General features: G+C 35.4%; 1 protein-coding gene and 8 long non-coding RNA genes across 18 annotated transcripts; 8 read left to right on the top strand and 1 right to left on the bottom strand.

The window, feature by feature from the left end:
- The first annotated feature begins 7,534 nt into the window (after positions 1 to 7,534).
- On the top strand, positions 7,535 to 9,181 carry LOC136226069 (uncharacterized). The gene is made up of 3 exons (XR_010687563.1): positions 7,535 to 7,670; positions 7,839 to 7,918; positions 8,972 to 9,181. It is a non-coding gene; the product is annotated as an uncharacterized lncRNA (long non-coding RNA).
- A 948-nt stretch (positions 9,182 to 10,129) lies between these two features.
- On the top strand, positions 10,130 to 17,421 carry LOC136225565 (uncharacterized). The gene is made up of 3 exons (XR_010687157.1): positions 10,130 to 10,176; positions 10,345 to 10,398; positions 16,705 to 17,421. It is a non-coding gene; the product is annotated as an uncharacterized lncRNA (long non-coding RNA).
- Positions 17,422 to 56,053: 38,632 nt separating this feature from the next.
- LOC136227370 (uncharacterized) lies at positions 56,054 to 58,273 on the top strand. 2 transcript variants are annotated; one of them, XR_010688034.1, is made up of 4 exons: positions 56,054 to 56,202; positions 56,285 to 56,409; positions 56,537 to 56,734; positions 57,158 to 58,273. It is a non-coding gene; the product is annotated as an uncharacterized lncRNA (long non-coding RNA). The 2 variants fall into 2 exon arrangements; XR_010688033.1 differs by having other exon boundaries at positions 56,285 to 56,734.
- A 12,318-nt stretch (positions 58,274 to 70,591) lies between these two features.
- On the top strand, positions 70,592 to 73,935 carry LOC136227494 (uncharacterized). Its single transcript, XR_010688098.1, has 5 exons — positions 70,592 to 70,808; positions 71,078 to 71,157; positions 72,211 to 72,364; positions 73,211 to 73,294; positions 73,619 to 73,935. It is a non-coding gene; the product is annotated as an uncharacterized lncRNA (long non-coding RNA).
- A 10,468-nt stretch (positions 73,936 to 84,403) lies between these two features.
- On the top strand, positions 84,404 to 92,122 carry LOC136227400 (uncharacterized). Of its 8 annotated transcripts, XR_010688042.1 has the most exons (9): positions 84,404 to 84,796; positions 84,883 to 85,236; positions 85,462 to 85,624; positions 85,901 to 85,972; positions 86,135 to 86,200; positions 87,249 to 87,334; positions 87,738 to 87,959; positions 88,045 to 88,131; positions 88,226 to 88,284. It is a non-coding gene; the product is annotated as an uncharacterized lncRNA (long non-coding RNA). The 8 variants fall into 8 exon arrangements; XR_010688045.1 differs by lacking the exons at positions 88,045 to 88,131; positions 88,226 to 88,284 and adding an exon at positions 89,724 to 92,122 and having other exon boundaries at positions 84,405 to 84,796; XR_010688044.1 differs by lacking the exons at positions 88,045 to 88,131; positions 88,226 to 88,284 and adding an exon at positions 89,532 to 89,706 and having other exon boundaries at positions 84,405 to 84,796.
- A 19,251-nt stretch (positions 92,123 to 111,373) lies between these two features.
- Positions 111,374 to 113,620, top strand: LOC136225516 (uncharacterized). The gene is made up of 3 exons (XR_010687132.1): positions 111,374 to 111,431; positions 111,600 to 111,679; positions 112,733 to 113,620. It is a non-coding gene; the product is annotated as an uncharacterized lncRNA (long non-coding RNA).
- Positions 113,621 to 113,768: 148 nt separating this feature from the next.
- LOC136227504 (uncharacterized) lies at positions 113,769 to 122,179 on the top strand. The gene is made up of 3 exons (XR_010688103.1): positions 113,769 to 113,848; positions 114,017 to 114,070; positions 120,050 to 122,179. It is a non-coding gene; the product is annotated as an uncharacterized lncRNA (long non-coding RNA).
- Positions 122,180 to 128,140: 5,961 nt separating this feature from the next.
- On the bottom strand, positions 128,141 to 132,424 carry LOC136226805 (uncharacterized). Of its 2 annotated transcripts, none has more exons than XR_010687867.1 (5): positions 132,223 to 132,424; positions 132,081 to 132,140; positions 128,596 to 128,973; positions 128,397 to 128,475; positions 128,141 to 128,304 (listed from the first exon to the last, which is right to left on the bottom strand). It is a non-coding gene; the product is annotated as an uncharacterized lncRNA (long non-coding RNA). The 2 variants fall into 2 exon arrangements; XR_010687866.1 differs by having other exon boundaries at positions 128,864 to 128,973.
- Positions 132,425 to 138,012: 5,588 nt separating this feature from the next.
- LOC136227046 (uncharacterized) lies at positions 138,013 to 139,359 on the top strand. The gene is made up of 3 exons (XM_066015775.1): positions 138,013 to 138,649; positions 138,747 to 138,917; positions 139,126 to 139,359. The coding sequence occupies exons 1-3, from the start codon at positions 138,149 to 138,151 to the stop codon at positions 139,357 to 139,359; spliced, it is 906 nt and encodes a 301-aa protein (XP_065871847.1). The 5' UTR covers positions 138,013 to 138,148.
- The last annotated feature ends 1,498 nt before the right edge of the window (positions 139,360 to 140,857 follow it).

Below are 140,857 nucleotides of genomic sequence, written 5' to 3'. Positions count from 1 at the left end.
AACAACTAATTCAAATTAATAAATAAAGGAATTCAAACAATTTAAAAAACAGAAAATGATTATATCAGAATTCAAAATGAAACTTCAAAATTCATTACAGCTTTAAAAGGATTATTTGAAGTCAGAAATCAACAGAAAAAATAAGAATGGAAAAGGGATTAGTTACTTGCAGTTTGATTCATGTGTAATCACTAAATTCAGTTACTTTTTATGAACAGATTTATGAATTGGCACATAGGAAAAAGATAGAGAAGAAACTGATATGGAGGGTGATTTCAGTTTTTTCTTTTTCAAATTACATGTGGTTTTGTTTTCTTTTATTGTTATAAAATAATAATATCCATTTTTATTGAGAGATACGGTTGGTGGTGTTTGGTAAAAGTGGTACAAGTTTAAAATAATATGACATAGTTGTAGTATTTTTGATAAGTATGGGCTATTTGTAATAAATCAAGGTTTTCTTGATGTTTATGTAACTAACCCCTAAAACTTATGGCTACAAAGTTGTGGAAAACAAGTAAAAAAATCTTGTATTTGTTTCTATATCAAAAAACAAAAAAGAAAAAGAAAGTTGCATAAACTGAAATTAGAGAGAAAGTAGCAAATAAACTGAGAGTTATTTACATATTTTCATCTCATTTAGTGTTAATATTTGATTGAAAGATTAAACCATTAAAAGTGAAAAAATAAAAAACTGCTGCCATCTTCCTTTCCAATTTTCCCTTTTTCCACCATTCTTTTCTGTCCAAATTTCATCATCTGTTGAGTTTCAAATTGTCCTTTTTATTCTACAATGTATAAGAAAACATTCGATTAATGGTTCATGTTGTTTCCCTAGAGTTATGTATATTGTTTCTGGTATGTTCTGATTTTCTCACGACCAATTTTGTGCAATAGCTTCTTCCATATAACATTCTTATGTGAGAAAGTTATTACACTAATGTGAAAATTCAAGTCTTCCATTAATCCAAAAATGATCACTAACGGGACGTTTGGTATTCTATTGGGATAGGAATAGGGATAAAGGTTGGCATATGGATAAGGATAAATGGTTGGGATAGTGATAAAAATATGAAAGTCAAGAATTATTATTCAATGTTTGGTACGTGGGATAGGGATAAGGATAAAATAATACATATTACTATTTTAACCCTATTTAAACTACATAACATTAATTTGAGGGATAAGATGGACTTTTCCATCCTATTAAAATCGCAGGAGCTTATCCTACCTCCTTATACCACCTCCCTCGTGGGTATAGGATTTGAGGGATAAGAAGCTTATCCCTCATCCGTCTCACTTTTCTATCTCCCAAACAAACACGGGATAACTTATCTCGTATTTTTTTTATCCCTATCCCACCTCCTATATCCCTTCTAACAAACACTCCGTAAATGAATAGTAATAAAAAATTAAACTAACATAATATTTAAAAGGGATAACATCCAAATTTAACCCTCTTACGTTTTAAGCGAAGTGCATATTAAAATATAGTCCTAACGTATGAAATGATGCAAATTTAACTATAATATTTCCAAGTAAGATTAATTTTAGCTTTAGGTTATTGAACATTAGAAAAAATGGCTAATTATAAATCTAGCCCAACTAAAAGGGTCCATTTACATATCTAACTCACTTTGCTTCCATTTCACCAAATTATACACTTTCATCCACTTTGGACAAAATTACTCTTAGTTCTATTCAATCGATTCTTCTCCTCCTCCTGCTCCACCAATTTCTGATACCAATCGTTAGCGATTTTTTAGATTATTGAAGTATTATGGTCAATTTTCCATAGAAATGATATGTTTTTATCGTTGGTCTTGCCCTTTTCTTCATCTGTATGGTATCGTTTCAATTTTCTCTATTTTCCACCATTTTCCTCCATTGTTGTCGTATTTGTGATTAAATTTATCGCATTTCGTCACAAATGCGACAACTCTTATCGCATTTGTGACGAAATTTGTCGTTTTTCATCACAAATGCGACAACTCTTGTTGCATTTGTGACGAATTGGTAACAATTGCGATATCGCAACAGTTCAATTGTTAGATTTCTTTTTTCTTTCTCATTTTTTGAGATTTCCATCCTCATCCTCTTCCGCAGACACTAATTCTTCAAAGATTGAACAAATATAATCTATTCTCTTTATAAACTACCATCTTTTCGTCAGTTTGGGATGTCGAAGAAGACGTTGAGAGTCTGTGGAAGAAGGTGAATTGAAATAAGGGTATTCTTGTCCAAAGTGGATGAAAGTGTATAATTTGGTGAGATAGAAGCAAAGTGAATTATATATATAAATGGACCCATTTAGTTGGGTTAGATTTGTAATTAGCTTTAAAAAAAACTGGTTTGACTAGTGTTAACTGTCACTTTAGACATTCCAAATATCGTCTAAGATATTTAGTGTTTTACTAACAAAATTACAAACAAAACAAACAAAAAATTAAGAAATTGCTTCAATTTATCAATAAATATGTTTGGAAGATCCAATGTGATAGTTAAACAATAGTCAAATCAGTCTTTTTGAAATTTTTGATATCACAATGCTAAAATTAATCTTAGTTGGAAATATTATGGTTAAATTTGTACAACTTCATACATAAGGCTAAATCTGCACATCTCTTAAAACATAGTGTTAAATTTAGTCTTTATCCATGTTTTAAACTACTAACAGTCTATATTATTATATATATAATAGTGAAAGAAAATTTACAGGAAGAGTTTTAAATGCATTTTGACGTAAGGTTTTGAGGTATCAATTTAGGTTCTACGTATAAAATAGCACTAATATAGACTTAACGTTTAAAAAAGGCAAAGTCGTAAAAAACGCTAGTCGTTAGTCGGACAGACAGGGGCCTTGAAGATTAATCGGGGATTAATTGGATTTGTATTTTTATATTTTTTATTTATTAATCAATAAATTATTATATAAATACAATTAAAATATGTATTATTCTATCTAAAAATAATAATATAAAAAACATTATATTTGTAACATATATCTTTAAAATTATGCAAACGTCAACATTTCAACAACAATATCCCTAAAACAACTTAAATGTGAATTATAATAAAGAAAAAAAAATTCACAATTAAAAATGTTTTTTTTTTTTTGTGAGAAAAATGTTTTTGTTCATTGTCATTTAGGCAGTACCTAGGCGGTCTTGACGATTCTGAGGCGGCCTAGGCGGAGCCCAAGCGACTGAAAATCGCCTAAGAATCAATAAAACGCTTAAAGGGACTAATTACAAAAAATCGTGGCGGATTCTCGATTTCGAGCGCGGTCCAGGTGGACTTCGTTTCGAACAGTGAAAAAAAGTATTAATTTAGATCTCGATAACAAAATGTGACACGTAGTTCATATTATTATGTTAAGTTCTAATTTCTCTATCTACGTATGATTGAAAGAAATTAATAGAGTAGTACGAATGATGTGTCCGTTAAACAAATATTGGTTTTATTTTGTATATGGAGTTTAAATTGATAATTGTCAAAAAAAAAAAAAAAAAAAAAAACTTAAGTCTGTTTTAGTAGTTTATCCCATAAATAAAAGAAATTAAAAAGAAAACAAAAAATTTATAAAATTGACAGATGAAGCTGACGTGTGACTGTTCTTATCTGATAATACTCCTACCAACTTGCCAATTCAAGATCTGATAATCCCATAAGCATAAGATGAATTTGGGGTTTTGAGGGGCGGCTCTTCTCCGCCGTTAGGTCGCGTAAAGGCATTGTTATCTCAATATGGATTGCTATTGCGATTGCGATTGGGGTCACATACCCAATCGGTGGAAATGTCATCGCTGCTATTGATTCCGATTAGGGTTACATACTCGACCAGTGGTTTGTGGTGCTTTGAGGGCGTTGTTCGGAACAAGATTTGACCAGCATCCGATCTCGTCTATGAAGGACCATCTGATAGTCATGAACCTATACAAAATCATCTTTCTTCTTCAACAGTATGGGGAAGATTAAAACATGATATTCTGTTTCTAAATAAACAGATTTGTGCTTGAAAGAATCAAGAGAAAGCTCCAATTTATCATCCTAGTGAGATGAACTTGGACTTTCATACCCAAGCTCACTCACTCAGTATCTTCCACAGATTCGCTTAAGTTTTGACTTTTTCCATGTGTCTCCTAATTCAGTGCTCCAGGTGAACAAGACGACAGGAGAAGCTTATGAGCTTTCTGTGCTTTGTGATTCTGAAGTTGCTCTTATTATCTTCTCTAACTGTGGCAAGCTCTATGAGTTCGGCAGCATATCCAAATAGAGTGATCTAATCCTCCTGCCTGGCTTACTTCGGGGAAGACAAGTAAGCACCACACCGTGGCTCCCTGACATTTGGTATTGTCTACGGTTTTTCTTTTTGCTATCACTATCAGTCCATAGGTCTAACTTAACCAATGAATATGCAGCAAAGGCTTGTAGCAGATCCGATGAAGACATGTTTGAAAGCATATCGAAATCAGCTTAAGTTTGTCATGTTCTTCAGCTCCTGAGATCTTTTCATGCACTGTTGGACAAAAACCAAGCAAGTATGCTTCAAAGTTCGGCAAGTCCTTCAAGTTCGAAACTGAGGTGCAACACAGAAGAGCAAGTGTTTTTCGTCGCATAAATACAGGGTAAAGAAAGTAAATAGTCCGGGTAGAAGAAGGATGATGTCTATCAATTATGAATGGAGAGTTACCTGAAGTCGAAGCTCGGTAAATCTGATCACCTCGACAGCACTAATGAAGGGCGTCAGCAGTGCCCTACGAGCGGGAACCTTTCCTTTGGTGGAGCTGTCCGAGATCGAGGTCCCGGTCAAAGGGATCATTTCCCTCCCAACAATCTTGGCCCGCAACGGCAACGAGGTGGAGTGCATTGCCGAGTGGGTAGTGGTGGACATCCCACTTACCTACAATGCCATCATCGGGAGACCTTTTATAAGTCTTTTTGGAAACAGATGTGACTAAAATGTTAATACTCTTCTTATATTTATGAAATTTCATTACAGTAAATAGTTTTGTCTTCGAAATTCTGAACTATTCATTTGCTGCCAGGTTTTAAATATGGTTCCCTTAAAGGAAGGAATTAATTTATCGGATATGTTCATTGGTTTTAAGCATGTTTCTGGTCATTGCATTCATTAGTCACTTGATTTTTTTTTCTATTGCTTGCTATATTAAATTCCATTAGATTAAAAGCATTGCTATTTCTTTTATTTAGAGGCAGGAACAAGTAACCTTTAGAATTAGATCAGGTAATGGCTATCTGCAGTACAGAATTTGATCGGTTTATGGTGAGTGTATCAAAATTTGACAATGCGTGAGACATTGTGTTCTAGTTACTTTAGACTTCGATGTATGCTCACCAACTTGGCTAATGTTTTTTTTTAAATCTGCTAGAGGTTTGTGTTCCATGTGGACTGGGACCATTGTACCAATTGGGTTTTCAGTCTGGTGAAGAGAAATACACTCGACTTTAAGTGAATTGCGAGAATTCCTTTTCAACAATGCTTCACTTGTTAAATTAACAACCAGAAATTGTACTTTTATGCCTAATGGAATGGTAAATTGGGAATGCCTCACAGAATTGGCTATGGTTTCTTGTAAGTTGCCTGATCAAGCAATGGAACATATTCTTTCTGGTAGTCCGTTGCTCAAATCCTTAGAATTGATTGAAAGTTTTTCTGAGTCTGATAAGCTGATTATTGTTTCCAAATCTTTAATCAACTGTGATGGGATTTCATGGCTGGTTATTGCTTCTGAATCTTTGAAAAGATTGGTTATAGGACACTTTTCTGATGTTGTAATTTCATGTCCAAAGCTTGAAAAACTGATTATTCTTTGTAGTTTGGGACGAGTTAGAAATGCTAAATTACTGAATTTGTCATCTTCACTTTATGCTACTATTGATTTTTATGATCCGGGGTTTCACGATCTGGAGCTTAAAACTTGGATTAAAGACATTCTTCATCAGCTTCAACATATCAAAGAGCTAGAACTTGGGAGATACTTTATCAAGCTAACTTTTATAAAGAATAAAAAAACATTGCATCCTTTTTTTATATGAATAGGTGTAATATTTTTAAATTTTAAAATGAATTATTGCAATATATTTTTTGTTTTGAATTTTCTTTTCCACATTATGCTTTCAGGTTCTATCAAGTTTAGCTTACATGAGATATCTCTTTTTACTGGTGTTAAACATCAAAAGCTTGATTTTGGATTATCCTACTATGATGAATGCCAAATTTGGAATTGCATGTGTACTTAGTAGTTCACATGTGCTTGAGAAATTAGTTATTAATGTATCACACTATAATCGGGTAATTTTTTGAACCTTCTAAATGTCAAATTTAATTCAATAATCATTGTGGAATAAATGGTTTAACCATTCTATGAGTTTCCTCAATTTTATGTTTATAAAGAAAATGTAACGATAGAAAATGTCACTAGTTTTCCATATATTAAGTACCTTGTCCTAACCTTTTCTTCTCTTTTATCTCTAGGAATATTGTAATTTCCTTCAGCTGACCAATTTTGGAGACAACTACTAGAATTTCAATAGGAATGTCTTTTATTGTTTGTCATCACATCTAAAGACTATAAAGATCACTGGTTGTCCAGATAAGGATTTGTTAATCTTTATTGAATTTCTACTCAAGAATGCAAAAGTGTTAGAGAAGATGGTGTTAGAATTTGAAGATCATGTAACCACTTTTGAGCTCAAAGCATTAGAAAAACGATTGATGAGGTTGCGAAGATGTTCTAAAAATACCATTATTGAGGTTATACTCAGAAAGTAAATATTGAAGATTTTAGAGGTTTTTGTGGTTCATTAGTAACTTGCTTTTATAAACTAAATTGGACTTGATTTTGTTGACATTTGGTAATGATGTTAATGTTTTAATGACTGTTTGGATGTTGATTGTTAAACTTTTTCTTCATGTCATTTTTTCAATTAGTACACTATGTAAAATGTTTAAATGGTTTGTAGGTGAGCATTATTTTTAATTTGGTACTGAATGGTTAAATCAAATGTATTTTAGATATTATTTTAAAAATATTACACTCTTAAGAAAACCATGTATACAACTAACTATATAAGTCTGATTTCTTGTTCTGTTCCCATTACTATGTAGCAACAAGTAAAATTCCGTCTTTAATGTTGTTATTCCAATTTAGTATGTCATTGCAATTTCAACTAGAAGTCTGAAAGAAAGTAGATTAGAAGTTGAGTAGACAGAAAGGAAAGCATATATGATTATTGACAGTTTGATTTCTGCACTACAAGAAAAACAAACAATAGTGAGGAAAAAATAATGAGTGGGGAGAAAATCGCTCATTAAAAGCATACTTTTTATACTTTTAATGGGTGGAAATAAAAACTGGTAACTATTAGTCTTAAAAAACTTAACTTTACTCAATTTTCTAATGTTACGCTCATTATAGGTGCTAACTTTTTGAGCGGGATACATTCCCACCCAAACAAAACCTAACTGCAGTCCACCTCTGTGCTCCACGAAACTACCGCTCTCTCCCTCTCTCTCGCCTCTATCTTTCATTAGCTCTGGAAATCATTCTCTTATACCGATTAGCTCTAGGAACCATCCTCGTCCACCACTATTTTCATATTTCGGTCAATTTGACAAACCCCACAATCGACTGGAACAAGAATCGGTAAGCTCCATTTTGTTTGAGATTGTTGCCCTGGGTACTCTTTTCCTCAAAATCAGAGTTTCTCTAGTTTGCAAATTAAGTAGAAGTTTCCTATGCTTGCTTTCCTTTTTTTTTGTTCGACTTTGTTAGACTTTTGCTAACAATATGTTTGTTTGAACAATTTTACAGATACAATCTTTCAATTTTGGGGCTTTGAATTAATTACTTGAACCCTCTTGTGCAGTACAAAGAGAAGCATCGTTATATGGGTGGGTTTCTCTGAAATATGTTTTACTTTGTAAAAGTTTTCATGAATTTCAATTGCACAGATAGGCATTAGGACTGAATTTCAATCTTGTCTGTGTCTTGGAATGACTCTGTATGATGAATTAAACTTTTCCAATGATGAGAATTGAGAAGAATTAATAATTTCCCCGCAAATTAATATCAATTCCCTTGTCCTTATTGGATATACTTCTATTGATATAGTGAAATTTATTTTAATTTGTATATGAGGAGAAAGACAGTAATTTGAAGCACTTTTATTCTTCACTCTTATAACTTGCCTTTTATTTCACTAATTAGAAGAATTATTATTTGAATAAAACTAGGAAGAGTATAGTACCATTTCATACTTGAATACTAAGTTTGGCATAGAAAATTCCTAATACAGACACTGTAAAATGAATGAGAAGCAAACCATACTAGTGTGTCAAATGGGTGCACATAGTCCTTTCCTCTTGATTTCACTTGCTTTCACTGAGCCTGGCCTTTCTTTTCTCAATAAAGTAAAACACAAACAAGGGTATGACAGAGAAAGCACTGAAGCAAACAGAGGCAATATCAACGGAGACATGACGGCCGGTGATGGCCTTGACCTCCAAGAGTTTTTCTGTTTCATGAGTATAGGTATTCTGACCATAAGCAACCTCATGTTTATCAAAGTTGAAAGCATAGACACATACGAAGTACGTAGCAGACGGCACACCATGCTCAATAGTCCATGTGTAACTTTAGTTCTTGTTTGAAGAAGTGTAAGGCATATTAACGATTTTGAATTGGCAAGTCTTGTCCTTAGATAGACGATCCTCTGTTTTTCTCCATGAAACTGGTGTATACGTGTCATTTAAATAATAGAGAACTCAATTGATTCGATGTAGCTGTCAAGTGGTTCCTCCTAAAGAATAGTTCACAGTCCCGGCTCTGCTTCACTCTTCCTCTCGTTTATTCTTCGTAATTGCTGTTAATGTTTGACTTTCTCTAATTCTTTTTGGATATTTGAATTCGAGTTGTGAATAATTTTCTAAATTTCTCTTTAGCAGATTTTGAGAGCGTATTTCGTGAGAGACGAGGGCTCGATCTCACTTGGATTATCGAACCCACCTGGTCTCTTTATTGGATCCTTAGCTCTAACTTTGATTGCTGCACCGTTGTCCACGCTTTTTTCTCTCTTGGTCTAAGTTGTCTAAAGCTAAGGTACTTGGATTACATTTTATAGCTCTTAAATGCTTCAAATATTATTATATAGATAATGTACATGAAATTATTATAATCTTCTGCTGAATTTAACTTCTTTTAGTACTGGATTCTCTGTTTTTCCAATAGAAATATTTGATACACTTGTTTTTCTATTTTTAGTCTGTGTATATCACTTGTTATGTTCTTCTTTCTACGGCATTCTTCATCATTTGGAATATTTCCACAAGCTAAGGTAGTTTCATCTGAGAAATTGAGTCTTTAATCCAAGTTTTTATTGTAAATTCAATCATCATTATTAGGTGTCTAATTAATACTTAAATGCCTAGTGTGCAGTGTCTGTATCCACTTAATTGAAGAAGGATTTACAAGTTAATAGCAGTAAGAATGGCTGTCCTGCAGATTCTAGCAGTGAATATCTTTTTGCAATTCGTTACGCTTCAATTAATTTAGTTTGCCATTGGATATTCGAACTTAGTGATTGGTGTGAATTATTGTTATTTAAGGTTAGAATTCTGATTTGGCAATTTGAGTTATTGAATTGATTGATTGGAATATTTGAGAAATTTTGTTGATTAATGCAATTAGGTTGAGCATATGATGAACTATTATTTTAAGCCTAGTTCTAGTATAGTTTATTAGTTGAGATTAATGTTACAATTCTGCTTTTGGCAATTTCAATTCCTAGTTAAAGTTGAGTTCACTAGTTGAGATTTAATGTTGAAATTCGAAAATGCTTTTTCAATAAATGCTTTTTTGCTTGTTAAGGTGGTGAATTTCTCTTCAAAAATCATACTTTAAAAGCCTTTTCTAAGTTGGTGATAAGTTTGTGTCTCCATGCATTTTTGTTTGTGTAATCCATCTAAATAAGAGCAAAAAAATACAATTAAGTTGAATTGGGAAGAGAAAGTTAATTGATGGCAAATTTTACTGTATAACTATACACTCATTTTCTAATTTCTGCAGTGGACAAATTCCTTTCAAATTGATTTGCAAATATTACACAAGAACTCGTGATTATACTGATATTCATCTCCTCGGTTGTGGCCTAGTAAGTTGGACTCTTAATTTTTTTTTTTTGTCTATTCTTTCTTCTCATTGTGTTAGTGGATATTCAATGCTTCTATTCTGCTATTTATTTATATTATTCAAAAGGTTAGTAATTGGAAAGAGTATATATCGCTCGGTCATTAAAGTAGTTTACTATTGTTAATTACAGCTGCACAGGGAAACTTGAGCGGCATATATCTGATTGAGAAAACTTTAGCTATATGTAAGACATTCCAAGCTTCCAAGCATATATCATACAAAAGCTTTTTTATACCGCATATTCACCGACTGATACCACCTTTGTCACGACCCAAACTAGGCCATGACCGGCGCATAAATTAAGTAATCTTTAATCTATGCTAGCCTTAATTCTGAACTAATAGAAATTCCAAAATTTACTAACCGAATATCAAAGTCATCTCGATTACATCAATAAACCTTAAAAAAATCAAACTATTCAAGTCCAATCTTAATAATCAAAAGTCTCCAAAAATAAGATAAAGCTAAATCATTAAGTAGTCTCTTTCACATCAATCCAAGGGTTACCTCACGAACAGGGACCTTAATCTGAAAAAGAAATATTCAACGTGGTATTAGATTTTCGTCTATACGAGTGAAAACCTCAGTGAGCAGTAGTTATAGCACACGGCAGAAAGGAACATGCAGACAGGCTGATACTTTTAAATTATGACAAATATAGTTTCAAATATAGTATTCAAAATCAGTTAAACAAAACGGTCAATATTAGATAATCAAATCAAAGTACTGGTAATCAATTGTCAAAGATAATACTGAAGCCTTTCAAAATATCAAATATTAGAATAATCAGAAAATAAGACAGAACCTTTAAAAACACATGGTACAGTGTAACAGAGTGGTGGTACTGCACACCACTAGGGCCAGATAAATGGTAAGCGCTACCAATAACAGATACAAATAACAGATAATCGCCTTCACCGATCTTGACTCAAAGACAAATGCAAGGACCTAATGTTATGAAGATCGGTGAGGGGCCAGATAACAGATACATATATACTGAGCACTTGTACCAGTTTGAAAACATATAGTATACATATATAAATCAGGTCTGTTCCCGGAATATACGCTCTAATACTAAGGATATTTAGTAAACATGAGGTTTAAGCTATAAGTTCGAGCAGACACGAGGCTATGAGTGTTCGATTTAATCAACTTGCGGATTATCGTAATTTCCTATTGGTTCAATGGAAATGAGAAAAATAAATTAACCAATCTTAATTAAATCAACACTAGTGGAAGCAATTAAAATTCATGGAAGAAGGTAGTAAATCTTCTGCACTTTAGCATATTCGGATACTACTGCTAAAACCCATAACATAACTATTGGTAAAAAAAAAATAAGTCAATAAATAATAAGAGAAAACCCAACTCCATCACTATAATTTATATGTTTCAATATAGTTTAAATAGGTAGAAAGAGTTTGGAAAGAGTTGTATTATATATATATATAATATATTCTAAATGGGTATGATAGCTAGGTAGGAATGATGAAATGTTTCCTGGACAATGTAGAGACATGTTAAATCAAAGGTTTGAAACTTCCACTTCATTTTCCATTTTCCAAGATATAAAATATTCATAGTATTATATATATTTTTTTGAAGACCCACAAAGAAAATGGATAAAAAAACCTCCACTCACAATTGAAAATAATCAATTCATAGCATTAGATCCTATATAGGTTTTATTTTATTTTTTTAAAACAATAGAACTTACCTTACAAAGATGGAGTGGCCTTGGGAAGAAGAAAATCTTTCTTCGAACTTGAATCAGGGAAGAAGATTTTTTATCAATGCAGTCTACGAAGGAAGACAACGGCGGCAAAAGAAGAAAAAGATAGTTTTCTTTTCTTTTCTTTTTAGTGTAGAAGTAGGTTTACTTTCTTTTTGCGAGGGCTTTGGTTTTTTTTTTTTTTTTTTATAAATCACTAAGTTATAAAATATATCATTTATAAAAAAAAACTTTATAAACTGTAAAATATATATAATTTGGTATTTTTAATTCATGTAACAAAATTTTTAAAAAAATACGTTTGGCTCAAGACAGGGTTATTACATTCTTCCCCCCTAAGAAAAATTCGGTCCCCGAATTTAAATTACTAGGACACTAACCTGAACTGTCAAATAAATGAGGATATATAACTCGCATCTCAGATTCAGTCTTCCAAGTGGCTTCACTATTAGAGTGGTTTTGCGACAGAACTTTAACTAAAGGAACTTCTTTGGACCGTAGCTTGCAGACTTGGCTATCTAAGATCTTTATTGGTTGCTCGTCATATGACAAGTCATCTCTAACTTGAATAGTTTATGCAACTGCACCAATCCTTTCAAGAATCTCAAACGGGCCTACATAACGCGGACTCAATTTTCCTTTCTTGCCAAACCGCATGATCCCTTTCATCGGAGAGACCTTCAGAAACACATGATCATCGATCGGAAATTCTACATTCTTGCGTCTCGGATCAACATAACTCTTTTGCCTACTCTGAGCTGTTAAGAGTCTATCACGGATAACACGAACTTTATCTGAAGTCAACTGTATCAACTCAGGTCTAGTGAGTCTCCTTTCTCCAACCTCATCCCAACAAATCGGCGACCGACACTTACGACCATACAAAGCTTCATAAGGTGCCATCTCAATGCTAGCCTGATAGCTATTGTTATAAGCAAACTCTACCAAAGGCAAATGATGATCCCAATTTTGGTCAAAATCAAAAATACAAGCTCGAAGCATATCCTCTAAAGTCTGAATAGTCCTTTCGGACTGTCCGTCCGTCTGAGGATGAAAAGCGGTGTTAAACTGAAGTTTTGTACCAAGTGCTTCTTGAAATTTCTTCCAGAACCGAGAAGTGAATTGAGTACCACGATCTGACACAATAGACTGGAACTCCATGAAGTCTGACAATCTCATCAATGTATAACTGAGCAAGCTTAGAGAAATCATAAGTTGTCTTCACATGAAGAAAATAAGCAGACTTAGTTAAACGGTCGACTATCACCCAAATGGAATCGTACCCTCCCCTAGTGTGAGGCAATCCTACCACGAAGTCCATAGCAATATTCTCCCACTTCCACTCAGGAATGGGTAGTGGTTGAAGCAACCCAGACGGTCTCTGATGTTCTGCCTTTACTTGTTGGCAAGTAAGGCATTTAGCAACAAAGTCTGCAACATCTCTCTTTATTCCACTCCACCAGTATAACTCCTTTAAATCTCTATACATCTTAGTGGAACCAGGATGAACTGTATAAGCTGAACAATGTGCTTCCTCCAAAATTTCCCTTTTTAAATCATCAATATCAGGAACACACAGTCTAGTCCCATAACGAAGAACTTCATCATCACCAATCACGAAGTCCTGAACCTTACCCTGACAAACACCATCCCTAACTTTACACAATTGAGGATCTTCTTATTGGGCTGCCTTGATTCTATCTAATAGAATAGGTTTAACACGAAAATGAGCTACTAACACTTCAGATGTTGCCTCAAATTTTACTCCTTGATCAAACAATTCATGAATGTCACTAATCAAAGGTCTCCTCACTACGGAAAGATGAGCTAAGCTACCTAGAGATTTCCTACATAACGCATCTGCTACAACGTTTGCTTTCCCTGGATGGTACTGAATTGTGCAATCATAATCCTTGAGAAACTCCACCCATCTTCTCTGCCTCAGATTCAAATCACGCTGATCAAAGATGTACTTGAGACTTTTATGGTCAGTGAAAATCTCACATGTCTCCCCATACAAGTAATGTCTCCATATCTTCAGGGCAAAGATCACTGCTGCCATTTCCAAATCATGAGTTGGATAATTCTTTTCGTGCTGCTTTAATTGGCGAGAAGCATACGCAATCACATGACCATGTTGCATCAATACACAACCCAGACCAACCCTTGAAGCATCACAAAATACGGTGTAGCCCCCCGTTCCACATGGAAGGGCTAACACAGGTGCTGAAGTCAAATGAACTTTCAATTCTTCAAAACTCTTCTCACACGCTTCTGACCACTGAAACTTCACATTCTTCTGGGTTAACTTGGTTAGAGGAGAAGCTATTTGATTTCTACATTTTTAGTCACTTTCATAAATTAAATCTAGCCAATTAATGTTCATCTACCAGCGTCTAACTCGGATTTTTCAATTTATGACATATCACATTTCTAATATAAATCAACCCTTACGCGCGAGAATATCAAATGTGTAATTTTCGCATATCATCATCATCTCTAAAGAAAACATATTTCTTTTATGGCCAAGTCTTTAAAATTCAAACCAATTTTTTTTTTTTAGACTTTCGTTGTGGCTTACACGTTGCCACTGGTACAAGTAGGTCTATTGCCTCTGAAGTGACCGTGTTCTTATAACCGGATGTATCTTCAATTAGCACATGTACCAACACATGCCAAAAGGCAATTAATCTGTTTAAACAAACAGAACAAGACAGTAATTGACAACTTTTCCTTCCTGGAATTCCAAACAAACGAAGTTAGAATCGGAAACTTATAATTTGTTTAAACAAACAGATACATAACTGATAATGAACAAAAATACAAACTATTAATGTAAAGTTGTCCTCCAATCTGTCCCAGTATAATATTTCAATTATACTTTGTTTGTCAATACAGTCTATCAAAATTTTCCTGTACGTCTCTTTGGAAAAATTGAAAACAATAATATCAACTTCAATGGATTTGATTAGAAGGACATTTCGTGATCATAATTTCTTCTTCTCTTTTTGATGTTCTCCTAATTTACCATGAAACTAGAAAGTAGGCCAAGTTTTGTAAAAAAACAAAATAACCATAGCGGGCACCATAAAGACAAATGAAAAAAATATTATTAGGAATAGCAATTATAATTTGAATGCATGCACCAGCAAAAAAAGCATTTATAATAATTCCTTGTAAGTAATCAAATTTCTGATAAACCAAGGGCATAAATCAATCAAGCTTGCTCACAAAAGAACCATTTCCTGGTTCGTTTTTGTCATTCACCCATTTCTCAAACATCAAACCTCTCTATTTTGACTAATGCCTGAGATTCTATGAAATATATACTAACAAATATGCAGTCGGTTTGAATAACAAATGTATAACATATACTGTATTTTCAAAAGAAGAACACTTCTTTCAGTCTTAAAGAATGTTAGACACTTAAGAAAACAATTATCTGTTTCTGTCAAATTCATTCCAAATAATACTTATGTGTGTTTTTGAAAATCACATAAAAAATAAAACTTCTGTCTTAAGAATGTTAGACAAACGATTACATCTGTCTTAAAAATGTTAGATGTGATTAACCAAAGAACAAATCAAATACAGAAAAAACATACAAACACTAAAACTAGAATTAAAAGAAAAGAGTTAGACAAATCTGAGACAGATGTCGCTATTGACGATCGTCTCCCAGGATACAACAGATTACGCGAGCGAACTTAACCGTGTGTAGTCTAGTTATCACCGGAGGAGTAAGAAAACAAGACATTATGAACAGACTGATATATAATTTATTCAAAAAATTTCAACAATAATTTATCTACATTAGGTCCAACATCCATCGTATTTTTGGAAGTCATTAAGTTTCATCATATGGTGACCCCAACACCATATTATTTTTAAAGGTAAATAATTTATTAGTCTCCACCTTTTTATGTAACATACTATTTAGTCTCTTTATTTTGAAAAACATATTATAAGGTCCCTAATTTTTATCAATATTCACCATTTGGTCATTTTGTCTATTTTTTTTAGATTTTTGACCAAACTATAATATTGCAAAATGACCATGTTACTCTGTTATTTTCCGTCTATCTATTTATGTCAAAAATAATGGTTAAAAGTAAAAATAATAATTAGATAGAAGGACCAAAGGGTTAACAGTGTGTTTTTGAAAATAAAGGGACTAAACAATGTGTTAGGTAAAAAGTAGGGACTAATAAATTATTTAGCCTATTTATAATGATGGTGAACTCATTTGAAATGTTTTTAATCCTAAAATGGTACTCCCTCCATTCTCAAATAAGTGTAATTTTAGATAATTATTTTTGTTTTTATTTAAGTGTCGTTTTTGTTTTTCAATAAAATTTAGTATAATATTTTTTCTAAGCATTTAAATTTTGCCTTGATTTATGTGGTTTTTTAAACTTTCAAAGTTTCTTCTCCAATCATTTTAGGAGAGAGAATTTTTATTTAGTTAATCCACCTAAATTTATTAATTTAAGTATATATTAATTGTGTTTGTTAATTTGTGTGAAAATTCTAAAATGACACTTATTTGAGAATGGATAGAGTATTTTACATCAAACATCATGCGCCTATACACCTCAAATTTTTGGTTTGTCCTTTTACTCATCTTGTAGCTTATATATAAGCTGTTGTTATTTGCTTTTAAGGCATAAGTGAATATATTATAGATCATATTTCTCAACATTGCAAATATTTTGCTCTTGACTCAACAATAGATAATCAGAAAAAAGTTCAGTGCAGCAACGAAGCAAAGGAGTTTTTTTATGAATTTATCAATGAGGACGATGGGAATAGTGGTGACTTTGCCAACATAACTCACCTGAGTGCATTGGCGATGTAGGAATCGGTGTCCCAGATCCCAAACTTGTAATAATCTGTCACCAAAAATCAGATTTGTCACAACTTCTAATAATAACGACATATCCATTTATTGCAATGGAAACAGAACAATAGAGAGTAGCATTTTACATTTAAAAAAAAACAAATGTTCATCTAAAAAACATTTAAACATTTAACCTCAGCATACAAAATGACATGAAGAAACGTTAGAGCCTAAATAGCTTAACGCTGCTAATTAAAATCACTAAACCATAATCATCATCCAAATAGTCCTTAATTAAAACATTATCATCATTACCAAATGTCAACAAAATGCCACAATCAACTTCAATTTAGTTTATAGAAGTAATCAATATAACTAATGAACCACAAAAAGATCAAAAAAACCCTTCCATATCTACTTAGAGTGTAGCAACTCAATAATGGCATTTTTGGAACATCTTGGCAACCTTATAACTTCAACAACAGCTTCAGCCACTTGTGAATTTTGACAATCCATTCTATATAAATAGAACTTGAAAGGATATGTCATTTCACGAACAAACACGACTGTACACGGACTGACACGACTGTTTACGTACGAATACGACTGTTCACGAAGGACACGACAGTTCATGAAAGGAGGTGTTTGTTGGTATTAAAATTAATATATAATTTTATTCAAAATTTTCCAACAAATAATCTGTCACCAAACATCAGATTGTCATAACTTCTAGAAATAACGACATATCCATATATAGCAACCGAAATAGAACAATAGAGAGCGGCATTTTGCATTGAAGTAAAAAACATAACAGATATTTAATACCAAATTAAAAATGAATATTAATCTACAAAGCATTTAAACATTCAACCTCAACATACAGTACTAATTCAAAAAATGACATGAAGAAACATTAGAGCCTAAATAGCTTAACACTGCTAATTAAAATCACTAAACCATAATCATCATCCATATAGTCCTTAAATCAACTTCATTTTAGTTTATAGAAGTAATCAATATAACTAATGAACCACAAAAAGATCAAAAAACCCTTGCATGTCTACTTAGGGTGTAGCAACTCAATAATGGCATTTTTGGAACATCTTGGCAACCTTATCAATCTTTGTTCCAAAGCTTCGAGTTCAAAAGTTGTTACACATCTTCCAATTTGACTACCATCTTTTCCAACACTCTTGCATTCTTGAGTAGAAATTCAACAAACAATAACACAACCTCATCTGGACAGCCAATGATTATAATAGCCTTTAGATGCGATGATAAACAATCAAAGACAGTCGTATTGGAATTCCAGTAGTTTTCTCCAAAATCAGTCGTATTGGGGAAATTATCATATATCTAAAGATGAAACAAAAAAAATTGTTACGACAATGTACTTCTTTTATGAAAACTCATGAAATTAACATATTAAAACATTTTCTATTGTTCCTTTTGCTTTATAAACATAAAATAGAGAAAACTCACCAAATGTCAACCATTTAATCCACAATAATACTTGAATTAAATTTGACAACTAGAATTAAAAGGTTGCAAAAATTACCCGATCATAATGCCAAACACTAATAGCTAATTTCTCAAGCACATGTGAACTACGAAGTAGACTTGCAATTCCAAATCTCGGGTTCATCGTACTAGGATAATCCAAAATCAAGCATTTGATGTTTAACACAGGTAAAGACGGATATCCCATGGAAACTAATTTGAGAGAACCTGCAACCATAATGTGGAATAAAAAATTCACTAAAGAATATACTTCATTGTTAAATTTAAACATAATGTGGAATAAAAAAGGATGAAATGTTTTGTCAAAAAAAAAGGATGAAATGTTTTTTATTCTTTATAACTTACCTTCATAAAGGATCTCCCAAGTGTTAACTGTTTGATATGCCGAAGCTGTTGAAGAATGTCTTTAATCCAACTTTTATGAATTTCTTGATCTGAAATTTTATACTCCTCCTGACCGTAAAACTGGGGACCGTAAAAATCAATAGTAGCACAAAATAAAGATGACAGATTCAGTAATTTAACAGTTCTAACTGGTCCCAAACTATTAAGAATAATCAGTTTTTCAAGCTTTGGACATGAAATTACAACATCAGAAACAGGTCCTATAACCAATCTTTGGAAAGATTCAGAAGCAATAACCAGCCGTGAAATCCCATCACAGTTTATTAATTCAAATGATTCCAGTAACAAACAACCAGCCACAACATTTTCAATCACTTGAGTAACCAGCTTTGAATCACATGTAAAAGTCACAATATTAAGATTCAAAGATAATTCCTCAAGCTTTGAACATGATATTTCGAAAGCTGAAATAAAAACAGTCATTATCAGAAAATCTCACACCCGCATTATGATGACAGAGAATTCTTTTCAAAGATTTGGAAACAATAATCAGCTTATCAAACTCATAAAGACTGTCAATCAATTCTAACGATTTGAGCAACGGACTGCCAGAGAGAATATGTTCCATCGCTTGATCAGGCAACTTACAAGAAACCATAGCCAATTCTGTGAGGCATTCCCAATTTACCTTTCCATTAGGCATAAAAGTACAATTTTGGGTTGTTAATTTAACAAGTGAAGCACTGTTGAAAAGGAATTCCGGCAACGTGTATTCTCCCAATAAAGTCAAGCCTAAGTCCTCCACATACTTTCTTGTTGCAAAACGGATTATAGCATCAATCTGAGGATCCTTGTCATCGCTACAAGGATGATCAATGTGGAATTTTTTGATCTTAGAGCAGTTGTGGAGATTTAAGGTATTGTCAATGATACTAAGGGAGTTTTCAGTAGATATACCAGTGTAATGGAAGATGAGAACTGGAACACTAGTCCATTGATTCTGCCAGCATTTTGATAGAATTCCAGTTCGAATAAGTTCTTTTGTTGACGGCAAAAAAGAGAGGATATGGTGAACGAGACAATCTGGCAAATCACTGATTCGGTCTAGATTCTCCGGCTCCACCTTCAACCTTTTGCTTCCCATTTCGACTCAGAAGATGTACTTAACTAAACCTATGTTGCTTTGGAAGAAGATGGAACCAGGCCATATATATATATATAATACAATGTGTGTGTCTCTTTGAGTCCCCTGAAATTTGAAAATTATTGTGCCACTTCGAGCTCCGTGTAGTTCATAATTACTCATTAGGCATTAAATGTAACCAAAAAAAAAATTAATTGTATTATTATTTTTTATGTTATCATCAAGTTTTTTTTTTTTTTAAAGAATGTTTCTTCTTTTTAATTTAGAAATATTTTCAAATTTTAATAAAATAGCTAAATTTTCAATTGATTAAATTGGAATAATCAAATCAACTAAATCTATTCTTAATAGTCAATTCTACATTTATCAAAGTATAAAGAATCCTTACCATTTCAACATATATTAGGGAAACAAAATTACCCTTTTATTTATTTTTTAATATGAAAGTAATAAATTACCTTTAATTATATAAATAAATAAATGTTTGTTTACACAATTTTCACCTCATATTCAAATAATAACACAACACATAAACCAAACAGACCTCAAATATGCATTGTATATTCTTGATATTCATATATTTGTCTATATTAATTAAAAAAAATTCTACTATTATTTTCTATTAAATTTTTATTATCATTTTTATTAATCTCTAATGTAATGTCTTTAAATTATAGATTACTACATTATGAATTTTTTATTTTTCAGAAAATGTATTTTTTTCATTTCATCCATAAAATTTATTGGATAAAATAAATACTTTTGTAATTTTATATAATTGTACTCCTATTTTTTAATTATTAAAATATTTTTCATTCACGTTTTAATAAATAATATAATTATATAAAACTTAATAAATAAATTAGTTAATATTGAAGAGATTATGATTATATAGAAAAAAATACGTTAAAATTGGAAAATTAAATGTTATTATTAAAACATATAGTACACAATAATTTAGTACAATATTTTAAAGTTTATTTAGTTTAATTTAGAATGAAAGTGTACGTTGATAGCTTGGGATGCAAGCTATTTATAGTCATGTAGTCGTAACCCTCAGTAACTAGAAAGTCTCCATTAATGCCTCATTAATGGCGGTTACTGGTCTTATTCATGTACGACCGTTAGCTAATTAATGGGTTATTAATTGTCTTTACGGGGATCTGCGTATTTACCCTCTGGGCGGATCGTGGCATAATGGCGGGTCTCCCATAGGGTTGACTATGGATAGCGTGTGGAGGAATCCCTGCGATTCGCCTCTGTAGTAGCTTATGCGATACGCCATAGCTTTCTCGACTACTTGGATACGCGGTCGTTTTGGCTAATATCCATTTTGGTCCCGTAAATAATATCTCGATGTTATCAGAAGCCCCCCCTAAAGTTGCGTTGAAGTCCTTTAGGGCTTTTGATCTTCCTGTCGTGCCGTCAATAGTTGTCTAATTGATGGGTGCTCTGTTCCAGGCCATCCATCGAGTGGCAGGTGTCAGGGACGCACCGTTCGAGGTAAGTGGCGGTTTCCTTTTAAATTCTTTTTTCTCTCTCTTCCCCTTCACTTTGTCATTTGCTTCATTTTTTCCCTGCGTTTTTCTAGAGCTTTCTTCGTGTCAAGAACTTTGAGTATTTGAAGCTTTCGACATTTCATGTAAGTTTATTCTTTCGTCTTGTTTTCGTTTTCATCTAGATTTTTATGAGTACCTCTTCTGGTTCTACCACTAAACTCTTCGGTGTGACCCCTTCCTCTGACCCTTGATTTAGCTGGACTTCTTCTGAGAGTTCTGATTCCTCTGAGAGTACCCCTAGTTGCGATCTATCTGAGTTAAGGAATACGGTGAGGGAGTGTAGGAACCGTCGTCCCCGTTTAGTTAAAATTCAGAACTCTTCCACCGCTGCAGCTCGAATTGCTCCGGCGATAGACCCCAGGACCTTTTCCAGTATGTAGGCTTCCCCTTCGACTCCGATTAGAAAGAACAAGCCTCGCGCAGAGACCACTTCGTCTCGCATGAACGCCGCGGATCTTGCTGATTTGGCAGATCGATATCCATGGATTAAGAATTATGAGACTGAGTTGGCGGCTGCTCATCAGCGACCCGCCTGTCCCCCTAGGGGATTCCTTTCTGTGTACATGAGTCATGTGGAGAGAGGATTCCGCCTTCCTCTTCCCCGGATGATGAGAGAAATTTTGGACTACTTTGGGATCACCGTTTGCCAGCTGCATCCAAACGGCTAGTTGGACATAGCTTTAGATTGCTTTTTAGCTTCAAATTTGGGGGTAACCTGCACTCCTCGAGTCTTTCAATCTCTTCACAAGCCCTCAAAGCGCCAAACAGAATCTTTCAATACTTTCGTCAAATTCCAGGGTTATTCGCCCTTTAGCGATAAGATGTCGAACGTCCATTTTTGGGAGGAAAAGTTTTTCTTTGTCAAAGTGGCGGAGGGCGAATCTCTGGGATTCCCGTTGAACTGGAACTATAAGCCCAAACACATGGCTGGAGATCTGCGCATACTGACTGACCGTGATGAGAAAGTGGTGGGTCTTATGAAGAGTATTAAAACAGACTTCTGGACATACGGCGATGCTCTGGAATTCATGATGAATGACATTCCTTTAGTCCGTCGAGTGGGGACTGAGATTACTTACACGAAGTTTACTCAATTTGATGAAGGTACTTTTATTCTTTCCTTGAACCTTGATTATTTTGTTGTTCCCTTGTCAGGGGTTTGTCTAAGGCCAGTCGCGCTCTTATAGAGAAGCGTAAAAAATAGAAGGCGTTAGAGGCCCAGAAAGATGCGCAGGTGGCGGATCCCAGTAAGAGCTCTGAGAAACACCCTTTAGTGGGAGCTGCGGATCCCCCCGTTAAGAAGAGGAGAATAGCCCCTGCTGGGCGGATGGAGATTCACCTGTTGCCATTCGAGGAGTGGTTCTGTATGCCCATAGGACAGGACATTCATTAGCTGATCCGCCCACTTTTTGTTATGCTCCCCCAGTCTCTTTTTAATACCTTTAATGATCGTTCGATTTGTAACTTCAGTCATTCCGTTGGATTGGGGGTAGTAAACAGAGGCGAACCTGTTCTGAATGCCTTGACTTTCGCAAAATGCTCTGAACTCTCCATAATCAGTAAAAAAAGGAAAAAATATAAAAGAAAAAAAAAAGAATATTTGGTTTAAAAATCCTAAATAGATTCTTTCACTACAAAAAAAAAACGTGGATTACCGGCGGACATTACCGGTGGATTCAATCGCGTTGCTGATTACCGGTGGAATAGCAGCGGAATTGATTACGCTGCAGATTACCGGCGGATCAGGGACGATATTGAAAAATGGTTGGTGAATATTAAGCTCAGCAGCGGATTCGTTGGTAAGGATATCCGCCGATAAAATTACCGGCCAATAATTTTACATAACGGCGGAATTCCGTCAGTATGAATAAAAAATAAAAAATAAAAAAATAATTATTTATTATTTATTATTATTATTATTTTAGAATAATCTATTCCTTTTTGGATTAGCGGGAATAGAAAATCATTCTCCCCCCTTTTTTTTCACGTGCTTTTTATTTCCCTTTTCATTTCCCTCCCAAACGACTGTACGTTTTCAACTAGTTGAGTCCTTTCCTCTTTCTCACCTCTCTCTCTCTCAAGCCTCTCCTCTTTCATGGAGAACACACAAGGTGCCAGACTTTTTCTCACTTAAGAACTAGCAAACCCTTTCTATTTGTTTCTCCATTTTTCATTCAACGGCTAATCCCTCACCCGTTTATATTGACCCATTGTTTTTTGGACACAGCAGCTGCGGCCTAGATTTCTCTACCATCAAGCTTTGGATTCTTCTTTGATTTAGGTGAGTGAACTTCTTAATCTTGACTGATTTTTCTTTGATTTGCTTTGATTTTGAATGGGTTTAAAGATTTTCCCCTTAATCTGAGATTTAGGGTTTATAGATTCACATAAAAGGTTGCTCAGCCCTCATGGTTCACTCCTAAAAGGCTGCTCCTTTTGTTTTAATCTTTCATTTTGTTTTTGGGTTTGTGTTTCAGTGTTGTTATTAGGTTGGGGGGGTGGGTTTCAAGGTTTTTGATAAAAAAAATGGAATCGTTCGTAACTCGCAGCGTAGAAGAAATAGAGTAATTAATTACGTAGAGTAATAAGATATGAGTTAATCTTGCTTTTCTTGAGCTTACTGAAGTAAGTTAATCTCACAACAGACAGCAAGAGAAGTCCCCTATTCGTTACCTAATTACTTCTCGGAAAGAAAGGTAATGGAAAGGAAGAAATGTAGTTTTTACTGGAAACCGGAACCCATAGCGTATGAACCTATTGGTAACGCTACTGACCCCATATCTCTTCCACCAGCCCTATAGCCTATTAAATCATAGGGTATTGCGTAGAGTAATAACACTACACCATAAAACCCCTAATGCAACCAAGTGAAATTGTTGGCTTAGACCCCTTTTTGAGTTGCAGTAGGTCAAAAATTGGCCTAACGCAACAAAATTCCAATTGTTGCGGATGCTCCTATAGCATTATTTGCTAATGCAACAATTTGCAAAGAATAGCAACAATTAACAATTCTTGGATATTTTTTAATTATTTGCAACAAATTTTTGATTAAAGCAACAAATTTACAAAATAATGCAACATGTTATTATTGTTGCATTAAATCAAATGCAACTAATTTATTTAATTTTTGCAACAATTTTAATAGTTTTTGCAACACGAATATTGCTTCTAATGCAACAAATGTTATGAATTTGCAATAATTTTAGTTCGAAGTTGCAACATAATTGATTGAAATTGCAACAATTTTAATTGACTACTGCAACATATTTATTAGCTTTTGCAACAATTTTAACTGGAATCTGCAACATATTTGGTACCTTTTTGCAACATTTATAATTGAATAATGCAACAATTGTAATCGGCAGCTTTTTTGTTGCATTTCTTTTGAATAATTTAAACCTGTAATAAATGCAAATTTTGACTAATTTCGAAAAGTATAATCTGAAATATAATAAATATACTTCTAAACAATGATCCAAAATATACATACACAATCTTTTACAAAATAAGATAGAGTATCATAATATATGTACAATACATAGTTTTCAAAGTCTAAGAAACGACAATCTTTCATTGATATCACTCGTTATCTTCTCCATCATCATCCTGTACAAGAATTGACGTTTAACTCATATCAATTGCAAATTCTCATTATGAAATTATATTACAATAATGTACAAGTGATATTATATATTTACCTCAATACTTGGCTCATTCGATACGTTATTTGAAGGAGAGACAGAATCAGCTAAAAAACTAACATTACCCCATTTTACCCTTTAACATGCAAAAAAATAACTAGAATTAGAAGATGCAATTAAAACTGATTTAAGAAAGTTAGAGAAAAATGTTCTGGACAGCTGAACCAAAAAGGACTGGACAGGGTTCAATTCTTACTTGACATCTGTAGTAAGTTAATTGAATTCCTCGAGTCTTAACTCCCTTTTTTGCTATCAAACTTTAATAGGCAAGCTCGTCAATCCAATCAAATAAAAGAAAACAATATTTTCTTTCATTTTTTATGGTGATATAGATAATGCAAGAAGCGAAAATGCAAGCGGAAATGCAATTATTACCCAACTTTTTTATTTTGATATTTTAAATCCAAATTCTACAAACACAGAGTTAGTAAAAAAATTTGAGATTAATTACACGGATAACAAACCTGTAACGGTGGCAGTTAAACCGGTAGCATCAACCCATTGTGTCACTCGTTCTGCAGTCTTCAAATGCTGATATTATAATGGGCTGAAGGTCAATGTCGTTATAAATCCCCTAGGAAGAAAGAAGGAATCCTATAAATAATTACATCCTACCTGACTAAAAAAATGAAAATAAATTTCTCAATTGCTTGATACAAAATGCAATTATATTCATCAAATTTGTTAGCCTAATAATGAATAAAGGGTCAAATAGGCCCCTTAAATTGGCATGGATAATCAATTTGGCCCAAATTCATTACCATATGGAATTGGGATACGTTTGAGGAGGTAGTATTCTACTACAGACATGGAAGCAGAAAATGTCATTGCAAATGTAGCGATCGCACTTGACACCTATATATAGTAAATTACATAAACTTAATTAATCTAAAATTAATAATTAAGAAAAATAAGATACGTGAGGAGGGATTCCCGTCTCAAGGAAAAGAGGATCTAAGATGAAACCACCACCAAGACCAAGCAAACCTCCAACAATACCAGCAATTAAACCACATAAACAGTAAACTATCAATTTAGGCACACTCAAATTACTTCATGCCTCTCCTTTTGATGATATCTTTCTTTTTCCCTTATAAATTCTAAATGTTTCATATATAGCTAACCCACTTGTTACTGGCACCTGAATTAATCACTCCAAATTTTACTCATTTTTTTTGTAGATTAGACCGAGATCAAATTAGCCTAGAAAGTACAATTTATTTTTGGTACCTGAAATTTATCATGCTTATACTTTGATACCGGAAATTTATTTTTACACTTAAAAACTACTATTACTTTAAATATTACAATGCACTTTTATATTTTTAATTTTATCCTCGACGTCACTTTCCCTCTTGTCCCCTCTCTCTAAAATTGGGGCTGAATGGATACCCAAAGATTGAATTGGACCAAATTGACTCCCCCTGCCAACTTAAGGAGCCAATTTGACCCTTTATTCGCCTAATAATATAGTCACGTGAACGTATCGAGGGCAAGCAAGCTATCGTGATCTATTCAGACAATAAAAATAGAAAACCTGTAGACGTTATAAAAGTTATGGAATCAACAAAATAAATCAACTAACTCTCTTTTGATTTGATGATTCTTGTACTATTTACCAAACAAAAAGTTATGGCACATCTGCCATAAGTGGCGGTGGTGGTGGTGGACATATATATGACAATTATGCCATAATATCATTAGTCAGTCTTAATATTGGCTACATTTACAACTCATATAAATTAAGGGACCCTCCTTTATGCTCTGATTTTATCAATTATATATTTCCATGCACCCAATGGCTACTCTATCGTACACTTTACCACTCATAAATGTTTATGGAGAATTTGACAATAATAAAACTTTAAATAAGCAGCATCTCATCACACTATTATACTGCATGCAGATGTTTTACATTTAAAGATACAGAAGGAGTGGCGGAGATGTATTTCCCATTCCGTCTCAATACTTGCAGGGATGAACTTGGAGAATTCTCATTAAAAGATTTAGAGATTTATTCAACCAATTATTCACTTCTCTCTATATTTATTTTATGTATTAAGTTCCATTTCAAACAAAAATATTGTCAACAGTATTTAAAAACAACCAGAAAGCAATAGAACAAAGATAAAGAAATGAAAACATTAACAAAGTATACCAAAAAATGCACGGAAATGAAAACTCGCTGCTGGCGAGCAGTGCATAATCAACTAATTAGTGATTAATTCTAGTCTTCCTCATTCTTGAATGAATATAAACAGATGAGAGATAAGAGGAGGGCTGAGAAAACAGAAGCTCAGCTGCTTGACACATTTGACTATCCCTGGAACAAAGGCAGTAATGGTGATAGACGCCCTAAAGATATCATACAAAAACTTGGTGAAATTGCTTCAAGAAGCTCCTTTAAATTTACAACAATCTTCAAAAAGCTTCTGTTTCTACGTCTTGGTCAAGTGGGTATCAAAATTGAAGCAGGCAAGCCACTATTGCCAGAAGAATGTACAGTGGAAAAAGTTTCCTCCATGGAATTTCAAATTTAGCAGGTGGCAGCCTAGATTACTAGTTTCGGAGAAATCTGGCATTGAAGAGAATTCCTCCAACATATGTGGAATCCTCACAAGTGAAGGTATGGTTTAATTTAGGGATAAGGTACCAAAATAGGTCTAAGGTTTTTGGGGAAGTATCAATTTACGCCCAACGTTCAAAATAGCACCAATATAAGCTTAAGGTTTACAACATAATATTAATTTAGGCTTAACGTTTACAATATAGCATCAATTTAGGCCTCACGTACAAAGTAGCACCAATATAGGCTTAACGTTTATAAAATAATACGAATTTAAGTTTAACGTTTTACAAAATATATACAATTTAAACTAAACTTCACAATTTTAAACTAAACAATATGTAATATATGCAAACTAAAAGTAATTTAAAATTGTGAAGTTTAGTTTAAATTGTATATATTTTGTAAAACGTTAAGCTTAAATTCGTATTATTTTATAAACGTTAAGCCTATATTGGTGCTACTTTGTACGTGAGGCCTAAATTGATGCTATATTGTAAACGTTAAGCCTAAATTGATATTATGTTGTAAACGTTAAGCCTATATTGGAGCTATTTTGAACGTTGGGCCTAAATTAGTACTTTCCCAAAAACCTTAGACCTATTTTGGTACCTTATCCCTTTAATTTGTTACTTGTAGTTGGTTTAAACAAGTGTTTCAAAGTTATCCCAGACCAGTACCCAGACCAAGTCGCCACAATAAAATTCCATTATCAGTCAGGCAGGTAAGATATGCCTTCAGTATAACATGATTAACCTTTTTAGTAAAAATCGGGTAATAGAATACATCTATGGCTCCTAAACTTAGCACAACTAACATTATACTTGCTGCGTTAAATGGAAAGCACTGCTATGATCATTCCATCTAAAAACAAAGTAACCCTCCTCTTGAAACTATTATCCTAAGATTACTACTGACATTCTCGTTTGCAATTTTATTTGGATATAAACTGATGGGTCAATTCAATACTCAAAATTAAAGCTTGACATTTTGATGGCATTTAAAAACAAAAAGGTACACATGAACTGAAACATCATGCACTTTTTATACCTCACTGACCCAATATAAATCCTGGAAAAACAAAGACATTAATCTTCAAGATAACAAGTCCTTACCGAGAAGCCGACACCAACACGAAAAGAAGCACCACAGCAGATTGATAGATCGGAGCAGATCTGCAGCCACCAAAGAAGGGAGAAGGTTCAGATTCATACCCAAAAAACTCAGAAATAAATCAAAGGAAGAAGAGAAATTTACCGAAAAAGAACCAAACGGACGGAGAAAGTGAGAAGCAGCAACTGCTAACATCAAATCGCCTTCTTTAATCCGTGGGATCTAATATCTATCCCCTTTCTTAAGGAGAGCTGTCGTGCTTAGGGAAAGAACAAGAGAGATGTAGAGAAGAGGGAGGAAGCCATGGAAGGTGTCGTGTTTTCTGAACGAAAGGAAGAATGGAGGAGGAGTTGAACCGCTGGGAAATGGGTAAAGAGTAACCCTTGTTTATTATTCCCAACTTACCCCTACAAATTACAGATTACCCCCTCATGTTTTATCAATCCTTAAATTTGACCCCAACTTTCTTTTAATCTCTTCAATCATGTTCTTCCATATATCAATTTAGACCCAATTGTTTAAATATGATTCGATTAAACCCCTATGCATTACAATTACCTACTTTAGATCATTGAAACTTCAATTTAACCTTCAAAACATTTTTTTATTATCTATGCTTTGTGAAATGGAGTCTTTTTTTTATTAATTTTGATAAATAAATTCAAATTAATTTGTGCAAAGCACCATAAAAAGGTAAGAAGAAACATTTCATATAAAAATTTGAAAATTTCTTTTACAAGTTTATATATTAATAAAAAAAATTAATATTTAATATTGTATAACTGTTCCAAAAATTTAATATTATATAATTGTTCTCAAAAATTAATATTTATATATATATATTAATAATAATAAATTATTTTAATTGCAACATTATATATTTGTTAGTTTTTCTTTATTTTTGCTGCATTAGATCACTTAAATGTAAATGCAACAATTACAATTTTGTTGCTTTCTCGGTTTTACATTATTTTTTGTAACAATTTAAATAAATTGTTGGATTAACTTGCTTAAAAGCAACATGTCAAGCAACAATTAATATTTTTGTTGCATATTTTTTTATCATTTTGCTAATTTGAAGATTATTGCAACAAAAATGCAACATTATTGAAATACAACAAAATAAACTAATTTAATGCATCAATTTTCAAGCAACAAATTCAAATTTGGTTGCATTAGGGGTTTTATGGTATAGTGTAAGAGATATATGAGGACTTACTTCACACTTAGTTCAGTTGCTTACTGAACATGAACTCAATCTACTGAACTAGAAAGTACCTATTCGTTACTAACTGATCAATTCGGTAAGTCTAGTCAATACAGCCTAAACCAATTTCCTTTTGGGTGCTCTTATAAATATGGAAGATAATGTTTTAGAGAGTGATAAAGGTTTTGTTTTTGTTACTGTTGTTGATCAGATGTGATCATTCTTAAAACATCAATTTTGCATGATACATTTATTTTCCCTGTTTCAGTAAATGAGGTAGTATTGGAAGGAGAGGAGACAGAAACAAAGAAAGTCAACAGGAGTACTACCAAAGCTTACAACAATACCGTGAAGGAAGGAGACTGATTTTGTGAAGAAACCTGAAAACAAGGTTGTTACTAACAGGTTAGAATTAATATAAGCAGTATAAAAAAACAACTATTGCTCTGTTATTTTGCATTTATATAATAATGTTTGGAGTCTTCACAGTTTTACTGAACACTTGTAATGTGCAAAAACTTTGAAAATGCCACTTGCAAGTTAGATTGTATTTATATTATCTATGTCTATAATTTTACATTCTAAATTATATGCAGTAGATAGATGAATTAATTATCATTTGTTTACTTCCTATTATAAAATGAATTGTTGGAACATAATTCGGGTTGCTGTGTTCAATTGTTCTTCTCTTTCCGTTGTGCTAGTGAATTGTGGTATACTACTCATTACTGTTTTATTAGCTTATACTCTTGGAAAGGCATTTGGTTCTTGAACTTTTTGATTTCACTTTATTAGACTCTCACATTATTGTTTTGTTGTATAAGCCTTTATCATTGTTAGAGAAGTCCTCCATATGGCTTAAAATAAAAGTTCAAAAGCAGAAATTGACTTGATATAATATAATTTGCTTCCAATCATCCTTCAATGACAGTCACCTTGACATATTATTTCTACTTCATACAATAGGACTTCCAACACCATTGTGACAGATTGCTGGACCTTTGTCGGATGTTTAAGGAAAATAAACTTTTTTAATGTCTTATTTTCATTTTCTTATTTGTAACATGAAGAATATCTGAACTTCTTTGACCATATACACCATGTATTTTATCTAAAGCCCCAACTCATGTCTTTTGCATGGAGAATTTACACTGTGAATTGGTAAACTTAAATGTAGGAAGTGAGGAATTCAACTAATGACTTGATAAACTATTTATTTTTTCCTATTTTGCTTTCTTTCCTTTTTACATTTAGGATTAATTATCTTTTTTTTTCCTTTTTGCTTTCATTCCTTTTTACATTGAGAATAATTATCTTTTTTCCTATTTTGCTTTCTTTCCCGTAAGCCTATATAAAGGCATGTTTTTCTGTTTTTTGAGGAGACTTTGGATGAATACAATTTGAGAGAGTTTTCTCTTTTCTTTTCCAATTGTCACCATTCTTTTGAATCAACGACCCTTGAAGGTTAGCTAGCGACATTCGTGTGTCGAATTAATGATAGCTAACGTTTATCTATAGAGAGTTTTTGATACGGATTGAAAGCGATAAATGGAGGTTTTAGTCGTAAACCAACAAAGATGTTCTTCTCAAGCTTAACTTGAAGGAGTGAATCCCGATAACAAGGTATAACCTTAATTCTCAAAGAGAAATGATATTTGATTGATTAAAAAGTTGTTCCATTCTTACAAAATGAGGGTATAAATACATCCCCTAATGACCGACGCTACCCTTATTAGGGTTACAAAAAGGCATAAGACAAAGGGCAAAATGGATAGTCTGCTCAGACAAGGAGTACGATGGCGCAGGTACGGAATGTCAGACTGTCTGTTGGTCGACTTCCTGAGGAAGTAATCTTGGCGATCCGCCCATGCTCATATGTGGATACGCCTTCTGGCGTACTCCTAGATCCGCCTTGCTCGCATGTCTTGGGGATCCGCCCTTCCAGGTGCATCCTCTGTGAGCTTGATTCTTGAAGACCCGCTAGAGTCCGCGCGATCAGTGTGACCAGTTCGGATGTCCGCATCATTCTCTCCTTCTTTAAAAGAGTCCGGCACTGATTCATTTTTGTTGAGCTCTAAAGGACCATCCGATTTCCATGGGCTAAGGTCACGGATGTTGAACGCTGGTGAGACTTTGCCAAGCCAGTTTGGCAATGCTATATGATAGGCATTGGCGTTGATCTTTTTGGTGATTTTATACGGCCCATACCTCCTAGGCCGAAGTTTGCTGCTTGCGGTGTTGGCGAGCCTCTCCTTGCCCAAATATACCATGACCTCATCTCCAACTTCAAATTGTAGGTCCCTGCGGTGCTCATCCGCCTTAGCCTTTAACTTCTGATTTCTATCCTCAAGAGTCTCCCTTACCTCTTGGTGCATCTGCATATAGTCCTGGGCCAGCTAGTTGGCAGCCACATTTCCCTTTGGAAGGTATGCTATATCAAGGGCATGGTTTGGGGTCTTTGTGTATACTACCTCAAATGGTGATCTCCCGGTTCCCGAATGTACAGAGCCGTTGTAGGCGAACTCAGCTTGGGCTAGAACCACATCCCACATCCGGGGCTTATCCTTGCACTTGCTACGCAGTAAGTTTCCCAGAGTTCTATTGACCGCTTCTGTCTGTCCGTCTGTCTGAGGGTGGGCAGTGGTACTAAACTTCAGAGAAGTATCAAAAAGAGCCCACAAGGTCCGCCAGAAGTGACTCAGAAACTTCGTGTCACGATCTGAGACAATACTCTTTGGTACGCCATGTAGTTTGACGACCTCCTTGAAGAATAGTTTAGCAGTTGTCGATGCATCATTGGTTTTTCGGCATGGTATGAAGTGTGCCATTTTTGAGAATCGGTCAACAACCACAAAGATGGAATCCATGCCCCTCTGAGTTCTGGGTAACCCTAGGACAAAATCCATGGACAGATCCTCCCATATAGTTTCTGGTACAGGTAGTGGTAGTTGCAAACCAGCATTAGTGGGGTGTCCCTTGGCGGTCTGGCAGATATAGCATCGTTCTACTAGGTACGCCACATCTCTCCTCATCTTGGGCCAGAAATAACGGGAACTTACTGCTTCATAGGTCTTGTTTCGCCCAAAATGTCCCCCCAGGGATCCGCCATGCAGATCGCGGATAACTTTTTTGCGGATGGAAGTGCAAGGTAAACAAAGTTGGTTACCCCTCATTAGATACTCATCCGTGATGTGATACGCTCCATCTCCATGCTGGGTTTTACATTTCTCCCAAATGCTACCGAAGTCGGGATCCGCCAGGTACTCTCCTCTGATATGTTCGAAGCAGTCGGTCTTTCAGATTGACGGTTTTTATTAGTGCAACCCTCCGACTCAAGGCGTCCGCCACTATGTTTTGTTTTCCCGCCTTATGGATAAGCTTATAGGGGAACTTATCTATGAAGGCGGACCATCGGGCATGCATGGAGCTTCGAAGTTGCTTCTGACTTCCTCGATACTTGAGGGCCTGATGGTCAGTGTAGAGAATGAATTCTTTCCCCACTAAGTAATGCTCCCATACTTTCAATGCCCTCACTATGGCATAAAATTCTTGATCATACGTTGCCCACTTTTGCCGTGCGTCACATAGCTTCTCACTGAAGTACGCAATGGGCCTTTTCTCTTGCATCAAAACACCACCAATCCCAATTCCACTGGCATCACACTCAACTTCAAACAGTTTATCAAAATCAAGATACGCCAGCACTGGCGCTGTACTCAGTTTTTCCTTGATCAAGGCGAAGCTCTCTTCTTGGGCGTCCGCCCACTCGAACCCCTTTCCTTTCTTCAAACATTCTGTCAATGGGGCCACTATGGAACTGAAGTTCTTAATGAATCTTCGATAAAATGTTGCTAGCCCATGAAAACTCCTGATGTCCCCCACATTCCTCGGAGTCGGCCATTCTCGGATGGCTCTCACCTTCTCTCCATCCACTTGGACACCGTCGCCACTAACCACGAATCCAAGGAAAACCAAACTTTCCATGACAAAGTCACACTTCTTGGTGTTGGCGAATAGCTAGTGTTTCCTTAACAGATCAAATACTGTCTGCAAGTGCTTCTCATGATCCGCCAAGGTCTGGCTATGAATCAAAATATCATCAAAATACACAACTACGAACTTCCCAATCACCGGGCGAAGCACCTGATTCATTAGCCTCATAAAAGTACTAGGGGCATTGGTCATCCCAAATGGCATCACTAACCACTCATACAATCCATCCCTAGTCTTAAAGCAGTCTTCCATTCATCCCCAGCTCGAATACGTATCTGGTGATAACCGCTCCTGAGATCAATCTTGGAGAAGACTTTAGATCCGCCAAGCTGGTCCAGCATATCATCCAACCTTGGAATGGGAAACTTGTACTTGATGGTGATCTTGTTGATGGCCCTACCCAAGACCCATCCTTCTTCGGCGTAAGTAAAGCTGGAACGGCGCAAGGACTCATACTCTCCCTAACGTATCCTATCTCGATGAGTTCCTCCACTTTCTGTCTCATGATGTCGTTCTCCTTCGGACTCATTCGATAGTGTGGGAGGCTTGGTAAGCTAGCCCCAGGCACAAGATCGATATGAGGTTGGATGTCCCTCAAATGTGGTAACCCACTGGGTAGCTCTTTTGGGAACAGATCTTGATACTCGCCAAGTAGGCGGGTCACTTCACTCGGCATTTCCCTTTCGTCCCTTTGGGCGGATTCGTGATTCGCCTTAACCATTACCGCGTATACCATTTGGCTTTCTTCACATTCGCTGACAATCGTTAGAATTGATTGCCAGTCTTTCTCAATTTGATAAGCTGATTATTGTTTCGAAATCTTTGAAAAGATTTCCCTGCCATCATAATGCTGCTATGGGATTTGTTTATAGTGACCGTTTTATTTCAGCTTTTGAAATTTCATGTCCAAACCTCGAGGAATTATCTTTGAATCTTAATGTTGTGCCGATATGTTATTCAAAGCTGGTTACTCAAGCGATTAAAAATGTTGTATCTTGTAGTTTGTTACTCGAATCATTTGATCTTAACTGTGATGGGATTCCAGGGCTGGTTATTGCTTCGGAATCTTTGAAAATATTGGCTTTAGGACACTTAACTGATGTGGAAATTTCATGTCCAAATCTTGAAAAACTGATTATTCTTAATGATTTGGGACGAGATGGAACTGTTAAATTACTGAATCTGTCATCTTTACTTTGTGCTACTATTGATTTTTACGGTCCCGAGTTTTATGGTCTGGGGGAGTGGGAGGAGGATGATATTTCAGATCAAGAAAGTCAAAAAAGTTGGATTCAAGACATTCTTCAACAGCTTCAACATATCAAAGAGCTAACACTTGGGAGATGCTTTATCAAGGTAACTTATAAAGAATAAAAAAACATTTCATCCTGACTTTAATAGAAATATGTCTAATATTTTTTAGTGAATTTTCTTTTCTATGTTATGTTTGCAGGTTCTCTCAAAATTTGTTTCCATGGGAGATCTGTTTTTACCGGTGTTAGACATCAAATGCTTGATTTTGTATTATTCTAATACCACCAACCCTAAATTTGGAATTGCATGTGTACTTCGTAATTCACATGTGCTTGAGAAATTAGTTATTAATGTGCCGCACTATGATCAGGTAATTTTTTAAACCTTTTAATTCTAGTTGTCAAATTTAATTCAAGAATTATTGTGAATTAAATGGTTGATATTTCATGAGTTTTCTCAGTTTTATGTTTATAAAGCAAAAGGAACACAATAGAAAATGTTTTAACATTTTAATTTCACTAGTTTTCCATAAAATAAGTACCTTATCCTAACAATATTTTTTTTGTTTTATCTCTAGAAATATTATAATTTCCTCAAGCAGACTGATTTTGGAAAAAACTATTGGAATTCCAATGAGATGGACTTTGATTGTTTATCATTGCATCTGAAGACTATTATGATCATTGACTGTCCGGAGGAGGTTGTTTTAACCTTTGTAAAATTTCTCCTCAAGAATGCAAGAGTGTTGGAAAAGATGGTGGTGGAATTCAAAGATCATGTAACAACTTCTAAGATGGCAGCATTTGAATGAGGATTCATGAGGTTGCCAAGATGTTCTAAAAATGTGATTATTGAGTTGCTACCCCCTAAGTAGATATTGAAGATCTTAGAGGATTTGTGGTTCATTAGTTACTTGCTTTTATAAACTAAATTGAAGTTGATTTTGTTGACATTTGGTAATGATGTTAATGTTTTAATGACTATTTGGATGATGATTATGTTTTAATGACTATTTGGATGATGATTATGTTTTATGGTTTAATCATTTTAATTAGCATTGTTAAACTCTTGGGCTTTATTTGAATTGAGTTATTAATATTATACTTTTTATTCATGTCATTTTTTGAATTAGTACTTTATGCTGCTTAGGTAGAATGTTTAAATGCTTTGTAGGTGAACATTTTCATTTTTAATTTTGGTACTGAATGGTTAAATCAAATAAACTTTAAATATTATTTTAAAAATATTAAACTCTTAAGAAATCCTTGTATATCAGTCTGTTTATAGTAGGTAAAATATCTGTTATTATATTTTTCAATGTAAAATGCTACTTTCTGTTGTTTTGTTCCCATTACTATATATGGATTTGCTGCTACAAATAAAAACAAATAAAATTCCGTCGCTAATGTCGTTATTCCTGATTTTTTATCCCAAATACCATTTGGGCTTCTTACTAAATTTTTGCTCGTTGACACTCAAATATCTGGCTCTAGTTCTCCACTAACTGTGAGGGGTTGTTTTGAGTATGTCATTGCAATTTCATCTATGAGTCTAAAAGAAAGTAGATTTGAAGTTGAGTATACAGAAAGGAAAGCAAATATGAGCTCAAAGTAGATTAGATTATATATATGTCTAGAGATTGAAAAATTGAGATGAAAAATAAAAGATTCTTAAAAATGACTTTCGGTTTGTAACTTTTAATAATACCATCTGAATTAATTGAATATAAAATTTATCTTGAAAACCAACACATAAAAAGGAGTAATAGAAAAACATACTGAGCAAAATATTTGCAATGCTGGAAGAAAAAGAATGGCAACAGAAAATACGATATGTTATTAAATCTAGGCTTAATACATCATTTGTCCCTTGAACTAGTACAAAAAGTTTGATTGGTTCCCTCAATTTTCAAAGTGTCTCGATATCCCACTGAACTTGCATAAAATATTCTGTTAGTCTCTTGAACTTGTGTAAAAGGTAATCAATTGATCACTCGATTGCAAAAAAATAACTTAAATACATAAAATATATTCCACATGTCAATCAGAGGTATGCGATTGTAATATGAGATAATACAAGGTTTGTAGTTGAGCAAGTTATAACTTTAATTATTTTTTACTCATATATAAATACACACATATTAAAAAATTTGGGACTCCCTCCAACTTTGGACCGTAGGCCAGGGAACTCCAGGCCTAGGCACATGATCCGCCCTGTACATTGGTGTTTCACCAACTTGTATCTTTTAATATATTTTACTTAAGATTATAATGCTATGATTGATACAAACTAATCATGAACTTGTTGATTTTAATCGTAAATCAACGAAAGAATTTCTTCTCAAGCTATATTTCAAGGAGTTAATCCGAAGAAAGGTAAAATCTTGCTCCATTGGAGGATTAAATATTTTGATTTCATAAAAAGTTGTTCATCTTTACAAATAACGAGGTTTAACAAACACAAATAAAGGATAAGGGTAAGGAGGGGACAAGCGGCTAAGTGGCATTTAAGAAATAGGGTTACATGGCAAGATGGCAAAGAAGGACATAAACAGTAATTAAGAGGGTGACAAAATTCTGGCACCTCTTTTCCCCATTCAACCTGTTGAAACACCTTGCAACAATAATTTTGATTTGACAAAATTATTTAAATTAGATCTAAATTCTCATGATAAAATATTCCAACACATTAAATTTAAATGTTTTGATTTATTTAATACTAATTTGTTTGTTCAATGTTGAGTAATTAAAATCTATAAGAGCTTAAAGAAATTAAAAGATCAAGGTTCAAAAGCCCACAAGAGAAGGTCAAAGCCCAAGTCAACAGATTCAAGCCATGCGGCCCAACAGGAAGAAACGTGGCCCATCAACAAGAAGAATCGAGAAGGCATTCTCAATTGCTTCATGCGGAAGCTGCTGAGTCGAACGGATAGAAGACAGGTCAGCTCCACTTTGGAAAAGTTTCAGAAGACACAGGAAACTGTCTGGAAGAATTTGCCATAAGTAGAGGGACAATCTGACGCCTACCGACCAGAAGTACCTGGCAACTGAATCAGACAGAAGATGCAATATTTTTATTGGTCGAAGACACTGAGCACTGACCAAATGAAAGCGACAGAGAGCCGTTTCCCTCCAATGGTTATTTCGAAATTCGAAATACCTGGAGCCTCAGATGTCACTATAAATAGGCCTCTCAAATACTTCATTCGATGCAGATCTTCAACCAAGTCGAAACGCTGAGCTACTTGAAGTTTCTGTCTCAAAAGCAAAACAAAGAGAAATCTTACACTTATTCATATCTTGTGTAAAAGTCTAGATTGTTAAGCATCTAAAGTGTTCTTTGTATTTAGAACAAAAACTTTATCAATTCTGGAGAATAGAAGGAGATACTGAGTTGCTCGGTTATATCACTCAGTGGTAGAAATAGTGTTGAGTAGAAGAATAGAGGAAGGTACTCTGTATACTCAGTAACTATTGTAAGAGGTATCTGAGTGCATCTATAAGTGAAATAAATGAGCAGGTATCTGAATATGTTTTTAGCAAGGAACATAATTGCTATTTAGGGGTTTAGGATTGAGGCCAACTCCAAAAAGTTATTTTGGATCTACGTCTTATGATGTCAGATCAAGATGGAATTCATCAAGTCAATTACATAATGTCGAATCACTTAAAGTGAAGTCAAATGACATCACGTCTAAGCTTAGTGATTTATCCACTAAGCATGAGGAAGTATGTAATAAATATGATGATTTGGCTGATAGACATATTGTAGTATGTGAAAAATATGAAGATTTGGTTGCTAGATATGAGATAGTCTCCCACAAATTGACTGACGTGGATGCTTTTCTATCTCAAAAATTTCCTAGACAAGGGATGCCTAATATTCAAGAAACTGATTATTAGGTAGTGATATGTGTATCCCATATGATAATGATATGTGTTCTATTATTATTATTATTATTATTATTATTTATTTTATCTTTCTTTTCATAGGTTTGTGATGCTAGCATTAGAGATAATGTGACTTCATTTTATCAAGTGTCAGTACATAAATCATCAAATTCAAACCATGATCCCTATTTTAGTTGAAATAGGTATGTCCATAATTACTTTAATACTAATTTGTTGGCTTTTAATGTGGAATTTGTAATGTTCTTTTTACATTTATATAACTTGTTGTGATGTTGACATCGGTAACTTTTACAAGTCTTGCATTTTGTGGTCATTTGAGTCTTCTAACCTGCATGTAAAGGCATTAGTTAGTAAACTTGACCATAGTAATAACCTCGTATTCTCATAATCCGGAATCTCACAATTTTTTTCTCTTACATCAATTAAGCTTGTCAATACTTAATCAGCTCTATTACATGCTACTGGGTTTGATGGATATCATACATAGCACAATGACTCATATGATTAAATAAACTTTTTCTTATGGATATTTGAACATGGTGCTTGATATTCTGACTTAAGATGAAAATTATGCTGTTTCATGAACTGAATGCCAAAAAGGAGAAAACAGTGAAAATAGAGGAAGTAGGAATTTAGTATTTGCAATAGAGAATGATGAGGAAATGTTACACTATTTGCAAAGTGGTTTCTTTTATTCGGAATGATACATTAGACATTAAAATTGTTTCTTTTATTGTGTCTGGAAGTCTGGAATCAAATGATCAGTTTGGCACTAGAATGATGTTGAAAAGGATATGTTTCATTGAATTTAGTTTGTTCTTTAATTTTACAAGCTACACATTTGTTCTTTTTATGAATTTTAGAAACTTTGAATATTTTGATACTATATTCCCTTTTTGAAATGATTTTTCAATTTAGATTTGCGGTATAACAATCAAATTGTTACTAGGTATCTAATTGTAATATAGAGAATATAATATAAATAAAAAAACAAGAAAGGGGTGGTTTTAACCGTCCCTATAGAATCAATTTAAGGTATTAGAGAATAAAGTTTAAGGGTGGTTGCAGGGTTTAAATGCACTATTGGTCACTGAACTTATCTGATTGTCTAACTTTTGAGTTTGTCTCAAATAGGTCACTCTCATGGTTTCAATGGTTAAAAGACATCAGAATGATGGCATTGGTGACAAATAAGCATAAGTCAACTCAAATCTATGATTGTAACGACACATGGCATCCATGTATGCACCACCTATCGGTTATTTTTATGAAAAAAACACAAAATTTAATTTTTTTTTCATAAAAATAACTGACTAGTGGCTGCCACATGTCACTTCGGTCAAAGGAGAAAACCCTGAAAATAGAGGAAGTAGGAACTTAGTACTTGCAATAGAGAATAATGAGGAAATATTACACTATTTGCAAAGTGGTTTCTTTTATTCGAAATGATACATTAGACATTAAAGTTGTTTCTTTTATTGTGACTGGAAGTCTAGAATCAAATGATCAGTTTGGCAGTAGAATGATGTTGAGAAGGATATGTTTCATTGAATTTAGTTTGTTTTTTAATTTTACAAGCTACACATTTGTTCTTTTTATGAATTTTAGAAACTTTGAATATTTTAATACTGTTCTAAGTCGTTGTTTTCTATCACTTGCTGATGATGATGCCGAGTCAACAAGTCAGCGTAATTGTAAGTCAACCCGTCAGCAAGAGTAAAATCAAGAAGTCGAAATGCTGAGTTATCAAGTCAGCATGGCTGTGGTCAGCATGGTACTGAGGTGATAATACAGGTCAACATGGTCTTGCTGTGTTACCACTGGTCAGTAGGTCTTGCTGAGTTTGTACATTTTTGAGTAAGGATATTTTGGGTATTTTCACAACCTTGTAAAGGCTATAAAAGGTCTGGGTTGGGAAGTAGTTTCATACGAGAGATTCTTAGACTAAGTCATAAGTGTACACTGTGATAATCCGAATTGGGGATTGGGAAAACACAAGAGTTTCTGGAGAAGGAGAAACTGTTTCAATCTTGTTGTAATCTCCATTAATTAGTGAAGTTGCTGGATGTAGGCAGTTAAGCCGAACCAGGGTAAATTCTGTGTGTATTCTTTTGATTGTTGTTTCAAGATCCAATCTGTGATCTTTGTGTACTTTGTTTCTCTGTGTGGTTGATTGATCGTTCGAAGCGTAGTTCAACAGTATTCCCTTTTTGAAATGATTTTTGCATTTAGATTTGTGGTATAACAATCAAATTGTTACTAGGTATCTAATTGTAATATAGAGAATTTTATATAAATAAAAAAACAAGGGGCAATTTTAACCGTCCCTATAGAATCAATTTAAGATATTACAGAATAAAGTTTAAGGGTGGTTACATAGGTTAAATGCATCATTGGACACTGAACTTATGATTGTCTCAAAATGTTCACTCACCTTCTATAAAAAAAATGTTCACTCACCTTCAATTTGTCTCAGTAAAATCAGCTAACTTTTGAGTTTGTCTCAAATAGGTTACTCCCACAGTTTAAATGGTTAAAAGACATCAGAATGATAGCATTAGTGACAAATTAGCATAGGTCAACTTAAATCTATGACTATAACAACACGTGACATCGATGTATGCGCCAACTATGAGTTATTTTTATGAAAAAAAACACAAATTTAATTTTTTTCATAAAAATAACTGATTCGTGGATGCCATATGTCGTTTCAGTCAAAGATCTAAATTTACTTATGCTGACGTGTTAGTTCTTCAACAACAATTTTAGTCGCTAATTTGTTGCTCCGGTCTTTTTTTGCGACAGATTTATGGTGGTTGGCAGAGCCACCCTATACCTTACCCGCGAAAAAAACTGCCTCTGTAGATGGATTTTGTTGTAGTGGGATTTCGCAGAACATATCTCGCCGGAGTGCATTGGCGATGGAGGAATTGGGTTCCCGGAACTCAAACTTGCAATTATCATCTTTGAGCTCATATATGCCTTACTTTATTTCGGACTCCCAGTTGAAATTGCAGTGACACACTCAAAACATCCCCTCACAATCCGTTGAGAACAAGAGCCAAATATTTGAGTGCAAACGACCAAGAACTTTAGAAGAAACGCAAATAGTTTTTAGGATTAAAAATGAATGTTCACCTACAAAGCATTAAAACATTCTACATGAGCAAAGTACTGAATCAAAAAATGACCGTAAGAAAAATTATAATAACTCAAAGTAAACCATAATCATCATCTAAATGGTCATTAAAACTACAAAATGTTAACAAAATGTCACAATCAGCTTCAATTTAGTTTATAAAAGCAAGTAATGAAACACAAAAAAAAAAAACTACAAAATCTTCCTTATTTGGTTGGGGAGCAACAGCTCAATAACTACATTTTTAGAACATCTTGGCAAGCTCATCAATCTTTGTTCGAATACTTGGAGATGAACGGCTATATTCCAATTTGACCAACATCTTTTCCAGCATCCTTGCATTCTTAAGTAGAAATTTAACAAAGCATAATACAACCTTATCCGGACGGCCAATGATCTTAATGATTTTTAGATGCAATAACAAACCATCAAAGACAGTATCATTTAAATTCCAGTAATCTTCACCATAATCATTCAGCTTGAGGTAATATTTATAATATTCCTAGAGATTAGAAAAAAATTGTTAGGATCGGGTACTTAATATATGGAAAATTTTATTCATAAACATAAAATTGAGAAAAATCATGAAATAATTCAATCATGAGAAAAATTTAAAATAATTATTGAATTAAATTTGACATTATAGTGTGGCACATTAATTACTAATTTCTCAAGCATATGTGAACTTTGATTTATTTTAAAAATCAAGAGTAACACAAAGTAAAGATGGCAGATTTATTAATTTAGTAGCTCTAACTCGTCCGAAACTAGTAAGAATACTCAGGTTTTCAAGCTTTGGACATGAAATTACAACATCAGAAAAGTGTCCTATAGCCAATCTTTTCAAAGATTCAGAAGCAATAACCATCCGTGAAATCCCAACACTGTTAATTAATTCAAATGATTAGAGTAACAAACTGCCAGATAGAACATTTTCAATAACTTGAGTAACCAGCTTTGAATCACATGTAGTCACAATATTAAGATTCAAAGATAATTCCTTAAAGTTTGGACATGAAATTTCAAAATCAGAAACAAAACAACAACGACGGCAGCAAAATCTTTTCAAAGATTTAGAAACAATAATCAGCTTATCAAACTCAGAAAGACTGTCAATCAATTGTAACGATTTGAGCAACGGACTGCCAAAAAGAATATGTTCCATCGCTTGATCAGGCAACTTACAAGAAACCATAGCCAATTCTGTGAGGCTTCCCAATTTACCATTCCATTAGGCATAAAAGTACAATTTCCGGTTGTTAATTTAACAAGTGAAGCATTGTTGAAAAGGAATTCCGGCAACTTGTATACTCAGAATAATAAAATCAAGCATAAATCCTCCACATATTTTCTTGTTGCAAAACTGATTTTAGCAGTAATCCTAGGATCTTTGTCATAGCTACAAGGATGATAGAGGTGGAATTTTAGTCCATTGATTCTGCCAACGTTTTGATAGAATTCCAGTTTGAATAGCTTGTTTTGTTGACGGCAAAAAGGAGATGATGTGGTGAATGAGACAATCTGGCAAATCTCTGATTCTGTCTTGATTCTCGTCCTCCACCTTCACAGTTCTACTTCCCATTTTCTGACTCCAAAGGTATAACTAAACCTAATATGCTGTGGAAGAAGATGGAATATATATAACATAATATAATGTATCTGTCTGTTTGAATCCCCCTCAAATTTGAAATTAATTCTGTCTCTTCGAGCTTTGGGTAATTCCTAATAATTACCCATTAGGCCTTAATTGTATTGTTATTTCTATGTTGTTTGTTTTTTTTGGAAGAATGTTGTTTCTTCTTTTAATTTCGAGATATCTTTAAATTTTGATCAAATAGATGAATTTTCAATCAATTGAATTGGAACCATTAACTCGAAGTTTTTTTTTTTTTAAATAAGGCGTTCTATAGTTTTTGGGAAGTATAAATTTAGATTTAGGTACAAAATAGCATCAATATAGGTTTAACGTTTAGAAAAGAGTATCAATTTAGGCTTCGGTAACCGATTGGACACGTAATTTCTATTACTCCGTTAAGTTTTGATTCCGCTACCGATACCTAAATTGGTATATTTTTTAAATGTTAAGCTTATATTATGCTATTTTGTATGTACAGCCTAAATTGATATTTCCCAAAAACAATAAGCTTATTTTGGTACTTTTTTGTTTTTGGTAAAATTAGAGGTTTGAGATATGGGTGCACGTGGTCGGTTAACCAGTCCATTAAGGTTAATTCGATCGGTTAATCATTTAATCGGTTTTTTAAAAACATTAATCATACACTAGTCCACTAAATTGGGTTAACCACTAATCGGTTAACCAATTATTTCGGTCGGTTAACGTTTTATTTCGGTTCCTAACAATTAGTAAATAAAAATAAAAATGATAAAAAAATCTAATTTTTATTGTGAGTGAGACGGCGGATCAATGACGGGTTGATTTAACTGCGGAGAGAGAGATGTGCATGTATTATGTCCGTGTCATTTTACACAATACACTAATTATTTAATCCTTATGGTTTTATATAATATACTAATTAGCCCCAAACTTTTTTAAAATAGTTATATGATCCCTTAATTTTGATTCCATTAAATTGTTTAGTCTCTATATAAAATCTCCGTCTACAAATATGTTAAAGAGCAATTAAATGGATAAAAATAGATTTCTAAAAGGAAAAACTGCTCCTAATAAAACTTATGGCTACAAAGTTGTGGAAAACAAGTAAAAAAATCTTGTATTTGTTTCTATATCAAAAAACAAAAAAGAAAAAGAAAGTTGCATAAACTGAAATTAGAGAGAAAGTAGCAAATAAACTGAGAGTTATTTACATATTTTCATCTCATTTAGTGTTAATATTTGATTGAAAGATTAAACCATTAAAAGTGAAAAAATAAAAAACTGCTCCCATATGTATGTTTTTATCGTTGGTCTTGCCCTTTTCTTCATATGTATGGTATCGTTTCAATTTCCTCTATTTTCCACCATTTTCCTCCATTGTTGTCGTATTTGTGATTAAATTTGTCGCATTTCGTCACAAATGCGACAACTCTTATCGCATTTGTGACGAAATTTGTCGTTTTTCATCACAAATGCGACAACTCTTGTTGCATTTGTGACGAATTGGTCACAATTGCGATATCGCAGCAGTTCAATTGTTAGATTTCTTTTTTCTTTCTCATTTTTTGAGATTTCCATCCTCATCCTCTTCCGCAGACACTAATTCTTCAAAGATTGAACAAATATAATCTATTCTCTTTATAAACTACCATCTTTTCGTCAGTTTGGGATGTCGAAGAAGACGTTGAGAGTCTGTGGAAGAAGGTGAATTGAAATAAGGGTATTCTTGTCCAAAGTGGATGAAAGTGTATAATTTGGTGAGATAGAAGCAAAGTGAATTATATATATAAATGGACCCATTTAGTTGGGTTAGATTTGTAATTAGCTCTAGAAAAAACTGGTTTGACTAGTGTTAACTGTCACTTTAGACATTCCAAATATCGTCTAAGATATTTAGTGTTTTACTAACAAAATTACAAACAAAACAAACAAAAAATTAAGAAATTGCTTCAATTTATCAATAAATATGTTTGGAAGATCCAATGTGATAGTTAAACAATAGTCAAATCAGTCTTTTTGAAATCTTTGATATCACAATGCTAAAATTAATCTTAGTTGGAAATATTATGGTTAAATTTGTACAACTTCATACATAAGGCTAAATCTGCACATCTCTTAAAACATAGTGTTAAATTTAGTCTTTATCCATGTTTTAAACTACTAACAGTCTATATTATTATATATATAATAGTGAAAGAAAATTTACAGGAAGAGTTTTAAATGCATTTTGACGTAAGGTTTTGAGGTATCAATTTAGGTTCTACGTATAAAATAGCACTAATATAGACTTAACGTTTAAAAAAGGCAAAGTCGTAAAAAACGCTAGTCGTTAGTCGGATAGACAGGGGCCTTGAAGATTAATCGGGGATTAATTGGATTTGTATTTTTATATTTTTTATTTATTAATCAATAAATTATTATATAAATACAATTAAAATATGTATTATTCTATCTAAAAATAATAATATAAAAAACATTATATTTGTAACATATATCTTTAAAATTATGCAAACGTCAACATTTCAACAACAATATCCCTAAAACAACTTAAATGTGAATTATAATAAAGAAAAAAGAAATTCACAATTAAAAATGTTTTTGTTCATTGTCATTTAGGTAGTACCTAGGCGGTCTTGACGGTTCTGAGGCGGCCTAGGCGGAGCCCAAGCGACTGAAAATCGCCTAAGAATCAATAAAACGCTTAAAGGGACTAATTACAAAAAATCGTGGCGGATTCTCGATTTCGAGCGCGGTCTAGGTGGACTTCGTTTCGAACAGTGAAAAAAAGTATTAATTTAGATCTCGATAACAAAATGTGACACGTAGTTCATATTGTTATGTTAAGTTCTAATTTCTCTATCTACGTATGATTGAAAGAAATTAATAGAGTAGTACGAATGATGTGTCCGTTAAACAAATATTGGTTTTATTTTGTATATGGAGTTTAAATTGATAATTGTCAAAAAAAAAAAAAAAAAAAAACTTAAGTCTGTTTTAGTAGTTTATCCCATAAATAAAAGAAATTAAAAAGAAAACAAAAAATTTATAAAATTGACAGATGAAGCTGACGTGTGACTGTTCTTATCTGATAATACTCCTACCAACTTGCCAATTCAAGACTTGATAATCCCATAAGCATAAGATGAATTTGGGGTTTTGAGGGGCGACTCTTCTCCGCCGTTAGGTCGTAAAGGCATTGTTATCTCAATACGGATTGCTATTGCGATTGCGATTGGGGTCACATACCCAACCGTGCATCGGTGGAAATGTCATCACTGCTGTTGATTCCGATTAGGGTTACATACTCGACCAGTGGTTTGTGGTGCTTCGAGGGCGTTATTCGCTACAAAACTCGACCAACATCGTCGGATCTCGTCTGTGAAGGATCATCTGATAGTCATGAACCTATACAAAATTATCTTTCTTCTTCAACAGTATGGGGAAGATTAAAACATGATATTCTTGTTAGACAATTATGGTAATATTAGTAATGTAAATCAGCCACAAATTAAGGAATTATATTAGCTGTAAATTAGCTAGATTTTACAGCATTCACATTGTAATCTCATGTATAAATATCTCATTCCAAATCAATACAAGGCAAGGGATTCCAATTAACATGGTATCAGCAGCTTAGGTCTTTTCCTCTTCAACCCCAGCCGATTTCTCTTTTCCCTGCCACCTTCTTCATATTCTTTCTTCTCTACCTCTAGTTTTTCAGTTGCCAATCATCATGGTTGCCCAAATTCCTACGCATCCTGCTCTAACTCTCACAAATATTTCTTCAATCATTAAAGAACCATTAGATCAGAAAACAGGCCAATATAACACCTGGGCAGAGCTATTTAAAAATCATGCCAAGGCCTACCTCGTTCTTGATTATATCATCCCGTCCACCGATGACGGCTCGGAATTTTCCTCCTCCGTTACGAAAACTAAGAATCGTAGTCTCTGGAAACGGATAGATGCAATTGTTTTACAATGGCTATATGAAACTATAACACTGGACTTAGTTAATACCATTATTGGGAAAGAATTGACGGCGGCCAAGGCTTGGGAACGCTTGGAAGAATTGTTCGTTGATAACAAGCATTCCCGCGCACTGTATTTGCAGCAGGAATTTTCGAATGTTCGCATGGAAAACTTTCCCGATGCATCATCCTATTGTCAACATCTGAAAAATTTATCGGATCAATTGGATAATGTTGGCGCTCCGGTTGATAACGACAGACTTGTTCTACAACTGATTTCCGGTCTTACTGAGGCTTTTGAATCTGTTGGAAGCCAAATCCGGCACGGAGAAACTCTTCCTCAATTCTACAAGGCGAGATCAATGATTATACTTGAGGAATCAGCTCGTGCTAAGAAAATAGAGACCACCGTCAATTCAGCGGCTGTTTCCTTGGCCACCGCGAACTCCGACACCTCCCATCCTCTCTTTCCCCCACCGGCAGCAAATTTCCGGCCCCAACAGTCTCGTGGCGGCGGCGGTTCTTTCAATCGGAGCAGCGGCGGCGGCTTTCATCATGGCGGCAGAACTGGAGGCCGACGTGGAAGGCATGGACGTGGTGGTGGAGGTCGCTGGTTTCCTCGACCATACCAGCAACAATATGGGTCGTGGGGATTTGGAGCACCATGGGCTTCTCCATTTCCATGTGCTTCAGCCCCATGCCCATATCCCACTTTACCCTCACATGGACAGACCCATCCATTCATGACTCCACCAGCCCACCCAACTCAGCAGGGTATTCTTGGAGCACGGCCCACTCAGCAGGCCCATCTGGCCCAGGACTGCTCTCCCACCAACATTGCTGCAGCGATGCACACGCTGGCGATCACTCCGCCACCGGACCCGTGGCACATGGACACCGGCGCCACCGCTCATATGACGGCGGATGGAGGTATGCTCACTTCTTATTTAAATAAGAGCTCAAATCATAATATTGTAGTTGGAAATGGCAATTGTATTCCTATGGTCGGTCTTGGTAATGCGTCCTTAGCCAGCAACAATAAATCCCTACACTTGAACAATATTTTGCACGCCCCCAAACTAGTTAAAAACCTTATATCCGTTAGAAAATTTACTGTCGATAATAACGTGTCTGTGGAATTTGATCCTTTTGGTTTCTCTGTGAAGGATTTGCGTACGGGGATGCTTATTATGAGATGTAATAGCACCGGTGATCTTTACCCAGTTACCGCCGATTCTTCATCTGGTTTATCTTTTTCTTTTACTACTTTGACTCCTACTATTTGGCACAATCGTTTGGGACACCCTGGATCTCATATTTTGAATAATCTTAGAACAAACAATTTAATTTCTTGCAATAAATCTTTGGATAATTCAGTTTGTTCTTCATGTGTGTTTGGAAAGCAAATTAAATTGCCTTTCTATGATTCCTCTAATTTTTCAACCATGCCTTTTGATATTGTTCATAGTGATGTTTGGACGTCTCCTATAGTGAGTTCCGGCGGTTATCGTTATTATGTTTTATTTCTTGATGACTTTACAAATTTCCTTTGGACTTTTCCACTTACTGCAAAATCTCAAGTTTTCTCCACTTTTCTTACTTTTCGATCTCTCATTCGTACACAATTTGAACGCGATATAAAAGCTTTTCAATGTGATAATGGTGGTGAATATAATAATGTTCAATTTCATGATTTTTGCAAATTAAATGGTATGCAATTTCGTTTTTCTTGTCCTCACACATCTCCTCAAAATGGAAAATCCGAACGAACCATTCGAACCATTAACGATATTGTTCGGACTTTACTTCACCACGCCTCCGTCCCTTCTAATTTTTGGCCACATGCTCTTGGTCATGCTACCTATCTTCTCAATGTCTTACCTCATCGCAACCTCGGCAACCTTTCTCCCACCAAAATTCTTTATCATCGTGATCCTAGTTATACTCATATCCGCACCTTCGGTTGTTTATGTTTTCCCCTTATTCCTTCCACTTCTCGTAATAAACTCCAAGCACGTTCTTTTCCTTGTGTCTTCTTAGGATTTCCACCCAACCACCGCGGTTACAAGTGCTATGACGTCTCTACACGCAAAATTGTTATTTCCCGACACGTTGTATTCGACGAAAGCCATTTCCCATTTGCTAAATCCTCACCTTTCCCAACTGCCATTTCGTCCACTCTCCCTATCCCTAATCCAGGCCCGTTATCTTCTACCCAAGCTGGCCCATATATAATCCCACCTCAGCCTACTACAGATCCGGCCCAACACCAATCAGCGTCTCCACAGCCCAACCCGCCATCTCTCCAATGCCACCATCCTATCACGCCCGCCAGTCCACCTCCCAGCCCACCCGGACCAATTGACCAGCCCAGCCCCGCCCACTCACTCAGTCCGCCTGGGCCTCCACAACAGGACCAACAGCCTAGCCCCTATCATTCTCCTTCCACTAATGACACCCTCTCCCCCGAGCCTACTTCCCCCCCAATAATATCCACCCATCCCATGGTCACCCGAAGCCAAACAGGAATTTTTAAGCCCATCCATAAATTAAACCTCAACGCTTCCACTCTTTCTCCATTACCCTTGAACCCTTCCCTCGCATTACGAGACCCAAATTGGAAAAGTGCCATGGCCGATGAATATAGAGCTCTTATTGAAAATAAGACGTGGGTCCTTGTACCCCGTCCTCCTAATGCTAACATTTTGCGTAGTTGGTGGATTTTCAGGCACAAATTTAATGCAGATGGTTCCTTTGCGCGCTATAAGGCTCGCCTTGTTGGCAATGGTGCTAATCAACTAGTTGGTGTAGATTGTGGCGAGACTTTCAGTCCAGTTGTTAAACCTGCAACGATCCGTGCCGTTCTCAGCATTGCTCTATCCAAAAATTGGGGTCTCCACCAAATCGATGTTAAGAATGCTTTCCTTCACGGCAATCTCTCTGAGACAGTTTATATGCATCAGCCAATGGGGTTCAGAGATCCCAACTATGCGGAACATGTTTGTCTCCTCCAAAAGTCACTGTATGGTTTAAAATAAGCTCTTCGGGCGTGGTACCAACGGTTTGCCTCTTTTCTTGCAACTTTGGGTTTCTCACATAGCAAGTCTGGTCACTCGCTCTTTGTCTTTCATCGTGGGACCGAGACCGCCTATTTGCTCCTATATGTTGACGACATAGTCCTTACAGCTTCTTCTCCTGCTTTACGAGAGACTATCATCAGACACTTGAGCTCTGAGTTTGCTATGAAGGATTTAGGTCCATTAAATTATTTTTTGGGTATCTCCATCACTCGCACCCCGGGATCACTTTTCTTATCTCAGAAGAAGTATGCAAATGAGATTCTTACAAAAGCCGGGCTCTCTTCCTCTAACTCTTGCACTACACCTGTTGACACCAAGCAGAAACTCAGTCTCTCCTCTGGTTCACCTTATCATGATCCATCCGAGTATCGTAGTCTCGCCGGTGCATTACAGTATTTAACTCTGACTCGGCCAGATATTTCATACGCAGTACATCAGGTTTGTTTGTTCATGCATGCTCCTCGGACTCAGCACATGGCCGCCATCAAACGTATTCTCCGCTATGTTAAAGGAACTCTTGATTATGGGCTTCATCTCACAGCTTCTTCCCTTGATTCATTAGTCTCTTATACTGATGCTGATTGGGGCGGATGTCCTGACACTCGTCGATCTACTTCTGGGTACTGTGTATTCCTTGGGGACAACCTCATATCCTGGTCTGCCAAGCGTCAGCCAACTCTTTCTCACTCGAGTGCTGAAGCGGAATACCGCGGGGTCGCTAATGTTGTCTCAGAAACCTGTTGGATTCGGAATCTCCTTCTAGAGCTCCATCTACCGATTCGGAAATCCACCTTTGTTTATTGTGACAATGTCAGTGTTGTTTATTTGTCCGGTAACCCGGTCCAACATCAGAGGACAAAACACATTGAGATGGACATACACTTCGTCCGTGAAAAGGTTTCAAGAGGGGAGGTCAGAGTTCTTCACGTACCTTCTCGGCACCAAATCGCTGACATCTTCACCAAAGGTCTTCCTCAGATTCTTTTTGAAGACTTTCGGTCTAGTCTCAACGTTCATCCTCCTCCCGTTTCGACTACGGGGGTGTGTTAGACAATTATGGTAATATTAGTAATGTAAATCAGCCACAAATTAAGGAATTATATTAGCTGTAAATTAGCTAGATTTTACAGCATTCACATTGTAATCTCATGTATAAATATCTCATTCCAAATCAATACAAGGCAAGGGATTCCAATTAACAATTCTGTTTCTAAACAAACAGATTTGTGCTTGAAAGAATCAAGAGAAAGCTCCAATTTATCATCCTAGTAAGATGAAGTTGAACTTTCATACTCAAGCTCACTCACTCAGTATCTTCGACAGATTCGCTTAAGTTTTTCCTCTTTCGATATGTCTCCTAATTCAGTGCTCCAGGTGAACAAGACGGCAGGAGAAGCTTATGAGCTTTATGTGCTTTGTGATCCTGAAGTTGCTCTTATTATCTTCTCTAACCGTGGCAAGCTCTATGAGTTCAGCAGCATATCCGAATTGAGTGATCTAACCTGGCTGGCTTACTTTGGGAAAGACAAGTAAGCGCCACACACGGGTCCCTAGAGTGATCGAATCCTCCTGGCCCCGTGACATTTGGTATTGTCTACGGTTTTTGTTTTTGCTATCACTATCAGTCCTTAGGTCTAACTTAACCAATGAATATGCAGCAAAGGCTTGTAGCGGATCCGACGAAGACATGTTTGAAAGCATATGGAAATCAGCTTAAAGTTTGTCATGTTCTTCAGCTCCTGAGATCTTTTCGTGCACAGTTGGACAAAAGCCAAGCAAGTCTAGGTACTGTCTACATGATACTGCTGATGTACTGCCATTGCTTCAAAGTTGGGCAAGTCCTTCAAGTTCGAAACTGAGGTGCAACACAGAAGAGCAAGTCTCTTTCGAGCAAGTGTTTTTCGTTGCATAAAATACAGGGTAAAGAAAGTAAATAGTCCGGGTAGAAGAAGGATGATGTTTATTAATTATGATTGGAGAGCCAGAGTTGAGATATTGTAAGAGAGGTTGATGGGGTAGGATATTTTTTTTGTATTTTATAAGTCTTTTTAGAGAGATGAGACTAAAATGTGAATACTCTTCTTACATTTATGGAATTTATCACGAGTGAAATTGCATGCTCTCGAAATTTTGTTATAGTAAATAGTTCTGTCTTGGAAATTCCAACTTTTTTTTTGAACTATTCATTTGCTACCTGGTTTTAAATATGGTTTCCTTAAGGGAAGGAATTGATTTATGGGATATGTTCATTGGTTTTAAGCATGTTTCTGGCCATTGGATTCATTAGTCACTCGATTTTTTTTTTCTATTGCTTGCTATATTAAATTCCATTAGATTAAAACCATTGCTAATTCTTTTATTTAGAGGCAGGAACAAGTAACCGTTAGAATTAGATCAGGTAATGGCAATGGGTGCAGTATAGAATTTGATCAGTATGTGGTTTATGGTTCGAGTTTTAGGAGCGGCCTCTTGCCAAAAAATTGGCAAGGGAAGACTTGCTCCCAATACACCCTTGTGGTGGGACTTTTCCCGGACCCTCGCTTAGCAGGAACGCGTAATGCACCGGGCCACCCTTTTTATGGTTAGTGTATAAAAAAATGAAAATGCCAGTTGGGATTCTTGTGAGACATTAAAAAGTGTTCTAGTTACTTTAGACTTTGATATATGCTCACCAACTTGGCTAATGTTTTATTAATCTGCTAGAGGTTTGTGTTCCATGTGGACTATAACCATTGTACCATGAGAATTGAGTTTTCAGTCTGGCGAAGAGAAATACACTCGAAGTTGTGTCAGGATCATTTTTGTTATGTCTATCATTTTTGTTTGTTTGTTTACTCTCGTGCTCCAAATTTCATGTTGCTCTTGAGCTGATAGAGTACCTGCGGCCAATGGCCGAAACTACAGAAATATGAATGAATACAAGTCCAAATTCAAGCTTCTTAGACATTTAGATGGCATTTCCTGAATTTTATGAACAGCCAGCCATCTCATTTAAACTAAACAGTCAAGGAATTTAATAGCAGACTATGAATCTTGTGCTCTTAACATGGATTTCTAGCTGTTTCGTAAAACGGCATAGTTATTCTCTTTCTTGTGTTTGTAAAACAACGAATTGTGTTGCTCATATTCATGATCGGGCTTTAGATTGTTTGTTCGGGGTGTTTGGAATATTGGTAGGATTATAAACGACTGATGCTGGCTTGTTATTAAGATTAAAGATCCAAATTTGAACATGTTTAAAGCTTATCTTGTGAACAAGTGAAATTTGAGCTTGATGAATTTTAATTTCCTTAAACATGAATAAGCTAACTTCTCTAATTTGGTTTTAGCTTTAAGTTTCATGTAATATTTCATTTGAAGTTGTAATAGATTTGGCAATTCGATCTAACTTGTAGCATGATCTCTAAGAGTTATGATACGATCAAGACGGGTGATCTAACCCGCACTCTTCGAGCGAGTGCTTGCTCCAGACAATTTAGAGAAGAATAGAGAATATTATTATTGCTTAACCTTCAATAAACAACAGCAGGCTATTTATACTGCTAGTCTTTACAAATAAACCAATGACGGAATCCTAATTGGAAAAGGACTAAATAATAAATCCTAATTAGACAAGAACTGAGTAATGAATCCTAATTAGACAAGAACTAGAAATCTTAATATAATAACTAATTAATTAAACAGATAATCCTTGTGCCAGGCCGGAACCTGTTGCACCCGACGAGACCGACCCTCGACTTCAGGAATAGCAGCCGCGTCAATCCCAGGGGCTTCAATAGCAACTCTGGATCAGCTTCAGCAGTTGTAACAAGTTACAAAAGTATGGTATATAAAAGAAAAAAGACAAAGACGTGTGTATTGACATTGTGAGTTTTTTAAATAAATGTTTTTTTATTTTTATTTTTTTTTATGAAAATACTTGTAACTTCATTATATTAAAACATAGCAAGTACAATAAAAAAACAACAGTAAGAAATCAATTATTACAAGATCTACAAAGACACTGAAATGGGTACAGAGAGTAAAAAAGGTCATAAATGTATAAAAAAACACAAAACAACTCGTCAGAAAATTAACAAGCTCGAATTCAATATTATGTTCGGGAATTATTCACGAATTTGTTAACGAGTTTTGCTCGCGAGCAGTTCATTAATTTAGTTTATAAACTTCGCACGCTAACAATTCATTAATTATGTTCATGAACTATAGTGATTTGGAATTTCTTTAACACATAACTACATAGTTTTTAAATTTATAAAACTAAATTTTACATAAAATTACGCAGTTTACATTTTTCTATTTACAGAAATGTTATTATTAAAAAAAGGCTTAATACATTATTTGTCCTCTGAACTTGTCTAAAAGGTTTGATTGCCCTCCTGAACTTTCAAAGTATCCTGAAAGCCCCTCTAAACTTGCATTAAATGTTGAGTAGCCCCTGAACTTGCGCAAAATATAATCAATGGATCACTCGGTTGCAAAAAAAAAGTAAGTTAAATGCGAAAAACATATTGCACAAGTTTTAAAAAAAACGTAAAACGATCGAAGTCGGAGTATACGGTTGTTAGATTAGAGAATACAAATTGTATATAATACATCTTCTGCATTTAACTTATTTGTTTTGCGAGCAAATGAACAATTAATTACATTTTACGTAAGTTTAGGGGGCTAACTGAACATTTAATGCAAGTTCAGATGGCTATCAGGATACATGAGGCCAATCAAGTTTTTTGGACAAATTCAGAAGACAAATGATGTATTAAACCTAAAAAAAAAAAAAATCGAACCCATCCTAGTTAAAAGCATTTCATCAATATTATAATCACACTTGTTAGGTTTGTTTATATGGTCTATAATAGAGACACAAAGCTTTCAAACTGAGATTCATCGTGTTTAAACTTGACTCGTTTATAATTGAACTAAATATAATCGAGATTTTATCGAACCCAACACCGAACCGTTTACGGTGACCCACTCATTTAAAGCCCTAACTTACACCGACAATCAAAATCTGGTTTGAATTAAAAAAGAACAAAATTTTATAAGTTCGACACATAGAAGGTATGTGTCACTATCTCCTTGTTACGCCTATAAATTGAAGTTTATATCGAAAGAAAGCGCAGTTTGCCTTCTTCTCCGCCGCCGTGCATCGGTGAAAATGGCATCGGCCTTCCCTTTGCTAAAACATACTGCAACTCGACCACGTTTTGATTCGTCTACAACCTTAAACCGTGATAGTCATGAACTCATACAAAATTAACCTCACACTGATCGATTTGCAGCCCCCGTATTTGCCGGTAATTTTCATTTCGTAATTAAGTTTGCCGCTGTTGTTTGCTTCCACTTGTGACTTTATTTTACTTCTTCGCTTTCCCACAGTGATAGACCCCGGCGATGAAGTTTGGCTGTTTGACCCTTATTTTCCTTCTTAATGAGGAGGCGTGTATCAGAAAGATTTTGAAGCAATCCTTTTCCTTCTTAAGGAGGAGGCGTGTATTAGAAAGGTTGAAGGAATCCCTCTAAGTTTTTCTTTGGCACTTTGTGTTTTGATTCTGATTGAGCTGAAGGTTTATAGTAATTATTGTCAATTGTAAGAATTTTGAAGTTCTTAATTAATGGGATTTACTTCAGGTATTCGTGGGGTCTTTTCGAGCCTTGGCACAATAAACGTTGTTGTTGTTGTTGTGTCACGGGTTCTAGTCTGAGTCTTAGGAGGGAAGGTTTGTCTCCAATACACCCACCACACACCCCTCCCCCGACGGGTCCGGTGCACCGCCCTTTTATTCGTGGGGTCTTTTACTGGCTGAACAAAGCTCTGATATTAAAGAGGTAAGGGGACTAAGGATTCTATTTATGATTAGCATTTTTTTATTGTGAAAAATCATAGTATTTTGAATTGTCAGTATAGTAGAAATTCAATTTGTTCTACGAAATAGAGGAAGCATGAGTAGTTGAAGTTCTTTGAATGAGATCCCCAACATTGGTAGTTGAAGTCTACAAGAAACAATTAAGAACCAAAAAGATAACTATTATACTTGCTCTTTTACTTCTTATTTTCCTACCTGTTTTCCTTCCATTGTGAATGACAAAATTTCAAGTTTGCCCTGCAATTTATAGGACATTTTAGCTTCTTGAGCACTAAACTATAGGGCTTCAACAGTTTGTATGATTTTGAACATCTTAACCACCGAGTTCCAATTTTAAACAGCCAAGTTGTTTAATAAAACGTATAATTTTTTAATTTCTATGCAGCCAATGGGATCGAAGCTTACCTTCCAGCCTTGAACCCATCAGTAGACAGGCTGATTACACCAATGCAACAGCAATCACAACTTGCATCATTAGTGAACTTCCATGGAGGAGCCTTTTCCGAAGACTATGAAGCAGAAACAAATGCTCAACACACTTCTGTGGAACCGTCAACAATCATCCATGAATGATAATAGTATGCCTGATCTCGATTTTCGACTTTGAGCTTATTATCTCCATGCCTCAAATAAGACAACTATGAACTGCTTCTTTTTTTCTTTTATGTTGAATAAGTGTTGTTGATTGATGGATGCATTTCTGGATCAGAAATGATTTGGTTTAAGCTTTATATGGTCAACTTGTTTCGTTATAGCATATGCTATGCATCATCATTTGGCATGCATTAGATCTTACTGAATAAACTGACAGCAGTTAAAAATGCAAAATATTGCATTTGTTTTTCTCGGTAGAAGCATGAAGTATGATTGTTCTGTATATTTACAGGTGCTCATTGTTAGCACTTTCAAATGCTTGTGCTCTTTCTTTCTTATTGCTCTTGGACTGATATAACTAAATGATGTTTGAATTCGCAAATATTTTCATGTTCTCAAGTTGCTGATTTTCAACTCATTTGATAAGCTTCTGGTTAGAGTAAGAGCTTGATTCTCTCTGGGTTGGTGTTCTTTAGTTCGGGCAGGATAATTGGGAAGAAAGTCTGAAAGACTCGTCTTTACATTTCTCAGAGCTTAAAACTGCAAATCTTTTGGCACTTTTTGGCACAAAAGTGGAAGACAGAGAGACTTAAAATCGTCAACTCTGCAGCAACATCAGATAACTTTGTTTCTACTGAACTGAGGTTAAACTCTATGCCTTCTTCTCAGGATCAGCAGCCAGCAATCCAAACACCTTCTTAGTGGGCAGATTGACATTCTGCAAGCTGAATAGATAGTTCTGTAGCAATGGAGGTTCTGTTCTTTGTCACTTAATTTCAGTTCAGTAGCCGCATTCAGTTCTGTAATTAGTTCAGTTCAGTAATTTATCATTACTTATTATAATTATTTATTATTATTATTATTATTAGAACCGTTATTATTTTTATAAACTTTTTATTTTAATTAATTCTATGTTTAAAGGATTATATTATTATATTATTTTAGTTCAGTACCATTCAGTGAGCCTCGGTCATGAAAATAGACTGCTGTTTTTTTTTCAGTAATTTAGGTTCATCAGTTACTTTCAACCGTCCGTCCATCGTAATATTATACCATGCCTGTCCAGTTTTCGTTTCCATAATCAGTAATGAACTCTGTAAGCTTGCATTGCAGTGATGCTATCTATTCTGGTGGTGTTAGTTGTGATATCCAAGTAGTTTCAGGTGTTTCTGCTGCTTGTTGTCACAAGCCACTGCAGGGGTAATTTTCACTTGTTGTCCCTAAATCATGCATTAAGTAACAATATTGTCCTGAAATCTTTCATATTAAACAATTAAGTCCTTCAAATTATCATACAAACACAGTTTAAATGAAAGGGAATCATTGTAGAAGAATTGGACATTTATGGTTACATGAGATGTAGGGATAATTTGAATTTTTCTGGCAGTAACCCACTTTAACAGCTTTGAGAATTTGACATGGTCCCTGTTGAGGTTATTTTCCCTATCTGTAATCAAGAAGAAGAACATGTTTTGTTCCGGCTAGGCCCCCCCTTGTTCGATTGCCAAATCGCAGTTTGTTATGAAATTGCGATGTTTTAGTTATTATGATCTATTTTTATTCTTACCTTTCCAAATTAGAGCATATCTGGAAAGAAAAATTGAAATCTATGACCTATTTTTATTTTTACCTTTCCAAATTAGAGCATATCTGGAAAGAAAAATTGAAATATGATTTCATCGAATCTTGTTAGGTGATTATTTAATTATTTATTGTGTTTTTTGATGATGGGTTAGAGGGATCATCCTTAGCAGCAGAAGGCCAAAAGACCTGCTGTGATATATTTCGGAAATTAGCTAATACCATTGCAATCGCTACCTCTCGAGATCAATTAGAATACCTCATGCAGTTGCATCTCTCGAGATCAATTAGCATACCTCACGCAGAATGCGCAACATTTTTACCTTTGGTTAGCATATCAATTCTGTTTGTTGGAGTAATAATAACTTCCAGAGATTTTGGATTTTAAGGGCGAAGTATTAAATGAAATATTAATCACCTCCAAAGTTAAAGGGTTTAGTGAAATCAAATTTTAAGAGCGAAGTATTTAATGAGGGTCCTAATAAATATTAATCACGTTCAACTAGTGACATCAAAAGTTAAACATTATAATGGTCTGAAATTCAGTTTTGCAATATTTTGATATAGAAAATTAATAAAAGAAATATAATTAATTTTCAATTTTACAGATTTATGATTAAGTAGAGTTTTGCATATGAGATCAACTTGCTTAAGTTTTTTTTATTGAATGTGACAAGCAACAACAGAAAGTAGAAGTGTATCTAAGAAAAAGTTTTCTTGAATTTAATAATCATGAAATAGTTTTAATAGATTTTATGCTCTTTACGATATAAAGCATGATAACTGAAAAATGAAAAACTAAATTTGAAAATCACATCCCTTAACAGGTTTTAGCGATTAAGTGCTTGAAAATGGAAGATTTTGATGCGTCTCTCCTAAATCGTCTTTGTAAATCAGAATCTAATAGTTTTTAAAAAAAAAAAAACAAATCTGATAGAGTTTCTTAAAAAAAAGTATAGACAATTGGAAGCTTCATGGCTAGGTGAACTTGGAAAGAATCTAAAATAAATTACGGAATTTGGATTTACTAATTGATGTCCAGTTTTTATTAATATGGAGAGATCATAATCTGATTTTTTTTTTAAAATACAAGTTTATAACTGCATTAATTTTTTTAGTTTTAAATAAAAACTAATTTAAAATCCTAGATCAATTAATACCAATATAAAGACGTCCCTCCTATGCAGATTCAGCGACGGACCTATAATTTTATTGTAATGATAAATGACACGACATAGCAAAGAGATCATTTCAGCAAATTATTTTAGTAGCATCTCATACGAATAATAATATCGTACTCTTATTTCCATGCTTATATATATTAGTGATTATTGATAACATTTACTTCCTATGTCTTATTGTATTGTAATAATGTTGAATTTATGAGTGCCTTTTAATTACTTGTCATTTGCTATAACTATATATATGTATATTTCTATAATGTACTGACACTTTTAAGAGGTTAATATACGAGTTTAGAAGTTGATGTACGTGTCTGATATTCTGAGAGATATAGACATGCGGAATACATACGAGACAAAAAAGTTTCCATTCTGCTTTTCTTGTTTATAATAATTAATTATTTACTTATAACAATAATAGACGGTATTATATAGCCCACTTAATACGTGGATTTTCTAGTAATTTATGAATCTTTTAACATTCCAATTAATAAATTTTTGCAATAATATAAAGTATTCAAATTATTAAAAAAAAAAAATCTTAAACTATTGTCTTAATAAAAAGCATGAGTAACCTCTTAGGTGAAATCGGTTCTATTGTCTTAATAAAAAGCATGAGTAACCTCTTAGGTGAAATCCGTTCATGCGTGAATATAATTAAAAATTTAAAAAATTAAAAAAAAACAAAAATTTAGATATAAGGTAACAAAATAGGTATATATTGTTTTTAGAGAAGTATTAATTTAGACTTTAGGTAACATCAATATAGTTTTAACGTTTAAAAACTGGTATAAATTTAGACCTCAATAACGGATTAGACACGTTATTTCTATTACTCCGTTAAGTTATAATTTCTTCATCTACTTATAATTGACACGATAAGTAATATCAATGACGTATTTTAGTTCCGTTATCCCTATATTAGTGTTATTTTGTACGTGGAGTTTTAGATTAGATTGATTCTGCCCCAAATTACCCAAAAATTTATAAAATTGACAGACTAAGCTGACGTGTGACTGTTCTTATCTGATAATACTCTTACCAAATTACCAATTCAAGATCTGATACACCTACTACATAAGCATAAGATGAATTTGGGGTTTTGAGGGGCGGCTCTTCTCCGCCGTTAGGTCGTGAAGGCATTGATATCTCAAGATGGGATGCGATTGCGATTGGGGTTACATACTCAACCGTGCATCGGTGGAAATGTCATCGCTGCTGTTGATTCCGATTAGGGTTACATACTCGACCAGTGGTTTGTGGTGCTTTGAGGGCGTTGTTCGGAACAAGATTCGACCAGCATCCGATCTCGTCTATGAAGGACCATCTGATAGTCATGAACCTATAAAAAATCATCTTTCTTCTTCAACAGTATGGGGAAGATTAAAACATGATATTCTGTTTCTAAATAAACAGATTTGTGCTTGAAAGAATCAAGAGAAAGCTCCAATTTATAATCCTAGTGAGATGAACTTGGACTTTCATACCCAAGCTCACTCACTCAGTATCTTTCACAGATTCGCTTAAGTTTTGCCTTTTTCCATGTGTCTCCTAATTCAGTGCTCCTGGTGAACAAGACGACAGGAGAAGCTTATGAGCTTTCTGTGCTTTGTGATTCTGAAGTTGCTCTTATTATCTTCTCTAACTGTGGCAAGCTCTATGAGTTCGGCAGCATATCCAAATAGAGTGATCTAATCCTCCTGCCTGTCTTACTTCGGGGAAGACAAGTAAGCACCACACCGTGGCTCTGATGCGGACATCCGAACTGGCCACACTGATCGCGCGGACTCTAGCGGGTCTTCAAGAATCAAGCTCACAGAGGATGCACCTAGAAGGGCGGATCCCCAAGACATGCGAGCAAGGCGGATCTAGGAGTACGCTAGAAGGCGTATCCACATATGAGCATGGGCGGATCGCCAAGATTACTTCCTCAGGAAGTCGACCAACAGACAATCTGACATTCCGTACCTGCACCTCTGTACCTGTTGTCTGGGCTCATTACCTATCTTACCCTCTTATTATTAACTGTATTGTAACCCTAGTAGGGGTAGTCCCTGTCCTTTGCTTATCTTTTAGAGGTTGTATTTAAACCCTCATTTTGTAAGGATATGAAACTTTTTAATCAATCAAATATCATTTCTCTTTGAGAATTAAGGTTATACCTTGTTATTGGGATTCACTCCTTCAAGTTAAGCTTGAGAAGAACATCTTTGTTGGTTTACGACTAAAACCTCCATTTATCGCTTTCAATCCGTATCAGTTGGTATCAGAGCCAATCGTTTCCTGACCCGAAACTTCTTTTGGCAATGGTTCAACCCCGACAACCGCAAGATTCTATGGAAACCAGTGACCGGAGGTATGAGGAGCTAAGGGAGCACCTCGCGGAACAGATTCAGGCCAGCCATGAGCGGCAGAGACAGACCGATCAAAAGTTGCTGGAGTTAACCACCTCCCTGGAAAACTTCAAACTGGAGGTTCGGTCCTTAATCCAATCCGCAGCAGGAGGATCAACTCAGAGAAAGGAAGGAGCCCTTGAACAACCACGTCCACAAATGGGTCCTAGGGATCCTGAGGTAAGAAGGCCTGACTTTGTCCTTGTGCATAACGCTGATAGCGATAGTGATGATTTTGAGGATATTGGGGATAATGGTGCCTTTAGAAATATGAGGGGTGTTGGCCCGAATGATAACAGACGTGTGGGTATGGTTAGGGCAGAACCAGATCTAGGAAACTTTGACAGGGATGATGCCTTTAAGTTAAAAATAGACTTACCGTCTTTTGGTGGTGAACTGGATATAGAGGGGTTCTTAGATTGGTTATCGGAAGTTGCGCGCTTCTTTGAATATGCTGGGATTCCTGATGAGAGGAAAGTAAGGCTGGTGGCGTATCGCCTGAAGGGTGGCGCATCAGTTTGGTGGGATCAGATGAGGGAAGAAAGAAGAAGAGGGGGCAGAGATCCGATTAGATCTTGGCTACGAATGAAGGCGATGTTGAGGGAGCGGTTCTTACCGCCGGACTATGAGCAGTATATCTACAGCTCCTACAGAGGATGCTCTCAAGGTGCCCGAAGTGTCCATGAGTATACCTCAGAATTCTGAAACTGAAAGCCAAAAGACCTCTAGGTACCTAGAAGGGTTGAGATACAACATCCAGGATCGTATTGGCACACAAATGGTGGTTCGAGTGCAAGATGCCAGGAATTTGGCCCTGAAGGCTGAATCTCAACTAAACGGGCGAACCCGGAGATCCGCCGCTACTGAGTATACGCCTGGAGGAAGAGATAACGTGAAGTCTTATGACAAAGGCAAGCAAGTGGCGAGTGCCAGTGGAGTCAGGGTTAATAGTGTGGGAAGAGGATCTGTTGGAGATACTAGGCCATACAAGGAGGTACCTACACCACCTAAGAGCAACAATCCATATGCGAGGCCCGCGCCTTTTAAATGTTTCAGGTGCAATGAACCAGGCCATAGATCCAACGAGTGTCCTAGGAGGAAGAGTGCTAACATGGTGGAAAGATGTGAAGAAGACTATGAAGAAGGGGATGAAGTATATTGTGAACCCTTGGGAGAGGATGATGATGAGGCGGATGAAGGGAGATACGCCATTCATGTGGTTAGACGCTTATTAGTCTCCAGCCGACTAGAGGGCGATCAGAGGCATCAACTATTCCGGACTCGTTGCCTTGTGAACAAAGGGCGATGCAACGTAATCATTGATAGTGGTAGTCAGGAGAACATTGTGAGTAGCAGCGCCGTTCAGAAGTTCGGGTTGTTGGTAGAGGCGCACCCTGATCCCTACAGGGTGGGATGGATCAAGAACGTTGGCGAGTTGAGGGTGACCCAGAGATGCAAGGTACCGACTGAGATTGGTAACTATCATGATGAAGTCTATTGTGATGTGGTCGATATGGACGCATGCCACCTATTGTTGGGCCGACCCTGGCAGTTTGATAACAACGCCACCCACGCCGGAAGAGAGAACACTTACAGATTTGTGAAGAATGGGGTGAAGTTTGTCCTTACACCAATGGTGAGAGAGCCAAAGGCCGACGAGAAGTCTACCTTGGTAGTCTGTCCTACACACAAATCGTTTGTCAGCGAATGTGAAGAAAGCCAAATGGTATACGAGGTAATGGTTAAGGCGAATCACGAATCCGCCCAAAGGGACGAAAGGGAAATGCCGAGTGAAGTGACCCGCCTACTTGGCCAGTATCAAGATCTGTTCCCGGAAGAGCTACCCAGTGGGTTACCACCTTTGAGGGACACCCAACATCATATCGATCTTGTGCCTGGGGCTAGCTTACCAAGCCTCCCACACTATCGAATGAGTCCGAAGGAGAACGACATCATGAGACAGAAAGTGGAGGAACTCATCGAGATGGGATACGTTAGGGAGAGTATGAGTCCTTGCGCCATTCCAGCTTTACTTACGCCGAAGAAGGATGGGTCTTGGCGGATGTGTGTTGATAGTAGGGCCATCAACAAGATCACCATCAAGTACAAGTTTCCCATTCCAAGGTTGGATGATATGCTGGACCAGCTTGGCGGATCTAAAGTCTTCTCCAAGATTGATCTCAGGAGCGGTTATCACCAGATACGTATTCGAGTTGGGGATGAATGGAAGACTGCTTTCAAGACTAGGGATGGATTGTATGAGTGGTTAGTGATGCCATTTGGGATGACCAATGCCCCTAGTACTTTTATGAGGCTAATGAATCAGGTGCTTCGCCCGGTGATTGGGAAGTTCGTAGTTGTGTATTTTGATGATATTTTGATTCATAGCCAGACCTTGGCGGATCATGAGAAGCACTTGCAGACAGTATTTGATCTGTTAAGGAAACTCCAGCTATTCGCCAACACCAAGAAGTGTGACTTTGTCATGGAAAGTTTGGTTTTCCTTGGATTCGTGGTTAGTGGTGACGGTGTCCAAGTGGATGGAGAGAAGGTGAGAGCCATCCGAGAATGGCCGACTCCGAGGAATGTGGGGGACATCAGGAGTTTTCATGGGCTAGCAACATTTTATCGAAGATTCATTAAGAACTTCAGTTCCATAGTGGCCCCATTGACAGAATGTTTGAAGAAAGGAAAGGGGTTCGAGTGGGCGGACGCCCAAGAAGAGAGCTTCGCCTTGATCAAGGAAAAACTGAGTACAGCGCCAGTGCTGGCGTATCCTGATTTTGATAAACTGTTTGAAGTTGAGTGTGATGCCAGTGGAATTGGGATTGGTGGTGTTTTGATGCAAGAGAAAAGGCCCATTGCGTACTTCAGTGAGAAGCTATGTGACGCACGGCAAAAGTGGGCAACGTATGATCAAGAATTTTATGCCATAGTGAGGGCATTGAAAGTATAGGAGCATTACTTAGTGGGGAAAGAATTCATTCTCTACACTGACCATCAGGCCCTCAAGTATCTAGGAAGTCAGAAGCAACTTCGAAGCTCCATGCATGCCCGATGGTCCGCCTTCATAGATAAGTTCCCCTATAAGCTTATCCATAAGGCGGGAAAACAAAACGTAGTGGCGGACGCCTTGAGTCGGAGGGTTGCACTAATAAAAACCGTCAATCTGGAGACCGACTGCTTCGAACATATCAGAGGAGAGTACTTGGCGGATCCCAACTTCGGTAGCATTTGGGAGAAATGTAAAACCCAACATGGAGATGGAGCGTATCACATCACGGATGAGTATCTAATGAGGGGTAACCAACTTTGTTTACCTTGCACTTCCATCCGCGAAAAAGTTATCCGCGATCTGCATGGCGGATCCCTGGGGGGACATTTTGGGCGAAACAAGACCTATGAAGCAGTAAGTTCCCATTTTTTCTGGCCCAAGATGAGGAGAGATGTGGCGTACCTAGTAGAACGATGCTATATCTGCCAGACCGTCAAGGGACACCCCACTAATGCTGGTTTGCAACTACCACTACCTGTACCAGAAACTATATGGGAGGATCTATCCATGGATTTTGTCCTAGAGTTACCCAGAACTCAGAGGGGCATGGATTCCATCTTTGTGGTTGTTGACCGATTCTCAAAAATGGCACACTTCATACCATGCCGAAAAACCAATGATGCATCGGCAACTGCTAAACTGTTCTTCAAGGAGGTCGTCAGACTACATGGCGTACCAAAGAGTATTGTCTCAGATCGTGACACGAAGTTTCTGAGTCACTTCTAGCGGACCTTGTGGGCTCTTTTTGATACTTCTCTGAAGTTTAGTACCACTGCCCACCCTCAGACAGACGGACAGACAAAAGCGGTCAATAGAACTCTGGGAAACTTACTGCGTAGCAAGTGCAAGGATAAGCCCCGGATGTGGGATGTGGTTCTAGCCCAAGCTGAGTTCGCCTACAACGGCTCTGTACATTCGGGAACCGGGAGATCACCATTTGAGGTAGTATACACAAAGACCCCAAACCATGCCCTTGATATAGCATACCTTCCAAAGGGAAATGTGGCTGCCAACCAGCTGGCCCAGGACTATATGCAGATGGACCAAGAGGTAAGGGAGACTCTTGAGGATAGAAATCAGAAGTTAAAGGCTAAGGCGGATGAGCACCGCAGGGACCTACAGTTTGAAGTTGGAGATGAGGTCATGGTATATTTGGGCAAGGAGAGGCTCGCCAACACCGCAAGCAGCAAACTTCGGCCTAGGAGGTATGGGCCATATAAAATCACCAAAAAGGTCAACGCCAATGCCTATCATATAGCATTGCCAAACTGGCTTGGCAAAGTCTCACCAGCGTTCAACATCCGTGACCTTAGCCCATGGAAATCGGATGGTCCTTTAGAGCTCAACAAAAACGAATCAGTGCCGGACTCTTTTAAAGAAGGAGAGAATGATGCGGACATCCGAACTGGCCACACTGATCGCGCGGACTCTAGCGGGTCTTCAAGAATCAAGCTCACAGAGGATGCACCTAGAAGGGCGGATCCCCAAGACATGCGAGCAAGGCGGATCTAGGAGTACGCCAGAAGGCGTATCCACATATGAGCATGGGCGGATCGCCAAGATTACTTCCTCAGGAAGTCGACCAACAGACAATCTGACATTCCGTACCTGCACCTCTGTACCTGTTGTCTGGGCGCATTACCTATCTTACTCTCTTATTATTAACTATATTGTAACCCTAGTAGGGGTAGTACCTGTCCTTTGCTTATCTTTTAGAGGTTGTATTTAAACCCTCATTTTGTAAGGATATGAAACTTTTTAATCAATCAAATATCATTTCTCTTTGAGAATTAAGGTTATACCTTGTTATCGGGATTCACTCCTTCAAGTTAAGCTTGAGAAGAACATCTTTGTTGGTTTACGACTAAAACCTCCATTTATCGCTTTCAATCCGTATCAGGCTCCCTGACATTTGGTATTGTCTACGGTTTTTCTTTTTGCTATCACTATCAGTCCATAGGTCTAACTTAACCAATGAATATGCAGCAAAGGCTTGTAGCAGATCCGATGAAGACATGTTTGAAAGCATATCGAAATCAGCTTAAGTTTGTCATGTTCTTCAGCTCCTGAGATCTTTTCATGCACTGTTGGACAAAAACCAAGCAAGTATACTTCAAAGTTCGGCAAGTCCTTTAAGTTCGAAACTGAGGTGCAACACAGAAGAGCAAGTGTTTTTCGTCGCATAAATACAGGGTAAAGAAAGTAAATAGTCCGGGTAGAAGAAGGATGATGTCTATCAATTATGAATGGAGAGTTACCTGAAGTCGAAGCTCGGTAAATCTGATCACCTCTACAGCACTAATGAAGGGCGTCAGCAGTGCCCTACGAGCGGGAACCTTTCCTTTGGTGGAGCTGTCCGAGATCGAGGTCCCGGTCAAAGGGATCATTTCCCTCCCAACAATCTTGGCCCGCAACGGCAACGAGGTGGAGTGCATTGCCGAGTGGGTAGTGGTGGACATCCCACTTACCTACAATGCCATCATCGGGAGACCTTTTATAAGTCTTTTTGGAAACAGATGTGACTAAAATGTTAATACTCTTCTTATATTTATGAAATTTCATTACAGTAAATAGTTTTGTCTTCGAAATTCTGAACTATTCATTTGCTGCCGGGTTTTAAATATGGTTTCCTTAAGGGAAGGAATTAATTTATCGGATATGTTCATTGGTTTTAAGCATGTTTCTGGTCATTGCATTCATTAGTCACTTGATTTTTTTTTCTATTGCTTGCTATATTAAATTCCATTAGATTAAAAGCATTGCTATTTCTTTTATTTAGAGGCAGGAACAAGTAACCTTTAGAATTAGATCAGGTAATGGCTATCTGCAGTACAGAATTTGATCGGTTTATGGTGAGTGTATCAAAAATTGACAATGCGTGAGACATTGTGTTCTAGTTACTTTAGACTTCGATGTATGCTCACCAACTTGGCTAATGTTTTTTTTAAATCTGCTAGAGGTTTGTGTTCCATGTGGACTGGGACCATTGTACCAATTGGGTTTTCAGTCTGGTGAAGAGAAATACACTCGACTTTAAGTGAATTGCGGGAATTCCTTTTCAACAATGCTTCACTTGTTAAATTAACAACCCGAAATTGTACTTTTATGCCTAATGGAATGGTAAATTGGGAATGCCTCACAGAATTTGCTATGGTTTCTTGTAAGTTGCCTGATCAAGCAATGGAACATATTCTTTCTGGTAGTCCGTTGCTCAAATCCTTAGAATTGATTGAAAGTTTTTCTGAGTCTGATAAGCTGATTATTGTTTCCAAATCTTTAATCAACTGTGATGGGATTTCATGGCTGGTTATTGCTTCTGAATCTTTGAAAAGATTGGTTATAGGACACTTTTCTGATGTTGTAATTTCATGTCCAAAGCTTGAAAAACTGATTATTCTTTGTAGTTTGGGACGAGTTAGAAATGCTAAATTACTGAATTTGTCATCTTCACTTTATGCTACTATTGATTTTTATGATCCGGGGTTTCACGATCTGGAGCTTAAAACTTGGATTAAAGACATTCTTCATCAGCTTCAACATATCAAAGAGCTAGAACTTGGGAGATACTTTATCAAGCTAACTTTTATAAAGAATAAAAAAACATTGCATCCTTTTTTTATATGAATAGGTGTAATATTTTTAAATTTTAAAATGAATTATTGCAATATATTTTTTTTTGAATTTTCTTTTCCACATTATGCTTTCAGGTTCTATCAAGTTTAGCTTACATGAGAGATCTCTTTTTACCGGTGTTAAACATCAAAAGCTTGACTTTGAATTATCCTACTATGATGAATGCCAAATTTGGAATTGCATGTGTACTTAGTAGTTCACATGTGCTTGAGAAATTAGTTATTAATGTATCACACTATAATCGGGTAACTTTTTGAACCTTCTAAATGTCAAATTTAATTCAATAATCATTGTGGAATAAATGGTTTAACCATTCTATGAGTTTCCTCAATTTTATGTTTATAAAGAAAATGTAACGATAGAAAATGTCACTAGTTTTCCATATATTAAGTACCTTGTCCTAACCTTTTCTTCTCTTTTATCTCTAGGAATATTGTAATTTCCTTCAGCTGACCAATTTTGGAGACAACTACTGGAATTTCAATAGGAATGTCTTTTATTGTTTGTCATCACATCTAAAGACTATAAAGATCACTGGTTGTCCAGATAAGGATTTGTTAATCTTTATTGAATTTCTACTCAAGAATGCAAAAGTGTTAGAGAAGATGGTGTTAGAATTTGAAGATCATGTAACCACTTTTGAGCTCAAAGCATTAGAAAAACGATTGATGAGGTTGCGAAGATGTTCTAAAAATACCATTATTGAGGTTATACTCAGAAAGTAAATATTGACGATTTTAGAGGTTTTTGTGGTTCATTAGTAACTTGCTTTTATAAACTAAATTGGACTTGATTTTGTTGACATTTGGTAATGATGTTAATGTTTTAATGACTGTTTGGATGTTGATTGTTAAACTTTTTCTTCATGTCATTTTTTCAATTAGTACTCTATGTAAAATGTTTAAATGGTTTGTAGGTGAGCATTATTTTTAATTTGGTACTGAATGGTTAAATCAAATGTACTTTAGATATTATTTTAAAAATATTACACTCTTAAGAAAACCTTGTATACAACTAACTATATAAGTCTGATTTCTTGTTCTGTTCCCATTACTATGTAGCAACAAGTAAAATTCCGTCTTTAATGTTGTTATTCCAATTTAGTATGTCATTGCAATTTCAACTAGAAGTCTGAAAGAAAGTAGATTAGAAGTTGAGTAGACAGAAAGGAAAGCATATATGATTATTGACAGTTTGATTTCTGCACTACAAGAAAAACAAACAATAGTGAGGAAAAAATAATGAGTGGGGAGAAAATCGCTCATTAAAAGCATACTTTTTATACTTTTAATGGGTGGAAATAAAAACTGTTAACTATTAGTCTTAAAAAACTTAACTTTACTCAATTTTCTAATGTTACGCTCATTATAGGTGCTAACTTTTTGAGCGGCATACATTCCCACCCAAACAAAACCTAACTGCAGTCCACCTCTGTGCTCCACGAAACTACCGCTCTCTCCCTCTCTCTCGCCTCTCTCTTTCATTAGCTCTGGAAATCATTCTCTTATACCGATTAGCTCTAGGAACCATCCTCGTCCACCACTATTTTCATATTTCGGTCAATTTGACAAACCCCACAATCGACTGGAACAAGAATCGGTAAGCTCCATTTTGTTTGAGATTGTTGCCCTGGGTACTCTTTTCCTCAAAATCAGAGTTTCTCTAGTTTGCAAATTAAGTAGAAGTTAGGCTATTTCATTGTTTATTTGTGTAAATGTCGTTATTCATATCTCCTTATGTGTTTATTTGCAGATCTATTGGAAAACCTAATTTGTGTGGTTCTGTTTTTCCTATGCTTGCTTTCCTTTTTTTTTGTTCGACTTTGTTAGACTTTTGCTAACAATATGTTTGTTTGAACAATTTTACAGATACAATCTTTCAATTTTGGGGCTTTGAATTAATTACTTGAACCCTCTTGTGCAGTACAAAGAGAAGCATCGTTATATGGGTGGGTTTCTCTGAAATATGTTTTACTTTGTAAAAGTTTTCATGAATTTCAATTGCACAGATAGGCATTAGGACTGAATTTCAATCTTGTCTGTGTCTTGGAATGACTCTGTAGGATGAATTAAACTTTTCCAATGATGAGAATTGAGAAGAATTAATAATTTCCCCGCAAATTAATATCAATTCCCTTGTCCTGATTGGATATACTTCTATTGATATAGTGAAATTTATTTTAATTTGTATATGAGGAGAAAGACAGTAATTTTAAACACTTTTATTCTTCACTCTTATAACTTGCCTTTTATTTCACTAATTAGAAGAATTATTATTTGAATAAAACTAGGAAGAGTATAGTACCATTTCATACTTGAATACTAAGTTTGGCATAGAAAATTCCTAATACAGACACTGTAAAATGAATGAGAAGCAAACCATACTAGTGTGTCAAATGGGTGCACATAGTCCTTTCCTCTTGATTTCACTTGCTTTCACTGAGCCTGGCCTTTCTTTTCTCAATAAAGAAAAACACAAACAAGGGTATGACAGAGAAAGCACTGAAGCAAACAGAGGCAATATCAACGGAGACATGACGGCCGATGATGGCCTTGACCTCCAAGAGTTTTTCTGTTTCATGAGTATATGTATTCTGACCATAAGCAACCTCATGTTTATCAAAGTTGAAAGCATAGACACATACGAAGTACGTAGCAGAAGGCACACCATGCTCAATAGTCCATGTGTAACTTTAGTTCTTGTTTGAAGAAGTGTAAGGCATATTAACGATTTTGAATTGGCAAGTCTTGTCCTTAGATAGACGATCCTCTGTTTTTCTCCATGAAACTGGTGTATACGTGTCATTTAAATAATAGAGAACTCAATTGATTCGATGTAGCTGTCAAGTGGTTCCTCCTAAAGAATAGTTCACAGTCCCGGCTCTGCTTCACTCTTCCTCTCGTTTATTCTTCGTAATTGCTGTTAATGTTTGACTTTCTCTAATTCTTTTTGGATATTTGAATTCGAGTTGTGAATAATTTTCTAAATTTCTCTTTAGCAGATTTTGAGAGCGTATTTCGTGAGAGACGAGGGCCCGATCTCACTTGGATTATCGAACCCACCTGGTCTCTTTATTGGATCCTTAGCTCTAACTTTGATTGCTGCACCTTTGTCCACGCTTTTTTCTCTCTTGGTCTAAGTTGTCTAAAGCTAAGGTACTTGGATTACATTTTATAGCTCTTAAATGCTTCAAATATTATTATATAGATAATGTACATGAAATTATTATAATCTTCTGCTGAATTTAACTTCTTTTAGTACTGGATTCTCTATTTTTCCAATAGAAATATTTGATACACTTGTTTTTCTATTTTTAGTCTGTTAGTTGGTGTTATTGAAATTTTAGGTTTTACTTTTGATGCACAAATTTTTTTAGTATATCACTTGTTATGTTCTTCTTTCTACGGCGTTCTTCATCATTTGGAATATTTCCACAAGCTAAGGTAGTTTCATCTGAGAAATTGAGTCTTTAATCCAAGTTTTTATTGTAAATTCAATCAACATTATTAGGTGTCTAATTAATACTTAAATGCCTAGTGTGCAGTGTCTGTATCCACTTAATTGAAGAAGGATTTACAAGTTAATAGCAGTAAGAATGGCTGTCCTGCAGATTCTAGCAGTGAATATCTTTTTGCAATTCGTTACGCTTCAATTAATTTAGTTTGCCATTGGATATTCGAACTTAGTGATTGGTGTGAATTATTGTTATTTAAGGTTAGAATTCTGATTTGGCAATTTGAGTTATTGAATTGATTGATTGGAATATTTGAGAAATTTTGTTGATTAATGCAATATAATATTTCCCTTGGTGATGTACTGTAGTTTATTAACTTTAAAAGCCTTTTCTAAGTTGGTGATAAGTTTGTGTCTCCATGCATTTTTGTTTGTGTAATCCATCTAAATAAGAGCAAAAAAATACAATTAAGTTGAAGTGGGAAGAGAAAGTTAATTGATGGCAAATTTTACTGTATAACTATACACTCTGTTTCTAATTTCTGCAGTGGACAAATTCCTTTCAAATTGATTTGCAATATTACACAAGAACTCGTGATTATACTGATATTCATCTCCTCGGTTGTGGCCTAGTAAGTTGGACTCTTAAATTTTTTTTTTTTGTCTATTCTTTCTTCTCATTGTGTTAGTGGATATTCAATGCTTCTATTCTGCTATTTATTTATATTATTCAAAAGGTTAGTAATTGGAAAGAGTATATATCGCTCGGTCATTAAAGTAGTTTACTATTGTTAATTACAGCTGCACAGGGAAACTTGAGCGGCATATATCTGATTGAGAAAACTTTAGCTATCTGAACGAGAAGAAAAATTATATATGATAACTATGTAGATACATTTAAATGCAGCAAATTCATATATAGTTCTGGCGTCTAACGTAATACCTTTTACAATCAGGTGTTTTATGTGAAAACATTTGTAATTAGAACCATAGGCGAACCTATTGATGGAAGAGCCGAGTCTCCGTCCTCTTCGACCTTGGATGCCCACTCGGAGTTGCAATCAACCATAGGTGAACCCATAGACATCATCTTTTTGCAGATATGCACAATGTTTTTGGTATTTAGCTCTATTCTTTGTAGATTTCTTTACTTTGACTATTTAATGGGTAGTATAATAAAATTCTGATTTCATTTCGTAGGAGATCCCAATACTTTGAATGTGATTATACCTTATTTGCTCAAGTGTAAAAATTATACCTTCAATCTATGATATGCCTTATTATTAATGATATGGTTTCATTTGGAATTGGTTATCTATGTGTTTTTATTTAAAAGTTTGATGTTATTTTAATTTGTTTGAGACTTGAATATATCTAATTTAGAGTAGCTCCGTTCAATCCAAATCATTATAAATATTTTTAATTAGACGATTTTTAATCATTATAAATACTTCTAATGAGCGTATTTTTAATCACTATAAATGCTTCTAATGAGCGTATTTTGAATCATTATATAGTTTTTAATAAGGGTAAATGTCCACTCATTGTAAGTTATGATTCCGCTCATTAATACTTTTAGTAAGAAGGGCTTTCTCAAGGGGAAAATTCCGCTCATTAAAAACTTTTAATGAGTGGAACTAGACTTTTAGTGATGATTTTTCCCATCATTAAATCCCCTTTTTCTTGTAGTGATGGGACACCAAATCCTCGGTCGCCAATGCACAAACCGCTATTATCAATCAGCTAATTTTTATCAAACATGTCTACACAAACAGCTAGTCAAATCAGCTAATCATAGCAGCTAATGTAATCAGCTAATAGCTAACAGCTAATTCCCAAACAGGGCCGATGACTAAAACATTATTAAACCCTTACCTTTGAGGGTTTTAAGTATAAGTCATCTTTTATTTATTTTTTTTCGGACTAAGAGCTTTTGAATTTATGCGGTTTCGAAGATTAAGTTATTAATCTTTAATTTTCACAATCAACGAGCTATCAGAGTTGGCTTTGTTAATCATTCAAACTGTTATTGAATGGCCCAATACGTGCATATAAGGACTTAATCCTTTATGGTGTTTGTTATTTATTTATCTAATCATCTTATTGTTATTATTAAAAGATAACAAATAATGTTTATTTATTTTCTGAATTTAGATTAGATATATTTCTTGAGATTAAAAAATTGAAATGAAAAATAAAAGATATGACTTTCGGTTTGTAACTTTTAATAATACCATCTGAATTAATTGAATATAAAATTTTTCTTGGAAACCAATGCATAAAAATGAGTAATAGAAAACATTCTGAAGAGCAAAATATTTGCAATGCTAAGAAATATCAAGCTTAAGGAAGAAAAAAAAGGTAAGAGAAAATATGATATGTTATTAAATCTATATATCGTGGAAAAAATTAAATCAACCGCCACTTGTATATATCACGTGTCAAAAATTATGTCATTTGGTAAAGAAATTAATAAATCGATTAATTTTTCATGCAAAACGGGTTAAATGTCACTTATGGAAATATTTCAAGGGCAAAATGTTACCAAACAATGCATAAAATGTTACCAAACAATGCATAAAATGATAAATTTGTGGATGCATTAAAACTAAATATGAGTTTAACTCTTAAATTAACCATCAACCTATTTTTAAAAAGGGTCACTTACATATAGATGCTTTGTAGTTTCGTCGATTTGCAACCTCGAAATGAATTTTTTTAAGCGTTAAATGTTATTTTAAGCAACTTTAATTCTTCAACTTTTTAGGTTTAAGGTCATTTAGGTATTGTTTTTTATGAGAGAGAAAGTTAATGTTTAAAGAGAGAACTAAAAAAATGATGTTTTCAAATTTTTTTAATATGGTAAATGTGATATACTAAAAAGTTTTAATTCTTTAAAATTTTCTTTTTGAGGTCGTTATCGGCCAAATTTGGCAAAGTGGAAAAAAATGTAAAATTTTACAACAACATTGTTGTGTTTGTAAACAAAAATTTCACAGGTACTCATCTGCAAATCCATGTAACCACTACGCATCTACTTGTAATTAACTCTTTAAAAAAATCAATTGGGCCTCTTTTAAGTTTAAAAAAATAAAGGGCTTATATTAATTATTTGGGTTATTTAAAACCTAAATAATATTAGTGTTAGCGATATTTTGCGAATATGCTAATTTCAACCTTGTCACGTGTGGTTAGGGTGCGGGCGTGCCAGAGAAGATTACTTCTCAATTGAAATGGTTAAGTTTATGGAATTTACGCGCCAAAACTTGAATTCTAAACGAAACGATTGGCGAGGGACGCAAGGATTGAAAAAGTCCCTCTTGGGTCTCTAGCGCCGTTATAGAAACTTTGCTAGATAAATTGTTTTATTTAAGCTAATGCGGGTAAATTGAAGACGAGAAAATAAAGGAATTTAAAGTGCGAAATTGACACGAAATTTGGTGAAAAATCGGTATTTTATTGATGTAAATCAAGGTTTGAATACATGTGTTTGAGGTAAGCATAAATTAAAAATGAATTACAATTGAAGAACTTCTATACTAAACATATAGCTAATTCAATTGAAAATGGAAGAGCAAATCAAATAAAAGGAATTGAAATGCAATTAAAATAAATTGGAATTCAACAACAAACTCGGAGCCACAATAGCTATCTCGGATTGAAGTTGAATTTTGGCGTAGGTGTGAGGTCCTCGGAGAGCTGCCACCGATCGGGCCCGTACGGTATGTGCTTTGTGCAATGACTAAACGTTGGTAGGCAAATGGGGCAGATTTAAACTTTGACTTTGGGAGCTTGGTTGGAATGGTTAAGAATTCGGAATTGGACAAGTAAATAGTGTAGATTGAACTTCGGGAAGTCAGGAACAACTTTGTCGAAGGGATCGAAAGCAGAAAATGAAGTTAAATGGACGAAAACGGGCTTTGAAAATGATTGGACGAATTTGGAAAATTACTTTGGAAAATGGAATTCTAATTGAAAATTGAGCAGAGTAACAGCTTAGGAATGCTAAATTGAATTGAGAAACTTGGAAGGAAGGCTATTGGAATTTGAATTAAGGCTAAAGGAAGCTAAATGAGGGATTGAAGCTAAGAAAAATGAAGAACGAAAGGAAGAACTTGAAGAACTTGAAGAAATAAGAACAAAAGAACTTAAGAACTAAGAACTACGGAGCAAAACTAAAGATTAAGCATTGGAGCTTGAGAAAGGGGTTTTGTTGTGTGTTGAGTGTGTGTTTTAGTGTAGGGGAGGGGGTCTATTTATAGTTTTTTAAGTGGCGTTTTGGTAATTAGTTAGAGGTATTAGGGTATTTTGGTCTTTTCATCACCAAATAACTCAACTAACTCCAACTAACTCTAACCAACTAACTTAACTTCCTCAACTGCCGTTGACTGCTTCCGGACGAGACGATACGCCCTGCGTATGTCCTACTACACCCTGCGTATTGGCGGATACTGGGCCTTGTGCGTTTCTTGTTGATTTCTACGCATGGCGTCTCTGGTGTCACGTCCTGCGTAAAGGAGTACGCCCTGCGTATTGGAGCTTCTGATCTTGGAACACTCTGCGGATGCGTCTCACGCATGACGTATTGGTAAGTACGTCCCGCGTAAGAAAGTACGCCCCGCGTAACGTGAAGGACGCGCTGCGTATTTGAGTTTTTGACGTTGATTTCTCCGGACGCCTTGTTTACGCCCTGCGTATTGAAGACACGCCCCGCGTGGTGCCGGACTCTCTCATGGGTTGCAGGTTAGCTTACACGTATATTATTTTCTAGAAAATATAAACTATATCCTAAAAACATAACCCAAGCTTTTCATATACATAAAAATAATTATTTTATTTTTTGGGCCAACAATAGCCCCCCTCTTTTGTGCATAAATGAATTAGTAATAATAAAATTTATGTACAAAAGAAGTTTTATTAAATATTTTTTTTTTAAGATAATAGAGAGAAGAATCCTGTAGGATTTTAGAATTTGAATTCCTTGGAACTCTCTATCTTAATCAATCTACAACTCTTCTTTTCTTTTTTTTGTTATCTTTGTTTCTGCCATTTTCTTTTCCTCAAACTCAAGAACACTCAGAATCAAGCTCTCAGTCTCTCAAGCATGGGTATGCAATCTATTTTTCTTCTTTATTTCTTTCTTTTTGATTTTTCTTTTCCTTTTGTGTGTGTAGAATCACATTTTATGAGAAAATAAATTGAATTGGAATAAAACATAAGAATTTTAGAGCTATTACGTGGAGATGGAATTGTATTGCTGAAATTTGCATCTGTCTGTCACAGCTGCGGACTCATATTCTGACACCATTCGCGCTGATTCTCGCCTAGGCATAACCCTTGGCTTGCAGGAGGTAATTTTTGTAATTTCATGATCATGTTTTTGAAGGTAGCCTCCATAGGCTTTGATTGATTGTGTCTGTACTTTCGATTTCAGGACAGTGTCTTTACAATTAGCCCTGTTGCTATGAATAACTCGCCTTTGCCCCCTTATCCCATGAGTAGTGCTACCGAATTAGCCCTTCATAGGGAAACTTATCAATTCCCTGCGAATAAGAAAGGTCTGGTATTCCCTCGTTGTTACACTGGGTGGAATGACCTTGTAGATTGTTTAGGATTGAGGTATGCTAGTGTTTGGGACCAGGTTGGCATCAGGGATTTCGTTCGTTTGACGCGTCATGAAATTACTCCTTGTGTGAATGTTCTTGAAGGAGTTTTGAATTATTGGTCACCGATATGCAACTCATTGATTCTCCCGCTGGGTCCTATGTCTATCACTTTACGTGATGTGGTTGCTTTGACGGGGTTGCCCATTATTGGAGAGGAAGTCCCAAGTTGTGTATATACACACACATTCCCTGGAGTGCAAGCCATCTTATCTAAAGAGGCTGGGACGTATGCCAAAATAATTAAGAAGAAATTGGATAAGGCGGAGTTGGATGATGAGGATCATGTGCATTTCCTGTGGATGATGCTTAGCAATTACATTTTTGAGCCGTTGGGTCTTAGGCCTACCGCTGAAATATTGATTATTGCTAAGGCTTTGGCTTCAGGCCGTCGTTTAGCTCTTGGCACCATGTTGTTAGCTTCAACCTTCCACCGTCTAGCTCTTACGGTTGAGGGCAGACCATTTGTAAAACCTCGGGGTGGCTTGTGGTTGTTACAACTGTGGGTTTTTATCTACTTCCCTCATTTGGCTACTGTTTCATCAGTGGGGGTTTCAGATCATCTTGGTGTAGACCTTTGCTATAGCTCTTCGAGTTTGGCCGTTGGTGTGGTTGTGAGATTTCTTCGTACTTTAGTACCATCCCCTCATAATGAGTTGTTTCTCTTTTGGAATAAGAGTAATTCATGTCTACCATCCTGGGCGCTTTCTTACTTGTCTCCTGCCCCCCATGAAGGTACTGAATGGTGGATGACGGTGTGTGCAACACGTCGGTTACACCACGGGGTGAACCGAACTAGAACCTCGAGATCATCAAATCCTGGTCTGACTTTGTATGCACCTTGTCTTTGGGCACGTCAATTAGGATTTTTCCAAGCTATTCCAGGGCCACTCCCATTTCCTACCTCTTCTCAGCGGTATGGAGCTAGTGATGAAGATATAGCTGCTGCGGTTCTGGATGCGGGATATGATCAGGGACCACTTCTGCTTGGGTCGGATCGACCTTCGTTTGATGCTTGGTGGGACACCGTTTTTCAGCAGTGTATTCCACCCGTTGGTAAGCTCTTTTTATTTTGTCTTGTATGTACATTTTATATACATATACATTTTATTCATTTTGTTTTTTTTTTTTTTTTTTAGATTCGAGCGGTAGCTCGGGAAAGGATAACAATCTGACTCTTCTGGTCCCGAATGCTCTTGAGATAAACGAAACAGGCAAAGGCAAAGGCAAAGCAATCATGTTGGATGGGGGAGGGCAGGTACCTACTACGGCAGGCCCTTCTGTGAGACCAGGAGAGAGAATTGATTCTGACGAAGCCTTATACTTTGATTTTGAGGATGGAGCGCTGGATCAACTAGGGGCACGTTGGAACGTGACTTCTTCGATTAGAACTCTGTCTCTTGAGGATAGCTCGGCTGAGGTGGACATGACTCCATTGCAACTTCCAGCACGAACACATCTTCCTTCTGCCTCTTCTTTAAACCGATTGATTGCCGCACCATTGTCTCAGGTTTGTATGATTTGTGACTCCGTTACTTTATGAACTATGTTTGGGATGCTTGAGTAATATTGTTTGATTGAAATGTCATTTGTGAATATGGCAGGAATCAGCTCTAGTGCGTCCTCCATTAGTTCCTGTCGGTCTTAAGGCTGATAATCCTTTTGCTGGTTTGGATTTTTCGTTTTTGAAAGTACCGCCTAACGCCGTGGCTGACTCATCCTTGCCTATTGATGATTCTTTGAGTGATGCTCGTGCCAATCTCAGTAAGCTTGTCGCCTCTCCTCTCGACTCTTGGACTCCGACCCGTGTTGAAAGAGCTATGATTGATTTTGACCTTATGATGGGTGTGTGTGTTCATCCCTTCAAGACTGAGCCGTTGACATCCGCCAAGAACCACGTATTATTTTGCTATCAGTCCTATGTTACTGAGAAAAACGTGGCAGCAGGTCTCGCAGCTCGAGTTAGATCAAATATGGCAGAGTTAGAGGCCTACAACAAGAAGTTTAATGCTCTGGTTGATGCTGAAGAAGCGGATAGGCAACGATTAGCCAAAATTGCAGCTGTAGAGGAGCGGCTTGCGGTATTGGAGAAGGAGGTGGCTGAAGCTCGAGCGTTTAAGGAAGATATGGTTAGAGCTAGCTCCGGGTTTAGGGCTTGTTTCCCGCGGATGGAGGAAGAGTTGGGCCGTGAGAAAGATCGATTGGCCAATCATTATGATGAGATGTTGGCATGGCACAGACAGAGCGAGCAACACAGAGAGGCTGCCTCCAAACTTTGTGAGTCTTGGGCGAAATACCCGAAGCCTGATTTTTGTTTGTTTCCGTAAGGTACGTTCACGGGTTGCCTGTACTTTTCATCTTCGCTTTGAGTTTGTACGCTCATTCTTTCATTTATTTATTTGTCTAGCACAAATGGACATTGCTTTTTGAGTTGATTGCCGTTTGAGCAATTGCTAAGTCATCTATTTTTGGCCATGGCACATTTATTCTTTTATTGATGAACATTTATAGCACTTGCAAAGACACTATATAAATGTCCAGCAAAATTGCAAACGCCCAGAAAAAGAGCGCATACGCCCTGCGTGTACCTGGTTACGCCCCGCGTATTTGTGCTTCTGACCCTGAAGCGCCTTTTTGATAATGAATACGAGTGGCGTCTTTGATTTTACGCCCCGCGTATTCTCGCTCCTGGAGTACATCTTTCATGCACGTCCGGTACACGCCCTGCGTCTTTGGGGCACGCCCCGCGTGTTCGTGCTCCTGGAGCTGTCTTTTACACACGTCTGGTTTATGCCCCGCGTATTGTCAAACACGCCCTGCGTGTTGGTGCTCCTGAACCTAAAACGCCTTATTGATGTATTTTACACGTGGCGTCTCTTGTGTTAAGCTTCGCGTAGGAAGGTACGCCCCGCGTATGAGAATGCACGCCCCGCGTGTTCGTGCTCCTGTAGCATATCTTATATGTACGTCTAGTGCACGTCCTGCGTATAGGGGGAGCGCCCTGCGTGTGAGAATGTACGTCCCGCGTGTTGTCAAACACGTCCTGCGTGTTGGTGCTCCTGAACCTAAAACGCCTTATTGATGTATTTTACGCATGGCGTCTGTGGTGTGCGCCGCGCGTAGTTGAGCCTCTTCTACGTCTTACGGGCTGGCTGCTACATTAATTATGTCCCACATACTTTGGAAATATTTCTTCAAGTATTTGCCGTTGATGTATCTTCTGTGTGGTTCTCCGCCCAAACTCTTCAACCAATACGCGTTCCCGGGGAGCACCTTGTGGATTTGAAATGGTCCTTCCCAGTTGGGCGACCACTTTCCAAGCTCACGGTCCTTCGTCCCGATTGGTAGGATTTGCTTCCACACTAGCTCGCCTTCTCTGAAGTTTTTCTTTTTTACTTTCTTGTTGTACACGTCTTCCACTTTCTTCTTTTGGATCATCATGCAATCGAGCGCTTTCTGCCTTTCGTAGTCCAAATCTTCTAGTTCCATGGTCATGGCTTGTATATAATTGTCTGGCTCCAAGTCATTCTGACGCATTACTCGCAGTGAAGGCACGATGACTTCTAATGGTATTACTGCATCATGACCAAATGTTAGAAAAAATGGACTCACTCCGGTCGCTCGTGTTTTAGACGTTCGCATGGCCCACAGTGTTTCTGAGAGAACTTTGTGCCATTCTCTAGGATTGTCCTCTAACATCTTTTCCAAGATTTGAATTAGAATTTTGTTGGATGCTTCGGCTTGACCATTCGCTTGTGCATAAAATGGGGTGGAATGAATCAACTTAATTCCGTACTCTTCTACGAACTCGTTCATATCTTCGCCTGTGAACATGGTCCCCTGATCCGTGGTGATGGATTCTGGGATTCCGAATCTATGAATCAAGTTCTCTTTGATGAATCGGATCACTTGTGTTTGGCCGACTTGTTTCATTGGTGCTTCTTCCACCCATTTGGAAAAGTAATCTGTGGCAACTATGATGAAACAATGCCCTTTTGATGAAGCTGGGAGGTAACTTCCTACTTCTTCCCACTAATCCACGTTCTCCACCACATTGAGTAACCGCTCCACTTTGAGTTCCACGATGAAATTGATTTTCACGCTTTCTATTTTTCCTGCTTTTCAATTGGCTCAAAAATACACGTTAAAATATTAATTGGCTATTGGTTCCCCTAAGTTTACTTCAAGTTTCCCCTGATGTCCACTTTGGAAAAATATACTTAAGCGTAGCCAATTAATATATTAAAAATAATTCAAAGCCAAAAATTATTTATGGTGCAAACAGTTGCTCCCCACAAGCATGGATTTGAGAAACGAAAATTTATGCTTGGTCCCTAACAAAAATAATCTTTTAAACTCCATAAAATTTAAAATGTTTAAAATAACATTAAGTAAAATAAAACATGATAAAATTAAGAAATTTAATTGAAATAAAACTTTAAAAAGAAAACTGATAAAAACGAAAAGTAAAAAGTTAAGCTATTAATGCAATAGAATAGAAGTCTTTCAATTTAAATAGATCTAAACCTAAGATTAAAAATAAATGAAGAAAATAATAAAAGGATAAAATTGCAGCAGAACAAAAATTTAAAGTTTTAAATGGACTAGGAAACCATAATGCAAAAGAAACCTTAATAAACACAAACTCTATATACCGCATAAAAAACCAACTTGAAAATAATTAAATATTTTCAATAGCAACTCATTGAAGAGAAAGCGGTGCAGTAGAGAATTGAGTTTTGTTTACCTACCTTACCTTGAGAGCTTCAACATGAAGTTTGATCCACCTGCCTCGCTCTCACTGCTGCTGCTTTTATTCTTCTTCCATCTCCAAATTAAGTCTGCAATTGCCGCACCGATTGCTGCCCCTTTTACAGCTTTAAGAACCCTCATGGAGGTAAGGATCAAATCCTGAAAACTTGTAGAAGCAATTGAAGTTGTAAACCGTTTGATCGAACTGGAGCCGAATGAGGATGATGGCCGTTGCTGAAACCTCAAATTTTCAGCTACAGCAGAGATGGCGGGTCTGAATCAGGGACTTCTTTGAATGATGTGATGAAAAAGAAAAAGGAGGCAGAGAAAAAGTTTGAGGGAAATCTGTCCTGAAGAATCATCTGTACTGAGAGTTTATATTTGATAACATGTTTTGCAACAAAGTTCTTCTCGAAGAGGGTCATCTCCCCTCATTCTAAGTTTACAACATTGAACTCTCTGTTATCATGTTCTTTTTTTTTAATACTGATGATGTTGTATTTCCAGATTCTGTCTTCAAAAATCATCGACGTTGTTCCGTCTGTTGGACTTGGATTGCTGCTTCTTGACAAAGCGTCTTTGGGCAAGTTCAATCGCCGAATTAACAAATGGAAAAGAAGGCTGATGTTTGATGCCGGAAGAATGGAGCTCATCTCCACAGTGCTTGTAAGCCTTCACAGTGGTCGTCTTCTTTCAAGCTAGAAGATCTTGAAATCGATTTCACTGAGTAGTGGAATTTGACGGTAAAGGACCACATGTCCCTTTCTTTTCTTTTCTTTCTTTTTGTGTTCTCTTTTAATGCTCACTTGTGTCGCGCTTGAAGATAAAGCGACACAACAGAGTAACTAGTGTCGCGCGTTCTATAAACGCGACACAACTAAGTATTCTGTGTCATCACTTATGTCATGCTTGAAGAGCGTGTGTCACAAACGAGTTACTTCTTGTATCGCGTGTCTTACAGTGTGACACAAGAACAAGCTTGTGACGCGCCTTTACCAAAGCAACACAAGAAGTGTTTTATCTTTGTGACACGCTTTTATAAAAGCGATACAAGGAGTATGTTATCTTTGTGTCGCTCCTTTTTAAAAGCGCGACACAACTAATACGAACTACTATTTGGAACGACCTAATTAAGCTTAATTCAAATAATTAGGTACATGATTAAAACATTGAGGCGTCTAATTGACAGGAGACAAGGTAAACAAGTTCAGATTCCTAAGTATATAAATCAATCGGAGACTAAATCATAAAACGGGAAGGGGTTAGCAGGGATTAAACCTGAATAAACAAAATAAGGGGGATTAAAAGAATAAAAAGCCTATCATATATTCTTAATTAGGTTAGGATCATTTGGCAGCCCCCAGCCTCCTGTTTCATTCGAGACTCTTCTCTTCCTCCTCATCCTTCCACATCATGAATCAATCAAGAGCTTTCAAGCTCTCGTCCATGGCTTTCGGAAGTCGGGCCGCCTTTTTTTCTCCCATCTCTCTCTTTGAAGCTTTCGTCCATGAGCTTTCAAGTTTCACTCAAACCTCGATCACTTCTTGCCGCTCAAATCATGCGATTGGCTTCCTTATCGTTGTCGGAACTTCCAATTTATTTTTCGCCGGTTCTTTTCTCCGGTAATCTCTTGAGAATCGCTGGCTTGAGTCAACCGATTCGGTGACGGAGTTCTCTTGACTTTCCGATTGTTAAGGCTGCGGCTGCTGATGCCGAAGGGTAAGACTTGCATATTCTTTTCTGAATTTAAAAGAAAAAAAATGGAAAAATAATGGCTGCTGATGCTGGGTTTACTCAAGTTTCAGGTATGGAAATGTTGTTCAACACTTGTGGAGCTACCAATATAGCAGGAAGTGGGTTTGAGGAGAGGAGGGATACTGCTTTCTCTGTGTTGTAAAACGGTGTCGTTAGTGGGCATGGATTTTATACTACTAGCTATCAAGCTGTGTATGTTTTGGGGCAGTGTGAAGGTGATGTTGGGGATTCAGATTGTGGTGAATGTGTTAAAAGTGCTGTGCAAAGAGCTCAGGTTGAATCTGGTAACTCTATTTCTGGCCAAATCTATCTGCATAAGTGCTTTATTCGTTACAATTATTATCCAAATGGGGTCCCTAGAAGATCATCATCCTCATCATCTTCTCATTCATCTTCTTCTTCAGGTAAATCTTGAAGGAGTTGTTTTTCCTTTTCCATAGATAAACTTTTGTTGATTTGTTTGATGACTGGCAAGTTTTATTGGGAAATTGAATTAAATCTGTTGGTCACTTTCTTTCTGTCAATAGAGATTGATTGGCCAAATTGAATATAAAAAAAGTAATCATTTTTCTATTGTTTGTGTTTAAGTAATGTGCAATTAATATGGAATTAAATTTGGTGTGATGTAGGGACAGGGCAGAATACAGGTGCAGCTGAAGTTGGAATTAAAAATATGGAATTAAAACATTTAAATTTGTTTTTCCTTTTCTATTATATTAGGAGGTGCAGCTGAAGTTGGATTCTTGATTATTTGCTTGCTCTTTGCAAGAGGTTTGATGAAGAAACATGATGGTATGCTAATCAGATTGGATGTAATCTTTTTTTTGTTTTTTTAAATGTTTTAGGCTTAATACATGGTATCATATCTTATTCAGATTATCCGATTAGCCTCCGTAGATACTTCATTAGTCTCGTGAACTTACTTACGATGGACTATTACTTAAAGTGACTTATTAATTAACCTCCTCAGACTTGAAATTGAAGCTGAATTTTCACCCTTTAAGCGTTGTTTTTAAAGATGTGATATCAGTGCTATATATGTGTTATAATTTGAATTTGCGGGTGCAGACATGTAGAGCCTTCTAAAATCTTTGGCGAGAGATTTCCTGCACTGGTTACATATTTCTTCTTCTTTACGTGGTAAGATATCATATACATTTGAGTTGCAGGCAAATATTATCATTTTGTTTGCAGATCCAATTTTGAGGCTAATCTACCACCCTAGCAGATGCTAAAAATCCATTAACCTCTGCCTTGTATTTGATTTAAGGAATAACTGATTGGTTTGTGTTTCCTGTACAGGTACTTCTTAAATGTCATCTTCAACATACTCAATAAAAAAGTCTACAATTATTTCCCATATCCATAGTATGTGGATTTTCTCCTTTTAGATCAATTATGGATTCATCTTATTAGTACATAATCTATTGTATACTGCACTATGGTCATTCCTGGTGCTTTTGAAATTTATTACTTTATCTCATAATTGCTAGTCTGCTCTTTCTTCAGTTTTGTTTCTGTTGTACATCTCCTGGTTGGAGGGGTATATTGCCTTGTTTCTTGGTCTGTGGGTCTTCCCAAACATGCATTAAGTTTCAGTGGCTTCAATTTCTATATTTACGCAACAATGTTCAGTAAATTTGGATCAATTTCCATACAGTTTTAGTGCTAGTTGCACATGCACAGAGTATAACACACACGTACATACAACTGCACTCTTCAGGTTTCCTTAATGCCTAGAACACTTGGATGTAAGAAGAGTATGGTTGTGAAATTTAGTTGTTCATATCAGAAGTAGATTTTCCTGCTTTCTCTAAAATAAAGATTAGATGTTCGTGTTATATTTTAGGATGACGAATGTATTGTACTAAAATCCTGTGTACACTTGAGGCATTCCATACAAGTTCTTAATGGAGACACTTCATGGGAGAACTTGTCATATTGATATTATGACTGACCGTGAATTTAGTTCATTTCCTTCACGTAATGAATGTGATTGGTGCACATATGAACCCCGGCCTCGTGCCTCCCTTATATTGCTCTGTAAACAACTCAGTTTTGACTCTGCCATTGCTTTTTCAATTTTCTAGTTTCAACAGAACTATGGCATACAGAAACACATAGATAGTTTTCAATATGTCAATTGTATTTGTGTTTCTTCATATTTCAAGCTGGGTTCAGCAGCTTTGCTCTTTATATTGTGGAGTTGCTTTCTTAGTCTGACTTCAATTAATTTTGGTCATTGACAATGACTAATTGCTAAACCATATATACATATTATTCCAAATATAGATATTTGACTTGTTGAAAAACCTTTTCTTGATCATACTTGACTAGTTTTGAATATGTGGTCCTTATTCATCAATGAGGTGAATAATTAAATGTCCATAATTCTATTGTGTGGCTTTTAATACAGGGCAAAATCTACAGATTTTGCAAATGAAGAAGACGAAAGCAAGAAGAAGAAGAAACTGAAGAGTCCAAAAGAAAGAATCCTATCAAGTACAAATAATTAAAGAAGGCTTTAAGTCTTTACGTAACCCTTTGGTATTCCAAGGGTATTTCAGACCTTTTCCCACAAGAGTATTCTAGAAGCAGCCCATGCTAATAGAATGCACCACACCTCATGTGAACCTAAGCCCGAATCAATCACAGCCATCCATCACAAGGCTTATTGATCAACGGCTAGGATTGAAACATTTGTCTTTGTCCTTGTAGTACTTTTTACTTGTTGAGCACACCTAGCAATAGATTAAATATGTAATTAGTACCTATGTATTCCTTTAATGAGAAATCAAAGTTATTGAGACTTTACCTCATTCAATATTCTTATTGAATATTCATAGCTTTCGACTTTCAGGCATTATTTGGCTAACTCTTAACCTTCTGTCTCCTTTACATGTAGATGTTCCAAGAATCAGGTGGCTGATTTTCAGAGCTTGAGCCTTGAAGATATAAGGCATTCATTTGATTCTGCAAGAGGATTACATAATACATAACCTTTTAATGAGAGCTTGGTACTCCTATAACAAAGACACATATGATGCTGATGTGCTCTCCATGGACGGTTTTAATGACTCTTTATTAGAGTTCATTGTGCGAGAAACAGAAATAATTACATGCAAAGGTAAGTCGTCTATAACAGAAAATTGTGGACTATCATAAAAAGTGATTTTGTAAAGATGCATGATCTCTCTTTCTTTTCAAATTAGATGGGTCATTATGGGAATCCAGAGGAACACCCTTTCTTCCCCGAACATTTACCTGATTCGATGATTCCCCCCTTGCAGAACCAACATGTGAGGATCTTATACAGCTATACACCTAAACAGTTGCAGCAAGCATCTGTTTGACCTAATTTAAGCTGATGATTGACTTCTTTAATAAATTCAGGCACTTACATTAGATAATGGGATGAATTGAAATGCTCTTAGAGGAAGTTATCATGCCTATGACTCTAGTTGCCATTAATGAAATTGTGATTCCACTAAGAATTACCTATCTCTTTTAGATGGGTGTCCTATATTAGTTCATCAGCATCAGCACTAAGGATTGATCTTTTCTTGCAATATAGTAGTTTCCTTCACCTTATCCAAACAGACTATTAATCGCATAGTTCAGAAAGAGTCAAATTATATTCCTATTATCTTTCATTAGGAGACAACTTAACATCCTAGGATCACATGTATTAATTTTCTTGTTCCTTGTGGTGGACATGCAAAAACCATCAAACCATACAAGAGAAAATTGGTTGTTACATTTGATAAGCCTAGCATTATTAGGTACCAATACCTTATTAGCATCAGATAATGTATAACATTCAGAATGCCTTATTAGCTATTTTAAGTGTTTTAAGCATGTTTAACTAATATGAAATAATTATAATTCAACTTTTGATGGTTTGCGTAGTGAACTTTTGACAATAGACATTTCTAAGAGTGCTTTCTTATTTTTATTATTTATTTTGAGCAGGTTTTTTGTGTTGCCTCTGTTTAAATTTTCCTCGTGTGTAGAACTTTTCCTTATGTTTTTGTTTAAATTTTCCTCGTGTGTAGAATTTTTATGCTATCATAGCTCTCTTCAATCCAAATTTTTATTTATTTTATTATTTTCAATTTTGATTATAAAATTTTATGCTAGATGCTGGAAAATTTTATAATTTTTTTTTTAAAATATCAATATTTTGCGTCGCACATGAGGAAGGAGCAATACAAAGTGTACCAGATTAATCGGGGAGCTTGTGTCGCGCACTCTTGGAGCGCGTCACAAGAATTATCATATGTTGTGTCGCACACTCTAGAAGCGCGTCACAAGAGTTATCGCTCTATTGTATCGCGCGCGTGACAAGTGCGACACAACAAATGGGTAGCTTGTGTCGCTCTCCAGAGCGATGCAAAGTTCTTGTGTCGCACCCCTGTTGTGTCGCACAATAGTGCGACACAACAACCTGAAAAAGTGCGACACAAGTAAGCATTTCTGTACTAGTGATCCATTGCTTTCTTGTATTTTGAAATTTCATGCTTTGGCAGTGGATCATCTCTTTGTTGCTTTTTATCTTCCGTAAAGATCGCATTCGTTTCTCTGTTGCCGCTGTGAATCTTCTTATTTCTGATAAAAGGAGGTGTTGTGTACACTTTCTTTTCTTTTCCAATTTAAGATGACTCCGTGATTTTGCTTTTGATGGTGGACCATGTTGCAGAAACTCAAACCATCGGCAATCAATTATGTTTGGCCAAAGATCCCCGACTTTGCTTTATTATCGGCTTTCATTCGATTTTCAGCTTCAGTGGCAAGCAAAAAGAAACATGATACTTGGCTTTGTTGCATTATTTCCCCCTTTTTTTCGGTGTAAAGAGTTATACTCAGTACTTTTCCTTTTGATAATATGCAGATTAAAGAATGATTTTATCTGTTGCATCTTGATGAATCGTGATCGTGATTTTTGACGAAGTCGTCCCTGGGGCTGCTGTGTATATTATCACATATACATGTACAGTCCCTATTGTGACAAGAAAGCTTGCTAGTATCCAAAATTAGAGGACAGATCAATCATTGATCGAGTCCTTTAATAATGGTGCTATCAAGTTGTACGTGCATCACCAACTCTTGTTGACAAAGTTTCCATCATTCGGCGTTGGATTAGAGCTCTTGAATGTAAGTCCATAACCAGTCCCTGTCCCCACGAAGGGTTTGTCGGTGCCAAGAAGTAGAGGCCTCTGAACATAAGTGCACAACCGGTACCTATCATGACAACAAGTTTCCTGGTGAGAAGGATTAGAGGCCGGATCAGTTAACTGATCGGTTTCCTCTTAGTTAACTGATCGGTTTCCTCTAATCACAGTGCTACCAAGTTGTTCGTGTTGCACTACCAATTATTGTTGATGAAGATTCCATCATTCAGTCTACTTGCATGTTGGATTGGAGTATGAACAAAGTTGTTAATGATGTTGCTGTTGTGGACATCAGTGCACTACCAATCCATTATTCTGATGACGGGTTTGCTGGTGCCAAGGAGTAGAGGCTGAATCAATCAATTTAATGGAGAAATAGATGGAGACATTGTCGGCATCCTTTTGCATAAGACATACAATCCTTCAGCATAGATGGCCAGAAGTATCCATGTCTCCTTATGAGCCATTTCATCTTGATGCCTGCCCGGTGAGCTCCACATACTCCTTCGTGGACTTGTTTCATAACTTCCATGCTGTCTGGAAATCCTAAGCATTTCAGTAAAAGTCCATCTACATTTTTGCGGTACAAGTCACCTTCCATCAATAAGAAGTTCAATGCTCTAATCTTGAGGGAATAAGGTACTCGTCTTCCTGGGTTCGACAAATACTCCTTGATGGGACTCCTCTAGTCACTAGCTAGATTGACATCTGTATTGAATGTCTCCACTTGAATTCCCCTCTCCATGATGGAAGGATGTCTGTGCTTCTTGATCATTATCAATTTATGGGTGAGTTCTTCTGACATTTTCAAACCAGAGGCTATTTGAGCTAGCTCATTAGCCTCCCAGTTCATCTCTATTGGAACATGAAGAAAGGAGAAGTCATTGAATTCCTGCAGTAGTTGAACAACGGCTGTATAATATGGAGCCAAGTTGAGGCTAGTGCATTTGTATTCTCCTGATAGTTGCCTCAGCACGAGTTGGGAATCCCCTTGGATCAAGACTTCATCTGCTCCTAACTCCCTGAAGATCTCTAGGCCAATGACCGCAGCTTCATATTCAGCCTAATTGTTTGTACATTTGAAATCCAAGTTGAAAGACATTGTTGTTTTGGTTCCCATAGGGGATATAATGACTACTCCTGCTCCTGCAGATGTCTCGGTGCTAGATCCATCAAATTTCAAAATCCAACGAGATTTTTCAACACTGAAGATTGGTAGATCTTGATCTATTTCATCCTTCACATCAAGTCAAGGGTGATCTGCAAGGAAATCTGCAAGTGCTTGCCCCTTCACTGATTTTTGAGGATAGTACACCAGAGTAAACTCTGCCAAAGCCAGCGACCACTTTCCAATCCTCCCGGTTGTGAGCGGCTTATTCAACATGTACTTGATCAAGTCAGTCTGAGATACCACCAACACCCTTGCCCCAATCATATAATGCCGCAGTTTGGTACAAGCAAAATACAATGTAAGACAGAGTTTCTCGATTGGTGAATATTTTACCTCAGTTGCATTCAAGAATCTACTCAAATAATATATTGCCTGCTCATATCCTTTGGAATTGTTTTGTGCTAACAAGCATCCAATGGAATCATGAGCGGAAGATAGATAAAGTTTCAGAGGTACACCTGGCCTTGGCGGCATAAGTACAGGAGGTTTGCATAGATACTATTTGATACTCTGGAAGGCTTGCTGATGGTGTTCCTCCCATTTGAATTCATCTTCCTTCTTTAACCGCATCAAATCAGAAAATGTCTTAGATTTTCCAGCCAAGTTAGAGATGAACCTCCTGAGATAATTCACTTGCCCCAAGAACCGCTGAAGCTCCTTTTTTGTTTGAGGGGAGTTGGACTCCATGATCGCCTTGGCTTTGTTCTGATCTATCTCCATGCCTCTTTGGTGCACCAGGAACCCGAGGAAGTTTCCAACTTTCAGCCAAACGCACACTTGAGGGGATTAAGTTTCAGTTGATGCTCCATCATCCTTTGAAAACCACATCTCAAGTGATCTATGTGCTCTATTTCTTTTTTGGACTTTATGACGATGTCATCAATGTAAACCTCAAGATTTTTTCCAATCATATCATGGAAAATAGCATTCATGGCTTTTTGGTAGGTAGCACCTGCATTCTTCAATCCAAAAGGCATGACCAGCCACTCAAATGTCCCAATAGCACCTGGACATCGAAAGGCGGTCTTTGAAGTATCTTCTTCAGCAATGGCAATTTGATTATATCCTGCCACACAATCTAAAAAAGATAAAAGCTCATTGTTAGCTACTGCATCCACCAACATGTCTTCCATGAGCATCACATACACATCCTTCGGAGTTGCTGTATTAAGGTCTCTGAAGTCCACACAAACTCGTAGCTTGCCATTCTTCTTTACCACCGGTACAACATTAGATAACCATTGAGCATACCTGATGGGTCTTATGAATCCAGCTTTCAGTAACTTTTCAATATCTTCCTTCACCTTCAATTCTACCTCTTTGGACATTCTTCTGGGAGGTTGTTTATAAGGTTTGAATTCTGGCTTCATTGGCAGACGATGCTCCACCAACTTTCTACTAAGTCTAGGCATCTTATGATACTCCCACGCAAAGTAATCCTTGTACTCTTGCAACAATGCAATGAGTCTCTTTTTGATGTGTGGATCCAAAAGACTACTGATGTATGTACATCTTGGGTTCTCAGAAGTTCCCAAGTTCACTTCCTCCAATGGATCTCTGGCTAATGATCTATCATCCTCTAGTGGTGAAGGAGCTGGTTTCAACTCATCTATCTGGATGACGTTTTCACTTTCTTCTTCTAGAGGCTCTTCTTCATAGATTACTTCAGCACCCAGGGCCTCCAGACCTTCTTCCTTCTGCAATTCCTCCAACACTTGCTGCACTTGGGCTTTTTCTATGGCAGCGGCAGCTACTACTATTTCTTTCTCATTATGCTTACTAATCATCGATTTCTTCGATGATCGGTTCTCCCAACGCTCCCCAAGCTTTGGATGGAACGATGGCTGATGGTTGGAGGATAGCTTTCTCTTTGTTCTGACATTGCTTCTTCCAGGTGATACTTTTGGGTCCTCCTCTCTTGCTTTCACCTCTGAACTCTATTGGACCCACAGCTCCATCATAGTACCTTGCCTCCACGGAATCAGCTTGAGTTGTAAATGGTTTCCCATCTGCCCAGACAACTTCTACTTCATTTCCTTTCCAAAAAAGCAAGAATTGATGGAGTGAGGACGGCACACACCAATTGGCATGAATCCAGTCTCTCCCTAGCAAGATTTGATAGTTTGCTGTTGAATCAACTCGGAAGAATGTTGCCATAGATGTGTTGCTTCCCACAGTAATATCTACTGGTAGAACTCCTAAGGTTTTGGTGGTTTCCCCTGTGAAAGCTCACACCATAACCTCTGTGGCGATTAGATCTTCTATTGACTTCCCCAAGGTCTTCATCATCCTAAATGGCATGATATTCACTGCAGAGCCATTATCGATCAGCACTTTTGATACTGGCTTGCCATTTAGATGTGCCTTGATGTAAAGAGGCCTGATATGTTTGGTCATGCTATCTGCAGGTTTCTCAAAAACCACTCTTTTTGGTTCTCCTGGGCCACTCGATTGAATTGAGACCCCACTGGTGAATGAATCTCTCTTCTCAGGAATAGGTGAACTATTCCCCTCTTCAGCATGATGATCCCTTGAATTTCCTAGGAAATCTGCTGGCAATATCACTGATGCTGTTGCACATTTGATAGGTATCACCATGTCACCTATTCGCACATTTTGAATGATTTCCTCTGGCTCCTCCTCTGAAACTATTGGTTCTGTCTCATCAGCTTTCACTTCTTCTTTTTCCAACGGTTCCCCTACTTCATCTTTCTCATCATGGTGTCTTTCAATAGTTGCCCTCTTACGTTGCATCCTTCTCTTCTGTGTTCTTGTAAGAGGTTGGGGGAACTTTTTATGGCGTACCACATGCCACTTACCAGAAGTTTCTGCTTGAGGCACCACAAAACGAGGTCTCCTCTGATTGGCAGTTGGGGAATACTTCTCTCGGTGAAATTCACTTCCTAGAGGTTTTTGATTCCTCTCAGTCTGAAATCTTCTTTCATAATGATTCCCCCCGATGCTCTTCACTTCTACTCGAATTTTTGACTTCTGACCCCCTTGCTCCCTGATGTTAGCTTTGAGTTCATCAGGACCTCTGAGATACTCCTTAGGGATCCAAGTATGGTAACTTCTGCCTTTCTCCTTCTTGGACTCTGTAAGTCTCAAACGAAGGTCTTCTTTCTTCCGGTTGCGGACATCTCGCATATCTACTTCCACCATGTTCATAGTTACCACCGGTGGAAAAGGATCTTCATCAACCAACATTGCTTCTTTCTTCTCTGGGAACTTAAGAGTTCCCTTGTTGATTCTTTCCTGAACTGCATTCTTGAATCCCCAATAATTGTTGGTTGCATGATTCCAGGAATCATGATACTTGCAATATGCCTTCCCTTTGGTTTCCTCTTTTGTTGGCAATTTATGACCTGCAGGCAAAGTAATAAACTTCTCCTTTAAAAGAAAGTCAAAAAGAGCATCACTCTTGGACAGATCAAAGATGAATTGCGGAGGTTTATTATTGAAAGATTTTTTTGCTGCATCATGTCCTCCGGTGGAGTGTAGTAAGGGGAAAACATGAGTCCCTGTACTTTTAAGATCTACCACTGCAACCTCATGGTATATTTCTTGGCAATAAGTTCACATGGCACTCTTCTTTCTATGACTCTCTTCCCTCAATAGATCTTCGTACTGTGTCACCTTGGCAGCTAACTCATAAAAGTCTCTGAACTCCATTCCTTGGAACTTCTTCCTCAGCTCGATGTCAAGTCCCCTCTGGGCCATCTTCACGTATTCCACCTCCGGGAGATAGACATTGCATATGTTCCTCATCTTTTTGAAACGAGAAATGAAATGGTCTGCTCTTTCACCTCCCTTTTGAGTAAGCCTAAAAAGTTCTGCAACACATACTTCTGGCTCTGCTCGGAAGAATTGAGTGTGAAACTGCCTCTCCATATCTTGCCAACCATGGATGGAGTCCTTACGGAGAGTAGCATACCAAGTGAAGGCTGGTCCCATCAGAGAATTTGGGAAGAGCCTCAACTTGAGATGGTTGAAGTTAGGCTAGTTGGCAAGTTCCCCACATTGGATCGTGAACCTTGCTACGTGCTCCAAAGTCGACAAGCCATCTTCCCTAGAGAATAGGGAGAAGTCAGGTACTCTGTATCCCCTTGGGTAAGGATTCTCCATGTCAATCGCATAAGGGTAAGGCTTGTGGAACTCAGGACGGCCAACTTGACAAAGGCCAAGCCCATACAGCTCTTGGACAACTTCTCTCACAGCCTCCATATTGAATGCTGGAACTTGTTGAGGCATGCCATTCTGATGGTGACCGTAAGGCATATGAAGAAATCCAATGTTCCTTCCATTGCCTCTATAGTTGCCCCCCATGTCCCCAGTGATATGGTGGCCTCCTGCCTCCTCATGATATGAAGTTGTGTGGGAGGTAGGATTAGTGTTTCCAAAATATTGAGAAACAGGTGACTTACCAGTATTTTATCGGCCTGCTGAACTAGCTGCCTTCTGCAAGACAACTTCATCCCTCAAGGGTGGAATTTGATACTTCTCAGCGCCGGACACCCCACGTCTCTCGTTGGACTCTGGGGAACCTTGAGGAACATGGTTTTCTCCATTCTTGATTACCCCTGGTTCTGATAGCTTCTGGAGTATTTTATCCATCTTCGAATCCATATCACTCCGCAGAGCTTCCATATTCTTCTCGATGGAACTGAAACGCTCCTCCAAGAATGGTGAATTTTGGATCTCTATAGAGATCCATGATTCTCCTCTGGGGTTAGCAACCTTTTCCCCTTCGATTCGTCCCACCATCTGTGGAACATTGCCTATTGTCATGACCTCTTTTTCTTCGGAACTGGCAACTACAGGATCTTTGTTTCTCTTATAACCTTTCTTCGGCGGCATTGTGATTGTGTCCCACTGGGCGTGCCAATATTTATTTGGCTCTTTCGTGGGAAATTACGGGCGTGCCAGATAATTATAGTATTATCAAACTATGGAGTGAAATTGAGTGCGCTTGCTAACTTCTAATTATCAAAACGATTGTAAGGAATAAAGAGACCGTAAAATTCCTAAGATTCGATTATCAAAACGATACCGACCTTACAGAAAATGGTTGAACAACAAATAAAATAAAAATGTACTGGAAGCTTGAATGAACTTTGCACTTGAAAATTAAATCTAAGGAAACAATCGAGAATTGTAAAAATGCTGAAGTCTAGAGATAATTTGCTAGAGTTTTGGGTAGTTGTGTTGAGTTGTTGATCGGGCTTTTTCCATCGTGATTTCTTCCTTTAATAGACGTTGGAGGTAACTTCCTGCTTCTTTCCACTAATCCACGTTCTCCACCACATTGAGTAACCGCTCCACTTTGAGTTCCACGATGAAATTGATTTTCACGCTTTCTATTTTTCCTGCTTTTCAATTGGCTCAAAAATACACGTTAAAATATTAATTGGCTATTGGTTCCCCTAAGTTTACTTCAAGTTTCCCCTGATGTCCACTTTGGAAAAATATACTTAAGCGTAGCCAATTAATATATTAAAAATAATTCAAAGCCAAAAATTATTTTTGGTGCAAACACAAAGTTTGTAAATTTGTATTAAACTTGCTCTAACATTCTTTTAGTTAAACTATTAAATTAATTATAAAAGATTCAATTTTATTTTCTTAAAAAAATCAATAATATATATATATATATATATATATATATATATAATCTGATTATTCGGAAGGCATCATACACTTTTTAGGTGAATTTTCTTTTAATTAAGGTTTACTACGTAAATCAAAATTTGAAATTATGATCTATAATTTAAGCAATTTGAGATCTTTAAGCACTTAATTGAATCTTAATTGGTAAATATTCAAATTTTTTGTTACTTCCTTTGTTGCTTTCTGTTTCTTGTCATAGTGTGCAATGTTATTAATAAATGGGTAGGGCCGGTCCTGACAATTTATGGCATCTTGACGAAAAGATAATAAAAAAAATATATGTAAAAGTTAAAATATATTTTAATAAATAATAAACAAACAAGTATTTCATTAACAATTGTACAGTATGCATTATTACATTCGCCAAATATTCATTTATTTATTAAAACTCAAAAAGATGTTTCACAATTTTTTTAGATAATATCTATCAGGGCTGTACAATGAATAATTTTGTGGTATTTGGAACCCAACCCACTGAAACAAATATTTCATGGATTGATTGTTAAAACCAACCCAACCCATCAAATATTCAAATTAAAAGAATTGGATTGGGTTGGGTTGGATTGAATATTAATTCAAATAATTCAAAATGACAACTATATATGAAAAAACTATAACTTTGAGAATATTAATTATTATATCAACTAAAACAATACTTGTAACTTAAAAAAAATATTAAAAAACTATTTTAATTCTTAATAAACTTAACTAAAATATTAATTAAAATAATAACTCCAAATTTTTCAAAAAAAAAACCTATAAATTTGTTCACTTGAATTTTTGAAATTCTAGAGTTTTTAAAATTCTAGAAAATTTTGGAATTTTGGAATTTTTGAAATTCTAAAATATCGTTAATAAGAGGCTTAGGTTTCTTCTTTGTTATAATTAAAATTCCGAATCTGTTTTACAAAAGTTTATCATTTATTGGGATAAGGTTCGACCTATCCGCGGATTCGATACAAAAATATCAATAACGTTGATAGGTATGAGAAATTTTATCTATAAAGTTGACAGTTATGACCAATTTTATTTATAATGTTGATTAGTTTGTTCAATTTAATATATTATTAAGAAACACAGATATTTTGTTTTTAATTTTCAATTTCAATTGCATATTAATTGATTCTAATTTTCAATTTTGTATGCTTTCGTGTTTTTTTTTGTTTTACCATTTTTTTTTTTGTTTTTTTCGTTTTACTGTTTTTTCTATTTTTCTTGTTTTTCCATTTTTTTCGTTTTTCGCGACTTTCACATTTTGTTTCACATTTTTCTAACTTTTTAGTTTTTCTCATTTTTTATGTTTTTAAAATAAATAAAGTTTCCGTTTGTACATACTTTAAATTACAATTTGTTATTTAACATTCTTAATTTAATATATAAATTATAATAATATTTTGTAATAAACTTGTTTTTTAAATGGAAAATAAGAGAATAAAAAAATACATGCAAATATTTGAATAAAACTTCAACCCAACCCAACCCAACCCAATCAATCAATTCCTTACATGGGTTGGATTTCAATCCAACCCATAGATTAAACCATTAACTTGAAAATATATGGATTGGGTTGGGTTGGATTGGTTATATTTGATGGGTTGGTTAATTTTTGTACACCCCTAATATCTATTATTTGGACCCTTTAAAGCCTAGATAATATATATTATTATATGAATATAAATATTTCTCCACATATTTATAGACCTAATTTTTTTTTGGCCCGTACAGCCCTGGACCCTAGGCTGGCACACTCCCGGCCTAGGCATAGGGACGGCCCTGATATGGGATCACAGTGGCGGAACCAATACCAGAACTTCGAAAGGACTTGACTGAGTATAATTGTTTTTTAAATAGTTATTAAATATATTTAGATTTTTTAAACCAATATTTAGAAAATTAAAATAAACACTACAAAATATAAATCGTATCATAAAATGCTAGTAAACAGTATTTATTTACGTATAGTAGTAAAGACAATTAGTTTTCTGATTTGAAAAAATTCGGATTTTCACAGTATTTATCCATCAAAACTTTAAACAATTTATTTTCTACCATTTGATCATATATTTTTTTTAAATAACCTGATCATATACTTAATTACACCAAAATCAGTAAAATACTATAAATATTGAAAGTTATAGAAAGGGTAAATAAGGAAAGGATTTGATCTCAATTGAATTATATTGACGGCGCTATCTTCTTAAAGCCAATGTCTATGGCATTACGGAAGTGGTTCATGACGAATTTGGAAATTTTCAATATTGCCTTAGCAGTGTTCTACAACGGACTCTTGAACCCAAGTTAGTTGAAGTTCTTGCTCTTCGCGCTAGTCTTCTATGGATGAGTTCGAATACGCAAAAGGTTGAATTTGAAACAAATGCTAACTCCATTGCTAATAGCGCGAATTCAAGTAAATTACACATACCGAACTTTAGTGTTTTACTCCAAAACTACAAAAAATCACCTTTGACGACTTCAAAAATGACATATTTTAAGAATTATTCATATTTTAAGCAACTTTAGTTCTTCAACTGAGTTTAAGGTTTACTGATTTTAATTAGTATTGTTAAATTCTTTAGGCTTTATTTGAACTGAGTTATTAATATTATACTTTTTTATTCATGTCATTTTTTGAATTAGTAGTGTATGCTGCTTAGGTAGAATGTTTAAATGGTTTATAGGTGAGCATTCATTTTTAATTTGGCACTGAATGGTTAAATCAAATAAACTTTAAATATTATTTTAAAAATATTAAACTCTTAAGAAATCCTTGTATACAACTAACTATAGAAGAGTCTGATTTCTTGTAGTAGTAGATCAGTCTGCTAATTCTGTTCCCATTACTATATATTTGGATATGTTGCTACAAGTAAAATTCCGTCGTTAGTGTTGTTATTTCCGTAATATGTGACAAATCTGATGTTTGGCGACAAACATTTCCGTTTCTGATTTTTAATCTCAAAAGTTTTTTGTCCTTCTACTAAATTTTTGGTAGTTGGCACTGAAATATCTTGCTCTAGTTCTCCACTAGTTGTGAGGGGTTGTTTTGAGTATGTCATTACAATTTCATCTAGGAGTCTCAAAGAAAGTAGATTAGAACTTGAGTATACAGAAAGGAAAGCATATATGATTATTGAAAGTTTGAGTTTCAGGACACCAATTCCTCCGTCGCCAATGCACTCCGGCGAGTTATGTTTGGCAAAGGCCCCACTATTGCCATCGTCCTCAAGGATGAATTCATATTTAACTCCTTGGCTTGGTTGCTACATTGAACTTTTTTCTGATTACATCTATTTATAGGAGAATGAGTGCTATGTTGAGAAAGAAGATGACTAAAACATTATTAAACCCTTACCTTTGAGGGTTTTAAGTATTGAGTCAATCTTTTATAATTTTTCGACTAAGTGCTTTTGAATTTTTATGGTTTTAAAGATTAAGTCATTGATCTTTAATTTTCACAAACAAAGAACTATCACTCTTGGGTTAGTTAACCATTCAAACTGTTATTGAAAGAAACGTGCAAAAGTTAAAAATTATGAGTCGATCAGTCTTATTATTATTTTTAAAAGATTAAAGATAATTAATGTTTATTTATTTTCTAAATTTAGATTACATGTATGTCTAGAGATTAAAAAATTGAAATGAAAAATGAAAATAAAAGATTCTTAAAAATGACTTTCGGTTTGTAACTTTTAATAATACCATATGAATTAATTGAATATAAAATTTATCTTGGAAACCAACGTATAAAAAGAAATACTAGAAAACATACTGAAGAGCAAAATATTTGCAATGCTGAGAAATATCAAGCTTAAGGAAGAAAAAGAATGGCAAGGGAAAATAGGATATGTTATTAAATCCATATCCTGAAAAAATTAAATTAATTGCCACATGTATATATTATTTATCAAAAAATGTGTCATTTGGTAAAAAAAATTAAGAAATCGATTAAATTTTCATCCAAAACGGGTTAAATGTCACTTATGTAAATATTTGAAGGGAAAAATGTTACCAAACGATACATATACGCAAAATGACCAAATTCTGGATACCACATGAGCTAAATATGAGCTTAAATCTTAAATTAACCATCAACCTATTTTAAAAAAAGGTTAATTATATATAGATGTCATGTAGTTTTACCGAAATTTGTAGATGGATACTTGTTGTATTTTTTTTTTCAAACGAAACTCTGTGGTTTGCAAAATTTTGCAAACACAACATTGTGGTTTGTAAAATTTGGTATTTGGGTTCACTTTGTTAGAATTTGGCCGATAACGACCTCCAAATGAGAATTTTCATGCGTTGAATGATATTTTAAGCAACTTTGGTTCTTCAACTTTCAAGTAAGTTACGGTTTCTTTATTCCAAAAACTATGGTTAACCGAAAAACTTAATATCAATTAAATATTTAAAAATATAAAAATATACATTTATTTATATGGTTAAACAATTGTTTAGTCCCTATATTTTTACATAACCCATTAACCGTCCACTATTTAATTAGAAGGTCTCTAAATTTTTTAACTTTTAGTGGTTTAGTCTTTCAATCAAATATTAACACTAAATGAAATGAAAATATGTAAATAACTCTCAGTTTATTTGCTACTGTCTCTTTAATTTCAGTTTATGCGGCTTTTTTTTTCTTTTTTCTTTTTTGATATAGAAACAAAAACAAGATTTTTTTACTTGTTTTCCACAACTTTGTAGCTATAAGTTTTATATAGGGACTAAACAATTTAGAAATCTATTTTTATCTTTTAGAAATCTATTTTTATCCGTTTAATTGCTCTTTAACATATTTGTAGACAGAGATTTTATATAGGGACTAAACAATTTAATAGAATCAAAACTGAGAGATCATATAATTATGTTTAACAAGTTTGGGACTAATTAGTGTATTATGTAAAACCATAAGGGTTAAATAATTAGTGTATTGTGTAAAATTACACGGACATAATATATGCACATGTCCCTCTCCGCAGTTAAATCAACCCGTCATTGACCCGCCGTCTCACTCACAATAAAAATTAAAATTTTTTTATTATTTTTATTTTTATTTACTAATCTTTAGGATCCAAAATAAAAGCTTAACCGACCAAAATAATTGGTTAACCGATTAGTGGTTAACCGAATTTAATGGACTAAAAACTGATTAAATGATTAACCGATCGAATTAACCTTAATGGACTGATTAACCGACCACATGCACCCATATTTCAGGGGATTCAAGGAGACGCCTACACTATATTATATTATATATAGGCCTAATACACAAATAACCCCCTGAACTTGTTCAAATGTTGCAACTGCCCCCCTCAACTTTCAATTATAACAACTTACCGCTCAAACTTGTCCCATTGTAAAATATAACCCCTCAAACTTGTCCAATTGTAAAACATAACCCCAAATTGGGATTTTTTTTACCCCGTACTTGAAGCAACCGTAAAAATATTTCCCCGAATTCGTATCACGCTATGAAATCTTCAATGGAGCTATTTCTCCACATAAACACATTTTCACCCACATAATATCCCAAAACTTTGAATCAAGAAAACACTAAAAAACGAATAGCAATAACAAAAAGAAGAAGAAGAAGTTGAAGAATAAGTTGAAGAATTGAGGATTTGGTTACTTAAATATTGATTTTTTTGGGTCTAAAGATCTGATTATCACATTCCACGAGCGTTTGCAGCTTTTGTATTTCACGTGTTTCTTCAATTGCATTCCGTATCAGCACTTTGGGGTTCTGTTTTACAATTGAACAAGTTTGAGGAGTTATGTTTTACAATTGGACAAGTTTGAGGGGTAAGTTGTTACAATTGAAAGTTGGAGGGGACAGTTGCAACATTTGGACAAGTTCAGGGTGTTATTTGTGTATTAGGCCTTATATATATTCCATCTTCGTCCTCAGCAGCCTAGGTTTACTTACATCTTCCGAGTGAGGAAATGGGAAGCAAAAGTGTAAAGGTGGAGGAGGAGCAACAAGACCGAATCAGTGATTTGCCGGATTGTCTCATTCACCATATGCTCTCCTTTTTGCCATCAAGGTGGCAGAACCAATGGACTCGTGTTCCGGTTCTGATATTCAATTACACAGGTATATCTTGTGAAAACTCCCATAATATCATTGACAATATCTTAAATCTCCAGGACTGCTCCAAGATCAAAAAATTCCACCTTGATCATCCTTGTAGCGATGACAAGGATCCTCGGATTACTGCAAAAATCGGTTTTGCAACAAGAAAACATGTGGAGGACTTAAGCTTGACTTTAAGCCAGCACGTGTACACGTTGCCGGAATTCCTTTTCGACAATGCTTCACTTGTTAAATTGACAATCCAAAATTGTACTTTAATGCCTAATGGAAGGGTAAATTGGGAATGCCTCACGGAATTGGGTATGTATGATTGTAAGTTGCCTGATCAAGCGATGGAACATATTCTTTCTGGCAGTCCGTTGCTCAAATCGTTAGAATTGATTGCCAGTCTTTCTCAATTTGATAAGCTGATTATTGTTTCCAAATCTTTGAAAAGATTTCTATGCCATCATAATGCTGCTATGGGATTTGTTTATAGTGACCGTTTTATTTCAGCTTTTGAAATTTCATGTCCAAACCTCGAGGAATTATCTTTGAATCTTAATGTTGTGACGATATGTTATTCAAAGCTGGTTACTCAAGCGATTAAAAATGTTGTATCTTGTAGTTTGTTACTCGAATCATTTGATCTTAACTGTGATGGGATTTCAGGGCTGGTTATTGCTTCCGAATCTTTGAAAAGATTGGCTTTAGGACACTTAACTGATGTGGAAATTTCATGTCCAAATCTTGAAAAACTGATTATTCTTAATGATTTGGGACGAGTTGGAACTGTTAAATTACTGAATCTGTCATCTTTACTTTGTGCTACTATTGATTTTTACGGTCCCGAGTTTTATGGTCTGGGGAGTGGGAGGAGGATGATATTTCAGATCAAGAAAGTCAAAAAAGTTGGATTAAAGACATTCTTCAACACCTTCAACATATCAAAGAGCTAACACTTGGGAGATGCTTTATCAAGGTAACTTATAAAGAATAAAAAAACATTTCATCCTGACTTTAATAGAAATATGTCTAATATTTTTTAGTGAATTTTCTTTTCTATGTTATGTTTGCAGGTTCTCTCAAAATTTGTTTCCATGGGAGATCTGTTTTTACCGGTGTTAGACATCAAATGCTTGATTTTGTATTATTCTAATACCACCAACCCTAAATTTGGAATTACATGTGTACTTCGTAATTCACATGTGCTTGAGAAATTAGTTATTAATGTGCGGCACTATGATCAGGTAATTTTTTAAACCTTTTAATTCTAGTTGTCAAATTTAATTCAAGAATTATTGTGAATTAAATGGTTGATATTTCATGAGTTTTCTCAGTTTTATGTTTATAAAGCAAAAGGAACACAATAGAAAATGTTTTAACATTTTAATTTCACTAGTTTTCCATAAAATAAGTACCTTATCCTAACAATATTTTTTTTTGTTTTATCTCTAGAAATATTATAATTTCCTCAAGCAGACTGATTTTGGAAAAAACTATTGGAATTCCAATGAGAGGGACTTTGATTGTTTATCATTGCATCTGAAGACTATTATGATCATTGGCTGTCCGGAGGAGGTTGTTTTAACCTTTGTAAAATTTCTACTCAAGAATGCAAGAGTGTTGGAAAAGATGGTGGTGGAATTCAAAGATCATGTAACAACTTCTAAGATGGCAGCATTTGAACGAGGATTCATGAGGTTGCCAAGATGTTCTAAAAATTGTGATTATTGAGTTGCTACCCCCTAAATAGATATTGAAGATCTTAGAGGTTTTGTGGTTCATTAGTTACTTGCTTTTATAAACTAAATTGAAATTGATTTTGTTGATATTTGGTAATGGTGTTAATGTTTTAATGACTATTTGGATGATGATTATGTTTTAATGACTATTTGGATGATGATTATGTTTTATGGTTTAATCATTTTAATTAGCATTGTTAAACTCTTGGGCTTTATTTGAATTGAGTTATTAATATTATACTTTTTATTCATGTCATTTTTTGAATTAGTACTTTATGCTGCTTAGGTAGAATGTTTAAATGCTTTGTAGGTGAACATTTTCATTTTTAATTTTGGTACTGAATGGTTAAATCAAATAAACTTTAAATATTATTTTAAAAATATTAAACTCTTAAGAAATCCTTGTATATCAGTCTGCTAATAGTAGGTAAAATATCTGTTATTATTTTTTTCAATGTAAAATGCTACTTTCTGTTGTTCTGTTCCCATTACTATATATGGATTTTCTGCTACAAATAAAATTCCGTCGCTAATGTCGTTATTCCTGATTTTTTATCCCAAATACCATTTGGGCTTCTTACTAAATTTTTGCTCGTTGACACTCAAATATCTGGCTCTAGTTCTCCACTAACTGTGAGGGGTTGTTTTGAGTATGTCATTGCAATTTCATCTATGAGTCTAAAAGAAAGTAGATTTGAAGTTGAGTATACAGAAAGGAAAGCATATATGAGCTCAAAGTAGATTAGATTATATATATGTCTAGAGATTGAAAAATTGAGATGAAAAATAAAAGATTCTTAAAAATGACTTTCGGTTTGTAACTTTTAATAATACCATCTGAATTAATTGAATATAAAATTTATCTTGAAAACCAACACATAAAAAGGAGTAATAGAAAAACATACTGAGCAAAATATTTGCAATGCTGGAAGAAAAAGAATGGCAAGAGAAAATACGATATGTTATTAAATCTAGGCTTAATACATCATTTGTCCCTTGAACTTGTACAAAAAGTTTGATTGGTTCCTCAATTTTCAAAGTGTCTCGATATCCCACTGAACTTGCATAAAATGTTCAGTTAGTCTCTTGAACTTATGTAAAAGGTAATCAATTGATCACTCAATTGCAAAAAAATAACTTAAATACATAAAATATATTCCACATGTCAATCAGAGGTATGCGGTTGTAATATGAGATAATACAAGTTTTATAGTTGAGCAAGTTATAACTTTAATTATTTTTTACTCATATATAAATACACACATATTAAAAAATTTGGGACTCCCTCCAGCTTTGGACCGTAGGCCATGGAACTCCTGGCCTAGGCACAGGATCCGCCCTATACATTGGTGTTTCACCAACTTGTATCTTTTAATATATTTTATTTAAGATTATAATGCTATGATTGATACAAATTAATCATGAACTTGTTGATTTTAATCGTAAATCAACGAAAGAATTTCTTCTCAAACTATATTTCAAGGAGTTAATCCGAAGAAAGGTAAAATCTTGCTCCATTGGAGGATTAAATATTTTGATTTCATAAAAAGTTGTTCATCTTTACAAATAACGAGGTTTAACAAACACAAATAAAGGATAAGGGTAAGGAGGGGACAAGCGGCTAAGTGGCATTTAAGAAATAGGGTTACATGGCAAGATGGTAAAGAAGGACATAAACAGTAATTAAGAGGGTGACAAAATTCTGGCACCTCTTTTCCCCATTCAACCTGTTGAAACACCTTGCAACAATAATTTTGATTTGACAAAATTATTTAAATTAGATCTAAATTCTCATGATAAAATATTCCAACACATTAAATTTAAATGTTTTGATTTATTTAATACTAATTTGTTTGTTCAATGTTGAGTAATTAAAATCTATAAGAGCTTAAAGCCCAAGTCAACAGATTCAAGCCATGCGGCCCAACAGGAAGAAACGTGGCCCATCAACAAGAAGAATCGAGAAGGCATTCTCAATTGCTTCATGCAGAAGCTGCTGAGTCGAACGGATAGAAGACAGGTCAGCAGTTGACCTGAGTAACTTCGAGACAAAGTTGTTCCACTTTGGAAAAGTTTCAGAAGACACAGGAAGCTATCTGGAAGAATTTGCCATAAGTAGAGGGACAATCTGACGTCTACCGACCAGAAGTACCTGGCAACTGAATCAAACAGAAGATGCAATATTTTTATTGGTCGAAGACACTGAGCACTGACCAAATGAAAGCGACAGCAAGCCGTTTCCCTCCAACGGTTATTTCAAAATTCGAAATACCTGGAGCCTCAAATGTCACTATAAATAGGCCTCTCAAATACTTCATTCGATGCAGATCTTCAACCAAGTCGAAACGCTGAGCTACTTGAAGTTTCTGTCTCAAAAGCAAAACAAAGAGAAATCTTACACTTATTCATATCTTGTGTAAAAGTCTAGATTGTTAAGCATCTAAAGTGTTCTTTGTATTTAGAACAAAAACTTTATCAATTCTGGAGAATAGAAGGAGATACTGAGTTGCTCGGTTATATCACTCAGTGGTAGAAATAGTGTTGAGTAGAAGAATAGAGGAAGGTACTCTGTATACTCAGTAACTATTGTAAGAGGTATCTGAGTGCATCTATAAGTGAAATAAATGAGCAGGTATCTGAATATATTTTTAGCAAGGAACATAATTGCTATTTAGGGGTTTAGGATTGAGGCCAACTCCAAAAAGTTATTTTGGATCTACGTCTTATGATGTCAGATCAAGATGGAATTCATCAAGTCAATTACATAATGTCGAATCACTTAAAGTGAAGTCAAATGACATCACGTATAAGCTTAGTGATTTATCCACTAGGCATGAGGAAGTATGTAATAAATATGACGATTTGGCTGATAGACATATTGTAGTATGTGAAAAATATGTCATCGCTGCTGTTGATTCCGATTAGGGTTACATACTCGACCAGTGGTTTGTGGTGCTTTGAGGGCGTTGTTCGGAACAAGATTTGACCAGCATCCGATCTCGTCTATGAAGGACCATCTGATAGTCATGAACCTATACAAAATCATCTTTCTTCTTCAACAGTATGGGGAAGATTAAAACATGATATTCTGTTTCTAAATAAACAGATTTGTGCTTGAAAGAATCAAGAGAAAGCTCCAATTTATCATCCTAGTGAGATGAACTTGGACTTTCATACCCAAGCTCACTCACTCAGTATCTTCCACAGATTCGCTTAAGTTTTGCCTTTTTCCAAGTGTCTCCTAATTCAGTGCTCCAGGTGAACAAGACGACAGGAGAAGCTTATGAGCTTTCTGTGCTTTGTGATTCTGAAGTTGCTCTTATTATCTTCTCTAACTGTGGCAAGCTCTATGAGTTCGGCAGCATATCCAAATAGAGTGATCTAATCCTCCTTCCTGGCTTACTTCGAGGAAGACAAGTAAGCACCACACCGTGGCTCCCTGACATTTGGTATTGTCTACGGTTTTTCTTTTTGCTATCACTATCAGTCCATAGGTCTAACTTAACCAATGAATATGCAGCAAAGGCTTGTAGCAGATCCGATGAAGACATGTTTGAAAGCATATCGAAATCAGCTTAAGTTTGTCATGTTCTTCAGCTCCTGAGATCTTTTCATGCACTGTTGGACAAAAACCAAGCAAGTATGCTTCAAAGTTCGGCAAGTCCTTCAAGTTCGAAACTGAGGTGCAACACAGAAGAGCAAGTGTTTTTCGTCGCATAAATACAGGGTAAAGAAAGTAAATAGTCCGGGTAGAAGAAGGATGATGTCTATCAATTATGAATGGAGAGTTACCTGAAGTCGAAGCTCGGTAAATCTGATCACCTCGACAGCACTAATGAAGGGCGTCAGCAGTGCCCTACGAGCGGGAACCTTTCCTTTGGTGGAGCTGTCCGAGATCGAGGTCCCGGTCAAAGGGATCATTTCCCTCCCAACAATCTTGGCCCGCAACGGCAACGAGGTGGAGTGCATTGCCGAGTGGGTAGTGGTGGACATCCCACTTACCTACAATGCCATCATCGGGAGACCTTTTATAAGTCTTTTTGGAAACAGATGTGACTAAAATGTTAATACTCTTCTTATATTTATGAAATTTCATTACAGTAAATAGTTTTGTCTTCGAAATTCTGAACTATTCATTTGCTGCCGGGTTTTAAATATGGTTCCCTTAAAGGAAGGAATTAATTTATCGGATATGTTCATTGGTTTTAAGCATGTTTCTGGTCATTGCATTCATTAGTCACTTGATTTTTTTTTCTATTGCTTGCTATATTAAATTCCATTAGATTACAAGCATTGCTATTTCTTTTATTTAGAGGCAGGAACAAGTAACCTTTAGAATTAGATCAGGTAATGGCTATCTGCAGTACAGAATTTGATCGGTTTATGGTGAGTGTATCAAAATTTGACAATGCGTGAGACATTGTGTTCTAGTTACTTTAGACTTCGATGTATGCTCACCAACTTGGCTAATGTTTTTTTTTAAATCTGCTAGAGGTTTGTGTTCCATGTGGACTGGGACCATTGTACCAATTGGGTTTTCAGTCTGGTGAAGAGAAATACACTCGACTTTAAGTGAATTGCGAGAATTCCTTTTCAACAATGCTTCACTTGTTAAATTAACAACCAGAAATTGTACTTTTATGCCTAATGGAATGGTAAATTGGGAATGCCTCACAGAATTGGCTATGGTTTCTTGTAAGTTGCCTGATCAAGCAATGGAACATATTCTTTCTGGTAGTCCGTTGCTCAAATCCTTAGAATTGATTGAAAGTTTTTCTGAGTCTGATAAGCTGATTATTGTTTCCAAATCTTTAATCAACTGTGATGGGATTTCATGGCTGGTTATTGCTTCTGAATCTTTGAAAAGATTGGTTATAGGACACTTTTCTGATGTTGTAATTTCATGTCCAAAGCTTGAAAAACTGATTATTCTTTGTAGTTTGGGACGAGTTAGAAATGCTAAATTACTGAATTTGTCATCTTCACTTTATGCTACTATTGATTTTTATGATCCGGGGTTTCACGATCTGGAGCTTAAAACTTGGATTAAAGACATTCTTCATCAGCTTCAACATATCAAAGAGCTAGAACTTGGGAGATACTTTATCAAGCTAACTTTTATAAAGAATAAAAAAACATTGCATCCTTTTTTTATATGAATAGGTGTAATATTTTTAAATTTTAAAATGAATTATTGCAATATATTTTTTTTTTTGAATTTTCTTTTCCACATTATGCTTTCAGGTTCTATCAAGTTTAGCTTACATGAGATATCTCTTTTTACTGGTGTTAAACATCAAAAGCTTGATTTTGGATTATCCTACTATGATGAATGCCAAATTTGGAATTGCATGTGTACTTAGTAGTTCACATGTGCTTGAGAAATTAGTTATTAATGTATCACACTATAATCGGGTAATTTTTTGAACCTTCTAAATGTCAAATTTAATTCAATAATCATTGTGGAATAAATGGTTTAACCATTCTATGAGTTTCCTCAATTTTATGTTTATAAAGAAAATGTAACGATAGAAAATGTCACTAGTTTTCCATATATTAAGTACCTTGTCCTAACCTTTTCTTCTCTTTTATCTCTAGGAATATTGTAATTTCCTTCAGCTGACCAATTTTGGAGACAACTACTAGAATTTCAATAGGAATGTCTTTTATTGTTTGTCATCACATCTAAAGACTATAAAGATCACTGGTTGTCCAGATAAGGATTTGTTAATCTTTATTGAATTTCTACTCAAGAATGCAAAAGTGTTAGAGAAGATGGTGTTAGAATTTGAAGATCATGTAACCACTTTTGAGCTCAAAGCATTAGAAAAACGATTGATGAGGTTGCGAAGATGTTCTAAAAATACCATTATTGAGGTTATACTCAGAAAGTAAATATTGAAGATTTTAGAGGTTTTTGTGGTTCATTAGTAACTTGCTTTTATAAACTAAATTGGACTTGATTTTGTTGACATTTGGTAATGATGTTAATGTTTTAATGACTGTTTGGATGTTGATTGTTAAACTTTTTCTTCATGTCATTTTTTCAATTAGTACACTATGTAAAATGTTTAAATGGTTTGTAGGTGATCATTATTTTTAATTTGGTACTGAATGGTTAAATCAAATGTATTTTAGATATTATTTTAAAAATATTACACTCTTAAGAAAACCATGTATACAACTAACTATATAAGTCTGATTTCTTGTTCTGTTCCCATTACTATGTAGCAACAAGTAAAATTCCGTCTTTAATGTTGTTATTCCAATTTAGTATGTCATTGCAATTTCAACTAGAAGTCTGAAAGAAAGTAGATTAGAAGTTGAGTAGACAGAAAGGAAAGCATATATGATTATTGACAGTTTGATTTCTGCACTACAAGAAAAACAAACAATAGTGAGGAAAAAATAATGAGTGGGGAGAAAATCGCTCATTAAAAGCATACTTTTTATACTTTTAATGGGTGGAAATAAAAACTGGTAACTATTAGTCTTAAAAAACTTAACTTTACTCAATTTTCTAATGTTACGCTCATTATAGGTGCTAACTTTTTGAGCGGGATACATTCCCACCCAAACAAAACCTAACTGCAGTCCACCTCTGTGCTCCACGAAACTACCGCTCTCTCCCTCTCTCTCGCCTCTCTCTTTCATTAGCTCTGGAAATCATTCTCTTATACCGATTAGCTCTAGGAACCATACTCGTCCACCACTATTTTCATATTTCGGTCAATTTGACAAACCCCACAATCGACTGGAACAAGAATCGGTAAGCTCCATTTTGTTTGAGATTGTTGCCCTGGGTACTCTTTTCCTCAAAATCAGAGTTTCTCTAGTTTGCAAATTAAGTAGAAGTTTCCTATGCTTGCTTTCCTTTTTTTTTGTTCGACTTTGTTAGACTTTTGCTAACAATATGTTTGTTTGAACAATTTTACAGATACAATCTTTCAATTTTGGGGCTTTGAATTAATTACTTGAACCCTCTTGTGCAGTACAAAGAGAAGCATCGTTATATGGGTGGGTTTCTCTGAAATATGTTTTACTTTGTAAAAGTTTTCATGAATTTCAATTGCACAGATAGGCATTAGGACTGAATTTCAATCTTGTCTGTGTCTTGGAATGACTCTGTATGATGAATTAAACTTTTCCAATGATGAGAATTGAGAAGAATTAATAATTTCCCCGCAAATTAATATCAATTCCCTTGTCCTTATTGGATATACTTCTATTGATATAGTGAAATTTATTTTAATTTGTATATGAGGAGAAAGACAGTAATTTTAAGCACTTTTATTCTTCACTCTTATAACTTGCCTTTTATTTCACTAATTAGAAGAATTATTATTTGAATAAAACTAGGAAGAGTATAGTACCATTTCATACTTGAATACTAAGTTTGGCATAGAAAATTCCTAATACAGACACTGTAAAATGAATGAGAAGCAAACCATACTAGTGTGTCAAATGGGTGCACATAGTCCTTTCCTCTTGATTTCACTTGCTTTCACTGAGCCTGGCCTTTCTTTTCTCAATAAAGTAAAACACAAACAAGGGTATGACAGAGAAAGCACTGAAGCAAACAGAGGCAATATCAACGGAGACATGACGGCCGGTGATGGCCTTGACCTCCAAGAGTTTTTCTGTTTCATGAGTATAGGTATTCTGACCATAAGCAACCTCATGTTTATCAAAGTTGAAAGCATAGACACATACGAAGTACGTAGCAGACGGCACACCATGCTCAATAGTCCATGTGTAACTTTAGTTCTTGTTTGAAGAAGTGTAAGGCATATTAACGATTTTGAATTGGCAAGTCTTGTCCTTAGATAGACGATCCTCTGTTTTTCTCCATGAAACTGGTGTATACGTGTCATTTAAATAATAGAGAACTCAATTGATTCGATGTAGCTGTCAAGTGGTTCCTCCTAAAGAATAGTTCACAGTCCCGGCTCTGCTTCACTCTTCCTCTCGTTTATTCTTCGTAATTGCTGTTAATGTTTGACTTTCTCTAATTCTTTTTGGATATTTGAATTCGAGTTGTGAATAATTTTCTAAATTTCTCTTTAGCAGATTTTGAGAGCGTATTTCGTGAGAGACGAGGGCTCGATCTCACTTGGATTATCGAACCCACCTGGTCTCTTTATTGGATCCTTAGCTCTAACTTTGATTGCTGCACCGTTGTCCACGCTTTTTTCTCTCTTGGTCTAAGTTGTCTAAAGCTAAGGTACTTGGATTACATTTTATAGCTCTTAAATGCTTCAAATATTATTATATAGATAATGTACATGAAATTATTATAATCTTCTGCTGAATTTAACTTCTTTTAGTACTGGATTCTCTGTTTTTCCAATAGAAATATTTGATACACTTGTTTTTCTATTTTTAGTCTGTTAGTTGGTGTTATTGAAATTTTAGGTTTTACTTTTGATGCACAAATTTTTTTAGTATATCACTTGTTATGTTCTTCTTTCTACGGCATTCTTCATCATTTGGAATATTTCCACAAGCTAAGGTAGTTTCATCTGAGAAATTGAGTCTTTAATCCAAGTTTTTATTGTAAATTCAATCATCATTATTAGGTGTCTAATTAATACTTAAATGCCTAGTGTGCAGTGTCTGTATCCACTTAATTGAAGAAGGATTTACAAGTTAATAGCAGTAAGAATGGCTGTCCTGCAGATTCTAGCAGTGAATATCTTTTTGCAATTCGTTACGCTTCAATTAATTTAGTTTGCCATTGGATATTCGAACTTAGTGATTGGTGTGAATTATTGTTATTTAAGGTTAGAATTCTGATTTGGCAATTTGAGTTATTGAATTGATTGATTGGAATATTTGAGAAATTTTGTTGATTAATGCAATTAGGTTGAGCATATGATGAACTATTATTTTAAGCCTAGTTCTAGTATAGTTTATTAGTTGAGATTAATGTTACAATTCTGCTTTTGGCAATTTCAATTCCTAGTTAAAGTTGAGTTCACTAGTTGAGATTTAATGTTGAAATTCGAAAATCCTTTTTCAATAAATGCTTTTTTGCTTGTTAAGGTGGTGAATTTCTCTTCAAAAATCAAACTTAATACACTCTGTTTCTAATTTCTGCAGTGGACAAATTCCTTTCAAATTGATTTGCAATATTACACAAGAACTCGTGATTATACTGATATTCATCTCCTCGGTTGTGGCCTAGTAAGTTGGACTCTTAATTTTTTTTTTTTGTCTATTCTTTCTTCTCATTGTGTTAGTGGATATTCAATGCTTCTATTCTGCTATTTATTTATATTATTCAAAAGGTTAGTAATTGGAAAGAGTATATATCGCTCGGTCATTAAAGTAGTTTACTATTGTTAATTACAGCTGCACAGGGAAACTTGAGCGGCATATATCTGATTGAGAAAACTTTAGCTATATGTAAGACATTCCAAGCTTCCAAGCATATATCATACAAAAGCTTTTTTATACCGCATATTCACCGACTGATACCACCTTTGTCACGACCCAAACTAGGCCATGACCGGCGCATAAATTAAGTAATCTTTAATCTATGCTAGCCTTAATTCTGAACTAATAGAAATTCCAAAATTTACTAACCGAATATCAAAGTCATCTCGATTACATCAATAAACCTTAAAAAAATCAAACTATTCAAGTCCAATCTTAATAATCAAAAGTCTCCAAAAATAAGATAAAGCTAAATCATTAAGTAGTCTCTTTCACATCAATCCAAGGGTTACCTCACGAACAGGGACCTTAATCTGAAAAAGAAATATTCAACGTGGTATTAGATTTTCGTCTATACGAGTGAAAACCTCAGTGAGCAGTAGTTATAGCACACGGCAAAAAGGAACATGCAGACAGGGTGATACTTTTAAATTATGACAAATATAGTTTCAAATATAGTATTCAAAATCAGTTAAACAAAACGGTCAATATTAGATAATCAAATCAAAGTACTGGTAATCAATTGTCAAAGATAATACTGAAGCCTTTCAAAATATCAAATATTAGAATAATCAGAAAATAAGACAGAACCTTTAAAAACACATGGTACAGTGTAACAGAGTGGTGGTACTGCACACCACTAGGGCCAGATAAATGGTAAGCGCTACCAATAACAGATACAAATAACAGATAATCGCCTTCACCGATCTTATGCATGATTCTAATGCTGACACAACTGACGACAAACTGACAACTGACAACCTGACTCAAAGACAAATGCAAGGACCTAATGTTATGAAGATCGGTGAGGGGCCAGATAACAGATACATATATACTGAGCACTTGTACCAGTTTGAAAACATATAGTATACATATATAAATCAGGTCTGTTCCCGGAATATACGCTCTAATACTAAGGATATTTAGTAAACATGAGGTTTAAGCTATAAGTTCGAGCAGACACGAGGCTATGAGTGTTCGATTTAATCAACTTGCGGATTATCGTAATTTCCTATTGGTTCAATGGAAATGAGAAAAATAAATTAACCAATCTTAATTAAATCAACACTAGTGGAAGCAATTAAAATTCATGGAAGAAGGTAGTAAATCTTCTGCACTTTAGCATATTCGGATACTACTGCTAAAACCCATAACATAACTATTGGTAAAAAAAAAATAAGTCAATAAATAATAAGAGAAAACCCAACTCCATCACTATAATTTATATGTTTCAATATAGTTTAAATAGGTAGAAAGAGTTTGGAAAGAGTTGTATTATATATATATATAATATATTCTAAATGGGTATGATAGCTAGGTAGGAATGATGAAATGTTTCCTGGACAATGTAGAGACATGTTAAATCAAAGGTTTGAAACTTCCACTTCATTTTCCATTTTCCAAGATATAAAATATTCATAGTATTATATATATTTTTTTGAAGACCCACAAAGAAAATGGATAAAAAAACCTCCACTCACAATTGAAAATAATCAATTCATAGCATTAGATCCTATATAGGTTTTATTTTATTTTTTTAAAACAATAGAACTTACCTTACAAAGATGGAGTGGCCTTGGGAAGAAGAAAATCTTTCTTCGAACTTGAATCAGGGAAGAAGATTTTTTATCAATGCAGTCTACGAAGGAAGACAACGGCGGCAAAAGAAGAAAAAGATAGTTTTCTTTTCTTTTCTTTTTAGTGTAGAAGTAGGTTTACTTTCTTTTTGCGAGGGCTTTGGTTTTTTTTTTTTTTTTTTTATAAATCACTAAGTTATAAAATATATCATTTATAAAAAAAAACTTTATAAACTGTAAAATATATATAATTTGGTATTTTTAATTCATGTAACAAAATTTTTAAAAAAATACGTTTGGCTCAAGACAGGGTTATTACATTCTTCCCCCCTAAGAAAAATTCGGTCCCCGAATTTAAATTACTAGGACACTAACCTGAACTGTCAAATAAATGAGGATATATAACTCGCATCTCAGATTCAGTCTTCCAAGTGGCTTCACTATTAGAGTGGTTTTGCCACAGAACTTTAACTAAAGGAACTTCTTTGGACCGTAGCTTGCAGACTTGGCTATCTAAGATCTTTATTGGTTGCTCGTCATATGACAAGTCATCTCTAACTTGAATAGTTTATGCAACTGCACCAATCCTTTCAAGAATCTCAAACGGGCCTACATAACGCGGACTCAATTTTCCTTTCTTGCCAAACCGCATGATCCCTTTCATCGGAGAGACCTTCAGAAACACATGATCATCGATCGGAAATTCTACATTCTTGCGTCTCGGATCAACATAACTCTTTTGCCTACTCTGAGCTGTTAAGAGTCTATCACGGATAACACGAACTTTATCTGAAGTCAACTGTATCAACTCAGGTCTAGTGAGTCTCCTTTCTCCAACCTCATCCCAACAAATCGGCGACCGACACTTACGACCATACAAAGCTTCATAAGGTGCCATCTCAATGCTAGCCTGATAGCTATTGTTATAAGCAAACTCTACCAAAGGCAAATGATGATCCCAATTTTGGTCAAAATCAAAAATACAAGCTCGAAGCATATCCTCTAAAGTCTAAATAGTCCTTTCGGACTGTCCGTCCGTCTGAGGATGAAAAGCGGTGTTAAACTGAAGTTTTGTACCAAGTGCTTCTTGAAATTTCTTCCAGAACCGAGAAGTGAATTGAGTACCACGATCTGACACAATAGACTGGAACTCCATGAAGTCTGACAATCTCATCAATGTATAACTGAGCAAGCTTAGAGAAATCATAAGTTGTCTTCACATGAAGAAAATAAGCAGACTTAGTTAAACGGTCGACTATCACCCAAATGGAATCGTACCCTCCCCTAGTGCGAGGCAATCCTACCACGAAGTCCATAGCAATATTCTCCCACTTCCACTCAGGAATGGGTAGTGGTTGAAGCAACCCAGACGGTCTCTGATGTTCTGCCTTTACTTGTTGGCAAGTAAGGCATTTAGCAACAAAGTCTGCAACATCTCTCTTTATTCCACTCCACCAGTATAACTCCTTTAAATCTCTATACATCTTAGTGGAACCAGGATGAACTGTATAAGCTGAACAATGTGCTTCCTCCAAAATTTCCCTTTTTAAATCATCAATATCAGGAACACACAGTCTAGTCCCATAACGAAGAACTTCATCATCACCAATCACGAAGTCCTGAACCTTACCCTGACAAACACCATCCCTAACTTTACACAATTGAGGATCTTCTTATTGGGCTGCCTTGATTCTATCTAATAGAATAGGTCTAACACGAAAATGAGCTACTAACACTTCAGATGTTGCCTCAAATTTTACTCCTTGATCAAACAATTCATGAATGTCACTAATCAAAGGTCTCCTCACTACGGAAAGATGAGCTAAGCTACCTAGAGATTTCCTACATAACGCATCTGCTACAACGTTTGCTTTCCCTGGATGGTACTGAATTGTGCAATCATAATCCTTGAGAAACTCCACCCATCTTCTCTGCCTCAGATTCAAATCACGCTGATCAAAGATGTACTTGAGACTTTTATGGTCAGTGAAAATCTCACATGTCTCCCCATACGCGCGAGAATATCAAATGTGTAATCCTTGAGAAACTCCACCCATCTTCTCTGCCTCAGATTCAATTTATGACATTTCACATTTCTAATATAAATCAACCCTTACGCGCGAGAATATCAAATGTGTAATTTTCGCATATCATCATCATCTCTAAAGAAAACATATTTCTTTTATGGCCAAGTCTTTAAAATTCAAACCAATTTTTTTTTTTAGACTTTCGTTGTGGCTTACACGTTGCCACTGGTACAAGTAGGTCTATTGCCTCTGAAGTGACCGTGTTCTTATAACCGGATGTATCTTCAATTAGCACATGTACCAACACATGCCAAAAGGCAATTAATCTGTTTAAACAAACAGAACAAGACAGTAATTGACAACTTTTCCTTCCTGGAATTCCAAACAAACGAAGTTAGAATCGGAAACTTATAATTTGTTTAAACAAACAGATACATAACTGATAATGAACAAAAATACAAACTATTAATGTAAAGTTGTCCTCCAATCTGTCCCAGTATAATATTTCAATTATACTTTGTTTGTCAATACAGTCTATCAAAATTTTCCTGTACGTCTCTTTGGAAAAATTGAAAACAATAATATCAACTTCAATGGATTTGATTAGAAGGACATTTCGTGATCATAATTTCTTCTTCTCTTTTTGATGTTCTCCTAATTTACCATAAAACTAGAAAGTAGGCCAAGTTTTGTAAAAAAACAAAATAACCATAGCGGGCACCATAAAGACAAATGAAAAAAATATTATTAGGAATAGCAATTATAATTTGAATGCATGCACCAGCAAAAAAAGCATTTATAATAATTCCTTGTAAGTAATCAAATTTCTGATAAACCAAGGGCATAAATCAATCAAGCTTGCTCACAAAAGAACCATTTCCTGGTTCGTTTTTGTCATTCACCCATTTCTCAAACATCAAACCTCTCTATTTTGACTAATGCCTGAGATTCTATGAAATATATACTAACAAATATGCAGTCGGTTTGAATAACAAATGTATAACATATACTGTATTTTCAAAAGAAGAACACTTCTTTCAGTCTTAAAGAATGTTAGACACTTAAGAAAACAATTATCTGTTTCTGTCAAATTCATTCCAAATAATACTTATGTGTGTTTTTGAAAATCACATAAAAAATAAAACTTCTGTCTTAAGAATGTTAGACAAACGATTACATCTGTCTTAAAAATGTTAGATGTGATTAACCAAAGAACAAATCAAATACAGAAAAAACATACAAACACTAAAACTAGAATTAAAAGAAAAGAGTTAGACAAATCTGAGACAGATGTCGCTATTGACGATCGTCTCCCAGGATACAACAGATTACGCGAGCGAACTCAACCGTGTGACTGATATATAATTTATTCAAAAAATTTCAACAATAATTTATCTACATTAGGTCCAACATCCATCGTATTTTTGGAAGTCATTAAGTTTCATCATATGGTGACCCCAACACCATATTATTTTTAAAGGTAAATAATTTATTAGTCTCCACCTTTTTATGTAACATACTATTTGGTCTCTTTATTTTGAAAAACATATTATAAGGTCCCTAATTTTTATCAATATTCACCATTTGGTCATTTTGTCTATTTTTTTTAGATTTTTGACCAAACTATAATATTGCAAAATGACCATGTTACTCTGTTATTTTCCGTCTATCTATTTATGTCAAAAATAATGGTTAAAAGTAAAAATAATAATTAGATAGAAGGACCAAAGGGTTAACAGTGCGTTTTTGAAAATAAAGGGACTAAACAATGTGTTAGGTAAAAAGTAGGGACTAATAAATTATTTAGCCTATTTATAATGATGGTGAACTCATTTGAAATGTTTTTAATCCTAAAATGGTACTCCCTCCATTCTCAAATAAGTGTAATTTTAGATAATTATTTTTGTTTTTATTTAAGTGTCGTTTTTGTTTTTCAATAAAATTTAGTATAATATTTTTTCTAAGCATTTAAATTTTGCCTTGATTTATGTGGTTTTTTAAACTTTCAAAGTTTCTTCTCCAATCATTTTAGGAGAGAGAATTTTTATTTAGTTAATCCACCTAAATTTATTAATTTAAGTATATATTAATTGTGTTTGTTAATTTGTGTGAAAATTCTAAAATGACACTTATTTGAGAATGGATAGAGTATTTTACATCAAACATCATGCGCCTATACACCTCAAATTTTTGGTTTGTCCTTTTACTCATCTTGTAGCTTATATATAAGCTGTTGTTATTTGCTTTTAAGGCATAAGTGAATATATTATAGATCATATTTCTCAACATTGCAAATATTTTGCTCTTGACTCAACAATAGATAATCAGAAAAAAGTTCAGTGCAGCAACGAAGCAAAGGAGTTTTTTTATGAATTTATCAATGAGGACGATGGGAATAGTGGTGACTTTGCCAACATAACTCACCTGAGTGCATTGGCGATGTAGGAATCGGTGTCCCAGATCCCAAACTTGTAATAATCTGTCACCAAAAATCAGATTTGTCACAACTTCTAATAATAACGACATATCCATTTATTGCAATGGAAACAGAACAATAGAGAGTAGCATTTTACATTTAAAAAAAAACAAATGTTCATCTAAAAAACATTTAAACATTTAACCTCAGCATACAAAATGACATGAAGAAACGTTAGAGCCTAAATAGCTTAACGCTGCTAATTAAAATCACTAAACCATAATCATCATCCAAATAGTCCTTAATTAAAACATTATCATCATTACCAAATGTCAACAAAATGCCACAATCAACTTCAATTTAGTTTATAGAAGTAATCAATATAACTAATGAACCACAAAAAGATCAAAAAAACCCTTCCATATCTACTTAGAGTGTAGCAACTCAATAATGGCATTTTTGGAACATCTTGGCAACCTTATAACTTCAACAACAGCTTCAGCCACTTGTGAATTTTGACAATCCATTCTATATAAATAGAACTTGAAAGGATATGTCATTTCACGAACAAACACGACTGTACACGGACTGACACGACTGTTTACGTACGAATACGACTGTTCACGAAGGACACGACAGTTCATGAAAGGAGGTGTTTGTTGGTATTAAAATTAATATATAATTTTATTCAAAATTTTCCAACAAATAATCTGTCACCAAACATCAGATTTGTCATAACTTCTAGAAATAACGACATATCCATATATAGCAACCGAAATAGAACAATAGAGAGCGGCATTTTGCATTGAAGTAAAAAACATAACAGATATTTAATACCAAATTAAAAATGAATATTAATCTACAAAGCATTTAAACATTCAACCTCAACATACAGTACTAATTCAAAAAATGACATGAAGAAACATTAGAGCCTAAATAGCTTAACACTGCTAATTAAAATCACTAAACCATAATCATCATCCATATAGTCCTTAAATCAACTTCATTTTAGTTTATAGAAGTAATCAATATAACTAATGAACCACAAAAAGATCAAAAAACCCTTGCATGTCTACTTAGGGTGTAGCAACTCAATAATGGCATTTTTGGAACATCTTGGCAACCTTATCAATCTTTGTTCCAAAGCTTCGAGTTCAAAAGTTGTTACACATCTTCCAATTTGACTACCATCTTTTCCAACACTCTTGCATTCTTGAGTAGAAATTCAACAAACAATAACACAACCTCATCTGGACAGCCAATGATTATAATAGCCTTTAGATGCGATGATAAACAATCAAAGACAGTCGTATTGGAATTCCAGTAGTTTTCTCCAAAATCAGTCGTATTGGGGAAATTATCATATATCTAAAGATGAAACAAAAAAAATTGTTACGACAATGTACTTCTTTTATGAAAACTCATGAAATTAACATATTAAAACATTTTCTATTGTTCCTTTTGCTTTATAAACATAAAATAGAGAAAACTCACCAAATGTCAACCATTTAATCCACAATAATACTTGAATTAAATTTGACAACTAGAATTAAAAGGTTGCAAAAATTACCCGATCATAATGCCAAACACTAATAGCTAATTTCTCAAGCACATGTGAACTACGAAGTAGACTTGCAATTCCAAATCTCGGGTTCATCGTACTAGGATAATCCAAAATCAAGCATTTGATGTTTAACACAGGTAAAGACGGATATCCCATGGAAACTAATTTGAGAGAACCTGCAACCATAATGTGGAATAAAAAATTCACTAAAGAATATACTTCATTGTTAAATTTAAACATAATGTGGAATAAAAAAGGATGAAATGTTTTGTCAAAAAAAAAGGATGAAATGTTTTTTATTCTTTATAACTTACCTTCATAAAGGATCTCCCAAGTGTTAACTGTTTGATATGCCGAAGCTGTTGAAGAATGTCTTTAATCCAACTTTTATGAATTTCTTGATCTGAAATTTTATACTCCTCCTGACCGTAAAACTGGGGACCGTAAAAATCAATAGTAGCACAAAATAAAGATGACAGATTCAGTAATTTAACAGTTCTAACTGGTCCCAAACTATTAAGAATAATCAGTTTTTCAAGCTTTGGACATGAAATTACAACATCAGAAACAGGTCCTATAACCAATCTTTTGAAAGATTCAGAAGCAATAACCAGCCGTGAAATCCCATCACAGTTTATTAATTCAAATGATTCCAGTAACAAACAACCAGCCACAACATTTTCAATCACTTGAGTAACCAGCTTTGAATCACATGTAAAAGTCACAATATTAAGATTCAAAGATAATTCCTCAAGCTTTGAACATGATATTTCGAAAGCTGAAATAAAAACAGTCATTATCAGAAAATCTCACACCCGCATTATGATGACAGAGAATTCTTTTCAAAGATTTGGAAACAATAATCAGCTTATCAAACTCATAAAGACTGTCAATCAATTCTAACGATTTGAGCAACGGACTGACAGAGAGAATATGTTCCATCGCTTGATCAGGCAACTTACAAGAAACCATAGCCAATTCTGTGAGGCATTCCCAATTTACCTTTCCATTAGGCATAAAAGTACAATTTTGGGTTGTTAATTTAACAAGTGAAGCACTGTTGAAAAGGAATTCCGGCAACGTGTATTCTCCCAATAAAGTCAAGCCTAAGTCCTCCACATACTTTCTTGTTGCAAAACGGATTATAGCATCAATCTGAGGATCCTTGTCATCGCTACAAGGATGATCAATGTGGAATTTTTTGATCTTAGAGCAGTTGTGGAGATTTAAGGTATTGTCAATGATACTAAGGGAGTTTTCAGTAGATATACCAGTGTAATGGAAGATGAGAACTGGAACACTAGTCCATTGATTCTGCCAGCATTTTGATAGAATTCCAGTTCGAATAACTTCTTTTGTTGACGGCAAAAAAGAGAGGATATGGTGAACGAGACAATCTGGCAAATCACTGATTCGGTCTAGATTCTCCGGCTCCACCTTCAACCTTTTGCTTCCCATTTCGACTCAGAAGATGTACTTAACTAAACCTATGTTGCTTTGGAAGAAGATGGAACCAGGCCATATATATATATATAATACAATGTGTGTGTCTCTTTGAGTCCCCTGAAATTTGAAAATTATTGTGCCACTTCGAGCTCCGTGTAGTTCATAATTACTCATTAGGCATTAAATGTAACCAAAAAAAAAATTAATTGTATTATTATTTTTTATGTTATCATCAAGTTTTTTTTTTTTTAAAGAATGTTTCTTCTTTTTAATTTAGAAATATTTTCAAATTTTAATAAAATAGCTAAATTTTCAATTGATTAAATTGGAATAATCAAATCAACTAAATCTATTCTTAATAGTCAATTCTACATTTATCAAAGTATAAAGAATCCTTACCATTTCAACATATATTAGGGAAACAAAATTACCCTTTTATTTATTTTTTAATATGAAAGTAATAAATTACCTTTAATTATATAAATAAATAAATGTTTGTTTACACAATTTTCACCTCATATTCAAATAATAACACAACACATAAACCAAACAGACCTCAAATATGCATTGTATATTCTTGATATTCATATATTTGTCTATATTAATTAAAAAAAATTCTACTATTATTTTCTATTAAATTTTTATTATCATTTTTATTAATCTCTAATGTAATGTCTTTAAATTATAGATTACTACATTATGAATTTTTTATTTTTCAGAAAATGTATTTTTTTCATTTCATCCATAAAATTTATTGGATAAAATAAATACTTTTGTAATTTTATATAATTGTACTCCTATTTTTTAATTATTAAAATATTTTTCATTCACGTTTTAATAAATAATATAATTATATAAAACTTAATAAATAAATTAGTTAATATTGAAGAGATTATGATTATATAGAAAAAAATACGTTAAAATTGGAAAATTAAATGTTATTATTAAAACATATAGTACACAATAATTTAGTACAATATTTTAAAGTTTATTTAGTTTAATTTAGAATGAAAGTGTACGTTGATAGCTTGGGATGCAAGCTATTTATAGTCATGTAGTCGTAACCCTCAGTAACTAGAAAGTCTCCATTAATGCCTCATTAATGGCGGTTACTGGTCTTATTCATGTACGACCGTTAGCTAATTAATGGGTTATTAATTGTCTTTACGGGGATCTGCATATTTACCCTCTGGGCGGATCGTGGCATAATGGCGGGTCTCCCATAGGGTTGACTATGGATAGCGTGTGGAGGAATCCCTACGATTCGCCTCTGTAGTAGCTTATGCGATACGCCATAGCTTTCTCGACTACTTGGATACGCGGTCGTTTTGGCTAATATCCATTTTGGTCCCGTAAATAATATCTCGATGTTATCAGAAGCCCCCTCTAAAGTTGCGTTGAAGTCCTTTAGGGCTTTTGATCTTCCTGTCGTGCCGTCAATAGTTGTCTAATTGATGGGTGCTCTGTTCCAGGCCATCCATCGAGTGGCAGGTGTCAGGGACGCACCGTTCGAGGTAAGTGGCGGTTTCCTTTTAAATTCTTTTTTCTCTCTCTTCCCCTTCACTTTGTCATTTGCTTCATTTTTTCCCTGCGTTTTTCTAGAGCTTTCTTCGTGTCAAGAACTTTGATTATTTGAAGCTTTCGACATTTCATGTAAGTTTATTCTTTCGTCTTGTTTTCTTTTTCATCTAGATTTTTATGAGTACCTCTTCTGGTTCTACCACTAAACTCTTCGGTGTGACCCATTCCTCTGACCCTTGATTTAGCTGGACTTCTTCTGAGAGTTCTGATTCCTCTGAGAGTACCCCTAGTTGCGATCTATCTGAGTTAAGGAATACGGTGAGGGAGTGTAGGAACCGTCGTCCCCGTTTAGTTAAAATTCAGAACTCTTCCACCGCTGCAGCTCGAATTGCTCCGGCGATAGACCCCAGGACCTTTTCCAGTATGTAGGCTTCCCCTTCGACTCCGATTAGAAAGAACAAGCCTCGCGCAGAGACCACTTCGTCTCGCATGAACGCCGCGGATCTTGCTGATTTGGCAGATCGATATCCATGGATTAAGAATTATGAGACTGAGTTGGCGGCTGCTCATCAGCGACCCGCCTGTCCCCCTAGGGGATTCCTTTCTGTGTACATGAGTCATGTGGAGAGAGGATTCCGCCTTCCTCTTCCCCGGATGATGAGAGAAATTTTGGACTACTTTGGGATCACCGTTTGCCAGCTGCATCCAAACGGCTAGTTGGACATAGCTTTAGATTGCTTTTTAGCTTCAAATTTGGGGGTAACCTGCACTCCTCGGGTCTTTCAATCTCTTCACAAGCCCTCAAAGCGCCAAACAGAATCTTTCAATACTTTCGTCAAATTCCAGGGTTATTCGCCCTTTAGCGATAAGATGTCGAACGTCCATTTTTGGGAGGAAAAGTTTTTCTTTGTCAAAGTGGCGGAGGGCGAATCTCTGGGATTCCCGTTGAACTGGAACTATAAGCCCCAACACATGGCTGGAGATCTGCGCATACTGACTGACCGTGATGAGAAAGTGGTGGGTCTTATGAAGAGTATTAAAACAGACTTCTGGACATACGGCGATGCTCTGGAATTCATGATGAATGACATTCCTTTAGTCCGTCGAGTGGGGACTGAGATTACTTACACGAAGTTTTACTCAATTTGATGAAGGTACTTTTATTCTTTCCTTGAACCTTGATTATTTTGTTGTTCCCTTGTCAGGGGTTTGTCTAAGGCCAGTCGCGCTCTTATAGAGAAGCGTAAAAAATAGAAGGCGTTAGAGGCCCAGAAAGATGCGCAGGTGGCGGATCCCAGTAAGAGCTCTGAGAAACACCCTTTAGTGGGAGCTGCGGATCCCCCCGTTAAGAAGAGGAGAATAGCCCCTGCTGGGCGGATGGAGATTCACCTGTTGCCATTCGAGGAGTGGTTCTGTATGCCCATAGGACAGGACATTCATTAGCTGATCCGCCCACTTTTTGTTATGCTCCCCCAGTCTCTTTTTAATACCTTTAACGATCGTTCGATTTGTAACTTCAGTCATTCCGTTGGATTGGGGGTAGTAAACAGAGGCGAACCTGTTCTGAATGCCTTGACTTTCGCAAAATGCTCTGAACTCTCCATAATCAGTAAAAAAAGGAAAAAATATAAAAGAAAAAAAAAGAATATTTGGTTTAAAAATCCTAAATAGATTCTTTCACTACAAAAAAAACGTGGATTACCGGCGGACATTACCGGTGGATTCAATCGCGTTGCTGATTACCGGTGGAATAGCAGCGGAATTGATTACGCTGCAGATTACCGGCGGATCAGGGACGATATTGAAAAATGGTTGGTGAATATTAAGCTCAGCAGCGGATTCGTTGGTAAGGATATCCGCCGATAAAATTACCGGCCAATAATTTTACATACCGGCGGAATTCCGTCAGTATGAATAAAAAATAAAAAATAAAAAAATAATTATTTATTATTTATTATTATTATTATTTTAGAATAATCTATTCCTTTTTGGATTAGCGGGAATAGAAAATCATTCTCCCCCCTTTTTTTTCACGTGCTTTTTATTTCCCTTTTCATTTCCCTCCCAAACGACTGTACGTTTTCAACTAGTTGAGTCCTTTCCTCTTTCTCACCTCTCTCTCTCTCAAGCCTCTCCTCTTTCATGGAGAACACACAAGGTGCCAGACTTTTTCTCACTTAAGAACTAGCAAACCCTTTCTATTTGTTTCTCCATTTTTCATTCAACGGCTAATCCCTCACCCGTTTATATTGACCCATTGTTTTTTGGACACAGCAGCTGCGGCCTAGATTTCTCTACCATCAAGCTTTGGATTCTTCTTTGATTTAGGTGAGTGAACTTCTTAATCTTGACTGATTTTTCTTTGATTTGCTTTGATTTTGAATGGGTTTAAAGATTTTCCCCTTAATCTGAGATTTAGGGTTTATAGATTCACATAAAAGGTTGCTCAGCCCTCATGGTTCACTCCTAAAAGGCTGCTCCTTTTGTTTTAATCTTTCATTTTGTTTTTGGGTTTGTGTTTCAGTGTTGTTATTAGGTTGGGGGGGTGGGTTTCAAGGTTTTTGATAAAAAAAATGGAATCGTTCGTAACTCGCAGCGTAGAAGAAATAGAGTAATTAATTACGTAGAGTAATAAGATATGAGTTAATCTTGCTTTTCTTGAGCTTACTGAAGTAAGTTAATCTCACAACAGACAGCAAGAGAAGTCCCCTATTCGTTACCTAATTAATTCTCGGAAAGAAAGGTAATGGAAAGGAAGAAATGTAGTTTTTACTGGAAACCGGAACCCATAGCGTATGAACCTATTGGTAACGCTACTGACCCCATATCTCTTCCACCAGCCCTATAGCCTATTAAATCATAGGGTATTGCGTAGAGTAATAACACTACACCATAAAACCCCTAATGCAACCAAGTGAAATTGTTGGCTTAGACCCCTTTTTGAGTTGCAGTAGGTCAAAAATTGGCCTAACGCAACAAAATTCCAATTGTTGCGGATGCTCCTGTAGCATTATTTGCTAATGCAACAATTTGCAAAGAATAGCAACAATTAACAATTCTTGGATATTTTTTAATTATTTGCAACAAATTTTTGATTAAAGCAACAAATTTACAAAATAATGCAACATGTTATTATTGTTGCATTAAATCAAATGCAACTAATTTATTTAATTTTTGCAACAATTTTAATAGTTTTTGCAACACGAATATTGCTTCTAATGCAACAAATGTTATGAATTTGCAACAATTTTAGTTCGAAGTTGCAACATAATTGATTGAAATTGCAACAATTTTAATTGACTACTGCAACATATTTATTAGCTTTTGCAACAATTTTAACTGGAATCTGCAACATATTTGGTACCTTTTTGCAACATTTATAATTGAATAATGCAACAATTGTAATCGGCAGCTTTTTTGTTGCATTTCTTTTGAATAATTTAAACCTGTAATAAATGCAAATTTTGACTAATTTCGAAAAGTATAATCTGAAATATAATAAATATACTTCTAAACAATGATCCAAAATATACATACACAATCTTTTACAAAATAAGATAGAGTATCATAATATATGTACAATACATAGTTTTCAAAGTCTAAGAAACGACAATCTTTCATTGATATCACTCGTTATCTTCTCCATCATCATCCTGTACAAGAATTGACATTTAACTCATATCAATTGCAAATTCTCATTATGAAATTATATTACAATAATGTACAAGTGATATTATATATTTACCTCAATACTTGGCTCATTCGATACGTTATTTGAAGGAGAGACAGAATCAGCTAAAAAACTAACATTACCCCATTTTACCCTTTAACATGCAAAAAAATAACTAGAATTAGAAGATGCAATTAAAACTGATTTAAGAAAGTTAGAGAAAAATGTTCTGGACAGCTGAACCAAAAAGGACTGGACAGGGTTCAATTCTTACTTGACATCTGTAGTAAGTTAATTGAATTCCTCGAGTCTTAACCCCCTTTTTTGCTATCAAACTTTAATAGGCAAGCTCGTCAATCCAATCAAATAAAAGAAAACAATATTTTCTTTCATTTTTTATGGTGATATAGATAATGCAAGAAGCGAAAATGCAAGCGGAAATGCAATTATTACCCAACTTTTTTATTTTGATATTTTAAATCCAAATTCTACAAACACAGAGTTAGTAAAAAAATTTGAGATTAATTACACGGATAACAAACCTGTAACGGTGGCAGTTAAACCGGTAGCATCAACCCATTGTGTCACTCGTTCTGCAGTCTTCAAATGCTGATATTATAATGGGCTGAAGGTCAATGTCGTTATAAATCCCCTAGGAAGAAAGAAGGAATCCTATAAATAATTACATCCTACCTGACTAAAAAAATGAAAATAAATTTCTCAATTGCTTGATATAAAATGCAATTATATTCATCAAATTTGTTAGCCTAATAATGAATAAAGGGTCAAATAGGCCCCTTAAATTGGCATGGATAATCAATTTGGCCCAAATTCATTACCATATGGAATTGGGATACGTTTGAGGAGGTAGTATTCTACTACAGACATGGAAGCAGAAAATGTCATTGCAAATGTAGCGATTGCACTTGACACCTATATATAGTAAATTACATAAACTTAATTAATCTAAAATTAATAATTAAGAAAAATAAGATACGTGAGGAGGGATTCCCGTCTCAAGGAAAAGAGGATCTAAGATGAAACCACCACCAAGACCAAGCAAACCTCCAACAATACCAGCAATTAAACCACATAAACAGTAAACTATCAATTTAGGCACACTCAAATTACTTCATGCCTCTCCTTTTGATGATATCTTTCTTTTTCCCTTATAAATTCTAAATGTTTCATATATAGCTAACCCACTTGTTACTGGCACCTGAATTAATCACTCCAAATTTTACTCATTTTTTTTGTAGATTAGACCGAGATCAAATTAGCCTAGAAAGTACAATTTATTTTTGGTACCTGAAATTTATCATGCTTATACTTTGATACCGGAAATTTATTTTTACACTTAAAAACTACTATTACTTTAAATATTACAATGCACTTTTATATTTTTAATTTTATCCTCGACGTCACTTTCCCTCTTGTCCCCTCTCTCTAAAATTTGGGCTGAATGGATACCCAAAGATTGAATTGGACCAAATTGACTCCCCCTGCCAACTTAAGGAGCCAATTTGACCCTTTATTCGCCTAATAATATAGTCACGTGAACGTATCGAGGGCAAGCAAGCTATCGTGATCTATTCAGACAATAAAAATAGAAAACCTGTAGACGTTATAAAAGTTATGGAATCAACAAAATAAATCAACTAACTCTCTTTTGATTTGATGATTCTTGTACTATTTACCAAACAAAAAGTTATGGCACATCTGCCATAAGTGGCGGTGGTGGTGGTGGACATATATATGCCAATTATGCCATAATATCATTAGTCAGTCTTAATATTGGCTACATTTACAACTCATATAAATTAAGGGACCCTCCTTTATGCTCTGATTTTATCAATTATATATTTCCATGCACCCAATGGCTACTCTATCGTACACTTTACCACTCATAAATGTTTATGGAGAATTTGACAATAATAAAACTTTAAATAAGCAGCATCTCATCACACTATTATACTGCATGCAGATGTTTTACATTTAAAGATACAGAAGGAGTGGCGGAGATGTATTTCCCATTCCGTCTCAATACTTGCAGGGATGAACTTGGAGAATTCTCATTAAAAGATTTAGAGATTTATTCAACCAATTATTCACTTCTCTCTATATTTATTTTATGTATTAAGTTCCATTTCAAACAAAAATATTGTCAACAGTATTTAAAAACAACCAGAAAGCAATAGAACAAAGATAAAGAAATGAAAACATTAACAAAGTATACCAAAAAATGCACGGAAATGAAAACTCGCTGCTGGCGAGCAGTGCATAATCAACTAATTAGTGATTAATTCTAGTCTTCCTCATTCTTGAATGAATATAAACAGATGAGAGATAAGAGGAGGGCTGAGAAAACAGAAGCTCAGCTGCTTGACACATTTGACTATCCCTGGAACAAAGGCAGTAATGGTGATAGACGCCCTAAAGATATCATACAAAAACTTGGTGAAATTGCTTCAAGAAGCTCCTTTAAATTTACAACAATCTTCAAAAAGCTTCTGTTTCTACGTCTTGGTCAAGTGGGTATCAAAATTGAAGCAGGCAAGCCACTATTGCCAGAAGAATGTACAGTGGAAAAAGTTTCCTCCATGGAATTTCAAATTTAGCAGGTGGCAGCCTAGATTACTAGTTTCGGAGAAATCTGGCATTGAAGAGAATTCCTCCAACATATGTGGAATCCTCACAAGTGAAGGTATGGTTTAATTTAGGGATAAGGTACCAAAATAGGTCTAAGGTTTTTGGGGAAGTATCAATTTACGCCCAACGTTCAAAATAGCACCAATATAAGCTTAAGGTTTACAACATAATATTAATTTAGGCTTAACGTTTACAATATAGCATCAATTTAGGCCTCACGTACAAAGTAGCACCAATATAGGCTTAACGTTTATAAAATAATACGAATTTAAGTTTAACGTTTTACAAAATATATACAATTTAAACTAAACTTCACAATTTTAAACTAAACAATATGTAATATATGCAAACTAAAAGTAATTTAAAATTGTGAAGTTTAGTTTAAATTGTATATATTTTGTAAAACGTTAAGCTTAAATTCGTATTATTTTATAAACGTTAAGCCTATATTGGTGCTACTTTGTACGTGAGGCCTAAATTGATGCTATATTGTAAACGTTAAGCCTAAATTGATATTATGTTGTAAACGTTAAGCCTATATTGGAGCTATTTTGAACGTTGGGCCTAAATTAGTACTTTCCCAAAAACCTTAGACCTATTTTGGTACCTTATCCCTTTAATTTGTTACTTGTAGTTGGTTTAAACAAGTGTTTCAAAGTTATCCCAGACCAGTACCCAGACCAAGTCGCCACAATAAAATTCCATTATCAGTCAGGCAGGTAAGATATGCCTTCAGTATAACATGATTAACCTTTTTAGTAAAAATCGGGTAATAGAATACATCTATGGCTCCTAAACTTAGCACAACTAACATTATACTTGCTGCGTTAAATGGAAAGCACTGCTATGATCATTCCATCTAAAAACAAAGTAACCCTCCTCTTGAAACTATTATCCTAAGATTACTACTGACATTCTCGTTTGCAATTTTATTTGGATATAAACTGATGGGTCAATTCAATACTCAAAATTAAAGCTTGACATTTTGATGGCATTTAAAAACAAAAAGGTACACATGAACTGAAACATCATGCACTTTTTATACCTCACTGACCCAATATAAATCCTGGAAAAACAAAGACATTAATCTTCAAGATAACAAGTCCTTACCGAGAAGCCGACACCAACACGAAAAGAAGCACCACAGCAGATTGATAGATCGGAGCAGATCTGCAGCCACCAAAGAAGGGAGAAGGTTCAGATTCATACCCAAAAAACTCAGAAATAAATCAAAGGAAGAAGAGAAATTTACCGAAAAAGAACCAAACGGACGGAGAAAGTGAGAAGCAGCAACTGCTAACATCAAATCGCCTTCTTTAATCCGTGGGATCTAATATCTATCCCCTTTCTTAAGGAGAGCTGTCGTGCTTAGGGAAAGAACAAGAGAGATGTAGAGAAGAGGGAGGAAGCCATGGAAGGTGTCGTGTTTTCTGAACGAAAGGAAGAATGGAGGAGGAGTTGAACCGCTGGGAAATGGGTAAAGAGTAACCCTTGTTTATTATTCCCAACTTACCCCTACAAATTACAGATTACCCCCTCATGTTTTATCAATCCTTAAATTTGACCCCAACTTTCTTTTAATCTCTTCAATCATGTTCTTCCATATATCAATTTAGACCCAATTGTTTAAATATGATTCGATTAAACCCCTATGCATTACAATTACCTACTTTAGATCATTGAAACTTCAATTTAACCTTCAAAACATTTTTTTATTATCTATGCTTTGTGAAATGGAGTCTTTTTTTTATTAATTTTGATAAATAAATTCAAATTAATTTGTGCAAAGCACCATAAAAAGGTAAGAAGAAACATTTCATATAAAAATTTGAAAATTTCTTTTACAAGTTTATATATTAATAAAAAAAATTAATATTTAATATTGTATAACTGTTCCAAAAATTTAATATTATATAATTGTTCTCAAAAATTAATATTTATATATATATATTAATAATAATAAATTATTTTAATTGCAACATTATATATTTGTTAGTTTTTCTTTATTTTTGCTGCATTAGATCACTTAAATGTAAATGCAACAATTACAATTTTGTTGCTTTCTCGGTTTTACATTATTTTTTGTAACAATTTAAATAAATTGTTGGATTAACTTGCTTAAAAGCAACATGTCAAGCAACAATTAATATTTTTGTTGCATATTTTTTTATCATTTTGCTAATTTGAAGATTATTGCAACAAAAATGCAACATTATTGAAATACAACAAAATAAACTAATTTAATGCATCAATTTTCAAGCAACAAATTCAAATTTGGTTGCATTAGGGGTTTTATGGTATAGTGTAAGAGATATATGAGGACTTACTTCACACTTAGTTCAGTTGCTTACTGAACATGAACTCAATCTACTGAACTAGAAAGTACCTATTCGTTACTAACTGATCAATTCGGTAAGTCTAGTCAATACAGCCTAAACCAATTTCCTTTTGGGTGCTCTTATAAATATGGAAGATAATGTTTTAGAGAGTGATAAAGGTTTTGTTTTTGTTACTGTTGTTGATCAGATGTGATCATTCTTAAAACATCAATTTTGCATGATACATTTATTTTCCCTGTTTCAGTAAATGAGGTAGTATTGGAAGGAGAGGAGACAGAAACAAAGAAAGTCAACAGGAGTACTACCAAAGCTTACAACAATACCGTGAAGGAAGGAGACTGATTTTGTGAAGAAACCTGAAAACAAGGTTGTTACTAACAGGTTAGAATTAATATAAGCAGTATAAAAAAACAACTATTGCTCTGTTATTTTGCATTTATATAATAATGTTTGGAGTCTTCACAGTTTTACTGAACACTTGTAATGTGCAAAAACTTTGAAAATGCCACTTGCAAGTTAGATTGTATTTATATTATCTATGTCTATAATTTTACATTCTAAATTATATGCAGTAGATAGATGAATTAATTATCATTTGTTTACTTCCTATTATAAAATGAATTGTTGGAACATAATTCGGGTTGCTGTGTTCAATTGTTCTTCTCTTTCCGTTGTGCTAGTGAATTGTGGTATACTACTCATTACTGTTTTATTAGCTTATACTCTTGGAAAGGCATTTGGTTCTTGAACTTTTTGATTTCACTTTATTAGACTCTCACATTATTGTTTTGTTGTATAAGCCTTTATCATTGTTAGAGAAGTCCTCCATATGGCTTAAAATAAAAGTTCAAAAGCAGAAATTGACTTGATATAATATAATTTGCTTCCAATCATCCTTCAATGACAGTCACCTTGACATATTATTTCTACTTCATACAATAGGACTTCCAACACCATTGTGACAGATTGCTGGACCTTTGTCGGATGTTTAAGGAAAATAAACTTTTTTAATGTCTTATTTTCATTTTCTTATTTGTAACATGAAGAATATCTGAACTTCTTTGACCATATACACCATGTATTTTATCTAAAGCCCCAACTCATGTCTTTTGCATGGAGAATTTACACTGTGAATTGGTAAACTTAAATGTAGGAAGTGAGGAATTCAACTAATGACTTGATAAACTATTTATTTTTTCCTATTTTGCTTTCTTTCCTTTTTACATTTAGGATTAATTATCTTTTTTTTTCCTTTTTGCTTTCATTCCTTTTTACATTGAGAATAATTATCTTTTTTCCTATTTTGCTTTCTTTCCCGTAAGCCTATATAAAGGCATGTTTTTCTGTTTTTTGAGGAGACTTTGGATGAATACAATTTGAGAGAGTTTTCTCTTTTCTTTTCCAATTGTCACCATTCTTTTGAATCAACGACCCTTGAAGGTTAGCTAGCGACATTCGTGTGTCGAATTAATGATAGCTAACGTTTATCTATAGAGAGTTTTTGATACGGATTGAAAGCGATAAATGGAGGTTTTAGTCGTAAACCAACAAAGATGTTCTTCTCAAGCTTAACTTGAAGGAGTGAATCCCGATAACAAGGTATAACCTTAATTCTCAAAGAGAAATGATATTTGATTGATTAAAAAGTTGTTCCATTCTTACAAAATGAGGGTATAAATACATCCCCTAATGACCGACGCTACCCTTATTAGGGTTACAAAAAGGCATAAGACAAAGGGCAAAATGGATAGTCTGCTCAGACAAGGAGTACGATGGCGCAGGTACGGAATGTCAGACTGTCTGTTGGTCGACTTCCTGAGGAAGTAATCTTGGCGATCCGCCCATGCTCATATGTGGATACGCCTTCTGGCGTACTCCTAGATCCACCTTGCTCGCATGTCTTGGGGATCCGCCCTTCCAGGTGCATCCTTTGTGAGCTTGATTCTTGAAGACCCGCTAGAGTCCGCGCGATCAGTGTGACCAGTTCGGATGTCCGCATCATTCTCTCCTTCTTTAAAAGAGTCCGGCACTGATTCATTTTTGTTGAGCTCTAAAGGACCATCCGATTTCCATGGGCTAAGGTCACGGATGTTGAACGCTGGTGAGACTTTGCCAAGCCAGTTTGGCAATGCTATATGATAGGCATTGGTGTTGATCTTTTTGGTGATTTTATACGGCCCATACCTCCTAGGCCGAAGTTTGCTGCTTGCGGTGTTGGCGAGCCTCTCCTTGCCCAAATATACCATGACCTCATCTCCAACTTCAAATTGTAGGTCCCTGCGGTGCTCATCCGCCTTAGCCTTTAACTTCTGATTTCTATCCTCAAGAGTCTCCCTTACCTCTTGGTGCATCTGCATATAGTCCTGGGCCAGCTAGTTGGCAGCCACATTTCCCTTTGGAAGGTATGCTATATCAAGGGCATGGTTTGGGGTCTTTGTGTATACTACCTCAAATGGTGATCTCCCGGTTCCCGAATGTACAGAGCCGTTGTAGGCGAACTCAGCTTGGGCTAGAACCACATCCCACATCCGGGGCTTATCCTTGCACTTGCTACGCAGTAAGTTTCCCAGAGTTCTATTGACCGCTTCTGTCTGTCCGTCTGTCTGAGGGTGGGCAGTGGTACTAAACTTCAGAGAAGTATCAAAAAGAGCCCACAAGGTCCGCCAGAAGTGACTCAGAAACTTCGTGTCACGATCTGAGACAATACTCTTTGGTACGCCATGTAGTTTGACGACCTCCTTGAAGAACAGTTTAGCAGTTGCCGATGCATCATTGGTTTTTCGGTATGGTATGAAGTGTGCCATTTTTGAGAATCGGTCAACAACCACAAAGATGGAATCCATGCCCCTCTGAGTTCTGGGTAACCCTAGGACAAAATCCATGGACAGATCCTCCCATATAGTTTCTGGTACAGGTAGTGGTAGTTGCAAACCAGCATTAGTGGGGTGTCCCTTGGCGGTCTGGCAGATATAGCATCGTTCTACTAGGTACGCCACATCTCTCCTCATCTTGGGCCAGAAATAACGGGAACTTACTGCTTCATAGGTCTTGTTTCGCCCAAAATGTCCCCCAGGGATCCGCCATGCAGATCGCGGATAACTTTTTTGCGGATGGAAGTGCAAGGTAAACAAAGTTGGTTACCCCTCATTAGATACTCATCCGTGATGTGATACGCTCCATCTCCATGCTGGGTTTTACATTTCTCCCAAATGCTACCGAAGTCGGGATCCGCCAGGTACTCTCCTCTGATATGTTCGAAGCAGTCGGTCTTTCAGATTGACGGTTTTTATTAGTGCAACCCTCCGACTCAAGGCGTCCGCCACTATGTTTTGTTTTCCCGCCTTATGGATAAGCTTATAGGGGAACTTATCTATGAAGGCGGACCATCGGGCATGCATGGAGCTTCGAAGTTGCTTCTGACTTCCTAGATACTTGAGGGCCTGATGGTCAGTGTAGAGAATGAATTCTTTCCCCACTAAGTAATGCTCCCATACTTTCAATGCCCTCACTATGGCATAAAATTCTTGATCATACGTTGCCCACTTTTTCCGTGCGTCACATAGCTTCTCACTGAAGTACGCAATGGGCCTTTTCTCTTGCATCAAAACACCACCAATCCCAATTCCACTGGCATCACACTCAACTTCAAACAGTTTATCAAAATCAAGATACGCCAGCACTGGCGCTGTACTCAGTTTTTCCTTGATCAAGGCGAAGCTCTCTTCTTGGGCGTCCGCCCACTCGAACCCCTTTCCTTTCTTCAAACATTCTGTCAATGGGGCCACTATGGAACTGAAGTTCTTAATGAATCTTCGATAAAATGTTGCTAGCCCATGAAAACTCCTGATGTCCCCCACATTCCTCGGAGTCGGCCATTCTCGGATGGCTCTCACCTTCTCTCCATCCACTTGGACACCGTCGCCACTAACCACGAATCAAAGGAAAACCAAACTTTCCATGACAAAGTCACACTTCTTGGTGTTGGCGAATAGCTAGTGTTTCCTTAACAGATCAAATACTGTCTGCAAGTGCTTCTCATGATCCGCCAAGGTCTGGCTATGAATCAAAATATCATCAAAATACACAACTACGAACTTCCCAATCACCGGGCGAAGCACCTGATTCATTAGCCTCATAAAAGTACTAGGGGCATTGGTCATCCCAAATGGCATCACTAACCACTCATACAATCCATCCCTAGTCTTAAAGCAGTCTTCCATTCATCCCCAGCTCGAATACGTATCTGGTGATAACCGCTCCTGAGATCAATCTTGGAGAAGACTTTAGATCCGCCAAGCTGGTCCAGCATATCATCCAACCTTGGAATGGGAAACTTGTACTTGATGGTGATCTTGTTGATGGCCCTACTATCAACACACATCCGCCAAGACCCATCCTTCTTCGGCGTAAGTAAAGCTGGAACGGCGCAAGGACTCATACTCTCCCTAACGTATCCTATCTCGATGAGTTCCTCCACTTTCTGTCTCATGATGTCGTTCTCCTTCGGACTCATTCGATAGTGTGGGAGGCTTGGTAAGCTAGCCCCAGGCACAAGATCGATATGATGTTGGATGTCCCTCAAATGTGGTAACCCACTGGGTAGCTCTTCCGGGAACAGATCTTGATACTCGCCAAGTAGGCGGGTCACTTCACTCGGCATTTCCCTTTCGTCCCTTTGGGCGGATTCGTGATTCGCCTTAACCATTACCGCGTATACCATTTGGCTTTCTTCACATTCGCTGACAATCGTTAGAATTGATTGCCAGTCTTTCTCAATTTGATAAGCTGATTATTGTTTCGAAATCTTTGAAAAGATTTCCCTGCCATCATAATGCTGCTATGGGATTTGTTTATAGTGACCGTTTTATTTCAGCTTTTGAAATTTCATGTCCAAACCTCGAGGAATTATCTTTGAATCTTAATGTTGTGCCGATATGTTATTCAAAGCTGGTTACTCAAGCGATTAAAAATGTTGTATCTTGTAGTTTGTTACTCGAATCATTTGATCTTAACTGTGATGGGATTCCAGGGCTGGTTATTGCTTCGGAATCTTTGAAAAGATTGGCTTTAGGACACTTAACTGATGTGGAAATTTCATGTCCAAATCTTGAAAAACTGATTATTCTTAATGATTTGGGACGAGATGGAACTGTTAAATTACTGAATCTGTCATCTTTACTTTGTGCTACTATTGATTTTTACGGTCCCGAGTTTTATGGTCTGGGGGAGTGGGAGGAGGATGATATTTCAGATCAAGAAAGTCAAAAAAGTTGGATTCAAGACATTCTTCAACAGCTTCAACATATCAAAGAGCTAACACTTGGGAGATGCTTTATCAAGGTAACTTATAAAGAATAAAAAAACATTTCATCCTGACTTTAATAGAAATATGTCTAATATTTTTTAGTGAATTTTCTTTTCTATGTTATGTTTGCAGGTTCTCTCAAAATTTGTTTCCATGGGAGATCTGTTTTTACCGGTGTTAGACATCAAATGCTTGATTTTGTATTATTCTAATACCACCAACCCTAAATTTGGAATTGCATGTGTACTTCGTAATTCACATGTGCTTGAGAAATTAGTTATTAATGTGCCGCACTATGATCAGGTAATTTTTTAAACCTTTTAATTCTAGTTGTCAAATTTAATTCAAGAATTATTGTGAATTAAATGGTTGATATTTCATGAGTTTTCTCAGTTTTATGTTTATAAAGCAAAAGGAACACAATAGAAAATGTTTTAACATTTTAATTTCACTAGTTTTCCATAAAATAAGTACCTTATCCTAACAATATTTTTTTTTGTTTTATCTCTAGAAATATTATAATTTCCTCAAGCAGACTGATTTTGGAAAAAACTATTGGAATTCCAATGAGATGGACTTTGATTGTTTATCATTGCATCTGAAGACTATTATGATCATTGACTGTCCGGAGGAGGTTGTTTTAACCTTTGTAAAATTTCTCCTCAAGAATGCAAGAGTGTTGGAAAAGATGGTGGTGGAATTCAAAGATCATGTAACAACTTCTAAGATGGCAACATTTGAATGAGGATTCATGAGGTTGCCAAGATGTTCTAAAAATGTGATTATTGAGTTGCTACCCCCTAAGTAGATATTGAAGATCTTAGAGGATTTGTGGTTCATTAGTTACTTGCTTTTATAAACTAAATTGAAGTTGATTTTGTTGACATTTGGTAATGATGTTAATGTTTTAATGACTATTTGGATGATGATTATGTTTTAATGACTATTTGGATGATGATTATGTTTTATGGTTTAATCATTTTAATTAGCATTGTTAAACTCTTGGGCTTTATTTGAATTGAGTTATCAATATTATACTTTTTATTCATGTCATTTTTTGAATTAGTACTTTATGCTGCTTAGGTAGAATGTTTAAATGCTTTGTAGGTGAACATTTTCATTTTTAATTTTGGTACTGAATGGTTAAATCAAATAAACTTTAAATATTATTTTAAAAATATTAAACTCTTAAGAAATCCTTGTATATCAGTCTGTTTATAGTAGGTAAAATATCTGTTATTATATTTTTCAATGTAAAATGCTACTTTCTGTTGTTCTGTTCCCATTACTATATATGGATTTGCTGCTACAAATAAAAACAAATAAAATTCCGTCGCTAATGTCGTTATTCCTGATTTTTTATCCCAAATACCATTTGGGCTTCTTACTAAATTTTTGCTCGTTGACACTCAAATATCTGGCTCTAGTTCTCCACTAACTGTGAGGGGTTGTTTTGAGTATGTCATTGCAATTTCATCTATGAGTCTAAAAGAAAGTAGATTTGAAGTTGAGTATACAGAAAGGAAAGCAAATATGAGCTCAAAGTAGATTAGATTATATATATGTCTAGAGATTGAAAAATTGAGATGAAAAATAAAAGATTCTTAAAAATGACTTTCGGTTTGTAACTTTTAATAATACCATCTGAATTAATTGAATATAAAATTTATCTTGAAAACCAACACATAAAAAGGAGTAATAGAAAAACATACTGAGCAAAATATTTGCAATGCTGGAAGAAAAAGAATGGCAAGAGAAAATACGATATGTTATTAAATCTAGGCTTAATACATCATTTGTCCCTTGAACTAGTACAAAAAGTTTGATTGGTTTCCTCAATTTTCAAAATGTCTCGATATCCCACTGAACTTGCATAAAATATTCTGTTAGTCTCTTGAACTTGTGTAAAAGGTAATCAATTGATCACTCGATTGCAAAAAAATAACTTAAATACATAAAATATATTCCACATGTCAATCAGAGGTATGCGGTTGTAATATGAGATAATACAAGGTTTGTAGTTGAGCAAGTTATAACTTTAATTATTTTTTACTCATATATAAATACACACATATTAAAAAATTTGGGACTCCCTCCAACTTTGGACCGTAGGCCAGGGAACTCCAGGCCTAGGCACATGATCCGCCCTGTACATTGGTGTTTCACCAACTTGTATCTTTTAATATATTTTACTTAAGATTATAATGCTATGATTGATACAAACTAATCATGAACTTGTTGAT

The sequence above is a fragment of the Euphorbia lathyris genome, chromosome 4 (genome assembly GCF_963576675.1).
Source record: "Euphorbia lathyris chromosome 4, ddEupLath1.1, whole genome shotgun sequence".
In the NCBI taxonomy this organism is placed as follows: Eukaryota; Viridiplantae; Streptophyta; class Magnoliopsida; order Malpighiales; family Euphorbiaceae; genus Euphorbia; species Euphorbia lathyris.
This window is presented reverse-complemented; position numbering and strand designations above follow the sequence as displayed.

Excerpts from the sequence above, each read along its gene's own strand:
- LOC136227046 (XM_066015775.1), top strand. The coding sequence starts at position 138,149 with ATGGGATTTGTTTATAGTGACCGTTTTATTTCAGCTTTTGAAATTTCA. Across the intron at positions 138,650-138,746 it reads TTGGGAGATGCTTTATCAAG|GTTCTCTCAAAATTTGTTTC; the intron begins GTAACTTATAAA and ends TTATGTTTGCAG. Across the intron at positions 138,918-139,125 it reads ATGTGCCGCACTATGATCAG|AAATATTATAATTTCCTCAA; the intron begins GTAATTTTTTAA and ends TTTTATCTCTAG.